A 143,503-nucleotide genomic window follows, 5' to 3' on the forward strand; every position below is an offset into this window, starting at 1 on the left:
GTGGAAGGAGACTGTGTATAGGACGCAAGCTTTGAATGCTGCGGCGATGGCAACTGCACTGATGAGTTGTTTGCCTTTGTAAGGAACGGTTGTCATTGACAGAATGCCTGTCATCGATCAAATGAACTATGAGCAAATGAAGGGAACTGTGAGCAGATGATTTGGGCTGACGCCAGCTCAGTGCCGTCAGAGATTCAACGAGGTCAAGGAAGGGGGTGGCTTTCCATTCGAGATTTGGGTCCAGATTGTGCTGCTTGATTGAAATGAGTGGGGGAGAGGGATGCAATGTAGGATTTGCAGTCCCTTAACCAATTCAAGGTAACAGAAAGTCGTAAATAGGCATAATCTCCCCTCACTACTGTCCCACTCATGGGTTTAGTATGTAGCATGGTGCTGACAGCGTACCGGGTTTTATCATTCTGTAGTTGTAACCAGACTTTTTTATCTGTGTCTTTAAAATAGAGGCCTACAGGACCACCTCTATTATGGGTCTGCTGCTGCCTCCTAACATCCTCAGGCAAGTGTTATTACATATCTGTGTGTGACCTATATGATGCATGCATGATACCTGTAAGTGAACCAGGGTACTGTAGGCCTGCGGGTTCCCTTTTGGAAGCCGGATGTATGTTCATGTGCACAATATGGAGGTGAGGTTGTTGTTTTTAGACAGTGGGCATTTATTACTGAAATTCCCAAAGATGTTGGGAGGGCGCATAGACAATGAAGAGGGAAAAGTGGAGGTAGAATTCCTTTTTGACCTGGCATCTTTGGCGTGGCTTTCCCCTGTATTTTTGCCTTTGCTTTCTGCATTTTTGCTGTGTGTTGGACTTCGTTTTTGCTGGTCTAGATGCTTTGGGGTCTTTGCCACTGCTGTTCAGTGCCAAAGTGCAAGTGCTCCCTAGGTAAGGATGATTTTTATATTCTAGGTTTGAAAATACCACTTTTTTATTGGTTTTCTTCCTTAGCCATCCAGTGTGCCTCTTCTAGGTTTGTGTATTGACTGTCTGGCTTTAGAGTGACAGGGGCTGGGGATGTGCATTCTGCTCAGACAGCCACTTGGGGGATGAAGTGTGAACTGCCTTCCCAGGGCAAGTCAGGGCTGGGCTGAATAGACCTGGGCTACATTTAGAGTAGGGGGAGCAGATTTCTTTCACACCTGAATGGGCCTGGTCTGCCTTCAACAATGCTGTCTCCACCTCCTGCCAGGAAGTTGCACCAGGGGTTTGGCTGGGCAAAGACACTCTGCCTCCAGAGAACAAAGGATGTTATGCTATAAAAATTGGGGCTCAGACCCCAGACTTTTATATCACTTTTGGACTTCAAGAGGAACCTCTGCCAAAGAGAAGAGATGAAAGAAACAGGATGAGGAGTACTGCCCCTTTGCTGTGTGCTGTCTGGGGTGTGTTTGCTTGTGTGCATCCTACTTGAGAAAGTATCCACAAGGGCCTGGAAGTAGAGCTTGCCCCCATTCAAGAAGTCTCAGGAACAGAAAAGACCTCACCATCCTTCCAGGCACCATCTCTGGAACTGCTGGGTTCAGTCGCCCCAGAAGAAAAGAGCAGCTGACTCTGTCAACGAGTCTGTCTCTGGTTCTGTGTCCTGAAGACACAGCAGATGGCACCGCCTCACTTCACACCACTTCCTTGGTCTCACCAACGCCGCTGGGCAATCATCACCGAGCCATTGCTTGCACCGTGTCCTGTGGACACCGCACTCTGTACCACCTCACTTCACTCTGCCCAGACGTCACCGACACTGTTGTTGCCTGACCCAAACACCGACTGGCTCCGTCACCTGCTTCGTGACCTGCCAGCACTGCATAAAGCACCACCTCACTCCGCATTGCAAACCTTGGCCTCACCGACGCCGTTGGATGACTGTCACTGAGCAGCTGCTTGCACCACACCATGAGGGCACCGCACGCTGCACCACTTCACTTCACAGCAACCACGACGGTTGCGCCAACTGGCTCGCACCAACGGGATCGGCCGCAATGAGAAAGGTACTGTCTACGAGTCTGTTGACGCTTTAGCTTGCCCGTACCTTTGCGGTCGCCTGGAACTGTTAGACTCTGTTGTTTTCGGCATTGCGGTAGCCCAGGACGGAGCTACCAACTCGGAAGAACTATGTTTTTCAGCTATTTCTACAATTTAAAGGTTATCTTGCAAAATAACTATTTTTCAGGATTGTATGTTGAATTTTTGTAAAATTTCGTCTTGTTGGTTTAGATAAAGTTTTGCTTATTTTTCTAAACTGGTGTGGTGTCCATTTGTGTTGTTTTTTACTGTGTTACTGTATACATGCACAAATACTTTACACACTGCCTCTGAGATAAGCCTGTCTGCTCGTGCCAAGCTACCAAGGGGGTTATTTTGGAAGTGTATCCCCCTTACCCAGACTAGGAAGAAGGGTCCCTTTTTGGACAAAGTGCAACCATTGCCAACTAGAGACCTCCATTTCTAAGACTTCCCTTTAGAAACTGATTTAGGTCCCTTTGATACAGGAGCTGCTGATGAGTTTTCCTGGGTACGGCCATCTGGTAAACGGTGGAAATGAAGGGGAGATTAAAGTCTCTGTTGTGTTGTTCAGAGTGTGTGGGGTCTTTTAGTTAAGGCCAGGCTTTTGTTTCTCTTCCTGGTCACTGTTAAGTGTGGCTGTGGATTACCAGGTACAGAATGCTCAAACCTCTTTGCGCTGCTGTTGAGGGGGCTTGTTAGAATCCGGGTTCTCTGGTTGGCACAGGTAGGTACTTGTGACAAGCAGGGAACCTTTCCTCTAGTCAGTGTAAGGGGTTACACTCCTAAAATAACACCTGCTCACCCTCTAGGTAGCTTGGCGCGAGCAGACAAGGCTTATCTCAGAGCGTTATAGGTTAAGCATTTGTGAACACATACAGTAACCAAGTGACAACACTACAAATGGACACCACACAGGTTGTATATTAAAAATAAAGATTCTTTATTAAACGACAAAAATACACAATACTGTTACTTTAGATGGGAGAATTTTGCTTAGTTCTCTTAAGTTCTTAAATGCGACACTTTATGTCAATGTACCTTTTAGATGCGACACGCAGGGCAACGAAAGTGTTGCAACGATGTTGATGCGATGTAGTTTTTGGTGCAAAGAAATAAAGACGTGAAGATCTTCCAGATGCGTTACGCTTCTCCGATGTTGCGAGAAGACTCGACTCGATGCGTCAGCTACAGCGGCATCACCCTTTACGCGATGCGACGACAGCGGCCTTGGCAGCGGCACTCTTCTCCGACGTTTGCGAGACGCTTCCGCTCGATGCGATGTTGCAGCGGCGACACCCCTTTACGCGATGCGACGATAGCAGCTCCGACGGCGGCACGCTTCTCCGTGAATGCGAGGCGCTTTTCTTGATGCGGTGCAATGCGACAGCTAAGATGGCTGCGATGGTGACACGCTTCTTCCTCAATGCGAGACTCTTCTCTTGATGCGGTGCGATGCGTCAGCTACGATGGCTGCGATGGCGACACGCTTCTTCGGCGTTGCGAGACACTTCCTGGATGATGCGAGACGCTTTCGCTCGATGCGATGCTTCAGCGGCGACACACTTTACGAGATGCGACGACAGCAGCTTCGACGGCGGCACGTTTCTCCTCCTTGAGTCGTGCTTCCAGCTCCTTGCGACACGCAGTCCCTCAGAAGGCCCAACAACAGCAGTAGGCACTTCCAAAGAACTCTGGGGAGCTGGGGGGGGGGGGTGAAGTCTGTTGTTCCTGAGACTTCAGCAGGAGGCAAGCTCTTTTCCAAGCCCTTGGAGATCTTTTGAAGCACAAGTTGAAATAAAGTCTTTGTAGTCTTTCTCCTCTCCTTCAGCAGCAAGGCAACCACTGCAGGCCAATCCCCCAGGTCAGGGACAGTACTCCTCCTTACAGCTTTCCCAGTTCCTTCTCCTCAGGCAGATGTTCTTCTTGTCAAGCAGGATCTAATTTCTTGGGAGCAGGGTCCCAATACTTATACCCCTAATACCTTTGTTCCTCTGGGGTAGAGGGGCCTTTGCCCAGTCCAAACCAGTTCCTGAGCACTTTGTTGACATGACTCTGACTTTCTATTCAGGGTGCAGGGCAGAGACATCAGCCGCTCCACAGGAGGTGGAGCCAGCATTGTGGTGGCAGGTAAACAGTCAAAATATCGAAAATAAAATTTCGACCTACACTAATATCGAGTTTTAAATATCGATGGGGCAGAATATCGATGTCAATAATATCTATGGACAGAATATCGACCCTAAGGTAAGTATTTTTATATCGATGTTAGTAATATCGAAGTTAGTAATATCAATATCAAATATATCGATGTTACTAATCTTGATGTTACTAATATCGATATTTATATTATTGTTATATATTTTATTATGCATTTAATATGCATGTGTTATATGTTTTTTGTTAAGTGTTTTACTGGTTTTAAAATAAATGTATACAATTTGTATATTTTAATAATGGTTTTTTAAGTCAATGTTGTGTTTTAGTACTGTAGCGGGTTGTGGGTTTATAAGGGAATAGGGTGGGAAGTAATTTAATTATATGAAATTAATGATACATTTTTAGGAATTATAAATTGCGTTTAAGTTCTGTAGAGGGTTGTGGGTTTATAGGGGAATAGGGTGGGAAGTAATTTAATTGTAATTAAGTAATATTTTATTTTCATTTATTGGTATTGATAATTATATTATTGTTAATTAAGTATTAATTGGTAATTAATTTTTATTAATTGGTAATTAGTTTTTATTAATTGATTAATTGATAATTATGTTAAGTGTATTATTTTATTATTGGAGTGTGTTGTGCGTTTATAGGGGAATAGTCTTGGAAGTAATTGAAATCTTATTAAGTAATTATTAAATTTGTAGTTGGGTGTTGATAATTAATTAATTGGACATTAATTATTAATTGGTAAATATTTTAAATTATAAAATTTTGGTTATGAAAAATAATTTGTTGTTGATCAATCATTAATTGTGAATTAAATATGATTAAATATTATGGGGCCGATTCCGATCCTGGAAAAACCGGGTACGAGTCGTCGGACGGAGCGTTTTCTCCGTCCGACTCGTACCCGGGAAAAATACCTTACAAACATGCAAGTACGATTCGTACAGAAACACCATTTCCGTACGAATCGTAAAAAACCCCGACCGGCAAAAAAATACATACAAATCGGATCCGGGACACCGCGTACGCGACATTCGCACGGAGTTAGGCAGCGTTTCACGGATCAGCAAGTACGATTCGTACCCACAGCACTTCGCACGGCAACATTTTTACAGGACCCATAAAAGTGCCGGAAAAGCTAAGTACGCCGCGATGCATGACAAAAAGGGGTCCCGGCACGCACCGTACCCCCATCCCTACACGTCTGCACCATACCCACAGCCCCCCCATGTACGCACCGTACCCCCACCCCACCCCCGTAGGTACGGTGCGTACCAGCACCTCGTAGGTACGGCGCGTACCCCCACCCCACCCCCGTAGGTACGGCGCGTACCACCACCCCCGTAGGTACGGCGCGTACCCTCACCCCCGTAGGTATGGTGCGTACCCCCACCCCACCCCCGTAGGTATGGTGCGTACCCCCACCCCATCCCCGTAGGTATGGCGCGTACCCCCACCCCACCCCCGTAGGTACGGCGCGTACCACAACCCCACCCCCATAGGTATGGCGCGTACCACCACCCCCGTAGGTACGGCGCAGACCCCCACCCCCATAGGTACGGCGCGTACCACCACCCCCGTAGGTACGGCACGTACCCCCACCCCACCCCCGTAGGTACAGCGCGTACCACCACCCCCATAGGTACGGTGCATACCCCCACCCCACCCCCGTAGGTACGGCACGTACCACCACCCCTGTAGGTACGGTGCAAAACCCCAGCACTACGTCCAGACCACAGCAAATGCCTCACGCTCAATAGCACTCCATCTCTGTTCCCGTGGAAGTAACCTCCTACTGAGGAAGGCTACAGGTTGATCTAGGCCCTCTTCATTAATCTGTGAAAGAACAGCCCCCACACCATGCTCTGAAGCGTCTGTCTGAACGATAAACTCTTTGGAGAAGTTGGGAGCCAAGAGCACGGGCGCCGTGCACAGAGCAGCTTTCAGGACCTCAAAAGCTTTCTGACAGGTGTCAGTCCAAATCACTTTCCTGGGCTGCTTCCTAGAAGTCAGCGCTGTCAAGGGGGCAACAATGTTGCCATACCCCTTGACAAACCTCTTGTAGTATCCGGTGAGACCTAGGAAGGCTCTCACCTCTGTCTGGGTTTTGGGTGACTCCCAATTCAGGATGGTTTCTATCTTGGGTTGAAGGGGCGCCACCTGGCCGCTCTCAACCTGGTGCCCCAAGTACACCACGGAACCCTGCCCGATCTGGCACTTACTCGCCTTGATCGTGAGGCCTGCCCTCCGCAGCGCCATCAACACTTCCCAGAGGTGGCGCAGGTGTTCTTCCCAAGTGGAGCTGAACACTGCGATGTCATCCAGGTAGGCTGCACTGAACGAGTCCAGTCCAACCAACACCTGGTTGACCAACCTCTGGATGGTGGCAGGGGCATTCTTCATCCCAAAGGGCATAACCCGGTACTGGTAGTGCCCATCTGGGGTGGAAAATGCTGACCTCTCTTTGGCCCCCTCGGTCAAGGCGATCTGCCAGTACCCAGACGTTAAATCAAACGTGCTGAGGTAGTTGGCAGCCCCTAGCCGATCTATGAGCTCATCAGCTCTGGGGATGGGGTGTGCGTCAGTCCTGGTGACTGAATTGAGTCCTCTGTAGTCCACACAGAACCGGAGTTCAGGTGTGGCTCCCGGCGCTGCAGCCTTTGGGACCAAGACCACTGGGCTGGCCCAAGGACTGCTGGAGGACTTAATGACCCCTAGTGCAAACATCTTGGAGACCTCCTTCTTGATGCAGACCCTCACCCTGTCTGTCTCCCTGTAGGCCTTGTGCCTTACAGGTGTACTATCCCCAGTGTCCACATCATGGACGCACCAATCAGTGACACCGGGAACCAGGGAAAATAGATCAGAAAATTGTCCCAGCAGCTGGCGACAATCATTCTGTTGCTCAGGGGTCAGGGTGGAAGAGAGGATGACACCATCCACTGACCCATCTTGCTCCTGGGCTGACAGGAGGTCCGGAAGAGGCTCGGTCTCCTCTTCCATCCCAGCATCTGTTGCCAAGACCATGACCACTTGGGACCTCTCCAAGTGGGGCTTGAGGCGGTTGACATGAAGGACCCTTAAGGGGTTCCTTGGAGACCGCAAGTCCACCAAATAGGTAACTGGACTCTTGCGCTCCACAACCTCAAAGGGACCGGTCCACGTATCCTGGAGCGCACAAGGCTCCACGGGGGCCAAGACCCACACCTTTTGTCCAGGCTGGAGCTCTACCAGAGTGGCATTCTGGTCGTACCACCGCTTCAACTCCTCCTGGCTGGCTTCCAGATTTGCCTCGGCAAGTTGCCTGAATCGCCTAGTCTGATTTCTGAAGGCCAGCATGTAGCTATATACATTCTGGGGAGGTTTCCTGGGAGATTGCTCCCAGCCTTCCTTGCCCAGACTTAGAGGTCCTCTCACTGGGTGGCCATACAGGAGCTCAAAGGGGCTGAACCCCAGAGACTTCTGTGGCACCTCACGGTACGCAAAGAGAAGGCATGGCAAGAGGACGTCCCACTTACGCCTCATGGGTTCTTCCAGACCCATTATCATGCCCTTGAGGGTACGGTTGAATATCTCAACCAACCCGTTTCCTTGGGGTTGGTAAGGTGTGGTGAACTTGTAGGTTACACCACCCTCTTGCCAAAGGGATTTCATATATTTGGATATGAAATTGGTACCCCGGTCAGACACCACCTCTAGAGGGAATCCCACTCTGGAGAAAATTCCCATCAGTGCACGTCCCACCACGGGGGCCGTCACTGTCCTCAGAGGGATGGCTTCCAGGTACCGGGTGGCATGGTCCACCAGGACCAGGATAAACCTGTTGCCCATGGCTGTCCTGGGGTCCAGTGGCCCCACAATGTCAATCCCCACTCACTGGAATGGGGTACCGACCACAGGGAATGGCTGGGGTGGAGCCTTCTGCTTCCTTCCACTCTTTCCACTTGCCTGGCAAGTCTGACAGGTCCTGCAGTGAGTGTCTGAACTCCTGCGCATTTGAGGCCAATAAAAGTAGGTGACAAGCCTTTCAAAGGTCTTGTCCTGCCCCAAACGTCATGCCAATGGCACATCATGAGCCAGCCCCAGTAGGAAGGCTCTGAAGCGCTGGGGTACCACCAGCAAACGGGCTGACCCAGGCTCAGCAACCTTAGGCTCAGAATACAGGAGGTCGTTCTCCCAGTAAATGAAATGTGTTCCAGACTGATCACCGTTGGCCTGGTCTGCAGCCTGCTGCCGCATACCCACGAGAGAAGGGCATTCTTTCTGCTCCCTGCAGAATTCTTCCCTGGAGGGTCCTCCTTCTTGCTGCCAATGGGTCAGCTCACGCAGGTCCCCCAGTTCAGCTATCTGTTCCCCGGTAGGCTCCAGAGCATCCCCCTCAAGGTCTGCTTCCTCCTGGGCCGTGGGAACTTCAGGGGCCGGTTACCTGCGCCCCCTGCCTCTTCTCTCTAAGGCCGGTCCCTGGGCCTCCCTCTCAGGCTCCAGGACCTCTTGAGCCCCTCTACTTGCTGCTATGGACCATGTGGTGACACACGCCCAATCCGGCATACCCAACATCTCCAGGTGAGCACTCCGCTCCACCTTAGCCCAAGATGAGCTCTCCAAGTCGTTCCCTAACAGACTGTCTACAGGCATGGCGGGCCTCACAGCTACCTGAAGAGTACCAAAGACCCCCCTCCCACTCAAAGGGAACCTGAGCCACCTTGCAGTGACTCTCTGTGTTGTCAGCGGCAACAACTGGATAGAATGCTCCTGGGACCACCTGCTCTTGAGACACCAGGTGACACTTGACAGCTGTCACACTGGCTCCTGTATCTCTGAGAGCTTCCATTCTACGGCCATTGATGGTCACCCACTGCCTGTATTTCTTAGTGTTATCAAGCAGCTGGGTTTGGGGGACCATCTCACAGTCTCCTAATGAGACAAGGGACATCTCTGCGTGACCTCACCCACCTTGGACAGCCATCTCCTCCCCCAAGGCTACACTAGCCACCTGCCGGGGTGGAGCACCAGTGGGTGCTGGTTTACCATACAAAGGACACTTTAAATCAGAGGCAAAATGCCCCATGTTGCCACACTTGTAACATTTTATGGGCCCCTTTTGAACAGGTGGACCTGTCGGGACCCAGTCGGTTTCTGTGGTGAGGGAGGCTGAGAACCTTTCCCTTGGTTCCCTTGGGGATTACTTTGGGGTCTTCTTGGGAACTCCCTCTGTTTACCCTTGTCCCCCCCACTCTTCTGCTGTTGACCCTGCCCACCTTTAGTGGAGTCTCCCACTGGACCCTTGTGGACCCTGGTACTGACCCAGCGGTCCGCCTCCTCAGCAAGCTTCCTAGGGTTAGTCAGCCTACTATCTATCAGGTGCTGGTGTAGCTCAGGAAAACAATTACTGGACAAGTGCTCCCATGCCATTAAATCAAGCAGCCCTTGAAAATCATTACCCTTACTACACTTCACCCAACCATCCAGTGCTCTGCAAAAAAAAGTCACATACTCAACATACGTACTGTTTGGAATCTTGGTGCAACCCCTGAACCTTTGCCTATACAACTCAGGGTTCAACCCATACCTAGCCATCAAAGCTGCCTTCATATGGGGATAAGAGTTATAATCATCTGAAGGCAAGTCTAGCAGTGTGTCCCGCCCCTCACTAAGGAACCGCGCCCCAATCCTTCTCAGGAACCCGGTGGGAAGACATGGCTACTTCATAGGCTTTGAACCACTGCCCTATGTCATCATTTAAAAAAAAAATCTTTTACCACATCTTTGGGTATGTACACCCTTGATTCTACTTGCACTGATGGTGTGCTGCCACCAGAGGGAGCAATTTCTAAACTCTGGGCTTTCAGCTCCAACTCCCTCAAAACCTTTTCATGTTCATACTGTAGCTTTTTTCCTTCTAGGGCTAACTTTCTACTTTGCATTTCAAACTCTAACTGCCCACTTAACTTGAGCTTGGTCAGCTCCAATTCATGCATCCTACTCTCTTTTCTATCTGCCAGCTCCTCTGGAGATAGATTTTTACTGGAAACACTGCTACCGGCAGGGGAAGGGGTTCTCCTTCCTCTTGGACCCACAGGCCCATCCAGCTGCTCCTCTGAATTATCATTATCAGTGGCATTCCTTGCTTCTATGAAAACTCATAGAAGAACTGGTGGTCAAAAAAAGGGGGAGGAAAACTTATGCGAAAAGACAAGAGCTAATGCCTGACTACACAGAGAGTCTACTGATTCTAAAACCTACAGACAAGTGTAAGAGTGTAGATAAAAAGAAACAGAAAAAGTTTTATAGGATTTCCATCAACTGCCAAGAGAGGCCAGTGTCATCACGTGGTCATCCTTGAATCTTGCTACTACTCCTCTAAGCCTAGAGGCAAATTGAGTAGCAAAGATCAAAACTGGACAGTAAAAATAGAGCCAGAAAGAGAAATCGACCAAGGTCGGCCATTAATGTCTCGTGTGATGAAAATAATAACGCAGTGCAAGTGTGTGAAGGTTAAAAAGGGAGTTGGGAGAGAGAAACAGGAGCTTTAATATACATCTCTCTGCCAATCCAATAAAAAATGTGTAGCGGCAACTTTCAACAAATAGGTTGCGTCTCAAGTTGGTCGACTAGTTTCAGCCTGAAGGGATTACGTTCCCGGCTTTCTTCAGGACCAGAGGTTGTAATAGCTACTGCAAAAATGTGATGAAAAGAAAATACGTAAAACAAGTTGTCAAACAATACAACCTGATGTGGTAAGATCTCTGGACAAGTAGGGTGCACTTCACTCCTGTCAAAAAAAGAAGAGATACAAACATATATAATCTAGGTGTGTAGGCTAAGCCTTAATTCAAGTCTTCCTCATAAGTTAAATGTCTTTGATTGTCAATGTTTGAAGTACCACATTGCATAACCCAGACATGAAAGGCAGACAACTTACCTGACTTGTGTGAGATTCTGACCTCACCTCACCCGGTAACCAACTCAGGTATAGGAGACCCCGCCCTAAAAAAGAATTAATCATAAAGGGCGTGTCAGTGAGAGATATACGAATCACTTAATGTATCGTAGATCGAGATTGAGTGGTTTAAAAGGTTCAGGCCATGGATTCAAAACAAAAGGCAACAAACAGCAAATTACAGGTAGACAACGACAAAAGTAGGGAAAAGGGTTCAAAAATAAGATCAGATGGTCGCTGACCAGTAATACAGAGTTTGCCAAATGACAAAACATTACTTATGGCTCGTCTTAGACGTGCAGCAAGGTGATAATGTTGGACGTGTAGATGACGAGAGTAGTAACTATTCACACCAGAAGGTGACTAGGTTAAACACGCTCAATCTGTATCGTGTGGCGTGTACGCCATGGTGAAAGTTGGTAAAGGTTCAGGGAATATACACACTTTAGGTGGGGGAACTCAAGCACAATGCAAGATATAGCGCATCATCCCCCTGGCAGTTTAAGAAAACCAAGCGAACACACAACTTGAGCCCGTAGGTCAGGAACCTACTCAATGACCGAGGTGGCGAACGAAAGTTAGGCTGATTGTGCTCGCCGCTCACAGACTGGAGTTCAGTGCTCAGCTCCAGCGAGGCACGTAGCACGCTGAGTTCCGCTACACGTCGGCGTGTTTTATAATCACACGAGTCGGAATCTCGGTACCTCCCACAAACTTAGGAGAGACCGAGACACCGACGGAGAGGTAAGCGGCTCAGTCTGTCGACCCTTGTGGTCTTCGCATAACTTTCTCAGTAATTTTTGCAGTACTTTAGCGCGCCTTGGTCAGAGACATTATCCGCTCCACAGGAGGTGGAGCCAGCATTGTGGTGGCAGAGCACAGCCCTATTCAGAGTCCAGGTGCACTCCTCCCACCTACCTGGATGTCAATCTCTCTATTCACCGCCAGGCTACCTAGCCCTGCCCCTCTGGGTGTCCCCAGCCCTGTCACTCACACAAACCAGACAGGCAGATACACATCACGCAGAGGCGGGCTGAAATGGTCAAGCAAGCAAATACCAACTTTCTAAAAGTGGTATTTGCAAACACAGAATATTAAAATAAACTGTACTAAAAGATGTATTTTATTATTCTGAGTTCAGGCATACTAAACTCGAATTTCTACCATGTTCCCTGGGTCTGTTAGGATCATAGGATGTAACAATTCTAACAGCCCATTCTGGCCTATGGGAACAGGTAGCCTTGCAATAGGGAAAAACGAAAATGGCTGTAATTCACTATTAGGACATGCCACACACATAAGGGCTTGTCCTACCTTATGCTTACAATGCACCCTGCCCTTGGGCCTACCATAGGGGTGACTAATATGAAGTTAAGGGAAGGTTTAGGGACTGGCAAGTGGGTGCACTTGCCCAATTAGCATGACAGTACCAGACTGCACGCAGGTTCTGCAATGGCAGACCTTAGACACATTTTGTGGGTGGCACAACCAGTGCTGCAAACCCACCAGCAGCATTTGTATTTACAAGCCCTGGCACTCCTGGTGCACTTGACTGTGGTCTGATAGTAAACCAAATAAGACAATCATGGAATCCAACCAACATATACATTTTAAATAGGGAGCACTTGCACTGTGGCACTGGTTGGCAGTGGCACAGTGCTCTGAGCAGCTAACACCAGCAAAACACATAAGGCACAGCGGCAAAAAGTGGAAGGGAGACTCACGCCAAGGTGCCAAGTCTAACAGGGCTCCAACCTCGAGAGACCCTGCTGTGAGGAGCATCACTCAACACAAAGGCTGAGTCTAGAAGACAGCTGGGAAAGAACATTTAAAAGGAGAATCCACCCAAACAGGTTCTATGAGTACAAACAGAAGATACACCTCCCGTCTACTTTATCTGTGTAGTTCCAGGTCCAAGTTCTCTTTGACCAAGAAGGGGTGATAGCTGGTGCATATATGCCCAGAGTTGAGGGGACATCACCTGCAGTCTGACCCGTGAGGAAGAGCTCTCCTCCTGTCCTGAAGCACCTGGAAGCTGACCTACCTGAGAAGAAGAGGGAACGAGTGCTCCTAAACTCTGCCACCTCTCTTGACTGCAGTGGCCTGTGCTTTGACTCCTAACTTTACTACTACTAAACTGAGAAAAATCCTAATGTTAAGGCTTTCGGTATTCACAGAAGGCATTTAGGAGTCCCAAAGTTAGGAGTCCTAACTTATATGAATACCGAAATGAGTAAGTGCCCTCTGTGAATACCAAAATGAGTAAGTGTCTTCTGTGAATACCAAAATGGTAGTAAGTTTAGGATTTTGTCTTAAATTAGTTCTGTGAATCGGGCCCCTAAACTTACTACTTTTGGTATTCACAGAAGTTAGGATTTTGTCTTAAATTTGTCTTAAGACAAACTTAAGACAGACTTAAGACAGTCTTAAGATAGACTTAAGACAGTCTTAAGAGAGACTTAAGACAAATTTAAGACAGACTTAAGACAGACTTAAGACAGACTTAAGACAGACTTAAGGCAGACTTAAGACAAACTTAAGACAAAATCTTAACTTAAGTCTGTCTTAAGTCTGTCTTAAGTTTGTCTTAAGTCTGTCTTAAGACTGTCTTAAGTCTGTCTTAAGACTGTCTTAAGTTTGTCTTAAGTTTGTCTTAAGACAAACTTAAGACAAAATCCTAACTTCTGTGCATACCAAAAGTAGTAAGTTTAGGATTTTGTCTTAAGTTAGTTCTGTGAATCGGGCCCGAAGAGTTCAACGTGGCCTTCTTGGATGATATTGCTGTGTTTAGTAATTTGTGGAGAACTACCTCAAACTTCTAAAACAGGTGATGGTCAGGCTACAGGGGGCAAAAATGACCATCAAGGTAACCAGGAACCAGATGGGTCTACCTTGGGTATCAGGTGGGTAACTGGAATTTTTATCTATTAGATGCCCATCTGTGGTGAGTGGGAGGTCTCCATTACCCATACAGAATGGTGAGCCCTTTTAGGACTCTTGGATTATTACAGGAATGTTGTGGCCAACTATGGGACCAGCATTGCAGCCTTGACAGCGCTGTCATCCGAGAAACAGCCCAAGAGAATTAACTGGACTGTGGAATATCTGAAGACCTATGAAGGCCTGAGGATGGCACACAATGTAATGCACCTGTATTGAAAGCGCCTGACTATAGTCAACCGTTCATTATGCAGAATGATGTCTCGGACGAAGGATTTGGAGCAGTTCTGGCTCAACTCAATGACAACGGCAGAGAATGTCCAGGCTGCTTCCTAGGGAACAGAACCGAGCTTTTATTGAGAAGGAGTGCAACATAATACTGTATGCCCTGCGGAAGGCCCAGCCTGTGTACCAGGTTTGTATTCCAGGTGGATTGAAAGCCACAGTTGGATAACATACCAGGTGGATCCCACATTGCTGAGATGGTCTATCTCATTAAAAAGCCTAGATGTCATCATAGATGGTGCCAGTAGAGATGTCGAGAAGGCCAGGGCGGTGAACTCCACTCCGTTCGAGGAGTTTGCAGAATTTTCTCCACTCCATGCTCTGAGGAGCATGTGGAGTTCCAAAAAACTCTGTTCCGCGGAGCAGATTTTATTCCTCACTCACGCTCACCACCATTAGGTTGATGAGCCCAAGTAAGGAAAATCCGATGCTAGACCACCTGCCAGTGAGGTTTCTCAATGCAGGCGGTCGCGGATGGTCGTGGGTGGCGCGACGGCTTGTATTGAGAAACCTTCCGTTCATGTTGAGGAAGCTGCCGCTCGAGTAGAAAAGCTACTTAAGTGGCAGAAAGAAGCAGTGTTGGACAAACACCTGGCGCTAAAAATCAGCGCAAATTGTGCGACCAAACGCACTCTGCTACTTGCAGAACTCCGTGTAGCACAGCCAAGTTTTTTGTTCATTCCGAAGAACTCCACGAACTCTGCCCAGGCCTAGTGTTGAGTCCACAGCCTGTTACAGGTGTGGACTTGCAGCACCATTTCGGTGTGTGAGGTCTGCATCCTAGATGTCCAGCCATGAACCGGAGGCGCCATAAATGGTGTGTCTAGACCGCAGCATAAAAAAAGAGCATGGACTATTGGCAAATTTGGGGACCGTTTAAAATTAAAATATTAATGTTTGGCACCCCCCTCAGGTGTTTAAAAAATAAGAGTGTCCTTAACATTCAACTCAACAATTATTTTAAGTGCACCAATGTCGCGGGCACTCTGCGGGGCCATGGACCCCGCAGACACAGCAACAATGGCTAAACTTCCTGTGACGTCCACATACTTCCGCAGAAAGTTTTACATTTAGGAGACAATTTGTAGCCACTGATTGGCTGCCAGGACACGTCACCCTGCACCAGGAAAACCTTTCCTGAGCTGTCAAGACACCTCAAGACAGAGCATGTGGGTGACGGAGGAAGAGAGCACGTGTGGAAGCTCCGGAGGCAGACACATTACTGAATGTGCCTGGAGATGTTCACAAAACACAGCAGCAGGACTTACATTCACACCGGGGAGTCTTCCCTTCATATCTCACGGAGTGTGAGGCGCACCGATGGCGCCACGAACAGGATGGCCACACAGCTGATGAGAGGAAGGAGGAGCGTTTGCAGAAGATTTACTAGTGCAAAGAATGTAAATGTTGAAAATTGACTTTACCGCAAATATTGCATTAAGAATACACCAAAAAATAAATAAATACACACCAACCCCCCCAACATTGCAACACAAAAAATTATGGAAAACAATAACTAGATAATGTCTGTGGTTTTGCTTGTTTGAGCCAATACCAACATTTAGTTTGTAACTGTATTCTTCTTATGAATTTCGATGTTTGTGTTTGTATAATACACTCTAATCCAGCATCCACACCCTGCACCCGATCCACCGTGGCAGCCAACCCCGATGCATATAGGATTTGGCCATTCGCAGCAGGGAGTGACCGCACAACCTTGCCTCCGGACAGACTGCGCCCAAACCACCATGGGCGGACAGACCTCCACTGTGCACACTTTGTCTTCACAGTTCACAATACGTGCAGGAAGTCAAATTGAATGAATAGCGGAAAGTCTGTCGAAGGAATGAGAGATTGTCACTCCAAGTCACGACCATAACCTTAGCTCAAAAAAGTACCGCCTTTGAGGAAGATTTCTAAGTCCAGTCGAACGCTGATGGAGCAAACAAGATACAGTGCAAACCTGGCTCAGTGACAAGAACCTTGACAGCTTCAAATCCCAACTTTCACAGAATGCTGACTCACTTGGATTCATGATGGACACCAATCTCACCCTCAGGGAACACACTGCATACAAAGACAGCCTGGTACCAGCTCTCACCTCTAAAGAAAGGCAGCCCAATTCTTCCAGAAAGGGACTTCAGAGCTGCTGTTCAAGCCTGCATTTGGATGGTGGTAATGCCCTATTCATTGGCCTCCCAGACTCTACATTGTCACTCCTTAGGGGCATCCCACATGTTGCAGCATGTCTTAGCCAGGGCCTGATTAAATATTGTCACATCACCCCTGCTCTAATGGAACGCCATTGGCTCCCATGCTGTCCTGCACCGTCTTCAAAACCAGCGACATCATTTACAAAGCTATCGCAACAAGCAAGCTTGCATATCTTACAGACAAGCTCACCGTCTCTGGTAATTGTTGACACACCTGCAGCCAGGACACTACAGCCACTACGGACTAAGAAGTGTGAAAAAGATAAAAACAAGACAGCAGGCCGTTTCCATCCATGCACCCAGGCAGGATCTGGAAAAACATCTCCATATCCGTCAGGACGTCCAACACTGCTCCAGTTTAGGAGTCAGTTGAAGACGCTCCTCGTCATGGAACACGACATCACAACGCATCTCCTCTCCTATCACTTGTTGACTTTGTGCTCGTCTTTCACCATGTAGAGTGTACCTCTGTCTTTTCAATAGGTTTGCATTGTTTAAACATCACATGTATACCATACATACATACATGCATACATACATACATATGCCCAATGCATACATACATACAATGCATACCTCCAACAGCAAGAGGATTCCATAGGATGGTCATAGCACAATTCAGTATTCAACCTGAGCAAGATGCAAAAAGAAAACAATGCGGCCATTAGGACCCGAGCTTCTTCCAGTAAAGCACTTTATTGTGTTAGCGTTCAAAGATGGCCGCCACACTGTAGCTCCCGGCTGTTCTCATCAGACATGAGATCTTCATTAAGTGAGCACCATCTTGCTTTGGGAAAGACATATCAGCTACTCACCCTCTCGGCTTCCATTTTTCAAGATAGAGCATTACTTAAATCTTCATTCAATATTACCGACATGAAATAAAAATTCAAGATATAATGTTCTGAATAACTAAAATGCGAGACACTATGAGTGTATCTAATATCTATTTCCAAAGACCTGCTGACCTTCAGGAGACAACTCAAGACCTGGCTCTTCGACCAATAGCAGCAGCACCCCCCCCCCTCCCCACCCCAGCACCTTGGAACCCTCACAGGTATGTAGTGCGCTTTACAAGTTATGTGATTGATTGATTGATTTCCTTGTACCTTCATTGCCCTCTGTGACGCATCCTGGTCTACTCTGAACACAAGTGATGCATACAGTGTTGATGTTCTTGACAAGTTTTTACAAAATGGTGGACACATCCACTACTTAAGATGGCGGATTGCTCTCTCGTTTTTTCTCACTAATCCCATTGTTTTATGCATTTTTTCCTGGTTTGTTGCTCATATTTTCCCAGGCTTCTGGGCAGTCAAACCTCATCTCTGAGTATTTCCCTCTCCAGTAGAGTTTCACCTCCACCAAAGGTCTTTTTAAGTTCCCATGTCTCAGCTGGCGTGTGAGAGACCTCGCTGTTCGAGGAAGGGCGCTCTTCTTCCCCCACTGGGTACCAGACCAGTTTCCCAGGGAGCTTGGGCAGTAAATGCAAGAAGATGGCACAGTCTCAGGGCAAGGTTAGCAGTGGATGTAGCTAGGACAGGTGTCTCTCAAAGCAGTCAGGATGGGGTTCATTGCTGTGAATAAGGGTGCAATTCAAGCAAGACCCCCAGCCCCCCACTGCTGGTCAGGCTGGGTCTGACAAAAGAGCCTGATCTGGGGTGTGAGGTACAATACCTCCTTCCGTGGCTCACAGCCTCAGCTCCTCAGAACTGCCCCTCGAGTCAGGAGTGAAAATCACGGGAACAGTGGAGTAGACATTTTTAAGCAGTATCTACATTTTCATAACGCTGGGTCTGGTGGTTTAGTGGACTAATGTGTCTCCTACAAGGGAATGTGTTTGACCTCATGCTCACAGGTTCAAATCCCAGCGGGTCCACTCAGCCGTTCATCATTCTGTGGTCGATAAAGTGAGTAACATCAGGTAACAATAAACATCTGTTATTCAGCGCCAAGAAACCTTCTGCGTAAAGGTGCGCTTTACAAATAAATGATTTTTAGATACTTGGATATGTTTTTCTCCTTCAGACATGGGGACCCTTCCTACTTAAGAAGCGTCCTGCAAGGAGAAGCTGCGGGTATTAAAGTCATCCGTACAGGGGGGCGTGGTCTCGCGCCACGAGAAGATGGCAGCGGACTTCTGAGCTCCGCTCGACCGCGGAGGTCTTTTGTTATTTTGAGCCTCTCTCTCCACCTATGGACACCTTTTGCGGCTGGCTTGTGGGCGATGAAGGGTCGGTGCGGTGATTTCGCCCGTTCCGACCCTGTAATCTCCTTTCGCGGACCCGGTGGCTGTGGCGGTTATTTCCTCAGCGCTGGAAGTGAAGCAGCCGCCATTTTGAGATCGCACTTCGCAGAGTTGCTGACCATCGTGAGGTAATCCGGCGCTTTATAATTTGAGCGCGCGGCAACGTTTTTTCATCGTTTTTCTTCCTCTGCACTCTATATTTTTATTTTATTTTTTTCGCCACACTGCCTTATGAACTGTTTCTTCAGTTTGCTACCATGTTCTGCCGTGGACAAGTGCTATGCTCCTTTCTTAATTACCACAGGCCACACGTGCAGCATATTATTTCCAGTATTAAGTTTTGATTTGCCTTGGATGGCGTTGGCAGTTGTACTCATCCTCTCAATGTCACATTTCCTCGCCTTCTGGTGACTTATCTGGCTTAATACGAGACTGTTTTGCCTATGAGTGCTAGTTACCTCTAGAGGGCTGGCGGAGGGTGACGTCTTCTATTTGGTGTATCTTTCTGACGGATGGGCAGGCAGAAATCTTTGTTGAAGATCACCTCTCGTCCGCCTTACCGTCTCATGATGGCCAGTGAGGCTTCTACTTCGGCTAGAGTAGTTTCTTCGGGCACCAAGCCCAAAAGAGCCAAAAATAACCCTCCATCTCCCATTCTTTCCTCTCAACATCCGGTCCTGGATACTATTTTAGACGAGGTGAGGGGTCTTAAATCTTTTATGGCCACTACTAATGAGAAACTACAATTAATTGAGGACAGGTGGATATCTATGGAAGCTAAGGTGTTTGACATGGAGCAACGTATTAGTGATATGCAGGATATCTCCACTAAAATTCCAAGTATGGAACAAGAAATTCAACGCCTTAAGCTTCACACCGAGGACCTGGAAAATCGTAATCGGCGTAACAACCTACGCCTTTATGGATTGTCAGAAAATTTGGAGGGTCCTGATTTACTTCTCGTCCTGAGGAAATTTCTGACTGAACTTTTAAATATTTCCCCGGAGCCTGTTTTGAACATTCAGCGTGCACACAGACTTGGTCGTTTTCAACCTAATGCTTCTAAGCCTAGAGGCATCATCATGCTGTTTTTGGAATTCACGGACCTAATGCGTGTTCTCTCAGCTGCCAGATTGAAGCGTCATCTCACTTGGTCCGGTCATAACATCTTTATTTCACAGGACATATCTAATGCTACCAATGCGAGAAGGAAGGAATTTTTGGCACTTCGTCCTCTCTTGAGACAATTGAATATTCGCTATGGCATTCTTCATCCGTGTCTGTGTAAAATCACCCATGATGGCTCCACTCGGTCTTTTGATGACCCTCTTAAACTGAAGTCTTTTCTTCAAAATCTGTCTTCACGTTCTACATCTGGCTCTTCATCTTCTACTTAATGCCTTTGTGTCCTTTTGTTCTACATTTTAATGCGGCTGTTTCTTGGTGTTCTACTCTTATCCTTTTTTTCTGTCGCTCCGTCTCTTGTTGGTGCTGTTATGCCCCATGCATCTGTCTTTATCGTTGTTTTTCTTTAGATCTGGATATCTTTCCTTGATCTATCTTCTTATTCTTCTTTTTCTATTCCCTATTTTTTTTTCTTTTGCCTTTCTACTCTTTCCATCAGTATGTCGTATTATTATGCTCACAATGTTTTGTTTATTGCGTATGTTTTTTAGAACTGTGTTCTATCCTATTGTATATTTTTGTTCCCAATCTTGTTTTGATCAATTTTGGTGTCTCTTTTTTTTTAGATGTCTTCCTGAAGTGTATCATCTCATTCCGTATTGTTCCCCTCCGTTCCCTCAATATGTGTAATTTTGTTACGTGGAATGTTCGTGGTCTGGGCAACCCCGTCAAAAGACAAAAGGTACTTTCCCATTTATCCAAATTAAACTCTCAGGTATCTTTCATTCAAGAAACACATTGTAATGAAGCGGAATCACTTAAGCTAAAGCGACAAAAAAAGTAAAAAAGGGGGTGTTGCTATACTGTTTCATAAATCTTTATCTGTGCAAATTGTTTCTACACAAAATGACGCAGAGGGACGATGGGTAATGGCCAGGACGGTTATACAAGGCAAGGATATGATTTTATTGAATATTTATGGCCCGGTCAAGCCTGACCCCAAATTCTGGCAAGACATCAAGGTTCTACTCTCCTCCATTGACTGCCCCAATATTGTTATTGCTGGTGATTTTAACCAATGGTTAGACCCATTTTCAGATAGACAATCTCAATCTAAGTTTCATCCTGACAGATCCCATAAAGCCTTTCAGTCGGCCATTGCCTCTCGTCCTCTATTTGATGTTTGGAAGACATGTAACCCAGATTCTCTTGAATTTACGTTTTTTTCCAATGTTCTAGGATTGATTATATTCTGGTTAGTAAATCCATGCTCCCCTCTATTCAATCCGCGGAGATTGGGTCAATTTTTATTTCAGATCATGCACCAGTCCTTTCTGTTTTAGACCTGTCATTAACCTCCCAACAAATTTTCTCGTTGGAAACTTAATAATGTTTTATTGTCGGATTCTACTTTTATAAAGGAAGCTAACTCCTTTGCTAAAGAATTCTTTATGTTCAATGATCCCCTAGCAACCTCTGTTTCCAATAATTGGGATGCTTTTAAGGCTTCATTTCGAGCATTTACTATTTCTTATGTCTCCAAGAAAAAGAAAATTGCTTGTAATAAATACTTAGCTTTGTTACAACAGCTTAAGATACTGGAGCATAACTACTTCACCTCTAAATCGCCTTTGGTTCTTCATGACCTCATTAAGGCCAAGTCCGAGCTTAATAAACTGGCGGCAGTGGAAGCCTGTAATATTCTCCTCAAAATTAAATCCAAATACCATGGTGGCCAAAATAAGGCTGGTAAGATGTTAGCTACTTATTTAAAAATCAAATCTGAACGTAAAAATATCGGCCCTATTTTAAATGAATCCACTAAACGCCTAGTGTCCTCAGACGATGATATTGCTAATATTTTTTATGACTATTATGAGGCCCTTTACTCTGATGATACGAACCCCTCCAATCAAAACTTTGATATCTTTTTTTCGGGCCTTCCTTCTCCCCCATCTTTGCCATATGAATTCGAAGCCTTGGAGGGTGCAATTACCGTTCAAGAAATTAATAATGCCATTAATTCCCTAAAAAAATCAAAGGCACCAGGACCGGATGGTTTTTCGGTCGAATTTTATTCAGCCTCTGCATCGATCTGTATCCCTAAACTTCTGACGCTGTTTAATTCCTTTATTAGTGAGGCTAAGGCTTCTGGATCCTTTATGGATGCCTTAATAATCATTATCCCTAAACCTGATAAGGATCATTCACTGTGTAAAAATTACCGCCCTATTTCATTGATTAATTATGACTGTAAGATATTCGCAAAGATTCTTGCTACCCGTCTTGAGAGTCTTCTCCCACTATTGGTTAAGACTGATCAGGTTGGTTTTATTAAGGGTAGATTAGCAGCAGATAATGCTCGAATGTTTGCGAATAATATTTCGCATGCACAGAAATTTAAATCTCCTCTTGCAGCGTTATCCTTAGATGCCGAAAAGGCCTTTGACCGTATTAATTGGCAATTTATGTTTAGAACCCTTAAGTGGTTTGGTTTTGGTCCAACTTTTATTTCTTATATTAAATTATTATACTCCTGTCCCCGGGCCAGTATTTTTGTAAATAACCACTTTTCTAAGTCCTTTCTTTTAGCTCGTGGGACTCGTCAAGGCTGCCCTCTCTCCCCCTTGTTATTTGTTCTTTGCCTTGAACCCTTCCTTGAGCGTATTCGGGTTAATGCTCACGTTTCTCGCTTTACACACAACTCGGTTGAAATTAAATTATCGGCTTATGCTGATGATATATTGATCTATATGTCCAATCCTCTCACATCCCTTCCTCCCTTCATGGATGAGGTTCGATTATATTCCAGCATTTCTGGGTATAAGCTAAACCTCTCTAAAACAGAAGTTCTACCCCTGAACTCGTTATGCTCTCATTATATGTTTCATGATACTAATTTTACCTGGTGCCCAACAAAAATTAAATACCTCGGTATTTGGTTCTCTGCGTCCATACCTGCCACAATAAAGTCTACATTTGCAGCATTAATTACTAAAATTCAGTCGCTGTTACTTTCATGGTCCCCGTTGTTTCTTTCTTGGTGGGGCAGGTTAGACACTATAAAAATGATGATTGTCCCTCATGTCCTTTACATATTGTCTATTTTGCCCATTCGCATTCCTCTTAGGTATTTCTCGCAAGTTAATTCTATTTGTGTAAAATTTTTATGGAATAAGAAACACCCACGTATTGCCCTTACAAAACTCCAACGTCCGAAATCCGAAGGTGGAGTACGTTTTCCTGATTTTAAGGCTTATCACTCAGCCTTTCTTATCAAACAATCCTTCGCTTTATCCTTTGATTTTGCAAATACTCCTATTCCGAGATGGATTGCTTTTGAACGATCCTCCCTAAAGGATTTTTCTTTTCAAAATGTGATTTACATGTCCAATTGTACTTTTATTTCTAATAATCCGATTATAAAATATTCCCAAAACGTACTATATAATAAGTTTACTAAAGGTTTAACTCCTTTTCAATGTTTTCTTTCTTCCACGATTTGGTATAATAAATTTCTTCGATACAAAGGCAAATCATTCTATTACAAACATTGGAAGGGGAAGGGTATTATTTTTGTACACCAATTAATCCTTCAGCATTCTATTATTCCCTTCCTTGATTTGCAAACACGATTTCAGTTACCTGACACATACCGTGCTGAATATCTTTTAATTTCAGCCGCTTTACAATCACAATTATCTTCCTTTGACGTACCTATATCAATGCCTTCCCTTACACCTCCCACACCTCTTTATAGTATATTTTCTTTGCATATACCTAAAGCAGCCCTTGTCTATAAATTGTTGTTATCTCACTCAACCGAGAGACCTAAATCACCCAATGAACTTGCTTAGGAATTAGATTTATCCCTTTCATTTACAATCGATGTATGGGACAAACTATGGTCTAAGTTATTTAAAGTCTCTGCTGCTGCTCGTATAACCCAATCCCTGTACTTTATTTACAATAGAGCTGTTATTACTCCTGTTTGCATATCCAAGTTTTCCCCCACCTCGTCTCCACTATGCTGGTCTTGTTCTAATTATACTGGCACTTTGAGACACCTTCTTTATGATTGTTCCAATGTTAGGATGTTTTGGGAGTCAGTTTGGGCAAAATACATGAACATCTTTAGTTGTAATTTGAGTTTATCATTTCATAATGTTCTGCTTGGTTCCTCATCACGTGAATTGGATGATTCCACTCCTATTTCTTTATTGTTTGATCTTTTTATTGCATTGGCATTCAAAGTTATTTTATCTTCATGGAAAGATACTTCGAAAATTTTGTTATTAACGTGGTGGAATTTTATATGTGATGAACATCGCATTGCCTCTGTCTCCTCTTCTCTCCTCTCACAAAAAATCAAATCTGATCTTCTCTGGTTACCATTTACTTCTTATCTTTCTTCATGCGCTCATCCTCCCTAACTTTGATCTTTCTTCTTCTATCTGGTTGCATACATAGTCTTTGGACATTTCTAATCTTTTCTATTCCTTAATTTCGCTCTTCATTTCTTTCCTCCTTCTCTTTTGCTCTTTTTTTTCCTTTCTTATCTTTTCTTTTTTTCTATCTTTACTATTTTGAACTTTTGCTCTTATTACTTGATTTTTATACTATGTAGGTATAATTTTGAAATCCTGATTGATGGTATTCTTATGTATTTTTGTGTTTTGTTTCTTTCTGAAAACTTAATAAAATTCTTAAACAAAAAAAAAAGTCATCCGTACAGGCCTTGCCCTGCTAGAATGCGACCAGTCAAGTTCTGGAACATCAAATGGAAAGGGAACCTATTCAGGGATAGGGTGACGGAAGTCTTCAGCCTAAACAGACTTAAAACATGTAAACATATGGATACAAAAACACATTTCAAAACGGAGACAAACCAGAAAATAATTCCTATATTTCCTTAAAAACTATTTAGTGACCACGGACCTGATGGATGCGACTTTCACACAGCAGTAGCATCAGAAGCTTCTAGCATTCTGCACTTTCGCCATCCAATATCAGTCCAGGTGTTGCCCTTTGGCATCAAATCTGCCCCATGGGTATTCATAAAAAGATGCCCTCTGGGCGCTTCCCCCATCTGCAGGGCCTACGAGGGCTTCCATTCTTCGGCGATTGGCCCTTGGTGGCCCGAATGGAGCAGGAGCCCTGAAAGGGAGTCACACTCGGGGAGGAATGTCTGAAGGCGCAGGTCTCAGTCTAAACGATGCAAGCGTCAGCGGGTCCCTTCCCAGAAGGGGCCCTTTGGATGCACTGACAGGAGTGGTTCATCACCCTCGGGGCCCAGCAGGGAGGTGGAGACAGACTGAACGTCACCCACTCAGATGATCCAGGCATCAGCGCGATTGTGGTTGGAAGTCCGGGGCCATTTCTTATGTGACCGTTACAAGGTCTGCTTCGTGGCGACGTTAAGAGCTCAGTGCGCCTTGAAGGCCCTTTGGGAACCTGCAGGAGGATTCTCTGGTAATGCAGATTAGGGGGGATATTTACAAAGAAGTCCCGCAGTGCAGCAAGTCACCTTGCTCCGCTGCGTTGTGTGACAGGGAAAGGGCAGCGATGCACTGTATTTAAAATAATACAACGCAGGTGTAGCGCCAATGCCCTAGAAGTGCCATAGCGCAAGCGTGCCTGCGTTGCAGACAGGATTGTTTTTGTGTAGGAGGGGGCCTCTTCCTGCACAAAAACAATCCCGGGAGGCAAATTCCTCTTTTTAGGTGTCCTGCAGACACATAGAAAGAGAAAGTAACGAGGAGAAATAAAGATATTTCTCCTCATTACACCTCCCCGGGAAGATGTAAGATAATGGCCCATTCTCAGGTTTACAAGTTCTTGTAAATCTGGGAATGCGTCAAAATCCATGAGAGTTGCGTTGGGAACACCGACTGCAACGCCCATGGAACGCCTACCCACGGCAGTGTAGCGCAGCGACCTGCGCTGCGTTGCGCTACTTCAGATTTATGAAGCCACTCAGACGGGTTTTGTCTGGCTTCATAAATCTGTCGTAGAGGCTTGTGTCACGCATGTGCCCCTTTGCATGATGCAGAAGCGACGCACGCCTCTCGTAAATATGCCCTCTAGTTTTCATACTGTTAAAAGGTTTCACCATACCTAGACATGTGTTTTTTTTTTTTTGTCCCTTCAGTCACCTTTAGTTCTCGAGTCATTCCAGATTTTGCTTGTGACCCGTATCCAGGGTGGATCTTAGGTACCTTACTTTAAAGGCGCTGTTTCTGGTGGCGGCAATCACTCCGGCCAGAAGGATGGGTGAAGTGGGTGCTTTATCATGTAAATCTCCTGGGTTCAGAATTTTGGTGGATGGAATTGTTCCAAGTTTCTTGACAAAGATTCCCTCTTTAGCTCACAGAGAACAGGAGATTGTCCTTCGTTTTTACTTTCTAACCCTTCTTCCCAGGATGAAATATTGTTACACTCTCTGGATGTGAAAGGAGCACTGAGGGCCTGCTTGGACCGCACTAGGGTCTGGTGGCTTAGTCAGTGGCGTAATGAAACTTGAGGGGGCCTCCCTGCAAGGCACGTGGAGGGGCCCCCTCCGGGCTCAATCAGGAGCTCTGCAGCCAGAGTGCTGTGCTGAGGGGGCCCCCTGGAGCTTGGGCACCCCGCACCGTGGGGGCTGCGGGGGGATGTTACGCCCCTGGGCTTAGTGGACTAATGTGGCCGCTGTAGGGGCCTGTGTTTGACCTCATGGTTACAGGTTCAAATCCCAGTGGGTCCTCTCAGTCATTCATCCTTCTGAGGTCGATAAAATGAGGTCTGTTGGCTAACAATAAACATCCATTATTCTGCGCCAAGATACCATTCTGGGTGAATGTCCATTTAACAAATACACATGTTTTGTTATAAAGTTCAGGAAAACGGGGTTCACCAGAGTGGCAAGGACCCAGCATTTCCATAGGCAGATGGATTAGCGAGACCATTTCATTGGCTTATGAATCTGCCACGGTTCCTCCGCCTGGCGATATGCAGGGCGGATCTACAAGAGGCGTGGCTCCTCTAGGGCAGATTTTAAAGGGTTTCCTTATCTGTCAAGCTGCAATGTGGGCAACCCCTCACACCTTTCTGAGACACTAGAAGATTCAGGGTTGGGTGAAGTGCACAATAGCTCCGGTCACAAAGTGTTGGAATCAGGGATGAGAGATTCAAATTCCAATTACTTAGTTTCTTACCTTTTCTTTGTTCACTGTTTAAAAGTTTTTGGGTGGTGATGGTGATTCTTGTGGTTCTTTGTCTAAATTACAGGCAGCGCAAAGCATCGCCGCCCGGTTGATTTGTAACCGGCTGCCCAGAACGCCCTCCACACCTCTTTTCAAATCTTTCGACGGGAAACATCCATTACAACGCAGTCATTACATCGCACTGCTTTTACAAAGCAGCAGTTACAACACACCTGCCTTTAAATCGCATGCCATTACAACGCATGCCATTACAACGCATGTCACTATAACGCATGTCATTACAACGCATACTTTTACGTCGCATCATAAGGTAAGTAATAGAGATTTTTTAGTTTTAGGGTAGGTATGGGGTTTGGGGTAGATAGGAATAGTAATTTTTACCCCTCCGCTATCCAACGCTTTCCCTACTGTTGCACTCACTGGAGTGGGAATAGTAATTTTTACCCCTACACTATTCAAAACTTACCCTACTATTGCCCTAAAAGTATTATGCATTGTAGTGGTATGCGTTGTAATGATATGCGCTGTAATGGAATGTGCTGTAATGGTCGTTTTAAAAAATGCATTGGAATAGCATGCATTGTAAAATCATGCGATGTAATGGTAGTTGCAATGTAAAAACTGCGTTGTAAAAGCATGCGTTGCAATTGTTTGCGTTGTAACGTCGTATCTTCCTTAAGACTGGCTGCCAGTACAGAAAATAATAGTATTTAGAATAAGCTGTTTAACCTTCAAAGCGCTGCAGGGGAAACCTTTGTGAGAAGCTTAAACGCTTTCATCCTGCTAGGAATTTGCACCCCATTGATAAGGAGTTACCATCAGTCCCACACGTTCGACGATCTAGATGTGGTGGAAGAACCTTCTCCTACGTGGCCCCGACCCTCTGGAATAAACTGCCACTTTCTGTCCAAGCTTGCGCTGATTACAGCAAATTTAGGAAAGCATAAAAAATGGCGCAGTTTTAGATTGACCAGACACCGAGATACACCTGTTGGGGTGATATACGCGCGTCATCAAATCATATGTAATAATAATCGTTGGTATTCCTCCCAAGCAAATGATTGGGAATGGAAGTCGGATGTAGGGATGGTGCCCCGGTCACTTACCAGTAATCTGCGTTATCCTCAGCCAGTAGCATCCTCGTCACAGTCATTACGGCACACCTTCGCGCCCCCGAGGTTCTGGCCTAAGAAGGCTCAGTAGTTCAGGAGGGTGGTGGGCCTGCCCACCGGTCATACCACTCCTAAGGGGATAGGGGGTTCTCATTTCCACTCCTTCTTCCTGGTTTGGGTCCTTTGAATCCTGTTCAATGAGTCGGGATCACCTCACAAGTGAATGACGGTGACAAGGATGCTACGGACTACGCACAATGAAGATTACCAGTAAGTAACCGGGGCACTACTCCTGGTGTGGGTCTCCCTAGTCCCACCCTTCTGCTTCCAGCAAAGCTTTACAGGACGACTTCCTGCAGCCGAGGGGTTTTGGGGAAGGGGAGAGTGAGTGAAACACTAGAGCGTGAACATTTCAGGAAGTGGGGAAAAGAAAAAGCTGTCCTTTGGGTGGGACACACCTCCTGTGATGAGGCTGAGCTGAGGATGAGCTGGACCAGGAATACTAACCTTTGAACCTATAAATGTACCATCGCATCAGAGTACATTCACACCCCTGAGTGCACGCTCCCTGAAACAGTATACAATTTCAAGGCATCACATTGCACGACTCATCTGAATATGAACAAAGTGAACGGGGCATAAAAAGTCATATTCATTCAGAAATAGTGTCATCGTGAAAGAACATGGACTCAACTAAACAAACACACATATTCAGACCAGACAAGGCCCTAATGTGGGCCACACACCACAATTTAGCCAGGTACTGTCATTTACCAAATTACAAAGTTTACTCAGGGACAGTATAATTGGTGCACTCTACGACACCTAAAATTTATCGGGCCTCATTTATGAGTTTTTGCCATAGGACAGCGCCGCAGGCCTTCCAACACAGAAACAATCACAAGGGGCTTTTTCCTCTTTCTATGTGTGCTAACAAGGAGAAATAAAGATATTTGCCTGGGGAGGCGTACGTTTTTGGTGCTGCCTCGCACTTACGATTGCTCATGAATCTGGGGCAGTGTCAAAAAGCTATGAATGTTGCTGGGAACGCCCCCAGCATCACCCATTGCACACACCCCTTAAATACAAAAAACTGCATTAACCCCTTCCATGCTCATGACGAGCCCAGCTCTTCATGAGTCACAGTGGAGCTGTGCTCATGACGAGCTGGGCTCGTCATAACGGCTGCGGCCCGCCCACGCGCGATTGATTCCCCGCCTGTGTGGGAGAATTAATCAGTGGTCGGGGTCATGACGAGCCCAGCTCGTCATGAGCACAGCTCCACTGTGACTCATGACGAGTTGGGCTCGTCACGAGCACCGCGGCGTCGCGGCCCCCACCCTCCCCCCGCGCCGTGGGGGAATTACCCCCACGGCGAAGGGGTTAAAGGGAACACTATTTACAAGGCAGCATGAAGCCAAAAAAAGTGGCTCAGTGCTTCCTGGTAAATATGGAGCAGGCTCCTGCGCCACCAGAGCGCCACAAAAAGTGACGCATCGGCGGCGCAAGGAGCTTATAAATAGGCCCCATCATTTGAAGAGTCTTTGCAAAACCACTTTGTGTTTCTGACTGAAGTAATGCACACTGTTGGACTTGGCCCTTCTGGCAGGTTCACCCCTGGACTTTTTTGCTTTTTACGGGTGACTTGATGTGGTAATTTTTTGGTTTCTGCGCACTTTCCCTGTGTCCCAGGGTAAAGTGCGTGCGTGCTCTGAGTGCATGTGGTGAGATAGGCCTGCCCTCCCATAGGAATGCATGGGGAATGTATGTGTCCCTAGTAGTTCCTGATGCGTGGGGTGTGCAGGCCCGAGTTTGGTATGTGCGGACTCGTGGGAGTGAATGCTGCGCGATGATGTGTGCGGCGTGCATGTACCTAGTGTGGAAGTGCCACTTCTAGAGGTGGGCACTTCTGTGTGCAGTGTGTCTGTCGCGTGATTGGCTGGTCATGTCATGTGACGGGCTAGGGATTCCCCAGAGTCAGGATGAGTCACCCAGTGGTGAATGGGGAGATCAGCAGCTAGATGGGTGGGAGGAGTACACCTGGGTCCTGAATAGGACAGGGTTTTCCACACACAAGGCTGGCTCCGCCCCCTGTGGTGCGACTGACGACCCTAGCCCTGCCAGTGAATAGAGTGAGGGGCTGAGCACATCAAGGGTGCTCCCCAACCAGCTGCGACTGGTTTTCCCCCTCACCCTGAACCCAGAACAAAGGGTTTTGCTGTATAAAAATGGGGCTGTGTCCCCACAGAAACTGTTCTCTGCCAGGATCTTACCTGAGGGGGGCTGCTGCTGCTGCTGGACCAGAGGACCGCCACTTGGACTACCTCCCTGCCTGGAGGCCCAGTGAGCTGGCTCTGGGTCCAGCCTTGCCCCCCACCCCTGCCCTGCTGCATGCAGGGAAGAACTTTGCTGGACTTCGTTATTATCCTTCTTAAAGCGCTGGGAGCCCTTTATTTGCATCCCTAAGCGCCTGGAAGCGCTTTTATTTTCCTTCAGCGCTCAGGAGCGTTTTGTTGCTGCAAGCCGGTGCCCACCCGGCGTTTGCCCCGTCTTTTCCGATTCTAACGTCCCCTGGCAGGTGCCCACCCTGCCAGGGACCTTGCCGCCCATATCGAGTGCCCACCTCGATTTATTGCAGTTTAATTGGCGAGCGGGTGCCCACCCCGCATTGTTGCGACCTCGAGCGGGTGCCCACCCCGCTCGTATGCTGAAGGAAGAGGGAGCCTACCCCTCATTGCCACCGTACCGAGAAACCCTGGGCCGCCGCGCTGCCTGCGGCGACCCGGAAGGAGTCAGGAAACCCTTGGTTGCGGGCGGGGCTTGTGACGCGCCCCGGACGTAGTCGGGCCTCCTGTAAGCTGAGGGAGACCCGAGTCAGCACCGAAGAGAGGCGGGAGCCCACACCCCGCTCTCGCAACCGGAGGAGGGAGCCCTGCCGCCGGAGTGTCCAGAGCCGACGCTGGAGTCCCGGTGAGTGCGCGGAGCAGCCTGGTGGGTGGCAGAGCGCTGCTGCGCTCCCACGGGGCCCGCATTGTTTTCCTAGAGCGCTGGTGCGCTCCAAGGTGCTGATTGCAGAGCGCGAGTGGCGCTCCAACGTAGAGGGCACTTTTTCCTGTGACCGGAGCGGCCCCGGAAGGCAGTGGGCCGCTCCAACCAAAGGGGCACACGATTCTAGAGCCCCCGAGAGGCTCCAACGCGGGCAGAGCGTTGTTGGGAGCGCGAGGTCGCTCCAAAGCGGGGCCCATTGTTGTTTAGAGCCTGCGAGGCTCAGGGGGCATTTCTCTAACGACGGCACATTATTATTTAGAGCCTGCGAGGCTCTAGGGGGCATTTTCAGTGTTTCAGAGCCCTGGGAGGCTCCAACGTTGGCCCCAGCATTTCTCCAGTTGCCCAGCACTTCGTGGGCAGCTGCAACGTTTAGGTTGTGGCCTCGGTGTTCTGGCTTGCGCAGCCTGCGCAGGCGCGCCCTGACTTTCCTGGACACAGGGCGTCCTTGCCCCTTCAAGGCCAGTTGGCCTAGGGACTGCCACAGTAGTGGCTAATGTGAGTTTTGGCGCCATTGTACCTTTTCTGCACCTCTGAATGTGTTTATGCGTCATGTGCTTTGCTTTACACCTCTGAATGTTATGCATCATGTGTTTATGTGCTTAGACCCCTACAGGTATTGTGATGCTTAGGTGGTTGTTTTCTCCCTAGTACAGGTGGTGCTAGTGAGGTCCTGATTCCCTGCGCAATATTTTCCTAAGGTGGTTAGGGTTGCGTAGGTGGTACTTACCTGATACCAGTAGTTACTGGTTGTGTGCTACATATGTTATTTTGTTGCGTTTTAGGTGAGGGGAAAAAGATCCACATCCCTTACTCATCATATAATAAGCGTGTATTTTCTTCTTATTTTTCTGGCCCAGAGACAGGGGGAGAAACCCCTATCCCCCTAAAATGAAGTAGGATGAGTTTAGTGTGTCCGGGCAAGAGTCTGGATTTTTTATGGTTGATTATGATAAAATATCCAATTGATGCAAGTATATCAAGCGATACTGGTGAGAAGTTTGTGCTTTTATTTGTTTATCAGAAAAGAGCAAGGATGGTTGTGTGCTACATATGTTATTTTGTACTACAGTATTATTCCTATGTTCTAAAAAGTGCTAATTCCTGACAGTGGTCCAGGTGGCCCTGTCCCCTGTATATATAATCCCTTGTAAATTCTGCCCGTGCCTGTTGGCACATTGTAGAGTGTGTGTTTTTATCTAATGTGTTGTGTATAATACAAAGGCTATTTTTATAGAATACCTTGTGTGGAGTTTCCTTTGTGGTGGGCCTTGGGTGTTGTTGCTGGGTGCGCTCGCAAACGCTTTACACATCGCCTCAGGGATAAGCCTGACTGCTTGTGCCAAGCTACCAAGGGGGTGAGCAGGGGTTATCTTTGGCGTGTACTCCCCAGCCCTGACTAGAGTGGTGGTTTCTGTCTGGCTTTGGCGCAAGCCCTAGCCAACCAGAAATCCCATTTCTAACATTGGTGATCAGCGGTGGGATTTGGACTTGCGTTTGCGCTGTACCGCAGCGGCAACTGGCCGCACTACAAAACTCTGCATTTAGATAAATCACATGGTATAGGGATTATTGTTCTAAGTTTGTTTTTAAATGTCATTTCCTTGGAAATGTGTTTCTTGTGCACTGTGAGTTAGGTGTCCCTAGCTCGGGAGGGTAGATCATCCCCCTTAGTGCATTGTGTTCTGGATTCACCAGAGGGTGGGATCCAGTGGTGGCAGCGTAATAGTGTCCTGTACATTTGTCCCCCGCCCTGCGCCCAGAGTTGGTACCTGTGTCACGTGGTGGTCAGGTTGAGGAATCAGGGGTGGTAGAAACTGCCTTACCAGTCCGAGGGGAGGGTTGTGTGTGTGGATGGATGGTGTGTGGCACTAGGCAAGTGAGTGTGAGTTCTCTGGGTTAGAGAGCTTGCTGAATCTTTTTGTGAATTGTGTGCTCCTGTTAAACGCAGACCCCTAGGTTCCCTGTGTGATCTTTTCTCTAGAACGTCTGCCAGAATCGAGCCTGCTTTTGATCTCAGTGATCTAATTTATTACAGTATGCAGGAGTTGGAAAGGTTCTGTAGAGAGAGAGGCATAGGGGTGAGAGAGTCAGACACTATGTGTGAACTTAGGGGCCACATGATCCAGTGGGTTAAGAGGCAAAGGGATCTTGAGCGCAGTACGGAAGGGGCCCGGGCCTCACACCTGGAGGGTGGTGGGTCTGTGGGGAGCCCTGAAGATTCAGAAGAGGAGGTAGAGGATGACAATACCTGGACGCCAGTAGAGAGTGAAGACCCCATAGGTAGGGAGTCCCTTGCTGAGTCTAGAGTAGGAGGCAGCGCCTCATCCCTTTCCCTGTCCCCAGAGGAGTGGGAAGATAGGAGGAAAGAAAGGGAGCACCAGCTGGCGTTAGAGAAGCTCAGGTTAGAGCATGCTCAGGCGATGGCGCAGCTGGGCGTCCTTGCCCCTTCAAGGCCAGTTGGCCTAGGGACTGCCACAGTAGTGGCTAATGTGAGTTTTGGCGCCATTGTACCTTTTCTGCACCTCTGAATGTGTTTATGCGTCATGTGCTTTGCTTTACACCTCTGAATGTTATGCATCATGTGTTTATGTGCTTAGACCCCTACAGGTATTGTGATACTTAGGTGGTTGTTTTCTCCCTAGTACAGGTGGTGCTAGTGAGGTCCTGATTCCCTGCGCAATATTTTCCTAAGGTGGTTAGGGTTGCGTAGGTGGTACTTACCTGATACCAGTAGTTACTGGTTGTGTGCTACATATGTTATTTTGTACTACAGTATTATTCCTATGTTCTAAAAAGTGCTAATTCCTGACAGTGGTCCAGGTGGCCCTGTCCCCTGTATATATAATCCCTTGTAAATTCTGCCCGTGCCTGTTGGCACATTGTAGAGTGTGTGTTTTTATCTAATGTGTTGTGTATAATACAAAGGCTATTTTTATAGAATACCTTGTGTGGAGTTTCCTTTGTGGTGGGCCTTGGGTGTTGTTGCTGGGTGCGCGCGCAAACGCTTTACACATCGCCTCAGGGATAAGCCTGACTGCTCGTGCCAAGCTACCAAGGGGGTGAGCAGGGGTTATCTTTGGCGTGTACTCCCCAGCCCTGACTAGAGTGGTGGTTTCTGTCTGGCTTTGGCGCAAGCCCTAGCCAACCAGAAATCCCATTTCTAACACACACCAAACAAAACATGCCAACTAGCATTCTTAATGAAAAGGTGTTTGTATAGCGCTGCGATGCGCCTTAGTGCTTGTGTGGCCCTCTCTTTTGTAGGGTGTTATAGGATGAACCCATTGTACCATCATCTGGCATTAAAACCTTTCTTTGATTTTACATTTAACTATTTCTTAATAATTTGTTTTCGGCAGCGCTTCCCACAGCGGAGTCACCTGTTTCACAGAGTGGGAGCGACTTGTGTTCCTATTTGTCGATTCAGTGACACTAAGGAGCATATTTACGACACCCCTGCATCGACAGAAGTCTGGGGAAGCAAACCCATATGTATGAGGCCACGCAAAGGCGCTGTGCCTGCATTGAGTGGCCCCATAGATATGGAGTGAGGCGATGCAGCACAAAGCGCTACGTTGCCTTACTCTGTGCTCCCACCCAACACCCATGGATTTTGATGCATCCCCAGATTTGCAATTCGTGTAAACCCCGTCAAAGTGCCAAAACCTTACGCCTCCTCCGGGGAGGCACAATGAGGAGAAAAACGTTATTCCTCCTTGTTTATTCCTCTTTCCATGAGTTTTGCATTTTGCTGCGCACATAGAAAGAGCAGAAGGCCTCTCAGGATTGCTTTTGTGCAGGAAGTTATCCATTCATGAACAGAAACAATCCCCCCTGCAAGGGTGCCTGCGTTGGTGCTAGGCCGCTGAAACGTCACCAGTGCTGGGGAAAAGGACAGGGATGCACCAAATTGCATAAATATGGTGCATTCCTATTTCCTGCCCTTTCACTTTGGCATAGGACAGCGCAGCAAGGTGACTTCAATTCCCCTCCATCAAATCCCCATAAATGAGGCCCTATTTTTGTAAATATTGGAAAAATGAAAGGCTGAGATTGCCTCCTAAGGTTTACGCCTGTCCTGACCACCGGCAGGTGCTCCTCTCCGTACACACATAATTTAACGTAAAGTTAGGAATCAACATTTTTTTTGTCCAGTTGGCAATTAATTCAGTATTTGTATAAGAAACACTGCGTGTTGAGAAAGGCCCTACAGCACTAAAGAGTAAAACAAACCTCGTACATATTTTCATTCACATTTCATGCACGTTTCTTTACTTTTGTTGTGAAGGCCACATCTTCTGCCGATCATTTCTCTTGTGTTTGTTTCTGAGTCTCTTGTGCACACTGCGGTGGACACGTTTATCCTCGTGGTGTGTGTTGAACAGGTCGTCTGCTGGTTTGTGGATGAGGGAGGAATGTGAGAGCAGCAGCTTTCATTCATGCTGACGTCAAACCTACGCTTTATCCCGAATCCTTGCTGTCGGCAGAGGGCGATGGCTGCAAAGCATGGAACGCACTGCCCTGGCGGGTCTGGAGACTCCTAAGGAAATGCGTGGTACACGCGAGGCTGTATCACTGTATGTGCCCCCGGGGCACAACTGGCCTCTGCACCTGCTATGTACCCTCCCCAGAGTACTTTTTTATTACAGATGGGGCCACGGAGGCTTATGCGCCAGTGGGGTACTTCGGTGTTGCAGAAGGGGACGAAAATGCTGGGGCACCCTAGGGGTACTTTGGTATTACAGAAGGGGCAGCAGATGCTTGTGCACACCCGGGGTACTTTGGTATTACAGAAGGGACAGGAGGGACAGCAGATGCTTGTGCACACCCCCACCCCGGGTACTTTTGTACTTCAGAAGGGGCAGCAGATGCTTGTGCACCCTGGGGTACTTTGGTATTACAGGAGGGGCAACAGAAGCTTTCGCAACCATGGGGTACTTAGGTGTTAAAGAAGAAGGGGCCACAGACACTTGCACCCCCAGGGCACTGGGTGTTACAGATGGGCCACAGATGCTTTCACACCCTTGAGTACTTTGGTATTACAAAAAAGACTACAGGTGCCCCCATACCGAGGATTTCTGGCTGTATGAAAGCACCAGCCTTTTTTCCACAGGTTCCAAGGCAAGAATGACTTCTTGTTTGTGAGGGTCAAGGGTGCACTTTCTTATGGCAAGCATTATCTCCAGTCTGCCAGCAGCATGTAGACCAGAATTAAACTGAGTGTGCCATGGCCAGCGGCAGACTCGCAATCATAAACATGCAAACAAAGCCACTCTCACTCACTCTACCTAATACTCACTCCCTCTCACAATCACTCACTACCCCTCTCACTGTAACTCCCACTCTCTCATTCATACTCACTCCCCCTCCCCACTTACACAGAAACATCCTCATGCTCACTGGATCTCACTCTCATTTACAAATACACACTCTCACCCTTCTACACTCACTGACTTTATGCCATGGTGCAACTGCACCTGCTGCACCATTGATAGCAACACACCCAACGCCCTCCCATACCCTCTCACAATCTTCAATCACTCATTCCTATTCCTTCTAGCGCACCCACATTCCTTCAGCCACTCCCTCGCTCTGACTTTCATACACCCTCTCCTACTCGGATTCCCATTCACTTTCACTCTCGTTGACAATCTCAAATACATTCACAATCTCAGTCACTGTCAATCATTCACAAACACACTAACACATACACATACATACACAGAGCACCAATATTTTTTTTAACTTACCTTGCTTCCTCAGAGGCACCAAGGCTGCAGCAGATCAGGAATCTGGTGCCGGCATTAGAACCAGTGAGCCGCCATGAGTCCCATCGAGGAGCTATGGGGAGCAGCAGAGCAGGAATCTGGTGCCGGCATTAGAACCAGCGAGCCACCATGAGTCCCAACGAGGAGCCATGGGGAGCAGCAGAGCAGGAATCTGGTGCCGGCATTAGAACCAGCCAGCCACCACGAGTCCCAACGAGGAGCCAGGGGGAGCAGCAGAGCAGAACTTACCTTGCTTCCTCAGAGGCACCAAGGCTGCAGCAGATTAGGAATCTGGTGCCGGCATTAGAACCAGTGAGCCGCCATGAGTCCCATCGAGGAGCTATGGGGAGCAGCAGAGCAGGAATCTGGTGCCGGCATTAGAACCAGCGAGCCGCCACGAGTCCCAACGAGGAGCCAGGGGGAGCAGCAGAGCAGAACTCTGGTGCCGGCATTAGAACCAGCGAGCCGCCACGAGTCCCAACGAGGAGCCGGGGGAGCAGCAGGGCAGGAATCTGGTGCCGGCATTAGAACCAGCGAGCCGCCACGAGTCCCAACGAGGAGCCAGGGGGAGCAGCAGAGCAGGAATCTGGTGTCGGCATTAGAACCAGCGAGCAGCCACGAGTCCCAACGAGGAGCCGGGGGAGCAGCAGAGCAGGAATCTGCTGCCGGCATTAGAACCAGCGAGCCACCACGAGTCCCAACGAGGAGCCGGGGGAGCAGCAGGGCAGGACACTGGTGCCGGCATTAGAACCAGCGAGCAGCCACGAGTCCCAACGAGGAGCCATGGGGAGCAGCAGGGCAGGAATCTGGTGCCGGCATTAGAACCAGCGAGCAGCCACGAATCCCAACGAGGAGCCATGGGGAGCAGCAGGGTAGGAATCTGGTGCCGGCATTAGAACCAGCGAGCCGCCATGAGTCCCAACGAGGAGCCAGAGGGAGCAGCAGGGCAGGAATCTGGTGCCGGCATTAGAACCAGAGAGCAGCCACGAGTCCCAACGAGGAGCCATGGGGAGCAGCAGGGTAGGAATCTGGTGCCGGCATTAGAATCAGCGAGCCGCCATGAGTCCCAACGAGGAGCCATGGGAGCAGCAGGGCAGGAATCTGGTGCCAGCATTAGAACCAGCCAGCCGCCACGAGTCCCAACGAGGAGCCATGGGGAGCAGCAGGGCAGGAATCTGGTGCCGGCATTAGAACCAGCGAGCAGCCACGAGTCCCAACGAGGAGTCATGGGGAGCAGCAGGGCAGGACTCTGGTGCCGGCATTAGAACCGAGCAGCCACGAGTCCCATTGAGGAGTCATGGGGAGCAGCAGATCAGGAATCTGGTGTCGGCATTAGAACCAGCGAGCCGCCATGAGTCCCAACAAGGAGTCAGAGGGAGCAGCAGGGCAGGAATCTGGTGCCGGCATTAGAACCAGCGAGCCGCCATGAGTCCCAACGAGGAGCCAGAGGGAGCAGCAGGGCAGGAATCTGGTGCCGGCATTAGAACCAGCGAGCAGCCACGAGTCCCAACGAGGAGTCATGGGGAGCAGCAGGGCAGGAATCTGGGGCCGGCATTAGAACCAGCCAGCCGCCACGAGTCCCAACGAGGAGCCAGAGGGAGCAGCAGGGCAGGAATCTGGTGCCGGCATTAAAACCAGCGAGCAGCTACGAGTCCCAACGAGGAGTCATGGGGAGCAGCAGGGCAGGACTCTGGTGCCGGCATTAGAACCGAGCAGCCACGAGTCCCAACGAGGAGTCATGGGGAGCAGCAGGGCAGGAATCTGGTGCCGGCATTAGAACCAGCCAGCCGCCACGAGTCCCAACGAGGAGCCAGAGGGAGCAGCAGGGCAGGAATCTGGTGCCGGCATTAAAACCAGCGAGCAGCTACGAGCCCCAACGAGGAGTCATGGGGAGCAGCAGGGCAGGACTCTGGTGCCGGCATTAGAACCGAGCAGCCACGAGTCCCAACGAGGAGTCATGGGGAGCAGCAGGGCAGGAATCTGGTGCCGGCATTAGAACCAGCCAGCCGCCACGAGTCCCAACAAGGAGCCAGAGGGAGCAGCAGGGCAGGAATCTGGTGCCGGCATTAGAACCAGCGAGCAGCCACGAGTCCCAACGAGGAGTCATGGGGAGCAGCAGGGCAGGACTCTGGTGCCGGCATTAGAACCGAGCAGCCACGAGTCCCAACGAGGAGTCATGGGGAGCAGCAGGGCAGAATTCTGGTGCCGGCATTAGAACCAGCGAGCAGCCACGAGTCCCAACGAGGAGTCATGGGGAGCAGCAGGGCAGGAATTTGGTGCCGGCATTAGAACCAGCGAGCCGCATGAGTCCCAACGAGGAGCCATGGGGAGCAGCAGAGCAGGAATCTGATGTCGGCATTAGAACCAGCGAGCCGCCATGAGTCCCAACGAGGAGCAGCAGGGCAGGAATCTGGTGCTGGCATTAGAACCAGCGAGCCACCATGAGTCCCAACGAGGAGCCATGGGGAGCAGCAGAGCAGGAATCTGGTGCCGGCATTAGAACCAGCGAGCCGCCATGAGTCCCAACGAGGAGTCATGGGCAGCAGCAGAGCAAGAATCTGGTGCCGGCATTAAAACCAGCGAGCCGCCACGAGTCCCAACGAGGAGCCGGGGGAGCAGCAGGGCAGGAATCTGGTGCCGGCCTTAGAACCAGCCAGCCGCCACGAGTCCCAACGAGGAGCCAGAGGGAGCAGCAGAGCAGGAATCTGGTGCCGGCATTAGAACCAGCGAGCAGCTACGAGTCCCAACGAGGAGTCATGGGGAGCAGCAGGGCAGGACTCTGGTGCCTGTATCAGAACCAGCGAGCCGCCACGAGTCCCAACGAGGAGCCAGGGGGAGCAGCAGAGCAGGAATCTGGTGTCGGCATTAGAACCAGCGAGCAGCCACGAGTCCCAACGAGGAGCCGGGGGAGCAGCAGAGCAGGAATCTGGTGCCGGCATTAGAACCAGCGAGCCACCACGAGTCCCAACGAGGAGCCGGGGGAGCAGCAGGGCAGGACACTGGTGCCGGCATTAGAACCAGCGAGCAGCCACGAGTCCCAACGAGGAGCCATGGGGAGCAGCAGGGTAGGAATCTGGTGCCGGCATTAGAACCAGCGAGCAGCCACGAATCCCAACGAGGAGCCATGGGGAGCAGCAGGGTAGGAATCTGGTGCCGGCATTAGAACCAGCGAGCCGCCATGAGTCCCAACGAGGAGCCAGAGGGAGCAGCAGGGCAGGAATCTGGTGCCGGCATTAGAACCAGAGAGCAGCCACGAGTCCCAACGAGGAGCCATGGGGAGCAGCAGGGTAGGAATCTGGTGCCGGCATTAGAATCAGCGAGCCGCCATGAGTCCCAACGAGGAGCCATGGGAGCAGCAGGGCAGGAATCTGGTGCCGGCATTAGAACCAGCGAGCCGCCACGAGTCCCAACGAGGAGCCATGGGGAGCAGCAGGGCAGGAATCTGGTGCCGGCATTAGAACCAGCGAGCAGCCACGAGTCCCAACGAGGAGTCATGGGGAGCAGCAGGGCAGGACTCTGGTGCCGGCATTCGAACCGAGCAGCCACGAGTCCCATTGAGGAGTCATGGGGAGCAGCAGATCAGGAATCTGGTGTCAGCATTAGAACCAGCGAGCCGCCATGAGTCCCAACGAGGAGTCAGAGGGAGCAGCAGGGCAGGAATCTGGTGCCGGCATTAGAACCAGCGAGCCGCCATGAGTCCCAACGAGGAGCCAGAGGGAGCAGCAGGGCAGGAATCTGGTGCCGGCATTAGAACCAGCGAGCAGCCACGAGTCCCAACGAGGAGTCATGGGGAGCAGCAGGGCAGGAATCTGGGGCCGGCATTAGAACCAGCCAGCCGCCACGAGTCCCAACGAGGAGCCAGAGGGAGCAGCAGGGCAGGAATCTGGTGCCGGCATTAAAACCAGCGAGCAGCTACGAGTCCCAACGAGGAGTCATGGGGAGCAGCAGGGCAGGACTCTGGTGCCGGCATTAGAACCGAGCAGCCACGAGTCCCAACGAGGAGTCATGGGGAGCAGCAGGGCAGGAATCTGGTGCCGGCATTAGAACCAGCCAGCCGCCACGAGTCCCAACGAGGAGCCAGAGGGAGCAGCAGGGCAGGAATCTGGTGCCGGCATTAAAACCAGCGAGCAGCTACGAGCCCCAACGAGGAGTCATGGGGAGCAGCAGGGCAGGACTCTGGTGCCGGCATTAGAACCGAGCAGCCACGAGTCCCAACGAGGAGTCATGGGGAGCAGCAGGGCAGGAATCTGGTGCCGGCATTAGAACCAGCCAGCCGCCACGAGTCCCAACGAGGAGCCAGAGGGAGCAGCAGGGCAGGAATCTGGTGCCGGCATTAGAACCAGCGAGCAGCCACGAGTCCCAACGAGGAGTTATGGGGACAGCAGGGCAGGACTCTGGTGCCGGCATTAGAACCGAGCAGCCACGAGTCCCAACGAGGAGTCATGGGGAGCAGCAGGGCAGGAATCTGGTGCCGGCATTAGAACCAGCGAGCAGCCACGAGTCCCAACGAGGAGTCATGGGGAGCAGCAGGGCAGGAAGTTGGTGCCGGCATTAGAACCAGCGAGCCGCATGAGTCCCAACGAGGAGCCATGGGGAGCAGCAGAGCAGGAATCTGGTATTGGCATTAGAACCAGCGAGCCGCCATGAGTCCCAACGAGGAGCAGCAGGGCAGGAATCTGGTGCTGGCATTAGAACCAGCGAGCCGCCATGAGTCCCAATGAGGAGCCATGGGGAGCAGCAGAGCAGGAATCTGGTGCCGGCATTAGAACCAGCGAGCCGCCATGAGTCCCAACGAGGAGCCATGGGCAGCAGCAGAGCAAGAATCTGGTGCCGGCATTAAAACCAGCGAGCCGCCACGAGTCCCAACGAGGAGCCGGGGGAGCAGCAGGGCAGGAATCTGGTGCCGGCCTTAGAACCAGCCAGCCGCCACGAGTCCCAACGAGGAGCCAGAGGGAGCAGCAGAGCAGGAATCTGGTGCCGGCATTAGAACCAGCGAGCAGCTACGAGTCCCAACGAGGAGTCATGGGGAGCAGCAGGGCAGGACTCTGGTGCCGGCATTAGAACCGAGCAGCCACGAGTCCCAACGAGGAGTCATGGGGAGCAGCAGGGCAGGAATCTGGTGCCGGCATTAGAACCAGCCAGCCGCCACGAGTCCCAACGAGGAGCCAGAGGGAGCAGCAGGGCAGGAATCTGGTGCCGGCATTAGAACCAGCGAGCAGCCACGAGTCCCAACGAGGAGTCATGGGGAGCAGCAGGGCAGGACTCTGGTGCCGGCATTAGAACCGAGCAGCCACGAGTCCCAACGAGGAGTCATGGGGAGCAGCAGGGCAGGAATCTGGTGCCGGCATTAGAACCAGCGAGCAGCCACGAGTCCCAACGAGGAGTCATGGGGAGCAGCAGGGCAGGAATTTGGTGCCGGCATTAGAACCAGCGAGCCGCATGAGTCCCAACGAGGAGCCATGGGGAGCAGCAGAGCAGGAATCTGGTGTCGGCATTAGAACCAGCGAGCCGCCATGAGTCCCAACGAGGAGCAGCAGGGCAGGAATCTGGTGCTGGCATTAGAACCAGCGAGCCGCCATGAGTCCCAACGAGGAGCCATGGGGAGCAGCAGAGCAGGAATCTGGTGCCGGCATTAGAACCAGCGAGCCGCCATGAGTCCCAACGAGGAGCCATGGGCAGCAGCAGAGCAAGAATCTGGTGCCGGCATTAAAACCAGCGAGCCGCCACGAGTCCCAACGAGGAGCCGGGGGAGCAGCAGGGCAGGAATCTGGTGCCGGCCTTAGAACCAGCCAGCCGCCACGAGTCCCAACGAGGAGCCAGAGGGAGCAGCAGAGCAGGAATCTGGTGCCGGCATTAGAACCAGCGAGCAGCTACGAGTCCCAACGAGGAGTCATGGGGAGCAGCAGGGCAGGACTCTGGTGCCGGCATTAGAACCGAGCAGCCACGAGTCCCAACGAGGAGTCATGGGGAGCAGCAGGGCAGGAATCTGGTGCCGGCATTAGAACCAGCGAGCCGCCATGAGTCCCAACGAGGAGTCATGGGGAGCAGCAGGGCAGGACTCTGGTGCCGGCATTAGAACCAGCGAGCCGCCACGAGTCCCAACGAGGAGCCGGGGGAGCAGCAGGGCAGGACTCTGGTGCCGGCATTAGAACCGAGCAGCCACGAGTCCCAACGAGGAGCCATGGGGAGCAGCAGGGCAGGACACTGGTGCCGGCATTAGAACCAGCGAGCAGCCACGAGTCCCAATGAGGAGCCAGGGGGAGCAGCAGAGCAGGAATCTGGTGCCGGCATTAGAACCAGCGAGCCGCCACGAGTCCCAACGAGGAGCCGGGGGAGCAGCAGGGCAGGAATCTGGTGCCGGCATTAGAACCAGCGAGCCGCCACGAGTCCCAACGAGGAGCCATGGGGAGCAGCAGGGCAGGACTCTGGTGCCTGTATCAGAACCAGCGAGCCGCCACGAGTCCCAACGAGGAGCCAGGGGGAGCAGCAGAGCAGGAATCTGGTGTCGGCATTAGAACCAGTGAGCAGCCACGAGTCCCAACGAGGAGCCGGGGGAGCAGCAGAGCAGGAATCTGGTGTCGGCATTAGAACCAGCGAGCCGCCACGAGTCCCAACGAGGAGCCGGGGGAGCAGCAGGGCAGGAATCTGGTGCCGGCATTAAAACCAGCGAGCAGCTACGAGTCCCAACTAGGAGCCAGAGGGAGCAGCAGGGCAGGAATCTGGTGCCGGCATTAGAACCAGCGAGCCGCCATGAGTCCCAACGAGGAGCCATGGGCAGCAGCAGAGCAGGAATCTGGTGCCGGCATTAGAACCAGCGAGCCGCCATGAGTCCCAACGAGGAGCCATGGGCAGCAGCAGAGCAGGAATCTGGTGCTGGCCTTAGAACCAGCGAGCAGCTACGAGTCCCAACGAGGAGCCAGAGGGAGCAGCAGGGCAGGAATCTGGTGCCGGCATTAGAACCAGCGAGCAGCCACGAGTCCCAACGAGGAGTCATGGGGAGCAGCAGGGCAGGAATCTGGTGCCGGCATTAAAACCAGCGAGCAGCTACGAGTCCCAACGAGGAGTCATGGGGAGCAGCAGGGCAGGACTCTGGTGCCGGCATTAGAACCGAGCAGCCACGAGTCCCAACGAGGAGTCATGGGGAGCAGCAGGGCAGGAATCTGGTGCCGGCATTAGAACCAGCCAGCCGCCACGAGTCCCAACGAGGAGCCGGGGGAGCAGCAGAGCAGGAATCTGGTGCCGGCATTAGAACCAGCGAGCAGCTACGAGTCCCAACGAGGAGTCATGGGGAGCAGCAGAGCAGGAATCTGGTGCCGGCATTAGAACCAGCGAGCAGCCACGAGTCCCAACGAGGAGCCAGAGGGAGCAGCAGGGCAGGTTTAACCGGGAGACCCACCCCAAGCCCTCTCCTAGCTTCTTGGGGGTACTGGGAGCACGGGTGTTGTATTTGCATTGCTAAGGCTTGTTTAGTTTATTTCATGTTGAGCATGTGCACCAGAGCATCTTATGAATAACATTCTGGTTCCATGTGGAACCTTGTGGATGAGTCTGGGGGTTGAAGGACAGTTGTATCTGGATTGCTGTACTGACCACTGGATTACTGGTTGCTGTGCTGCTAATATTAAACTACAAGGAAGATTTCTACAAGTTTGGAGTTATTATTTCAACATTTGGCGACGATCTGGATGGGATATAGAACACCTTACCAACCAAGGACCCTGCAGCACAGGTGTTGTGTGTTCTATCGATTTAAAACTAAAACGGACTCATTTGATGTTCCCGTGATCTGCCCATTACAAGAACTGTCATCGTTATTAAGAATCGTGTATTCGTAAGGAATTAGCACCTTATCCGGTTTTGGGAAGGAAATAGTAAGTTTCAGCGTATTCTTAATGTCGTGCGACTGGCATGCAAATCGGAGGCAGCAGCTGTGGTATAATTAGCGCTGCGGATGGACCTCCGTATCCTGAAAGGCTGAAGTTTCGGGGACAGAGACAGCAAGAAAAGGGTAATTTTGTACATTTTAAGTTTTTTTTTTTTTTCGCTAACAGTGACAGATTGAGTTGTCGTTTGAATACCTGGATGACGTGGTATGCGCGTGTGGCCATTGTCGTCGTAGAAGGATTCGTGTGTCTGGAGCTTCTTGGCTGGATTCCCGAGTACAGTCTGTGACGTCGATCAGCTACGTGAGCTCGTAACGCACTGCGTGCGTAACGCTCAAGTTCATTTCCTGTTTCTCAGTTCCCATGGCAACATCAGACGGGCATCAGTCGGGAGCACGGGAACAAGTTTAACTTTCAGCGAAGCAGTTTCTTTGTAAAAAGAAATTATTTACAAGTAAGAGGTTTTGGTCAGTTTAAAAATTTTTTTTTTTTTTTTCTTCAAGAGACAAGCTTAAAATTGGACTTATGTACACCACAATTCAAAGGTTAAGCTTCTACCACTGATACCCATATTTAAAAAAAAGTTTTTGATGGATATATATATATATATGAGGTAGTGTTTCATGAGATACAAGTTTTTTTTTGTGTGCAAATGTTAAATAGCTGGGTACAAAAATTTTGATCAGCTTACTTTGGGTCAATTTTGTTGTGTTCAGTATATCTACGAGTATAACACTAAGCAATCTGTGTGCGTTATTAATACAAAAAACAATGCAGTTCGATCCACCTGATAAATTTCTTCAAAACAAAGGTGATCCACCTATACCTTGGACACGATGGAAAGAAGAATTCCTTAACTATATGAAAGCGATAGATGGTGAACGCATGGGTGCAGAGAGGAAAAAAAGTATTTTCTTGCATTGTCTAGGTTCAGAAGGTCAGATGGTATTTAGAGCATTACCACAACTTCCACCATTAGATGGAGAAGGCGAAGGAGTTAATGTCTACAAAGAAGCGATGCTACGTATGGAACTAAGGTTTAAGCCAGTCACTAATATTGCACTAAACAGATACAAATTTTACACCAGGAAACAGCAAGAAAGTGAATCATTTGATGATTTTTTAACTGCGTTGAGAGCCTTAAGTATTCATTGTAATTTCGGTGCAATATGTGACGAGATGATTAGGGATCAGATCATTGTGCATGTCAAAAACAAAAAAACTCAAGAACGACTATGGGAGATCGGTGATCCTAAGCTAGCAGAAGCTATTGCCACAGCAAAAGCCTTAGAACAATCAGAGAAGTGGATGCTCACAATAAAGAATACGACCATCAATACGACAGAGGTAAATGATGAAGTTTGTGTTGTCAGGCGCTCAGAGCTGCAACAAAGTGGGTATCCGAATGCTAGGACTAAGACAAGTGAACAAAATTCTCAAGGATCAAATACTCAGCGAAATTTCAGCTATAGTAACCAAAGGAGATTTCAGAAATATGAGAGAACAGGAGCCTGTTATAGGTGTGGTAGCAAACTACACGTAGCATCTTATGGAGGTTGTCCAGCAATTAATAAAGAATGTAAAAGTTGTGGTAGAATAGGACATTTTGCGTCAGCATGTAGAGATTTAAGGAAAAATAGTGGTCCTGGACAAGGTAAAGTATCGGCGGTGTTAGAAGTAAATGACACTCTACATAAATGTAATTCTTGCGGATGCATGGAATCTAACAAAGGTTTTATTGTGTCAATATATGAAGATATTTCGAGCATATGTGAGGATGAGGCCAACAACTGTAAAATATCTCCTATGTGTATAGTTGAAATATCTGGGGTCTGTTTGGACTTAATGGCTGATTCTGGTTCCCCATGGACCATTATTTCGAATGAATATTTTCAAGAAAAGTTTAACAATGTGTTACCGACATATGAAATGCTACCATCTGATATAATTGCACGAAGTTATGATGGATCAAAGATAGATATGTTGGGGTATTTCAATGTGAATCTCTCTTTTAAGACTAGGAAAGCTGACATAAAATTATACATTGCTGTAAAAGGTATTAATGTTTTAGGATGGAGAGACCAATGGAAACTAGGCATCATGTTAAATCCTCGTTCAGTTGAACCGGTGTTACTTTGTGAGGATATTAATATGAATAAGGTGTCTACAATTGTTGAGCAAGAAAAGGAAATTCTTTTAAAAAAGAAATTTTGTGATGTTTTTTCAGATACGTTAGGTAGGTTGAAGGATTTTTCTCACAACATTAAAATGAAAAAGAATGTTACTCCTGTGAGACAAAGATTAAGAGGAGTGCCTATTAACATTAGAGAGGAGTTGAAAGGTATGCTAAATGATTTAGTCCTAGAAGGTATTATTGAACCTATAGATTCAGCAGAATGGGTTTCTCCCATTGTTTTGGTAAGGAAACCTGATAAAAAATTGAGAATGTGTGTTGACCTTAGAGCATTAAATGCTGGAATTATCATAGACTGTCATCCTCTTCCTAATATAAATGAAGTAGTTTCTATGTTGGAGGGAGCAAAAGTCTTTTCAACATTGGATCTAAGGTCTGCTTACCATCAAATTCCTCTCACAGAAGACTCCAAATCACTCACGGCCTTTATTACTCCTCAAGGCTTGTACCAGTTCACCAGAATGCCGTTTGGTTTGGCTTCTGCGGCATCTGTTTTTCAGAAAGTAATGTTTAATATTTTCAGGGACTTGGATAAATATGTTAAATGTTTTCAAGATGACATTTTAGTATTTTCTAAAAATGAGGATGAACATTTCAGACACTTAAGTGAGGTTTGTGAGAGATTAAAGAGCAGTGGTTTAACGCTCAAGGCAAATAAATGCAAAATGTTCAAATCATCGGTAGAGTATTTGGGTCACACATTATCTAGTGAGGGGGTGGTACCCAAGAAGTCCAATGTGGATGGTATTGTTAATGCTCCTCCACCTACCACAAAAGAGCAGTTACTATCCTTCACTGGTATGTGTGAATATTATAGTAAATTTGTGGACAATTTTGCTTCTAAGATGGAACCACTAAGGAAATTATTGAGACTTAAAACAGTGTTCGACTGGGGTTTGGAACAGCAACAAACGTTTGAACTTATCAAATCAGAAATACTTAAGGCTCCCACTCTCAAACCTTTTTGCATGAACAAAGAATGTATCATAACGGTGGATGCAAGTTTGTATGGCATTGGAGGAGTGTTATCACAAAGATGTGGGAAGGAAGAATGGAATGTATGTTTTGCCTCCCGCACTTTAAATGACACTGAACGCAAGTATGCGGTAATTGAGAAAGAATTGTTAGCGTGTGTGTGGGCTATTGAGCATTACCGGAACTACATTTGGGGAAGTAAGTTTGTGTTAAGAACTGATCATAAGCCCCTTGTGAACATACTTTCGCCTGGTGGTGGCTGGAATTCTACAGCTCGCATTGCTAGACTTACGTCTAGGTTGCAAGAATATTGTTTCAGTCCAGTATTTGTTCCTGGAAAAAAAAATGTTGTGGCAGACTTCATGTCCAGGTTGCCTTGTCAGGTTAAGGACAATGGCAAGGGTGATGATTCTGAGATTATCACAACTATTCAAGATGTTGTGGCAGGTTCTTTTGAGGATATTTCTGAAGAGGCTTGGGTTTTGTGTGAAAAGCAAGATCTCATGTGGCAGATGGTCAAAGGATATATTTTGGAAGGATGGCCGGAGAGGAAAAATTTGCAAGAAGAAATTGTTCCTATGTTTAATGTGTCTGACGTGTTAGAGCTTGAAGGTGGCATCATGTTTAAAGATGGGAAATGTGTGCCCCCGTGTGGTATGCAAAAAATTATTTTGGATTTAGCACACAAAAATCATCCTGGCATGTCAGCAATGAAGCGATTGATTAGGAATTATTTTTGGTGGCCTGGTTTGGATCGCATGGTCGATCGCATGATTAGGGAATGTGGAGTATGTATGGGAAGTGAAAGAATGTTGAAGGTCAATGTACCTCCATTAAAAAGTTCAGAATGGCCTACTGAACCGTGGAAGAAAGTGGCTTTTGACATATCTGGTCCTTTCATGTGCTTACCGCAGGACTCTCGTTATGCGTTTGTCTTGGTAGATTATCATTCCAAGTGGCCGGAGGTAAAGTTTTCATCAGGTACTTCCACCACTTTGGTCATGGAGTTTTTTAAAGAGGTTTTTTCTAGAGAAGGGTGTCCTGCCACACTGGTAACTGATAATGGTGTGCAACTTACCTCTAATGAAATGGAAAGTTTCCTAAGAATTCATGATATTAAACATTATACTGTCTCGGTGTACGAACCACATGAGAATGGTTTGGTAGAGCGTTTTAACAGAGTGTTAAAGGGATATGTTTCTGATGGGCTTAAATCTGGTGGAAATTGGAAAAATTTTGTGAGAGAGAAGTTATGGTTATATCGTATCACGCCTCATACTACTACAGAAGTCAGTCCTTTCCGACTTTTAAAGGGCAGAGACCCTGCTTCTAGGATTTGTCCATGGTGGTTTAAGGAGAAGTGTAATCATAAGGCGTTTTCGGACCAAATGGTCATTGGTGTGGAAGAGAGGGTGTGTTTGAAACAAACAAAGACAAAGTCTTGGTATGATAATAAGTGGAAAACTAAAATTCATGATTTCAAAAGTGGGGATTGGGTCAGAATAAAGAAACCTGGTTTAAACACAAAGTGTTCTGATACTTTTGGCAAGCCCATTAAGTTGGTGAAAGTGTTTGACAACAGTGTTTTGACCCAAGATGGTAGGTATTGGAATGTTAAACGTGTGGCTAAATGTTCCAATGTCTCTCAACAGTTTGTGGGTTCTCCTATTGTACATTCTCATGATACTGTAGCTTCAAGGGTAAAAAGTTCAGTTCGCGATAGATGTCCTCCAAAAAGATTTCATGATATGTAATGTTTGTAGTTGATGCATATTTATCATAATGTTTGTAGTTGATGTATATTTATCATTTATGTTCTTGTTTTGTTGAAAAAGGGAGATATGTTGTATTTGCATTGCTAAGGCTTGTTTAGTTTATTTCATGTTGAGCATGTGCACCAGAGCATCTTATGAATAACATTCTGGTTCCATGTGGAACCTTGTGGATGAGTCTGGGGGTTGAAGGACAGTTGTATCTGGATTGCTGTACTGACCACTGGATTACTGGTTGCTGTGCTGCTAATATTAAACTACAAGGAAGATTTCTACAAGTTTGGAGTTATTATTTCAACAACGGGCCTATCGGAAGCTGGGCCCGTACTTGAGATCCTGCCCCTGCTGCTCTGTGCCGCTCCCTACAGGTCTCAGGGGTGCACTGACGTGCGCCCCGACAGACACATTTCATCCCATACACTGTGCTGCCTGAGTCATATGCAGTACGTCTGCTAAGTAAATGTATTTTGCCTGTTTGAGGGGATCGTAGTTGAAATACACCCCTCACTTTCACACTCCAGACATCCACAGCTACCGAGCGCTGTGTTTTGAAACAACACTCTGGAGCTGGATCCTGGAGCTGGATCGTGCCTCAGGCGCCTCAGTCCCCCCCCCCCCCCCCCCCCCTGCCATCGGGAGCCTGGCGGCGAGGCCGAGACGGCGGATCTGCTCACTGACAGTGGTCATGAAGACACCAAGCTCGTGTTATCATGAGCTCTGCTCTATGAAATCTTTATCAGTAGAGGCAAGGGGCAGAGCGGGTGCCTCACAGGAGGCAGGGCTGTGCCCCTTCGCCCCTGATAAGGAGCCGCTACTTTCCCATTCATCCCCCTGCAGGTGGGTACAGTTAGGGCCGGCGCTAGGCATGGGCAATGTGGGCAACTGCCCAGAGCCCGCGCTCAGTTCAAAACATGGGGCCCCGCTTCTGTCTGAAAGGCTGCACTTTCATAGTGAGCCCACCCGCTCCCTCAGGGCCCCTCCGCAGCGCGATCACATTGGCAATGTTAAGCGAGGTGTCTTGACCACACTGGTCCGGGCGTGGTGGCATTCCTGGGGCTTCAATGGTGGGGGGTGGGGGACGTGATGCAGCAAAGTGGGCTCTCAGGGACGAGGGTTGGCCGGGGGCCGCACCGCTGTTAAACACCTGTGGAGAAGTCTTGTCTGCCTTTTGTGTGTTCCGTTTCCAGGCAACAGAAGGCTCTTTCGTTTCCAAGAGGAGCCGCCATTACCAGGTACGGACAGGTTGGTGAGGGGAGTAGGGAGCGGGCACCTCAGGCTGGCACAGTAGCGCAGTGCTTAGCAGCGCGTGCCACTACTGCTTCGAGGCACAGGGGAGGTGGTCCTCACCCCCTGGGCCTGGAAGCCCCGGATCAGGCTGCAAGGTTAGGTGTGGGCCCCTATCACTGGGACATGGGCCATTATGCAGTGCTGCGAAGTCCATGGCAGCTGGGCTTCGCAGCCCTCTATCAGGCTACAAGGTCTAGCGTGGGCCCCTTTCGCAGGGCTTTGTAGCCCATATAGTGCTAGGAGGCCCAGGGCAGGGGGGCCCTGTCCTTGGCCTCGCAGCACTATACTGTTGGATCACTAGATGTCCTACACAGAGGGGCTAGCATGTTTGCTTCCCAGCCCAGGTCACCAGTGCTAAACCTAATGGGCTGTCTAGTAAATGCAGCTAGGCCCGGAAAACCTGTTAGTTAAGTTTCTTTTATTTTGCTAAATCTTTGATTACTTTGCGCTCAATTTTTCTTTTGTTTTCTGGGCGCTGTTCTCAAAAGATGAGGATTGTTTTATTGCAAAGCTGCATTGTTTCTTTCTTATGTGTGTTTTCTGAAATGATGTTTTAACACATAATCATGCAGTACACCCCAATGCACAGCACTCCAATCCGCACTACTCCAATCCACGCTAATCCACGCCAATCCACCTCACCTCACAACACACAAATCCACCACACTTAATCCAATCCACCCCAGACCAATCCATACACCTCCACTCCACCACACTCCAATCTTCACACTCTAGTCCAAAACAATCTGCCCCACTCCAATCCAAAACAATCTGCCCCACTCCAATCCAAAACCAATCTGCCCCAATCCAATCCAAAACCAATCCAAAACCAATCTGCCCCACTCCAATCCAAAACAATCTGCCCCACTCCAATCCAAACCAATCTGCCCCACTCCAATCCAAAACCATCTGCCCCACTCCAATCCAAAACAATGTGAATGTTAGACGGCGCCCTCAGAGGAGCCCGGAAAGGGGTCCTGACTTCCCTGAGTCCCACCCGTGTAGTATTGTAGCCGGGCACTGGCGGGAGATTCCCCAGGGGGAGGAATCTCGCAACTAGGATCGTACTTCTGGCACCACACGACACAGAGAGACCACACTGGGTATTCTCAGAAACAAGCTTTATCAAATAGGTATCACTGCAAATATGTACAAGGTGAGCACGGGCTCAAGAGTCTCGGAAAGGTAGGGGGTAGCGGGACAGTCTCTGGTAACGGTTCAAAGCAGGGACGTATCCGGCGCACAGCTCACAATCCTCGAGCTGGGGGATACGTGGTCGGAGTCGGGGTCCGGCGGGACCGTGAGAGTCTGGGGGAGCCGCGAGTCACTCAGCAGGGCTCAGGTACCAGTTCGGAGGTCTTACTATCTTCAGGGAGCCGCGAGTCACTCAGCAGGGCTCAGGTACAAGTTCGGAGGTCTTACGATCTTCAGGGAGCCGCGAGTCACTCAGCAGGGCTCAGGTACAAGTTCGGAGGTCTTACGATCTTCAGGGAGCCGCGAGTCACTCAGCAGGGCTCAGGTACAAGTTCGGAGGTCTTACGATCTTCAGGGAGCCGCGAGTCACTCAGCAGGGCTCAGGTACAAGTTCGGAGGTCTTACGATCTTCAGGGAGCCGCGAGTCACTCAGCAGGGCTCAGGTAGGTTCCAGTCCAGGAGCCGCGACCACGTCAGCAGGCTCTCGTTGTTCCAGCGTCGAATCTCCCGGACAGTCTCAGAGCACCCCTTGTTATAGGTCGACCCCACTTTGATGTCCGGAGTCTGCGCAGGCAGGGGTCTTGTCTAGGGGTGGGCGGAATTTGCGGAATTAACCTTCGCAAATTATCGCGAGAATGTTTAAAATTATCGCAAACAAGCAGAAATATCGCGAAGATGCGGAAGTTTTTTTCCGGCATGTTTGCGAGATTTTCTGCATGGTTGCGGGTCGCCAACTTACCCATGTGGTTGCTTGCGGGCGCGGCCATCTTGTTTTGAGTTGTTCTCGCGGTGCATGATCGCGAGAAGAAAGACGTGATCGCGTGACGCATGACGTCACTGCGGGCGCGAACTGTCGCGAGACAGCGCAAATGGCTAAAAACAATACAACATCTCATGGAGAACGCGACCGGATCAAGAAAACTTGTCGGCGAACGCAGGGATTCAGGTAAGGCGATCGCGCGCGCGCGAGAATGTATCATTTTACAGCGCGAGCAAGAAACAAATTATCGCCAAGCTGCGGAAACCGGAATTTTTGACATTTTCGCGCTCTCCGCGGAACGCAAAAATGTCAAATTATCGCAATTTCCGCGAACGGAACGAAATTTTTGCCCAGGCCTAGTCTTGTCACCTGGGGGCCGCTTGTCGGGGTTTCCTGCTATTGTCTTTTGATCCTTTCAGGGCCGGGTTGGGAGGAGTCCCAGACAGGCACGGAGCCAGCCCGCAGGGAGGCCGGAGGGCCGATCGAAACCCATCGTCCCAGGGGAGTTTAGAGGTGTGATAGAAACTGCTCCTCCCTCTCTCATCCCCTGGAAGCGTGATGTCCTCCAGCCGGAGTGGCGCCTCGAGGCCCGGGTCGCGCTGGGGCCGGGCGGCCATCTTGTTGCAGGGAGTGGGCACGCGGGCCCGGGGTGGCCGAAAGGAGGGAGGCCATGGACGGGGATGTCCGGGGTTGGTGCAGGTGTCCTGGTGGGAAAGGTCGGCTGGGCCGCGTGCTTGGGCTGCAGGCACCAGGTTTCGGTGGTGCGGGGGCACGGAGGGCCTTTCTACGAGGCCGGGTCCAACACGCGTCCCCCCCAGCTGAAAGCCGGAGAGAACTGCCCATTGTTAGAATCCGGGGTCTCTGGTTGGCGCAGGTATGCACTTGCGACAAGCAGGGACCCTTTTCATCTAAGTCAGGGCAAAGGATCACCTCTTTAAAAATAACCCCTGCTCACCCTCTAGGTAACGTGGCGCGAGCAGTCAGGCTAAATTTCCAGAGGGCATATAGGTTAAGCGTTCAAGTTGTCCCACACAATAATCACCACCCCACCACACAAAGACACAAGGCTGTATTTATGTCCAAAATATAATTCTTTATATAAAAGGTTTTCTTTCAGGCAGGTTGCATAAATACAGTTCTCTTGGTAAAATAATCCAGTTACTCTCCAAATGCTTTACGGGCAGTCCACAGTTGTAAAAATGGCACAGTTCTCTTTAAAATAGGTTTCTTAGGTCTTCTGGGCACTTCGTAGCGCCTTTGGGGTGCCTTTGGCAAGGTTTTTACAGTGCCTTGCCGTTTCCCACGCTTCTCGCGTGAGCCGGAGTACGCTTGCCGAGTCTCACTCTTCTCGAGTGAGCACCGGTAATGCTTTTCAATGCAGTACGGTTAAAACGTAGGTACGGTTCGAACCTTGCTGTTCCCAGGGTAAGTACGGGTCGAACCAAGGCTGTTACGGCTCGAACTCAGCCAAAAGGAGCACTTTTCAAAGCGCCATTATTTCAGCTGGCAGTACGGTGCGAACCAGGCACAAGTATTTACAAGGCGGGTACGAACCAAGGCACTTCACAGGCAGTACGGTGCGAACCAGGCACCCGTAGTTACAGGGCAGGTACGGTTCGTACAAAGGCAAGTACGGGCCGTACTTTTCACGCGCTGGCACAATACCTTGCAGATTTCACGGGGAAGGTTCGTGGCGGCCTCGCGGTCCAGTCCAGGGGTGTCCCACGTCGCGCTGGTGTCCCCAGTGTCCAGGGGACGGCGGAGCTTCGTGGGGCGCTCGGGCAGGATGCAGGTTGCCACGAAGGGGGTCAGAAGCAGGAGGGCAGCCTCGGGGTGAGATCACAGCGCCGCGCGCTGTTAGCTTCGGCCGGAGACGCGAACCAGGGCACTTTAGTCCTTTGCAGAAGCCTCTACAACCCGGCAGGGGTCACAGGGACTCGGCGCTCAGGCGCGGAGATCTCCACCTTACTTTGCGAGCTACGGCTCGAGGGGGCAACTGTTCACGGTGCTCGGGCTGTCAGGCCTTTACGTTGTTTGCAGCCACGCCAGCAGCAGAAGTCGCGTTGCTCAGCGAGATCAGGGGATGCACAGGTTCTCCGGGGTCAGCTTGCTGAATCACTTCAAGGCACTTCTCCTCTTCTTTCAGGATGGTAGCGCCCACTGTTCCTGGGGCGCAGGTCAGGGGGCAAGTTCACACGCAAGCCCTTGGAGATTGTTTTAAAGGCACAAGTTGAATCAAAGTCCTTTTCTTCAGGCTTTCCCTCTCCTTCCAGCAGACAGGCACCCACTGCAGGCCAGTCTCTCAGGCAGAGAGACAGTATTCCTCCTTCAGCTTCTCCAGGTCCTTCTCCTTCAGGCAGAGTTTCTTCTTGGCGCAAACAGGATCTAATTTCTTAGGAGCCAGGCTCCTACTTTTATACACCAATTCTTTTGTTCTTTAGCGCCAGGGGGCCTGGGCCTGGCTCAGTCCAGTTTTTGGAGCACTTTGTTGTGGTGACTCTGCGCTTCCCTTTCAGCAGCAGGGCAGAGACATCAGCCGCTCCACAGGGGGCGGCGCCGGCTTTGTGCTGGCAGAGCACAGGTCTATTCAAGAGTCAGGGTGTACTCCTCCCACCCATCCTGGTGTAATCTCTCTACCCACCACCTGGCAGCCAGCCTGTCTCCTGGAATTCCCCAGCCCTGCTCCTTACTGTTGCTAGGCAGAACACACACACACACAGCGCAGAGGCGGACTGAATGGCCAGATCAGTAAATACTAACTTTCTAAAAGTAGTATTTACAAACACAGGATATTAAAATAAACTTTACTAAAAGAAGTATTTTATTATTCTGAGTCCAGGCATACTAAACATGACTTTCTACCATGCTCTATGAGTCCACTGGGGTCACAGCGTGTAGTGACTCCAGCAGCCCATTCTGGCCTATGGAGAGCAGGTAGCCTTCAATAGTGAAAAACGAAAATGGCTGTAATTCACTATTAAGACATGCCACACACATCAGGGCATGTCCTACCTTATGCCTACAATGCACCCTGCCCTTGGGCCTACCAGAGGGGTGACTAATATGTAGTTAAGGGAAGGTTTAGGGACTGGCAAGTGGGTGCACTTGCGCAGTCAGCGCGACGGTACCAGACCGCACGCAGGTTCTGCAGTGGCAGATCCTAGACACATTTTACTAGGCCGCTTCTGTGGGTGGCACAACCAGTGCTGCAAGCCCACTAGCGGCATTTGTATTTACAAGCCCTGGCACTCCTGGTGCACTCTACTAGGGGCTGACAGTAAACCAAATGAACCAATCATGGACACCAATCAATGTATACATTTTACCATAGGGAGAGCATATGCACCTTAGCACTGGTCAGCAGTGGTAAGGTGCCCAGAGTCATAAATCAGCCAACACCAGGTCAGAAAAAATACAGGAGGAAGGCAAAAAGTTTAGGGATGACCCTTCAAAAAGGGCCAGGTCCAACACAACCCCCTTCCAGCCAAAACGCAGGGTAGACCAATCACCACCGTGATGGTCTTCCCTGCTTGGGGCGATAGAACAAGGACCTGGCCCGCAACTGCAGGGGCAGACTCCAGTTCTACGCCAATCTGAACCTATTGGACTCCCTCTGTCCATACTCTCAGGGCCCACCAAGCCAATCCATGGGGAACCCTTCTCCTCACCTGTGGACACCACCTGTGCAGCACCTAACCTTAACTGGCCCACAGGTGTGTCCCACCAGAGAGACAGCAAAATGCTACAGTGGCCACTGACAGTAGTCAGGGATGAGACCCAGGCCGTATGCCTCTCAGGGCTCTCAATCCTCTGTGGTGCCAGGGAGCAGGGGCCAGTAGCCCCAGGTGCTTGGCACCCTTTGTCCATTCTCCCCCTTGTCAGGTCAGGTATGACATCCTGGCACTGACCCACCAGCCCCGGGACTGTACCCAGCGGCTGGACCAAAGACTGGGGTGGCCTCTCCCACACCCGGTCCTCCTCCTTGGGGCTCTGTACCCTCCCACCTGGAGTGGCACCCCCTTCCAGAATTGCCACGGCACCTGTGGCAGGTGTCCTGCGCAATTCGCCCACCAGTTCAGGGGTTCTATCCTGCAACTGGGTGCCCAGGTCAGGGGGGACACCCTGAACCTGGCCCTTCAACCTAGGGTCTAAACCCTTCAGTTGAGCCGGGGTCAGAGGCGAGGACTCCCTCCCTCTGCACCCCCTTCCAGAGTACTGCCCACTCCCAACTGGCGTGGTACCCCCAGAAGCAACATGGGTCAGGACACTGATTACAGTAGTCCCACCCTCCAGGTCAGACAACACCTGAACCTGGCTTCCCAACCCTGGGTCCAACCCATGCGGTTGAACGCTCGCCTGGCGCACCAGGACTTCCCGGGGAGCACGCATGCCCCCCCTGAGGGTGACACATAACTCATGTGTCGTGTGACAGTCTGCCTGGCGCTGATCTCCAGACCCCTGTCCATCTGACAGTGCCTGAAGATCCCCCAGGACAGAAGTGGTGTCACCATGGTCACTTACGGGGGACGCAGCCCTTCTGGCTGGCCCCTGACCCACTGGTTCTTCCACTGGGGACTCTTTCCCCCTCTCACCCCTCAATCTGGACCTCTGCACCCTCCCAACTGGAGCGGTACTGCCAGACACCAGAACTGATGGAGGCCTGCTTACAGACACTCCCAGCTCACCAGACACTAGGGGATCCCCCTCAACGGGTGGCCCATCAGGACAGCCTAGGCTCCCCGCCTGGTGTTCCCTTAAAGAACCATCCAGGCTCTGAGACTGGGTTTCGGGCACCTGGGGGCACGCAGCCCCACACTCACTCCTTCTCCACTGAGACAGGACGTGAGCCCCTACACCCCTCCCACTACCATGGGACCTAGCTGGGCTACTCTGCACCACTTCCACCACTCTGGGTTGGAAGATACCTGAGCCACTCCCCACAGGGTCATTCCCCAATGCCTCTCCAGACCCTCTGGAATCCACCAAAAGGTCTACCTCCAATGTGAGCTCTCTGCGGTCAGAGAACTCGGTCTCCAACAGGTGTTGACATAGCTCTGGAAAACAGGGACTTAAAATATGCTCTCCCACAATTGGATCACACAGCCCCCTAGCAGGGTTAACCAAACTAGCCTTCACCTTACCATCCAGTGCCTCACACACGTACTCCACACCACTCTCCTGAGACTGGCAAGACAGTATCTGACTGTCTCTGTCACACAACCCACACTCTTCTGGGCGGTCTTCACACTCACCTACCAGGACTTCAATGTTGGGGGAACCCCTCTCCCTGCGCCTCTCATCTAGAGCCAGTAGAGTGTCCCTCCCGCCACTAGGACTATGAACCCCTGCGCCAGTTACCCTATTCCCTTCAGGGATACTGCGCACTACTGGAGCTACCTCATGCCCTTGAACCTCCTGGTGTGTGTTAACCCCCTCCTTCAAGCCAGGCGCCACATCTCTGGGTGTGCGTACTACTCTTTCAGCACTAGAGAATTCTATACTGCTGCCACCATCTGAGCTGGATTCCTCCTCCCACTCAGAAAAGCTCAATCTCTGAGCTACGCACCTTTCTTGCTGCTGGGCTGAGACACTCATGGCCTCAAGCCTCTCGAGCTCCATATCATATTTCTTCATTAGGAAGTCATGCTCCATCTGAATCTTTCTTTCTTCAAGAGCCATTTTCTTTTCTTCCAGAGCCAGCTTTCTGCTTTCTAGCTCCAATTGGATTTTTAATTCCAGCTTTGCCAATAACACTTCGTGATCCCTGGCGGCCTGTCTGTCTGCCAGCTCCTCTGGCAACAGGCCTCTGCCAAAACTGCGAACGCTTTCCGCTGGTTTCAATGGTGTAACTTCCTTAGTTGCACCCCTTGATTCAATCCAGGCTTTCAGCATCTTGTAGAGATCTGATCTGTTCTTGCATCCTGCATGTGGAACCTTGAGCTTCCTGCAGAAGTACTTGAGTTCAGTTCTCTTGTAGCTGTTCAGTTTTGACTCATCCCATTCAACCTCTCCAGCCTCAGAGGCTTCAGACGCGGTTTTCTCTATGCTGTTTGAGCCCGGCATGGCTTCAAACGCAAGGGATCTTCTTTACTTGGCAAGCGAAATTAAATCATAAAAAGTTCTGTGGCTTAAGCTACTGGACCGTCTACTGTGCAATGGTTAGTAATCACTGCGCAGACACCAAGAACGCAAATCCGTAAATCCGCACCGCTGCCACCAATGTTAGAATCCGGGGTCTCTGGTTGGCGCAGGTATGCACTTGCGACAAGCAGGGACCCTTTTCATCTAAGTCAGGGCAAAGGATCACCTCTTTAAAAATAACCCCTGCTCACCCTCTAGGTAACGTGGCGCGGGCAGTCAGGCTAAATTTCCAGAGGGCATATAGGTTAAGCGTTCAAGTTGTCCCACACAATAATCACCACCCCACCACACAAAGACACAAGGCTGTATTTATGTCCAAAATATAATTCTTTATATAAAAGGTTTTCTTTCAGGCAGGTTGCATAAATACAGTTCTCTTGGTAAAATAATCCAGTTACTCTCCAAATGCTTTACGGGCAGTCCACAGTTGTAAAAATGGCACAGTTCTCTTTAAAATAGGTTTCTTAGGTCTTCTGGGCACTTCGTAGCGCCTTTGGGGTGCCTTTGGCAAGGTTTTTACAGTGCCTTGCCGTTTCCCACGCTTCTCGCGTGAGCCGGAGTACGCTTGCCGAGTCTCACTCTTCTCGAGTGAGCACCGGTAATGCTTTTCAATGCAGTACGGTTAAAACGTAGGTACGGTTCGAACCTTGCTGTTCCCAGGGTAAGTACGGGTCGAACCAAGGCTGTTACGGCTCGAACTCAGCCAAAAGGAGCACTTTTCAAAGCGCCATTATTTCAGCTGGCAGTACGGTGCGAACCAGGCACAAGTATTTACAAGGCGGGTACGAACCAAGGCACTTCACAGGCAGTACGGTGCGAACCAGGCACAAGTATTTACAAGGCGGGTACGAACCAAGGCACTTCACAGGCAGTACGGTGCGAACCAGGCACCCGTAGTTACAGGGCAGGTACGGTTCGTACAAAGGCAAGTACGGGCCGTACTTTTCACGCGCTGGCACAATACCTTGCAGATTTCACGGGGAAGGTTCGTGGCGGCCTCGCGGTCCAGTCCAGGGGTGTCCCACGTCGCGCTGGTGTCCCCAGTGTCCAGGGGACGGCGGAGCTTCGTGGGGCGCTCGGGCAGGATGCAGGTTGCCACGAAGGGGGTCAGAAGCAGGAGGGCAGCCTCGGGGTGAGATCACAGCGCCGCGCGCTGTTAGCTTCGGCCGGAGACGCGAACCAGGGCACTTTAGTCCTTTGCAGAAGCCTCTACAACCCGGCAGGGGTCACAGGGACTCGGCGCTCAGGCGCGGAGATCTCCACCTTACTTTGCGAGCTACGGCTCGAGGGGGCAACTGTTCACGGTGCTCGGGCTGTCAGGCCTTTACGTTGTTTGCAGCCACGCCAGCAGCAGAAGTCGCGTTGCTCAGCGAGATCAGGGGATGCACAGGTTCTCCGGGGTCAGCTTGCTGAATCACTTCAAGGCACTTCTCCTCTTCTTTCAGGATGGTAGCGCCCACTGTTCCTGGGGCGCAGGTCAGGGGGCAAGTTCACACGCAAGCCCTTGGAGATTGTTTTAAAGGCACAAGTTGAATCAAAGTCCTTTTCTTCAGGCTTTCCCTCTCCTTCCAGCAGACAGGCACCCACTGCAGGCCAGTCTCTCAGGCAGAGAGACAGTATTCCTCCTTCAGCTTCTCCAGGTCCTTCTCCTTCAGGCAGAGTTTCTTCTTGGCGCAAACAGGATCTAATTTCTTAGGAGCCAGGCTCCTACTTTTATACACCAATTCTTTTGTTCTTTAGCGCCAGGGGGCCTGGGCCTGGCTCAGTCCAGTTTTTGGAGCACTTTGTTGTGGTGACTCTGCGCTTCCCTTTCAGCAGCAGGGCAGAGACATCAGCCGCTCCACAGGGGGCGGCGCCGGCTTTGTGCTGGCAGAGCACAGGTCTATTCAAGAGTCAGGGTGTACTCCTCCCACCCATCCTGGTGTAATCTCTCTACCCACCACCTGGCAGCCAGCCTGTCTCCTGGAATTCCCCAGCCCTGCTCCTTACTGTTGCTAGGCAGAACACACACACACACAGCGCAGAGGCGGACTGAATGGCCAGATCAGTAAATACTAACTTTCTAAAAGTAGTATTTACAAACACAGGATATTAAAATAAACTTTACTAAAAGAAGTATTTTATTATTCTGAGTCCAGGCATACTAAACATGACTTTCTACCATGCTCTATGAGTCCACTGGGGTCACAGCGTGTAGTGACTCCAGCAGCCCATTCTGGCCTATGGAGAGCAGGTAGCCTTCAATAGTGAAAAACGAAAATGGCTGTAATTCACTATTAAGACATGCCACACACATCAGGGCATGTCCTACCTTATGCCTACAATGCACCCTGCCCTTGGGCCTACCAGAGGGGTGACTAATATGTAGTTAAGGGAAGGTTTAGGGACTGGCAAGTGGGTGCACTTGCGCAGTCAGCGCGACGGTACCAGACCGCACGCAGGTTCTGCAGTGGCAGATCCTAGACACATTTTACTAGGCCGCTTCTGTGGGTGGCACAACCAGTGCTGCAAGCCCACTAGCGGCATTTGTATTTACAAGCCCTGGCACTCCTGGTGCACTCTACTAGGGGCTGACAGTAAACCAAATGAACCAATCATGGACACCAATCAATGTATACATTTTACCATAGGGAGAGCATATGCACCTTAGCACTGGTCAGCAGTGGTAAGGTGCCCAGAGTCATAAATCAGCCAACACCAGGTCAGAAAAAATACAGGAGGAAGGCAAAAAGTTTAGGGATGACCCTTCAAAAAGGGCCAGGTCCAACACCCATCACCTTGGGGGGTTCTCTTCGCTGAGGCGGAAGAACCGGGAGAGGCCGTCAGCGTTGGCGTGGTCCGTACCAGGGCGGTGTTCTACGGTGAAGTCCATTCCCTGGAGGGAGATTGACCACCGCAGTAGCTTGGGGTTTTCTCCTCGCATCTGCATGAGCCATCGCAAGGGCCGATGGTCAGTTTGGACCCTGAAATGAGTGCCGAACAGGTAGGGTCGTAGTTTTTTGAGTGCCCAGACCACGGCAAAGGCTTCGCGCTCTATGGTGCTCCACTTCTGTTCTCGGGGTAGCAGCCGCCGACTGAGGAAGGCGACGGGCTGGTCTAGGCCTTGATCATTCACTTGGGACAGGACGGCCCCAATGCCATGCTCGGAGGCATCGGTCTGGACTATGAACTCCTTGGTGTAGTCGGGAGCCTGGAGGACGGGGGCCGTGCACATGGCCTTTTTTAGAGCATCGAAAGCTTCCTGGCAGGCAGCCGTCCATTGCACCTTCTTTGGCTGTTTTTTAGACGTGAGTTCCGTAAGAGGGCCGACCAGGCTGCCATACCCCTGAATGAATCGGCGGTAGTAGCCCGTGTGTCCCAGAAAGGCTCGGACTTCCGTTTGGGTGATGGGTGGGTCCCAGGCCAGGATGGCGTCGATCTTCGGCTGTAGAGGAGCGACCTGGCCACTCCCGACTTGGTGCCCCAGGTAGACTACGGATCCTTGCCCGATCTGGCACTTGCTGGCTTTTATGGTGAGGCCTGCCTGGCGCAGGGCGGTTAGTACTCTCCGGAGGTGCTGGAGGTGCTCACTCCACTCTGAACTGAAGACAGCGATGTCGTCCAGATAGGCCGCGCTGAACTGTTCTAGCCCGGCCAGGACCCTATTTACCAGTCTCTGGAAAGTGGCCGGGGCATTTTTCATCCCGAAGGGCATCACGCGGAAGCGGTAGTGCCCATCGGGGGTGGAGAAAGCAGACCTCTCCTTGGCCCCTTCGGTGAGCGCAATCTGCCAGTAGCCGCAGGTGAGGTCGAAAGTGCTGAGGAACCGGGCGGCCCCTAGTCGGTCAATGAGCTCGTCGGCTCGTGGAATGGGGTGGGCATCGGCTCGGGTAACGTCATTGAGCCCCCGGTAATCCACGCAGAACCGGAGCTCGGGGGCGACACCGGGGGCTGCTGCCTTTGGGACCAGGACCACGGGGCTGGCCCAGGGACTGTCAGAGGGCTCGATCACCCCTAGGGTCAACATCTTCGAGACTTCGGCTTGAATGCAGGACCGGACCCGGTCAGGAACCCGGTAGGCTCGGTGTCTCACCGGCGGGCTGTCCCCGGTGTCCACATCGTGAACACACCAGTTGGTGACCCGGGGGGTCAGGGAGAAGAGGTCAGAAAATTGTCTGAGGAGCTGGCGGCAGTCCGCTTGTTGCTGGGTAGTGAGGGCTGGGGAGAGGTTCACCCCCTCCACGGAGCCATCCTGCTCCTTGACACACAGGAGGTCCGGGAGGGGATCCGACTCATCTTCGGCCCCGTCATCGGTGGCCAGCAGGAGGCTCAGTTCTGTCCGCACGAAGTGAGGCTTGAGGCGGTTCACGTGCAGGACCCGGAGGGGATCCCGAGGCGACTGGACGTCCACCAAGTAGGTGACTTGGCTCTTCCTCTCAACCACTTTGTAGGGCCCAGTCCATCGGTCCTGGAGAGCGCCAGGCTTCACGGGGGCCATGACCCACACCTGCTGGCCCGGCTGGGACTCGACCAGAGTAGCATTCTGGTCGTACCAGCGCTTCATTTCTTCTTGACTCGCCTCCAGGTTGGCTTCGGCCAGTTCTCGGAACCTCCTGGTCTGGTTCCGGAGGGCCAGGACATATTGGAACACATCTCGGGGGGTGGTCTGGGGTGCTGCCTCCCACCCTTCCTTAACCAAACTGAGGGGACCTCGGACAGGGTGCCCATAGAGTAATTCAAACGGGCTGAACCCTAAGGACTTCTGGGGGACCTCCCGGTAAGCGAACAAGAGGCAGGGGAGCAGGACGTCCCACTTACGCCGGAGGGGCTCTTCTAGGCCAGCGATCATCCCTTTCAAAGTCCTATTAAACCTCTCTACTAGGCCGTTCCCTTGGGGATGGTACGGGGTGGTGAACTTATAGGACACCCCACATTGTTGCCACAGGGACGTCATATACCTTGATATAAAATTAGTGCCGCGATCGCTCACGACCTCGCGGGGGAAACCCACCCTGGAAAAGATCCCCATCAGGGCCCGGCCCACCACGGGGGCCGTAATGGTGCGCAGGGGAATAGCCTCTGGATAGCGGGTGGCGTGGTCTACTAGGACCAAGATGAAACGGTGACCTTGGGAGGTGGGGGGGTCCAGTGGCCCCACGATGTCGATTCCGACTCGTTCGAAGGGGGTACTGACGACCGGGAAGGGTTGGAGGGGAGCCTTGCGCTTCCCCCCACTCTTCCCACTGGCTTGGCACGTGGGGCAGGACTTGCAGTGTGCCTCTACCGCTGCTTTCATCTTAGGCCAATAAAAATGGGTCACGAGACGGCTGTAGGTCTTGTCCTGACCCAGGTGACCGGCGAGGGGGAAATCGTGGGCTAAGCCCAGGAGGAAATCCCGGAAGCGGAGGGGTACCACCAGTACCCGTCCGGATCCCAGCTCCACTGATTTCTGCTCACTATACAGGATGTTATTTTCCCAATAGATTCGGTGCGTTCCGGTCTGGTCACCTGCGGCTTGGCCCTCGGCCTGGCGCCGCAGCCTGACCAGGGAAGGACAGGTGGCTTGCTCCCGGCAAAATTCTTCCCGGGTGGGCCCGCCCTCGTGGCGCCAATGGGCCAACTCGGGTAGATCCCCCAACTCGGGGACCAGGGCGGGGTCGGATGGTGCGGGTTCGTCGCTGGCGACGGACCCTTCTGATGGGGGAACGGGAGGACCCTCGGCGGGGACGGTACGGGCTTCTTCGACCGGGGTGCTCTCGACTTCTCTCCGGGGAGTGAGTCGGGCGGTCATAGATCGGGTGGTGGCACACACCCACTCGGGGAGTCCCATCATTCCTAGGTGGGCCTTGCGCTCTACGTGCTTCCAGGGAGAACTCTCCAGGTCGTTCCCTAAGAGGCAGTCAACCGGCTGGGAGGTTCTTACGGCCACCTTGAGTTTACCTATCACCCCTCCCCACTCAAATGGCACCAGGGCTACCTGACACATACTTTCCCTATTGTCTGCAGAGATTACGGGGCAAAAGACATTGGGGAGGATCTGCTCCTCGGGAACTAGGTGCCTGAGGACACCGGTGATACTGGCCCCGGTGTCCCGCAGGGCCTCTACCTGGTGGCCATTGATCTTGACGAGCTGCCCGTATTTCTGTGTGTTGGACGGTAGGAGGCTACCAGGGATCATTTCCCTATCTCCCAGGGATACTAGGGCTATAGCGGCGGGCTCCCACTCCTCGGCTTCCTCAACCTCCTCCCCCAGGGCTACGTTGGCTATCTGTCTCGCAGGGGTGACTTGGGTGGCCATGGGGCACTCTGGGTCATTGGCGTAGTGCCCGGGTTTCTGGCAACGAAAACATGTAACGGTCACCCGGTGTCCTCGTCTCCCAGGGGGCCCTGTTACTGGTGGGGGGGGCGCCGGGAAAGGTGGAGGTGGTGTCTTCGGGGGGCTAGGCTGGGACTCTCTCGGCCCTCCCTGGTTCCCTCCCCCTCTCTGGCGGGGTGGTCCCTGACTGGTTCGGGGGTACTCTCCTACCATGCCCCGGGAGACTCGGGTGTTGGTCCAGCGGTCGGCCTCCACAGCCAGCTTCCGGGGATCTGTGAGCTTGCTATCCAGCAGATGTTGACGAAGCTCTACGAAGCAGTTCGCAGCCAGATGTTCCCATAACATGAGGTCAGTGAGTTCGGCAAGGGTGGTGACCTTGCTGCCCTTGACCCACCCATCGAAGGCCCGGCTAAAAAAGTTTACATACTCCACCCAGGTGGTGCCCGGGATCTTCCGGCAGTCCCGGAACCGTTGGCGGTACATTTCTGGGGTGAGGCCGTATCTTGTGAGGAGAGCCTCTTTCATGTGGCTGTAGGAGGTCTGCAGGGAGAGGGGTAGGTCGAGCAGGGTGTCCCTTCCTTCGCTCAGAAACCGCCCCCACAACCCCGCCCCCCAGTCCTTCTGTGGAATCCGATGGGAGGTCATGGCGACCTCGTAGGCCCGAAACCATTGCTGAATGTCATCGTTTTTATAATATTCTTTGACCACATCCTTGGGGATGTGGACCTTCTGTTCCGCTGGGGGGGCCGTCTCTCGGTTCCCCGAGGGCCTCCCGTCCTCATTTCGGGCCTTGAGCTCGAGTTCTTTTAAGCTGCGTTCGTGCTCTAGTTGGAGCTTTCTTCCTTCGTGCTCCCGTTGGAGCTTCTTTTCTTCTAGTTCGCCTTGTACGCGCATTTGCTCTACCGCTAGCTTTTTCTCCGCTAACTTCAATTCGCCCTCGATTTTGAGTTTAGCTAACTCGAGTTCATGACTGCGGCGTCTCTCTCTGTCCGCGAGTTCTCCCGGGGATAGGCCCCCGTCTGGTACAATGCCTTGCACCTGATTGTCGCTGCTTTCACTTGGAGGGGGTTCGGCTTCGTCGGGGCGCTCCCCCGTGCCTTCCGGGCGGGATGCCCCGGTCTCCACCCAAGTTTTCAGTGCTTTCTGCAAGTCTTCCTTAGTGTTGAGGCCAGTGGTAGCTATTTTAAGTTCTTTGCAAAATTGTTTTAGCTCTTTGTGTGTGTATTCTTCCAGATGCTCCACCTGGAACACTCTGTTGGCGTTGGTTTCTGCGGAGCTCATGGCGCTTCCTTCTGCCATCTCTGTTGGTCGTGCGTCCGTTGTTCACTGTACGATCTCTAGGTGATGGGCCCGAATCCCGTCGCTTGCCACCAATGTTAGACGGCGCCCTCAGAGGAGCCCGGAAAGGGGTCCTGACTTCCCTGAGTCCCACCCGTGTAGTATTGTAGCCGGGCACTGGCGGGAGATTCCCCAGGGGGAGGAATCTCGCAACTAGGATCGTACTTCTGGCACCACATGACACAGAGAGACCACACTGGGTATTCTCAGAAACAAGCTTTATCAAATAGGTATCACTGCAAATATGTACAAGGTGAGCACGGGCTCAAGAGTCTCGGAAAGGTAGGGGGTAGCGGGACAGTCTCTGGTAACGGTTCAAAGCAGGGACGTATCCGGCGCACAGCTCACAATCCTCGAGCTGGGGGATACGTGGTCGGAGTCGGGGTCCGGCGGGACCGTGAGAGTCTGGGGGAGCCGCGAGTCACTCAGCAGGGCTCAGGTACCAGTTCGGAGGTCTTACTATCTTCAGGGAGCCGCGAGTCACTCAGCAGGGCTCAGGTACAAGTTCGGAGGTCTTACGATCTTCAGGGAGCCGCGAGTCACTCAGCAGGGCTCAGGTACAAGTTCGGAGGTCTTACGATCTTCAGGGAGCCGCGAGTCACTCAGCAGGGCTCAGGTACAAGTTCGGAGGTCTTACGATCTTCAGGGAGCCGCGAGTCACTCAGCAGGGCTCAGGTACAAGTTCGGAGGTCTTACGATCTTCAGGGAGCCGCGAGTCACTCAGCAGGGCTCAGGTAGGTTCCAGTCCAGGAGCCGCGACCACGTCAGCAGGCTCTCGTTGTTCCAGCGTCGAATCTCCCGGACAGTCTCAGAGCACCCCTTGTTATAGGTCGACCCCACTTTGATGTCCGGAGTCTGCGCAGGCAGGGGTCTTGTCACCTGGGGGCCGCTTGTCGGGGTTTCCTGCTATTGTCTTTTGATCCTTTCAGGGCCGGGTCGGGAGGAGTCCCAGACACCCAGCAGGCACGGAGCCAGCCCGCAGGGAGGCCGGAGGGCCGATCGAAACCCATCGTCCCAGGGGAGTTCAGAGGTGTGATAGAAACTGCTCCTCCCTCTCTCATCCCCTGGAAGCGTGATGTCCTCCAGCCGGAGTGGCGCCTCGAGGCCCGGGTCGCGCTGGGGCCGGGCGGCCATCTTGTTGCAGGGAGTGGGCACGCGGGCCCGGGGTGGCCGAAAGGAGGGAGGCCATGGACGGGGATGTCCGGGGTTGGTGCAGGTGTCCTGGTGGGAAAGGTCGGCTGGGCCGCGTGCTTGGGCTGCAGGCACCAGGTTTCGGTGGTGCGGGGGCACGGAGGGCCTTTCTACGAGGCCGGGTCCAACAGTGACCCACTCCAATCCAAACCAATCTGCCCCACTCCAATCCAAAACCAATCTGCCCCACTCCAATCCAAAACCATCTGCTCCACTCCAATCCAAAACAATGTGCCCCACTCCAATCCAAAACAATGTGCCCCACTCCAATCCAAACCAATCTGTCACACTCCAATCCAAAACAATCTGCCCCACTCCAATCCAAAACAACGTGCCCCACTCCAATCCAAAACAATGTGCCCCACTCCAATCCAAACCAATCTGCCCCACTCCAATCCAAAACAATCTGCCCCACTCCAATCCAAAACAATGTGCCCCACTCCAATCATCTCCACTCCAATCTGCCCCACTCCAATCTGCCCAACTTCAATCTGCCCCACTCCAAAACAATCTGCGCCACTCCAATCTGCCCCATTCCATCCAAAACAATCTGCCCACTCCAATCCACCCTACTGCAATCCACCACACTCCAATCCGCCACACTCCAATCCGCCACACTCCATCCTAATTCACTTCACTGCAATGTATCACAATCCACCCCACTCCAATCCAATCCACCCCACACCAATCTAACCCACCCTAATCCAATCTACCCCACTTCAATCCACATACACATTGCCAAAGCCAATAGTTCTTATAGGCGAGACCTATTGACTTTGCCAATGCTTGGTAACAGCGATGTTATTCTGAGCCTTTGCCTAGAATATTTAGCATGTTAAAATGCACACAACTCATTGGGTATTAGCGCAGTGGTGAAACGCACAATACCTATGTGGTGGTGTGTCAAAGGTATTTTTAGTTGTCATTTGAATTATCATTTTCATATAATAGGGTTTCATTCCACTTTTTCTAAGTAGTTACTATTATACTATTTAATGACGCTCATATAATGGCCCCAGGAAGGACGATTGTGCCTCGCATAGATTCAAACTCCTGATCTGCAGTAATACATTTATTTTAATGTTTTATAGAGCGCGAACATGACCCGTGCGGGTATCAGAGCGCTTTACATGGTTACAGGGAAGAAAACAAAACAATAAAAAACAGTAGAAACAGAAGTCTCTAAAAGCGGAGAAATATACAATATAGAGGGGGGATGAGGGAGCATGGGGGCAAGGGGACATAAATGAGAGGTTAAAGTACAAGCTAGGGTTGGCGGAGACCGTGGCCCCCTGGGGTAACAATGGTGTCCGGTTGTAGAGTTGCGGAAGACGCAATAGTCTTGGACTCAAGCAGCAAGTCTTAGCGGCTGAGAAGGGGTCTTAGTACAGGCATTTACCCATGAGGAAGGTTTTGGCCTTCTTCTTGAAGCGAGCTAGAGAGGGGATTCTTCTGATATCGGGCGGGAAGGAATTCCAAATTCTTGGTGCTGCCCCGGAGAATGCCCTGTTGTAAGTTCTTTTTTTACGAAAGTGGGCGGGTCGGAGCAGGAGACTGTTAGTGGATCGAGAGTTCCTGTTTCCTCCCGATAGCACCAGTTTCTGTGACAGGTAAGCAGGGGAGTTTGCGTATAAGGCCTTGTGGGTAATGCATGCCAGTTTCAACTGTATTCTGGCCTCTAGAGGGAGCCAGTTTAGGGCTTTCAGATGTGGAGAGATGTGGTCGAATTTCCTGGTGCCGGTGAGAAGTCTGGCTCCATTCTCTTGTACATAATACATATGCCCCTAGGTCTCAATACAGAAGCGTGGCGTTAGCAATGCTTGCTTGGTGCTATACTGCTCCATTCTCTTGTACATATGCCATGAGGTCTCAATACAGAACCGTGGCGTTAGCAATGCTTGCTTGGCGCTATACTTCTCCTTTCTCTCGTACATATGCCCCTAGGTCTCAGTACAGAAGCCTGGCGTTAGCAACGCTTCCTTGGCGCTATACTGCTCCATTCTCTTGTACATATGCCCCTAGGTCTCAATACAGAAGCGTGGCGTTAGCAATGCTTGCTTGGCGCTATACTGCTCCATTCTCTTGTACATATGCCATGAGGTCTCAATACAGAACCGTGGCGTTAGCAATGCTTGCTTGGCGCTATACTTCTCCATTCTCTCGTACATATGCCCCTAGGTCTCAGTACAGAAGCGTGGCGTTAGCAACGCTTCCTTGGCGCTATACTGCTCCATTCTCTTGTACATATGCCCCTAGGTCTCAGTACAGAAGCGTGGCGTTAGCAATGCTTGCTTGGCGCTATACTGCTCCATTCTCTTGTACATATGCCATGAGGTCTCAATACAGAACCGTGGCGTTAGCAATGCTTGCTTGGCGCTATACTTCTCCATTCTCTCGTACATATGCCCCTAGGTCTCAGTACAGAAGCGTGGCGTTAGCAACGCTTCGTTGGCGCTATACTGCTCCATTCTCTTGTACATATGCCCCTAGGTCTCAGTACAGAAGCGTGGCGTTAGCAATGCTTGCTTGGCGCTATACTGCTCCATTCTCTTGTACATATGCCCCTAGGTCTCAGTACAGAAGCGTGGCGTTAGCAATGCTTGCTTGGCGCTATACTGCTCCATTCTCTTGTACATATGCCCCTAGGTCTCAGTACAGAAGCGTGGCGTTAGCAATGCTTGCTTGGCGCTATACTGCTCCATTCTCTTGTACATATGCCATGAGGTCTCAATACAGAACCGTGGCGTTAGCAATGCTTGCTTGGCGCTATACTTCTCCATTCTCTCGTACATATGCCCCTAGGTCTCAGTACAGAAGCGTGGCGTTAGCAAGGCTTCCTTGGCGCTATACTGCTCCATTCTCTTGTACATATGCCCCTAGGTCTCAGTACAGAAGCGTGGCGTTAGCAATGCTTGCTTGGCGCTATACTGCTCCATTCTCTTGTACATATGCCCCGAGGTCTCTTCAGCAATGACCTAGATGAGTAATAGTCTTGTGATGGTGGTTTCAGGTCTCCCAAGACACCCCTCATCATGTCTTTCAGTTTGAGGGGGGCTGCGGCCGCAGTCGGGGTCTGACGGGCACTTTAGCCCTCGCGGCCAGGGATGGATTCTAAAGATTGAAATGAGCATCAGTTTGTTTTCTTCCCTGTGGTCTTGTCTTACAAAGGTTGACCCAGTGCACTTCCGGTCCAGTCGATGCCTGTCCTCCCCGCAGTCCTCTCTTTCGGCGCTTCCGATCCTCTAATGCTCGGCTTCAGCTCCGCTCATCTCCCACCGAGAGGGTCCCAGTTCACTCGGGGTCCGGCAGGCGGCAGAGAGGCCCGGGCTCGGCGGCCTCCTCCCTTTAACCCTCTGAATCCAAGTCCTTTTCTCCTCTTCCCAAAAAACCTGTCTGCAAATGCGTGAAAACGAGAATAAATCAAGACCTGACACATTGACAAAATATTGTGGGAAACATCGTGATACAAGAATGTCGCGTCAAAAATAAACGTCAACTCAAAAATATTGTAGGACAGAATACAAAAGTTCAGAACATCGTTTTTTAGGTATCTAATCATGTGTTTTTTTAGTTGTATTTAATATTGTTTGCTGCAATATAGTTGTATTATACATTGTGTTTGCCAGACTTAATGTGTACTATTGAGAGCGGCTATGGCCCCGCCCACGTTTTGCCCTCCAGGAGTACATGTGTTGATTGGTGCAGAGGTTGTGTGCTTCCCCTCCAGACAGCTGTGATTATGTTGTTTATTCATCCAGCTGTCTGAGCTTGAACTTTCAAGGGCACAAACATGGCATTGCAGTGTCTTATATGAATAGATCATTTACAATGTTTGCTTTTCCCTGTTACCAGCACAGATGGGTAGAGGGCAGTCATAAGGAATGTATCAGAGGCCCAACACCCCCCCCCCTTATTTCATTAACTTTAGACTTTAGAGTGCAGTTGCATGTTTCGAAGCCCTATGAGATGCTCGGGACTGCTCTCATCTGCATGGATTTTACTTTCGCGAAGACGCGGAAATTGCTTTTCCCGCCCGTTCACAATGTGTTTTTGCGTGCTCGCGGGGAAATATATCTCTAAGTTGCCCATGCGGTCGCTAATGGGCGTGGCCAACTTGCTTGCGATGCTTATTTCCTGTTCTGGTTCGAATGACGTGTTCGCAATCGCAAACTCTCACGGGCTAGCACGAACAGCTACCAACAATCCAACAACTCGTGGCGCATGCGAACGGATAGGAAAACTTGTCGGCGAATGCAGGAATCCGGTAAGTTGCAACCGCGTGCGTGAGAATGAATTTTTAAAGCACGAACAAGAAAATACTTCCGCTTTCGCAGCGGATCGCGTAAGTTTCGACATCTCCGCGTTCTCCGCGGAAACGCAGAAATGCCAAAACTGCCAAAAAATGCCAGGCCTAATTTTTATGTCTAGCTTCACAGTGCAGCCATCGTTGAGCCTACGCGATCAACAAAACTGCGCTTTCAGATACACCGAGACAGGGGCTTAGGCTTTACACACATGTCGGTTCCCATGAGTACAGGATCCGTTAGGACAAATTTGTGAGTTTCCATGAAAAAGACTTCTTGTGATGCACTTTTTCCCTTGTGGCAAAGTTTATACACAATACAGCAAGACCACATTGGCTGCAGAGGCAAACCAATGAATCTGGCTATCGGCTTGATCTGTTTATTATGAAAGGATATGATAAAGGCAATAGGCCCAGCATGTTTATTGTGAAGAGCAGATAATAAAGTCGAGTGACATTTAAGGGTGGATTGTTATTCCTCTCTATTACGGACGACATGTGTATTTTGTTACACGGATTCCGATAGTAGGCAATGGTTTTGGTGTTGGTCTCCCTGTGTGATAAACCACAAATATGGAAGGTTTGCTCTGTGAGAATGAATGACTGAATGAATGACCGAATGACTAAATGAATGAACGAGTGAGGAGTTTTATAGAGCCTGTGGCTGCACCAAGGACTGTCTCAGGGCTTCAGGTATTCCACAGTCAATAGCCAAGTTCAAGCTTTTTTCTATACGCAGATTCAGAGGACGTAGAACGAGGTTCGGAGGGACGCTGATTCCAGGAGTGCGCCACCAAGTATGAGAAGGAGCGAGAACCTCATCTTGCTTGTCTCGCCCTAGGAACCGTAGCGTGAGGGGCTTGTGAAGAGGGCATCATTTTTGGAAAGGATTGGCGTAGTAATCTAGATTTGAGCCCCGTTGCACATGGCCCTTCTTAGGGTGATTTCCCTAAAACGTTTTGCTTTTTGTCCTCCGGGTTTTTGCCGACTCTCTTTTAATAACCATCGGACTCTGAGTGCCTTCCAACTGTACTGTAGCGGGACAGTGTGCGCGCCCTTCCTAAACATGCCAGGATAGGGTGCGCACTTGAGTGGGTTAGATGTCGTACCTGTGAGTACCCTGTAAAAAGGTATACCACATACCCAGGCGGGTGCTGCACTGGCTGATGGTGGGACACAGCACTGATTGTGCCACCCACCAGAATAGCCTGACCAACAGGTCTCATGCTCAGGCTGGCCTTTGTCACTCAGCAGCCAACCTTGAGGGAGACTTTCACTCCCCCAGAGCAGCCCTAGGGCAAATCCTGCGGGGTGAGGCTCGGGCTAGATGAGTAGTCGGGTAGGTACACCTACTTGTTCACTGTCCGGGTAGGGACGATTCACTTGTTGAGGTCTTAGGGTCTGGAGCACTTTTCCACTGTAAATAAAGTGTGAAAGTGCACGCACCCTTCCTGCTCACGTTAGGAAATGGTGCTTACCTTTAAGTTCCAAACATGGGTCAGGGCTGCCATTGCTGGCCTGTGTGTGGTCACCTGCACCTATGGTGGTTGTAAACCGGTGTCCAGCCTACCATTGCCCCCAGTGTGCACACTTGCACCTATGAGGTGTAAAACCTGTGACCCACCTGCCATTGCCTGTCAGTTTGTGCACTTGCACCAATGATGTACTTGAACAAGTGTCCACCCTGCCATTGCAGACTGGACTGCCCACTTGTACCAATGATGTTTCTAAACATAGGTCAGGTCTGCCATTGCAGGCCAGTGTTTGCACACTTGCACCTATGGCATTTTTAAAAGGGTGTCAAGCCTGCCATTGCGGGCCGGTGTACGCACTTGCACCTATGATGTTTTAAATAATTTGTTTAGCCTTCCATTGTGGGCTGGTATGTGCACTTGCACCTATGATGTTTTAAAACAAGTGGCCAGCCTACCATTGCAAGCTAACATAACATGTGTATTTGTAAAGCGCATGTTCACCCAGAGGTCTCTTGGCGCTGAACAACAGTTGTTCATTGTTACCCAAATCAATGGTACTCATTTTTGTGACCTCAGATGGATGAATGGCTGAGTGGATCTGCCAGGATTTGAACCTGTGACCATGAGGTTGAACACAGGCCTCAGCAATGGACGCATTAGTCCACTGAGCCACAAGACCCAGCAAGCCAATGTGTGCACTTGCACCTATGGTGTTTACAAACCCGTGTCAAGCCTGTCATTGCAGGCCAGTGTGCGCTCTTGCACCTTTGGTGTTTTAAAGCATGTCGCCAGCCTGCCATTGACGGTCGGTGTGTGCACTTGCCCCTAGGATGTTTTACAACATGTGGTTAGCCTGTCATTGCAGGCCAACATGCGCACTTGCACCTATGGTGTTTTCAAACCCGTGTCAAGCCTGTCATTGCGGGCCAGTGTGCGCTCTTGCACCTAGGATGTTTTACAACATGTGGTTAGCCTGTCATCGCAGGCCAACATGCGCACTTGCACCTCTGGTGTTCCTAAACATGTGTCCAGCCTGCCATTGCGGGCCGGTGTGCTCTCTTGTACCTCTAGTGTTGCTAAACATGTTTCCAGCCTGTCACTGCAGGTCCAATGGGCACAGTTGCACTTTCGCTCAGGGTGGTATTTTCAAATCACTAGCCAACCTGAGAGGACGTTTCACTACCACTAGAGCACCCGAGCGAACGTCTTAAGGGGTGAGCGAGTGGTAGGTAAAAGGCAGGGCAGGTACACACATGTGTTCTCTGCTCATGTAGTGAGGAATACCCATGTGTGTTTTCACTACCTATGAGATTTGCTCTTCCCGTAGGCTAACATGGGGGAATGGTAGAAATTGGGGTTTAGGGTTTAGGGCTGTGTTTAGCATTCAGGGTTGGTGTTTAGGGTTCAGGTCCAGTGCCCGGGGTTTAGGGTTAGTTTCTAGGGGTTTGGGCTGTTTTTTAGGGCTCAGGGCATGTTTTGGGTTCAGGATGATTTTCTAGGGCTTAGGGTTCAGATTTGCTAGGGTTCCCGGAGTCCATGGCTCAGGGACAGTTTCTGCTTCGTGCATTTTGGAGTTAGCAAGGTTTCACTGTGGTTTGGTTTGAGCCAGTTTGGGCTGATTTTTGGGTGGTTTTGTATGTTGGGTGGTGGGGGGTCTTTGGGTCAAAAGTCCTACCCCTTCCAGTGAATCAGTAGGGTTCGGGCTTGGTGAGATTTTTGAGAATCACTGGAACTAGTGTCCCAACAAGTTTCAAGATGATCGGAGTCGTGGAAAAGGCTGAAGTAGTGGCTCACAGTGGAGCAGCTTCAATCACGTTTCCTATCATTTGATTCGCAGTGACAAACCATTGCCAGTCGTAAAGGTGGTCTTGTCATTACTAGCGTAGAAACGCCACTACTAGAAAGTGGGCATTTATCTGCCCTAAAGCTCTTTGTGTGCCTTTAAGTTTGACTCCAGTACACACTTGAGGCTGGGTAAGCACATCTGGGCATTCCCCAGCGACAGCTATAAACATTGGGCATGCAACTGGAACGACAGACCTCTGCCATTTGCGGGCCTGGCAGAACGGATGGGAGGAAGAGGCTTTGACAGTCGGCCTCTGGATCCAGATCCACTAAAGATTAAGATCTGCTTTCCGTGGCCTCATGGCAGACAGGACGGAAATTTAGGGGAGACATCTGTGGTTCAAAGAGAGGCTCTTTCGACCCAACCACTCCCTACTTCAAAGACATGCTCCAGTATAACTCCTGGTGCCATACTTCAGCACAGGTTGAGGTACACTTGTGGGGACTGCATGGTGCACATAGCCAGAGGAATCTGTTGTGCACAAGGAGGATTACCGGCATTGATAAACCGTGCACTCTTACTGAATAGTCGCTAGCCTGGGCTGACTACCTGCTGCTGTGTGGCACTCTGAAGTGTGCTCTCCAAGGGCTTGTAGGCTTGTCCTCTGTTCCCTTGTTGAGGTCTCAGGGACATCAAAGACCTCCCGTGAGGAACCCACACTGTCAATTTGTGGCACCTGGAGAGCAGTGCCCTCTTAAGTGTCCACATTGTCTGCTAGATCCCAACTGATAGCCGCGTGTCAAGAATTCCTGTCATACAAGGGAAACACGCCCTTATGTAAACAGGAGAGCTGTTACATAACTCAAGGGAAACACGCCCTTATGTAAACAGGAGAGCTGTTACATAACTCAAGGGAAACACGCCCTTATGTAAACAGGAGAGCTGTTACATAACTCAAGGGAAACACGCCCTTATGTAAACAGGAGAGCTGTTACATAACTCAAGGGAAACACGCCCTTATGTAAACAGGAGAGCTGTTACATAACTCAAGGAAAACACGCCCTATAAAGGGAGGAACCGGGAGGTACAAGGCTGTCGGATATTGTGTTTACACCGACGTACCTGCTTCGTGAAGAGCAGTGTTCCGGAGTGGTGCTCCAGTAAGGCAAGAACGGAGGTAGGTCGAGTCGTTACTCCCTGGGCCGTGTCTTGCCCCATCGTCACCTGTGAAGGACCCGGAAGCTCTACCAGTCAACCATTGAGCTTCGCTTTTTGACTCGGCTGAGTCCAAGCGCAGTGGCGCTTTTGCTGGTTGGAGTCGTAACTCCCAGCCCGACCAGAGACACAGGGACTGCCAGCTGTAACGCACACCAGGAGGTGTTTGCCGCGTTACAGACTCGGAAGTCCACAGGATCGATCGAGCGGCTGCTCTCGGTTCAGTCTTCTTGCTTGTGATTGGGGTATCGGTGACGCATCACCAGGAGGTGACTCCGCGTCCCGGTGCAGTCTGAGGAAGAGGTTGAGCGGCTGCTCCCTTCAGGTAGAGACCCCGGCTGGGTGTTTCCCTGACTCCTCGATTCTCCCCAACACTCTTCGTGCCCCTCACAGCCTACCGATTGGCATTGTCGGCCATTTCATTTCTGCCCTCTGTTGGCATACGCCGGGATCGGCGTATATGCAGAGGACGGTTAGGACCATCCGTGCTGTGGGCTGGTAACGTACTTAGCCTGGAGGATTCCAGTGACTATAACTTTTATTTGTTCTTTGTATTTTATTTGCCTTCATTAAAAGAACTAACCCTTCACAAGTGGTTGCGTCCTCATTGTCGTGTCTGTTAAACGATCCTGAGACGTTCAGGGCGTTACACCGCGTGAGCGTGGAATGAAGAATTGGGCCTGAAGACTGCATTGCCTCGTGCAGAGCCCCAGAAATTGTGCCCACATCTAAGGCGTGTGGCCTCTGCATTATGGGGGGCTCTGTAGGCATAAGAGCTTTGTTGTTGGTGAGCGGTTTCACCAGTTGCGGGATCCAGCATTGCCCGCTTCATCGATCTTGTCGCATTTCTCTAGTGTAAAACGCCGACTGCATGCTCATTGCTTGTGGTGTCCGATCACAGGTTGCGACCCTTGGAGGTGGGGGCGTAACAGTAGAAGTGCCCTTTTCTACCTTGTGAGGCATTGCTGAACTTGTTCCTGTGTGTGTGTGACTGGAATACTCTGGTGCTACACATATAAACATGCACCAGACGTTGTGCCTCATTTCCAGGGAGGTACCGAATTTACAACTCTTCTTTGTGTGTGACTGGAATGGTCTGGTGCAAACCGTATCATCACGCACCAGACGTTGAGCCCAGTTTGCCTTGGTGTGACTCTGATCGCCATGTGCCTGACGGGGTGCCTCCTTTTACTGAAAGGCTCCCCTGCTTCCTTTTCCAATAATTGATTGCTCCCTTTTTTACCCTCAGCGCAGCGGACCAAACTGCCCTCTCCTCCCCCCAACGACTTCGAGTTGCCAGGTAGTATCGCTGACTTAGGCCTGGGTGGTGAGAGTGATTGACTGGACTAGAGGAATGCTTCCAAGAATGATCGGAAGTGGGTGAAGAGACTGCGTGAACCCCCCGTGCTTTGCAGAACTGGACTGGTGCTGGAAGGCCCTGGTGGACCCCTTTGGTGTGACCGACTATTGCCCTCAGCCCGTCTACTCGCATCCTGTGGGTGAACTTCCTGAGTGGCTGCTGTTAGAACCGGCGGTCTCTAGTTGGCAGAGGTATACACTTCTGACAAATAGGGACCCACCTCCTCTAGTCAGGGCAAGGGGATTACACACTCAGATAACCCCTGCTCACCCCCTTGGTAGCTTGGCAGAGCAGACAGGCTTATCTCAGAGGCAGTGTGTTAAGCATTTATGACCACATACAGTAATAAAGTGAATACACTACAAACGGACACAACACAGGAGTTATTATAAAAAATACGTATTTTTATATAAGGCTTAGCACAAGACCAAATAACGATAAAAATATACCACAATCTTAATAAATACTCTTTGGAAGGAAAAATAATAGTTCAGGTAAAGTTTATTTTTAGGAAATAGTTCTTTATCAACAAAAGTAAGTATTCTTCTTAAAGCACAGTTCTTGGCAACAATGTGACCCCGCAGGAGTCACACGACGTCGAGTTTACGATATTCCCAAGGTTCGGCGTCGACCGCGAGGAGCGCTACGTCGAGCCTGGAGTTGCAACAGACCCCACAACACAGTACCTTTAGAATGAAGAAACACGATGTTCCACGGCGTCGAGAGGTCGGCGTCGATCGAGCCTCGGAGTCGGGGCGATCCGCAGTGGCGTCGAGAGGTGTCGGGCCGGAGCAGCGCTCACTGCATTGAGAAGGGCCCGGCGGCCGGCGTCGAAGGCTCGGAACACTGGAGCCGTACTCACAATGTCGAGCTGGATTCGGCGGCGTCCGGCGACGTCGAGATTGCAGATTTTCCCTGTGCACTGGAAACACCACGTTCCAGCAACAAGCAATTCAGCAGAGGGGGAAGTCCTTTGGCCCTGTGACTTCAACAGGAGGCTGGCACTCTTCCAGCCCTTGGAGATTTTCTTGCAAGCTTGAGAGTACACACTAAGTTCCTCTCTCCTTGCCCCTTGGCAAAAATAAAGAAGCAGCTTCAGGTTCCCCCCAGCAAACAGCACACTGGCAGAAGGGGGAGGCAAGTCCTTGGATCAGCAGGCTTCTTGTCCTTGGTAGAGGTTTCCTTGTCAGAAGTGATCTGAGTTCTTGGTTCAGGGGTCCTTCTTTTATACCCCTTTTCTGCTTTGTTCCCTTTGTCCAAGCAGGCAAACTCCCCCCATCCCTGGTTTGTTGTGGGTGTTGCCAGGCCGAGGCACCTGGCCTATTCACTGAGCAGGGCAGGGTCATCAGCCGCCCAGCAGGAGGCGGAGCCAGTATTGTCACTGGCAGGGGCAGGGCCATCAGTCGCCCGGCAGGAGGTGGAGCCAGCATTGTGTCAGGCAGGGCAGGCTACCAGGGACTACTCTTCCTCCACTCTAAATGTAAATGCCTCATTCACCCCACACTGACTCATTCAGACCTCTGGAGCCACCCAGCCCCTGACACACACACCAAACCAGCAGAGACCGGTGGATAGGTGGACAAGAAAATAGCCACTTTCTAAAAGGGCTATTTTCAAACACAGAATTTAAAAACCATCCATCCTAAAGGATGTGTTATTAAATTCTGAGTTCAGGGATACTAAACTCGAACCGCTACCATGCTCCCTGAGTCAGATAAGATTATAATGGAGTTAATAATCAGTCTGCCCATTCTGGCCTATGGAAGGCAGGTAGCCTTTCAATAGTGAAAAACTAAAATGGCTGTAATTCACTATTAGGTCATGCCACGCATCAGGGCATGACCTACCTTTTACCAACAATGCACCCGGCCCTAGGGCCTACCATAGAGGTGTCTGAAATGTGGCAAAGGGAAGGTTTTAGAGACTGGCAAGTAGGTTTCCTTGCCAAGTCGACATGGCAGTCAGGGACTGCACACAGGCTCTGCGATGGCAGGCCTGGGACACATTTTACAAGCTGCTTCTGTGGGTAGCACAACCAGTGCTGCAAGCCCACCAGCAGCAGTTAACTTACATGCCCTTGGCACACGCAGTGCACTAGACTAGGGTCTGAACAGTAAGTCAACCAAGCCAATCATGTTATGTTATGTTATGTTAAAATTATTTCTAGAGCGCACGTACACCCAAAGGTTTCATGGCGCTATGGCAAAGGTGCACTAGAACAGGAGGTTACTGGTAAGCTTGGATAAAAAGAAAGGTTTTGAGAAGAGATCTGAAGTGCGGCAGGGAGGTTTCAAGTCTGAGATCCAAAGGAAGGGAGTTCCACATCTGTGGTGCCAGAAAGGAAAAAGAAAGTCCGCCGTGTTTTTTTCGATTGAAGCGAGAGGGGGTGCGAAAGTTGGAGTGTGACGATCGGAGTGCACGGGTGGGGGAATAGCGAGAGATTAAGGAAGAAATGAAAGCAGGCGCCTTGCAGGTAAGGGTTTTGAAGATAGTGCAGCCCAGTTTAAACAGACAACGTTTGTCAACCGGGAGCCAATGAAGAAGTTTCAACAGAGGACGGACGTGTTGGGTACGTGATTGGTGAGTGATGAGGCGGGCAGCCTGATTCTGGACCAGCTGGAGTTGGTGAAGTTGATAGAGGGGAATGCCAACATAAAGGGAGTTGGCATAGTCTATCCGTGAAATGACCAGGGCCAAGAGAACTACAGTAAGGGCCTCGGTGGTAAGAAATCTGGCAATCTTACGAATTCTGCGTAAGTGAAAGAAGCATGAAGATGTAACTGCTCCAATCTGGGGCTTCATAGACAGATCGCTGCTGATGATCACTCCAAGGCTTTTGACCGATTTAGAGGGTAAAGGAGGATTTCCTAGCGAGGGGTGCCAAAAATTGTTGTTCCAGGGATTTGAGGGGCCAGTCAAAACAAGCTCGGTCTTATCAGGGTTGAGCTTGAGTTGACTGATATTCATCCAATCCCTGATGAAGCATAGAGTAGCCTGAAAGCTGGAAATGGACGCAGTAGAGGAGTTAATATTGAAAACCAGTTGAAGGTCGTCTGCATAGTTGAAGCAAACCACTTCAAAATTGCGGAGCGAGTGGATAAGAGGGACCATGTATAAGTTAAAAAGTAAGGGTGAGAGAGACGAACCCTGTGGGACACCACAGGTTAGTGGGGTCTTCATGGCAGAAAAGGTGGCTAAGCGAACAGCCTGCGAGCGGTCTCCCAAAAAGGAAGAGATCCATTTTAAGGCCGTGCCCTGAATGGCAGCATCGCGGACACGGTCGATCAGGAGGTTATGATCGACCGTGTCAAAGGCGGCTGATAGATCTAAAAGAACGAGAGCTTGGGAGAGATTATGGTCCGCACCCCTGCGGAGCTCGTTCAACACGGCAAGTATGACCTGCTCGGTGGAGTGTGCAGGCCTGAATCCGGCCTGATGGGGACCGAGAAAGAGTGAGCGTTCAATGAAAGAACTGAGGCATTGTGTGACATGAGCCTCCAAAATCTTGCTCAGATAAGGGAGGAGAGAAATGGGGCGATAATTGATTAGGTTAGTGGGATCTGCCTGAGGCTTCTTCAAAATGGGTAGGACCTCTGCTACTTTAAAGGAGGCAGGGACGACCCCTGTTTCTAAAGAATTATTGAGAAATGCAAGCGGAAGGTCAGGGCATGAGAGAAAAGCTTCTCAGAGAAATGGAGGGGGACAGGGGTCCAAAGGGGAGCCCGAGCTGACCTTTTTTAACAGTGAGAAGACGTTTTCCTTAGAGATCGGGGGGATTAGATCGAGAAACTGAGTGTTTTTGGGTGAGGTCCCCAAAGCCGAACGAACGGGGGTCAGAGGAATGCTTTGCTTAATAGTGATAATTTTCTGAATAAAAAAATTATTGAGAGCGTCGCAAAGGGCCTGGGTAGGTGCTGGTTTAAGGGTCACCCTGTCAGGTAAGGATAGTTCATTGACGATGGAAAAAATGTCTTTGGTTTTAGTTGACGAATTAGTGATTTTGTATGAGAAGTAGGCAGATTTAGCTGCAAAGATGGCTTTTTTATAGTCATCTAGCAGCTTAATGAAAGTATCTTTGGTGGTAGAAGAATAGTTGCGTCTCCACCTGCGTTCTGCCTGTCTAAGAGAAAGTTTCTTAGTTTTAAGATCTTCTGTAAACCACCGCTGGGCGTCGTGAGGACGCTTAACTATGGAGAACTTGCAAGGGGCGACAATATTGCTGGCAGCGCAAAGCCAGTTGTGGATAGCAGTTTCTTGGTCCTTGAGGCAGTCAGTCACCGTAGGCAGGGTGGTAGAAAGTAAGGAACAGAACTTCTCTTTGTTAGCGCGACTCCAGTTCCTGGTTAGAATTTTAACCGGGGTGGAAGATTTTGCTAAACTAGGCAAATCTAAGGAGAATTGGATGGAATAGTGGTCCGACCAGGGACAGGGGGAGATAGCTAGGGAGATAATGGATATATTGACTGTCCATAGCTGGTCGAGGCGGTGTCCTTTGATATGAGTAGCTGTGTGGATGTGCTGGGTACAGTTGAGGCCTCCGAGGAGGTCAGTGAATTCTCGGGAGGGAGAGGTCTCATTAGGGTCAGAGGGCCAATAGTTAAAGTCGCCTATTATCAATAGATTGGTGTAGGAAGGTGGAATCTGACTATATGGTTGCCCCCACTTTTTTCCTGGTGTTTGAATGGTTTTTGACTAGTCTGGCTGGGATCCTGCTATCCAGGACCCCAGCCTATCTGCTTACTCCCTAAAATGATGATGTGCATACTAGATGCACTAGTGATTGGATACTGTGGTACCTTGTGAGCCCCTAGTATATGGTACCTTAGGTACCTAGGGCATTGGTACTTCACAGGCCTACCAGGGGCTGCAGCATGTATTATGCCACCCCTGGGAAGCATTCTCAATCTGACACCACAGGCCTGCTACTGCAGCCTGTGTGAGGTAGTGTTAGCACTCCTCACTGAGGTATAGGTTTCTATATCTCACCTTACACACACATATGAACCTATCAGTCACCCCTATTGTGGAGGAGTGTGGCTCAATGGTTAGAGTGGCAGACCCTGTAGCAGAGTTCTGGCCAGGGACCAGGGTTCGATTCCCGCCTCGGCGGGGCTCGGGCTCAATTTCCTCGGACCTGTCTATTCTCGCCTCGGTGCCTATTCTAATCACGGGCCCCACGCTGCAACTCTGGGCAATAGCTTGCTTAGCCTCCACACCGGCCCCAACAGCGCTAAGGATGCCTGGCTTCACCCTGGAGGTGCCCAGGAGTGGACACTTCACAGGGAAAGCCAGGAGGGGTTCCACAGCGGTATGAGTATCAGCGCCAGGAAACCGCAAAGGCGACACCGCAAGGTGGCCGTCTGGTGACAGTGCGCTCTATAAGTACCTTGACATTTACATTTACATATGGTAGGCCCTATCAATCCCAAGGGCAGGGTGCGTGGTTTACTATGTGAGGGGGTGCTTCTGCCTGAGCAGGACCCCTCTGCAGCTGGCAGAGTCTATTCTCTGCTGCTGTTTGTGGATGCGGTTAAACCATATACTCTTAAGTGCATTATAACCTCCCGGTTAATGCTAACTTTGGAATGACTGCATCAAAACATGTCGTGTTTGGTGTCAAACGTTTTGTGAATCATACCCCCACACCAGTAACTGGTGTGGGAGTATGATCCCACCCTACTAGAGGGGACGGCATGTACCCACTGTACCAAACGGTAGAAATCTTCTAAAGCCCTGGCATCACAAAATGGATGCCACCAGCACAGACACCGGGCTGCCCTCCTGCTGCTGACCGAAACTCGCAGTGGAGGGAGCTCAACAAAGGGTTTCCTGTCACAGGGAGGTGTCACAACCTTCCAGACAGGATTTAGTGTATTGGAGCTGGGTGGGTGCACTCTTAGAGTGCCTTTGAAGTCCTGCACTGGGGGAGCAGTAGGCTCCTCTGTGCATATGCCAGCTCAAACCGGTTCAGGGGCCTCTGCCCCTGTCCTGGCGCGAAACTGGACAAAGGGAAGTGGGTGTAACCACCCCTACCCTGGCCCTCCTAGAGGAGTGGCCATAGAGCTAGTCCCTCCCATCTTTACAGTATAAGATACCAAATATTGCCAATGCAATTCAGATTACACCTGGACGACGCTCTACGAAGAAGAATCCGGTCCCTTCAACGTTCTACTACCTTTAGAAGACCGAAGGATCTCCCTTGGAGCCAAGGAGTGGCTCCCCTGCTTTGCAGGCACCTTAAGGACTGAACAACGGTTGCAAACTTTACCGCTCCCGCCGGAGCCCGAAGTCCCTGCGTCCCCTGAAGTCGATTTCCTGACCTCTCTATGGCCATTTTGAGTCCCCAGCGAAGCTGTGGCGTCTGGACCCCACGAGTGATGAGGAACGACAATACCAGGGAACCGTGCACTGATTTCGAGTGCAAGCCCTGAACGACGAACTACAAACCTGTGCTTTGGACCACTTAATGTCCAAGTCCCGAGCAGGTACTGAACCAAAGATCAGCGGCCTACCCCGTCCCGAGTGACCGTGGGCTGTTGCTGAAGTTTTCCTGCAAAGGCGTCTTTGCGGTTGCTTGCCCGTTGGCTAGTAGCCCTCCTGAAGACATCCTTGACTATTCCAAGGGCTGGCCTGGTTGCTCTGGGCCTACCCTCACATACCCTCGCTGGGTAAGTCCCTCGGATCTTGCTGGTCTGAGCCATCCACCATCTTCACTCTACACGAGACTTGCAGTTGCCAAGGTTTGTTGGCTCCAATCCGAGTGCCGACACCGCCAACAGCTGAAGACGTCGTGGGACCCTCCAACTCCAGCTGCTGATTGTCATCGATCCCTCCTGGACGACGTGGGCGAAGAGACAAAACACCATCAGCGACGAATGCGACGCGACAGTTGTGGTCATCTATCCTGAAGGCCACCGGTCACTGGCAAGTGACTCTGAACTCTGTCCCCTCAATTTCCAGGTCGCCTGCAACTCCAATCCATCGTTGGAACCGAACGGACACCTCTCTCGACGACACAAGCAGCAAGAACACCTCGATTCCCATTGAAATCAGCATCGCGACCCGACACCAAAGGACACCTGTGCACCCGGACTCCCTGGGTGAGGTAACTCTGGCATTACGGTGCCCAAGTGTGCATTGGCTATCGAAATACTTACCCTGTAAGTTGTGTGCTTGTTGTCCACTCAGAAGTGCCCTAGAACTTTAAAATACAAATCGCAACATTTTTGCATTGAAGTCTATGAGAAACTCGCGTGCGTGTTTAGACACTGCACGCGCCTCCTGTGGGCTAGTTACTTACCTGAAAACACTACAGCAGTGAAGCCCCAGCGATTCCCAAGGCCCTAGGCCTCTTCATTTTGCTTGTCGAATTTGTTATACCATTTACTTAGTATATGGTCTGGTACGCCCCTAGGGCTACAGTGATTTATGTGCTTAATTTGTTGAGAAATGTTGATCTTTTAAATGTCTACCTGGGACTGATCTCATAAAGAGATTAGTAGAGTATATTTAGTAATAAATACATATATATTTCATATATATACCTGTGTGGTGTCTTTTCATTTGGTAATTCAAGAGATTATAAGGTAAAACAAGCTGCTTTACATTCCTCAGAGACTTAGCCTGAAGTCTGCTCTCCACAGCTACCACTAGGATAGCTTTCTTTTAAAAGGTTGTCTTTAAACCTATCTACCAAGAGTCGAATTGGACTGGTGCAAGGTGGCCACTAGAACTAGTGACCAGCATATGCCAGGCCAACTTCTCACATTGGTGGGCAGCGTGTGGGATTACAGCTTGCCATTGTTTTACCAGAAAATCTCAATTTGAATTACTAACTGAAAACCACTTAAGGTACTCAAGGTACATATAAAGTCAAGATAGTATCAATAAGTTCTACTGAACTTAGAGCTGTGTGTAAAGGGATAAGCACACCCTTGCTACAGCTCAAGCTAGGTTTAGTAGGCCACAACTAGTGTAGGTAGTACAACACTGCACAACACTAGTATGCCTCACCAGGATGGAGCCAGTGGGTCCATCCCATCTCAGTACAAAGACCTGGCCTACACTGACCTGAAGGCCTTATGCTTTGAAAGAGGACTGAGGGTGGGCAGGAGTCCCTCATCACAGCACCTGATAGATCTGCTAGTAGCAGATGACCTGAAACAAGCTCTAGGAGCTAGTGGGTCTGGATCAGGGGGTGGGTCAAACATAGTCTCTGGGTCTGATGATGAAAATCAAGATGACCTGGAGTCTGTGATTGAAGGGCCAGACTCAGAAGAGTCTGAAAGGAACAGAGGAATTCTCCCTAAGAGAACTGACAGAGTGGGAGAGAGGCCTAGGTCCCTCTCAAGGGAATCTGACCATTCATACCACTCTGGAAGAGAATCTGTCCCACAGAAGAACTCCAACTTTCCCAGGGAGACCTCTTCTGAGAGAAGGTACAAGTTGCTACAGTATGAGGAAGCTAGGCTTGCTCTCAGCGCCAAGCAACTGGCCTTAGATAGGGAAGCCTTCGAGCTCCAAAGAGCTTCAAAGAAGGAGGGGTTAGATGCCCCTGGTGGCAGCAACAGTGTCCCTAGAAACAGAGATTATACTCCTGACCATAGGAACCTGTCCAAGGTTGTTCCTCCCTACCAGAGTGGGGATGATATCCACAAATGGATAACTGCTATGGAGAGGGCCTGTAAAGTTCAACAGGTCCCCCAGAAACAGTGGGCAGCAATCTTGTGGCTCTCCTTTTCAGATAAAGGTAGAGACAAGCTCCTCACTGTTAGAGAAGAGGATGCTAATGACTATGAATCCCTGAAGAGTGCTTTGATAGATGGGTTTGGCTTAACCACTGAACAGTACAGGTTGAAGTTCAGGGATACCCAGAAAGCACAGACTCAGGATTGGGTGGACTTTGTAGATTGTGCTACCAAGGCTCTGGAGGGTTGGATTGTTGGCAGTAGAGTCACTGACTTTAAGGGATTGTATAATTTGATTATGAGAGAGCAGATCCTTAATAATTGTCAAAACCAACTCTTACACCAGTACCTGCTGGACTCTGATCTGACCTCTCCCCAAGAATTGGGAAAGAAGGCAGACAAATGGGTCAGAACCAGGGTTAGGCCCAAGAACCAAGGTGGTGACCAGAAGAAAGATTCCACTAAGCCCAAAGAGAAAGGTGGGGATGATAAAACAGAAAAGTCCTCTGAAGGGCCCCAAAAACCCAGTTCTGGGGGTGGGTCCCAAAATCCTTCCTCTTCCAATAAGAAACCATATTGCCATGTGTGCAAGAAACCTGGACACTGGAAAACTGACTCCAGCTGTCCAAAGAATGGCAATAAAGAGAATGTTCCTCCCAAAGCAGCTCCAACACCTCCTGTTACTACCAGTAGTCATCCCCCAGGTGGTGGGAGTGCACCCACAAACTTAGTTGGGTTTTCTTGGGGAACACAGGTGGACTCTGGCCTAACCAGGTCCCCTACACAAGCAACTCTAGTCTGTGATGGTGGCATGGGGTTTGCCAACTTTACCATGAGTCCCAATATCTTGGGCAGGTACAGACAGGAGCCTATGATCAATGGTCAGAAGGCTGTGGCCTACAGGGACACAGGGGCTAGTGTCACCATGGTGACAAGGAGACTAGTGCCCCTAGACCAGCTTTTACCTGAGTTTAGCTACCAGGTGACCAATATTGATGGAATTAGGACAGACCATCCCATGGCAGTAGTAAACCTCAGCTGGGGAGGGGTCACTGGCCCCAAGAGAGTGGCAGTGTCCCCAACCTTGCCTGTAGATTGCTTACTGGGGAATGATCTAGAGATCTCAGCCTGGGCTGAGGTAGACCACAATGCCCATTTAAGAATGTTAGGCATCCCTGGGAGAGTGGATGAGACCCTGAGGGCCTCACCTCCACCCCAGGAGAAAGTAAGGGGAGTGAAGCCTGAAACTATGGATCACTCTACCCAGACAGAGAGCATAGGGGGAGAGGAACAGTCCTCCCCCCACCAGACCAAGGGTGAGGGTCAAGTTTCTAAGGGAACTGATCCTGCCCCCTGTGAAGTAACTGCCCCAGAAGTGGACAGGCCTGGCCTGGTCACCTCTCTGATGGCAGGGGATCCTTCCAAGGTGGTACCCAGTCTGGAGCAGGTATCCTGCCCCTCTCTACCCTGCCTCAGTCAGCCCAGGGCTGCAGAGGTCAGGGAGGTCAGTGGACCCTTAATGGGCCCCTGTCCAGAGGAACCCCCTCATCAGCAGATTAGGGACACCCAGCAGAGTAGTTCTAGCCAGGTGAAAATTCCTCTACAACCTGAGGGATCCCCCTTACCCCTAGGTATAGGCACCCCTCAAATGGATGTTGTTGAACACAGGGAAACCTGCGGCCTAGTTGCCCCAAACCTTCCAGTGCCCTCCACTATTCCAACCAAAGGGATCCAACCCCCAGCTGTAGGCAGCCAGAGGTTGACCCTTAGGGCCAGATATGACACAGTCATGGGCAGAAAGGCTTCCATAGTGGCCAGTGATCTGAGGAGGTTGAGACCAACCCAAATAGGGCCTCACTTCCAGACTCAGACACCCCACCAGCCCACCTCTGACCCAAAAACCAATACAGGTAATTTCCCTAGACTTTGGAGAAACTCTAGAACCCCTTGGGGTAGAATTTCCCAAGTGGACCATGAGACAGGGAGCAACCATGCTAGTGCAGGTTCTTCCTTATATGGCCACTCAGGAAATAAAGGCTTATCTGGACAAGGTTAGCCTTATCTCCTTTCGTTTGGGGAGGGGTTATGTAGGAAGGTGGAATCTGACTATATGGTTGCCCCCACTTTTTTCCTGGTGTTTGAATGGTTTTTGACTAGTCTGGCTGGGATCCTGCTATCCAGGACCCCAGCCTATCTGCTTACTCCCTAAAATGATGATGTGCATACTAGATGCACTAGTGATTGGATACTGTGGTACCTTGTGAGCCCCTAGTATATGGTACCTTAGGTACCTAGGGCATTGGTACTTCACAGGCCTACCAGGGGCTGCAGCATGTATTATGCCACCCCTGGGAAGCATTCTCAATCTGACACCACAGGCCTGCTACTGCAGCCTGTGTGAGGTAGTGTTAGCACTCCTCACTGAGGTATAGGTTTCTATATCTCACCTTACACACACATATGAACCTATCAGTCACCCCTATGGTAGGCCCTATCAATCCCAAGGGCAGGGTGCGTGGTTTACTATGTGAGGGGGTGCTTCTGCCTGAGCAGGACCCCTCTGCAGCTGGCAGAGTCTATTCTCTGCTGCTGTTTGTGGATGCGGTTAAACCATATACTCTTAAGTGCATTATAACCTCCCGGTTAATGCTAACTTTGGAATGACTGCATCAAAACATGTCGTGTTTGGTGTCAAACGTTTTGGAATCATACCCCCACACCAGTAACTGGTGTGGGAGTATGATCCCACCCTACTAGAGGGGACGACATGTACCCACTGTACCAAACGGTAGAAATCTTCTAAAGCCCTGGCATCACAAAATGGATGCCACCAGCACAGACACCGGGCTGCCCTCCTGCTGCTGACCGAAACTCGCAGTGGAGGGAGCTCAACAAAGGGTTTCCTGTCACAGGGAGGTGTCACAACCTTCCAGACAGGATTTAGTGTATTGGAGCTGGGTGGGTGCACTCTTAGAGTGCCTTTGAAGTCCTGCACTGGGGGAGCAGTAGGCTCCTCTGTGCATATGCCAGCTCAAACCGGTTCAGGGGCCTCTGCCCCTGTCCTGGCGCGAAACTGGACAAAGGGAAGTGGGTGTAACCACCCCTACCCTGGCCCTCCTAGAGGAGTGGCCATAGAGCTAGTCCCTCCCATCTTTACAGTATAAGATACCAAATATTGCCAATGCAATTCAGATTACACCTGGACGACGCTCTACGAAGAAGAATCCGGTCCCTTCAACGTTCTACTACCTTTAGAAGACCGAAGGATCTCCCTTGGAGCCAAGGAGTGGCTCCCCTGCTTTGCAGGCACCTTAAGGACTGAACAACGGTTGCAAACTTTACCGCTCCCGCCGGAGCCCGAAGTCCCTGCGTCCCCTGAAGTCGATTTCCTGACCTCTCTACGGCCATTTTGAGTCCCCAGTGAAGCTGTGGCGTCTGGACCCCACGAGTGACGAGGAACGACAATACCAGGGAACCGTGCACTGATTTCGAGTGCAAGCCCTGAACGACGAACTACAAACCTGTGCTTTGGACCACTTAATGTCCAAGTCCCGAGCAGGTACTGAACCAAAGATCAGCGGCCTACCCCGTCCCGAGTGACCGTGGGCTGTTGCTGAAGTTTTCCTGCAAAGGCGTCTTTGCGGTTGCTTGCCCGTTGGCTAGTAGCCCTCCTGAAGACATCCTCGACTATTCCAAGGGCTGGCCTGGTTGCTCTGGGCCTACCCTCACATACCCTCGCTGGGTAAGTCCCTCGGACCTTGCTGGTCTGAGCCATCCACCATCTTCACTCTACACGAGACTTGCAGTTGCCAAGGTTTGTTGGCTCCAATCCGAGTGCCGACACCGCCAACAGCTGCAGACGTCGTGGGACCCTCCAACTCCAGCTGCTGATTGTCATCGATCCCTCCTGGACGACGTGGGCGAAGAGACAAAACACCATCAGCGACGAAAGCGACGCGACAGTTGTGGTCATCTATCCTGAAGGCCACCGGTCACTGGCAAGTGACTCTGAACTCTGTCCCCTCAATTTCCAGGTCGCCTGCAACTCCAATCCATCGTTGGAACCGAACGGACACCTCTCTCGACGACACAAGCAGCAAGAACACCTCGATTCCCATTGAAATCAGCATCGCGACCCGACACCAAAGGACACCTGTGCACCCGGACTCCCTGGGTGAGGTAACTCTGGCATTACGGTGCCCAAGTGTGCATTGGCTATCGAAATACTTACCCTGTAAGTTGTGTGCTTGTTGTCCACTCAGAAGTGCCCTAGAACTTTAAAATACAAATCGCGACATTTTTGCATTGAAGTCTATGAGAAACTCGCGTGCGTGTTTAGACACTGCACGCGCCTCCTGTGGGCTAGTTACTTACCTGAAAACACTACAGCAGTGAAGCCCCAGCGATTCCCAAGGCCCTAGGCCTCTTCATTTTGCTTGTCGAATTTGTTATACCATTTACTTAGTATATGGTCTGGTACGCCCCTAGGGCTACAGTGATTTATGTGCTTAATTTGTTGAGAAATGTTGATCTTTTAAATGTCTACCTGGGACTGATCTCATAAAGAGATTAGTAGAGTATATTTAGTAATAAATACATATATATTTCATATATATACCTGTGTGGTGTCTTTTCATTTGGTAATTCAAGAGATTATAAGGTAAAACAAGCTGCTTTACATTCCTCAGAGACTTAGCCTGAAGGCTGCTCTCCACAGCTACCACTAGGATAGCTTTCTTTTAAAAGGTTGTCTTTAAACCTATCTACCAAGAGTCGAATTGGACTGGTGCAAGGTGGCCACTAGAACTAGTGACCAGCATATGCCAGGCCAACTTCTCACAATTGGGATTATTTATTATGAGGTGAGAAATGAGATCTCCAGCTAACTGAGGAAAAGAGGGCATAGAGAGGGGAGGCCGATAGAATAAGGCACAGGTCAAAGAAACTAAGGAGGAATCAAGTTTAATAATGAGTGCCTCAACGGAGGGAATAGCAGTGGTAGTTAAGGTGGTAAACTGTAGCTGATGGTGGATGATTGCAGCCACACCACCGCCGTGGCGCCCGGCAGGTCTGTTGGTCTGCAATATGTAATAACCTGTGGGGATGGCTGCCAAGATATCTGGGAGAGAGTCATCCGTAAGCCATGTTTCGGAAAGAAGGAGTACGTCAGGTTTTAGAGTGTCAAGCAGATAAAAAATTTCTGATTGGTGTTTTGGGAGGGATCGCGTATTTAGGTAATAAAAATTCAGCAACTGTTTGTTAGGGTGGGGGGGGTTAAGGGTAGTAGGGAGGGGAACAGAGGAGTCTATGCTGGGCAATGGAAGGGGTAAGAGGGAACCGGAGGACAGGATTCCACAAGAAAGAAGCTTTTGCTTTAGTCGTGGCTTAATGGGCCAAGGGTAGCGGAAAGTGCGTAATTCGCTGGGGGAGTATTTAAAATGCTGAACAGCGGGTCCTGGCCCTTGTCCCGGTCGGTCGCGGACGGGCTTGCCTTTAGCGCGCCTCCGGCGCGCTGCCGTCGCGCCCGCTGCGCGCGTCCGCTGCGCGCTTGCGCTAACATCGGCAATTTATGCTCAGCAGGCTCTAGCGACTAGAGCGCGAGTTGACCCCCTCACACAAGATGACGGCCCCGCTGGTAGGTGCAAGCCCAGCCGCTGGCGAGAGCATGATGGGTATGGGCGAGCAACGAGCGATGGATGCGGGGCGGGCACAAGATGCAGGTAAGGGTGGTAGCTGAGAGCAGCACAAACGTTTTTGTAAAAACAGAATAAGGTGCACAAATTACATACAGTAAAAATAGAGTATCGCGCAATACAGTTTCAAGTATTTAAAAAGGAACGCTTCCCGGCTTCCGCCTCAGGAAGTAAAGAACAGTACAAGGTGCATAAATTACATGTAGTAAAAATAAAGTGTCGTGCAATGCAGTATCAATAGGTATTGAAAAAGGACGCTTCCCGGCTTCCACCTCAGGAAGTACAACCTATGCTGCGCGCTTGCGCTAACATCGGCAATTTATGCTCAGCAGGCTCTAGCGACTAGAGCGCGAGTTGACCCCCTCACACAAGATGGCGGCCCCGCTGGTAGGTGCAAGCCCAGCCGCTGGCGAGAGCACGACGGGTATGGGCGAGCAACGAGCGATGGATGCGGGGCGGGCACAAGATGCAGGTAAGGGTGGTAGCTGAGAGCAGCACAAACGTTTTTGTAAAAACAGAATAAGGTGCACAAATTACATACAGTAAAAATAGAGTATCGCACAATACAGTTTCAAGTATTTAAAAAGGAACGCTTCCCGGCTTTTGCCTCAGGAAGTAAAGAACAGTACAAGGTGCATAAATTACATGTAGTAAAAATAAAGTGTCGCGCAATGCAGTATCAATAGGTATTGAAAAAGGACGCTTCCCGGCTTCCGCCTCAGGAAGTACAACCTATAATCATGGTAACAGCAATCAATGTATCAATTTAACATAGGGAGCACTTGCACTGTGGCACTGTTCAGCAGCGGCACAGTGCCCAAAGCAATATTCCAGCAAAACATCGTAAACAGAGGAGGCCAACAGAAAAAAATGGAGGAGAGACTCATGCCAATGATGCCAGGTCTAACAGCTGCCAAAACCCTTTTGCCGACTGCCTCCTAATTAGTCCTGCTACCTACCCCCACCTGCATCGCTGGGATCCTAAGAGTGACTTCGGTCGCATCCGGCCTAGTGTCAGGTGGGTTGGATAGATTATCTCCAATCTGTGGGTGTAGGATAGTAGAGGCGAGTTAGAGGTAGGAGGGAGGCTTGGGGCCACGGAGTCTGCAGTGTGTTATCAATTGACCTGCTGGGTGTAAGTGGCCCCTCATTAGGGTGCTGGGTGCGTATGCGTGCGAGCGCATTCTGTATGCAACTGTTTAATATCCGTTGTGCTGCATAGAGGTGTGGAGTGAGGGTGTGTGTGGGAGTGACAGTAGGTAAACCGTCTGTGATTCACAAAACTGGCCGGCAGTTTGCCAGGTACATTATTTCGTGTTAGGAAATCATTACACTTGACATTGGTTTTACCCATGCGGCCTTGGCCCGCGGTGCTGCTAAAACGTTGTATTATTTAAGGTATGCACATATTTCTGATATCATTGTGACCCAGGGTGCAACATATAACCGTATGGTGTTGACGTATAATAATAGTGGGGTGGACTTGGAGTGCACAATATATTGCACTGCATAATGGCGCGGGGGAGGGTAGTATCGAATCTTTCCCCTGTGTGCATATTACTAATATCATTTTAACTCTGTTGGACCTTGTAATGCTAGTAATAATTACAAGTGTGATTTATGTACAGAAAAACATGATGTTCATGTTGTGTGGGTTTTTATGTGTGCTGAATGACAATGTTATTTACACACATCCTGTGTGAAGTCTGTTTTGAGACGCTCAGTGTATTTATCGCGAGTGAGTGCTGTGCCTTTGCTTTACGCATTGCCTCTGTGGTAAGCCTGACTACTCAGTGCCAAGCTACCCAAGGGTGAGTGCAGGTTACACAGAGTGTGTAATCACTCGCCACTGACGGGAGCGGTAGGTTCTGCCTGGCTCGAGCATCACCTCAGCCACCCAGAAAGCTCCAGTTCGAACAAGCACTTGCAGGAAAAAAGCTGGGAGGCAGTGAAGCGATCTCAGGTGAGAGCACAGATGCGCATGGTGAGGGAGCCTCAGAGAGCCAGTGAAGAGATCTCAGGTGAGAGCACAGAGGCGCATGGTGAGGGAGCCTCAGAGAGCCAGTGAAGAGATCTCAGGTGAGAGTGCATAGGAACATGGTGAGGGAGCCTCAGAGAGCCAGTGAAGAGATCTCAGGTGAGAGCACAGAGGCGCATGGTGAGGGAACCTCAGAGAGCCAGTGAAGAGATCTCAGGTGAGAATGCATAGAAGCATGGTGAGGGAGCCTCAGAGAGCCAGTGAAGAGATCTCAGGTGAGAGTGCATAGGCGCATGGTGAGGGAGCCTCAGAGAGCCAGTGAATCGATCTCAGGTGAGAGCGCATAGGCGCATGGTGAGGGAGCCTCAGAGAGCCAGTGAATCGATCTCAGGTGAGAGCGCATAGGCGCATGGTGAGGGAGCCTCAGAGACCCAGTGAAGAGATCTCAGGTGAGAGTACATAGGAGCATGGTGAGGGAGCCTCAGAGAGCCAGAGAAGAGATCTCAGGTGAGAGCACAGAGGCGCATGGTGAGGGAACCTCAGAGAGCCAGTGAAGAGATCTCAGGTGAGAATGCATAGAAGCATGGTGAGGGAGCCTCAGAGAGCCAGTGCAGAGATCTCAGGTGAGAGCACAGAGGCGCATGGTGAGGGAGCCTCAGAGAGCCAGTGAAGAGATCTCAGGTGAGAGTGCATAGGCGCATGGCGAGGGAGCCTCAGAGAGCCAGTGAAGAGATCTCAGGTGAGAGTGCATAGGCGCATGGTGAGGGAGCCTCAGAGAGCCAGTGAATCGATCTCAGGTGTGAGCGCATAGGCGCATGGTGAGGGAGCCTCAGAGAGCCAGTGAATCGATCTCAGGTGAGAGCGCATAGGCGCATGGTGAGGGAGCCTCAGAGAGCCAGTGAAGAGATCTCAGGTGAGAGTACATAGGAGCATGGTGAGGGAGCCTCAGAGAGCCAGAGAAGAGATCTCAGGTGAGAGCACAGAGGCGCATGGTGAGGGAACCTCAGAGAGCCAGTGAAGAGATCTCAGGTGAGAATGCATAGAAGCATGGTGAGGGAGCCTCAGAGAGCCAGTGCAGAGATCTCAGGAGAGAGTGCATAGGAGCATGGTGAGGGAGCCTCAGAGAGCCAGTGAAGAGATCTCAGGTGAGAGTGTATTGGAGCATGGTGAGGGAGCATCAGAGAGCCAGTGAAGAGATCTCAGGTGAGAGTGCATAGGCGCATGGCGAGGGAGCCTCAGAGAGCCAGAGAAGAGATCTCAGGTGAGAGCACAGAGGCGCATGGTGAGGGAGCCTCAGAGAGCCAGTGAAGAGATCTCAGGTGAGAGTGCATAGGAACATTGCGAGGGAGCCTCAGAGAGCCAGTGAAGAGATCTCAGGTGAGAGCGCATAGGCGCATGGCGAGGGAGCCTCAGAGAGCCAGAGAAGAGATCTCAGATGAGAGTGCATAAGCGCATGGCGAGGGAGCCTCAGAGAGCCAGAGAAGAGATCTCAGATGAGAGTGCATAGGCGCATGGCGAGGGAGCCTCAGAGAGCCAGTGAATCGATCTCAGGTGAGAGCGCATAGGCGCATGGTGAGGGAGCCTCAGAGAGCCATTGAATCGATCTCAGGTGAGAACGCATAGGTGCATGGTCAGGGAGCCTCAGCGAGCCAGTGAAGAGATCACAGGTGAGAGTGCATAGGCACATGGCAAGGGAGCCTCAGAGAGCCAGTGAAGAGATCTCAGGTGAGAGTGCATAGGCGCATGGTGAGGGAGCCTCAGAGAGCCAGTGAAGAGATCTCAGGTGAGAGTGCATAGGAGCATGGTGAGGGAGCCTCAGAGAGCCAGTGAAGAGATCTCAGGTGAGAGTGCATTGGAGCATGGTGAGGGAGCCTCAGAGAGCCAGTGAAGAGATCTCAGGTGAGAGTGCATAGGCGCATGGCGAGGGAGCCTCAGAGAGCCAGAGAAGAGATCTCAGGTGAGAGCACAGAGGCGCATGGTGAGGGAGCCTCAGAGAGCCAGTGAAGAGATCTCAGGTGAGAGTGCATAGGAGCATGGTGAGGGAGCCTCGGAGAGCCAGTGAAGAGATCTCAGGTGAGAGTGCATAGGCGCATGGCGAGGGAGACTCAGAGAGCCAGAGAAGAGATCTCAGATGAGAGTGCATAGGCGCATGGCGAGGGAGCCTCAGAGAGCCAGAGAAGAGATCTCAGATGAGAGTGCATAGGCGCATGGCGAGGGAGCCTCAGAGAGCCAGTGAATCGATCTCAGGTGAGAGCGCATAGGCGCATGGTGAGGAAGCCTCAGAGAGCCAGTGAATCGATCTCAGGTGAGAACGCATAGGTGCATGGTGAGGGAGCCTCAGAGAGCCAGTGAAGAGATCTCAGGTGAGAGTGCATAGGAGCATGGTGAGGGAGCCTCAGAGAGCCAGTGAATCGATCTCAGGTGAGAGCGCATAGGCGCATGGTGAGGGAGCCTCAGAGAGCCAGTGAAGAGATCTCAGGTGAGAGTGCATAGAAGCATGGTGAGGGAGCCTCAGAGAGCCAGTGAAGAGATCTCAGGTGAGAGTGCATAGGCGCATGCTGAGGGAGCCTCAGAGAGCCAGTGAAGAGATCTCAGGTGAGAGTGCATAGGCGCATGGCGAGGGAGCCTCAGAGAGCCAGTGAAGAGATCTCAGGTGAGAGTGCATAGGAGCATGGCGAGGGAGCCTCAGAGAGACAGTGAAGAGATCTCAGGTGAGAGCGCATAGGCGCATGGCGAGGGAGCCTCAGAGAGCCAGGGAAGAGATCTCAGATGAGAGTGCATAGGCGCATGGCGAGGGAGCCTCAGAGAGCCAGTGAAGAGATCTCAGGTGAGAGTGCATAGACGCATGGCGAGGGAGCCTCAGAGAGCCAGTGAAGAGATCTCAGGTGAGAGTGCAGAGGAGCATGGCGAGGGAGCCTCAGAGAGCCAGTGAAGAGATCTCAGGTGAGAGCGCATAGGCGCATGGCGAGGGAGCCTCAGAGAGCCAGAGAAGAGATCTCAGATGAGAGTGCATAGGCGCATGGCGAGGGAGCCTCAGAGAGCCAGAGAAGAGATCTCAGATGAGAGTGCATAGGCGCATGGCGAGGGAGCCTCAGAGAGCCAGTGAATCGATCTCAGGTGAGAGCGCATAGGCGCATGGTGAGGGAGCCTCAGAGAGCCATTGAATCGATCTCAGGTGAGAACGCATAGGTGCATGGTGAGGGAGCCTCAGAGAGCCAGTGAAGAGATCACAGGTGAGAGTGCAAAGGCACATGGCGAGGGAGCGTCAGAGAGCCAGTGAAGAGATCTCAGGTGAGAGTGCATAGGTGCATGGTGAGGGAGCCTCAGAGAGCCAGTGAAGAGATCTCAGGTGAGAGTGCATAGGAGCATGGTGAGGGAGCCTCAGAGAGCCAGTGAAGAGATCTCAGGTGAGAGTGCATTGGAGCATGGTGAGGGAGCCTCAGAGAGCCAGTGAAGAGATCTCAGGTGAGAGTGCATAGGCGCATGGCGAGGGAGCCTCAGAGAGCCAGAGAAGAGATCTCAGGTGAGAGCAGAGAGGCGCATGGTGAGGGAGCCTCAGAGAGCCAGTGAAGAGATCTCAGGTGAGAGTGCATAGGAGCATTGTTAGAAATGGGATTTCTGGTTGGCTGAGGCTTGCGCCAAAGCCAGGCAGAAACCACCACTCTAGTCAGGGCTGGGGAGTTACACGCCAAAGATAACCCCTGCTCACCCCCTTGGTAGCTTGGCACGAGCAGACAGGCTTATCCCTGAGGCGATGTGTAAAGCGTTTGCGCGCGCACCCAGCAACAACACCCAAGGCCCACCACAAAGGAAACTCCACACAAGGTATTATATAAAAATAACCTTTGTATTATACCAAACACATTAGATAAAAACACACACTTTACAAAGTGCCAACAGGCACGGGCAGAATTTACAAGGGATTATATATACAGGGGACAGGGCCACATGGACCACTGTCAGGAATTAGCACTTAGAACATAGCACAAAGTGACTGTAGAGCACAATCAGTCTCTACTGGCGCAATAATGACCTCAGCGTCATCACACTAGCATCAGGTATAAAACCTATCCTGCATCTATCACAGGGGCATAAATCACATTATGCAATTCTCATTGGTCTAACGCATTAGACCTAACCACCTAAGTATAACTATACTAGGGGCGCACATCGCACAGGGAAGTACATTCTCCCTACCATCAACCTAAACAGGTAAAACAGCCTCCTAGGCAGAAATGACCACATTTAGAGGTATCAGACACAGGGTGCGCAAAACATGCTATACACAATACATTTCCTAGCACCCAAAAGCACATTAGCATGAATCGCAATAACACCTCAATCACATTAGGGTCCAGGACGCACCAGAACCTAAACGTAGCAGCTGCCCACTAATTGCTGGGCAGCTGGGGACAAAGCAGGGCCTAAACGCTGCAGCTGGCACTAAGTGCTGCGCAGCTGGGGAAGGCACAGAGTAAGCAGGGGCTCTCACTAGCCCCTGAGACAATATCCAACGTTGGAGCCACCTAGGCTCGAAAATGACATGTCCCCCATGGAGCGCACGGACTCCTAAAATAATGGTGGTCCAATATAGAAAAAGGGGCTTGCCCCAAAGTACTGTGGGGCGCACTGGTGCTCTCTGGGCAAACCATGCTGGGTTGGAGCCTCTCTGGCTCAAGGCAATTCTGTCCCCACATCGCTAGGGCCCCCCGGGGCTCTAGAAATACAATACGGACCCTGCCCGCCTCGTTGGAGCCTCGTGGCTCAAAACATCAATCGTTGGAGCGGCCCACTGCAGACGGGGCCGCTCGGACTATGTGCCTCATCTGGCACACACAAACAGGGGAGGGCATGTTGGAGCGGCCCACTGTCAAGCTAGGCCGCTCAGCACCGGCACTAGTGCCTTCACCTCGCCCCCTCCCCCTAGGCAGCCTCACTCACCGGCTCTCTCTCTCTCTGCCCGGTCCCGCTTCTGGGACCGGGACTTCCGGCACTGGCGGTCATGGCGGGGGCTCTCTCACCACATGAGAGCCCCGTCCCTGGAGGCGCCGGTCTTCGCCCGGTCCCCCATCTCGGGACCGGGACTTCTCTGGTGGAGCCTGCGAGGCTCCGGGGACAATGGCGGCACTTCCGCTTCCGTCCCGCAGCCCCGCCCACAACCAGGCGGGCCGCGGACTCGGCGGCCGTTTTTAAATGCAGCTCGGGCCGCGGCGGTGATCTCTTTGGCGGGCAAAGTGCGGGGTGGGCACCCGTCATTTTTACATAACTCCATAAGTGGGGTAGGCACCCGTATCCCTCCTGAAGCACGAAGACGCAGGGTGGGCACCTGCATAGAATTAACGCAAAGGCAGCGGGGTGGGCACCCGCGAGACCAGCATTACGGGGGAATCCCTACGTCGGGATTCCCTCGGCGGCGATCGCAGCCCAGCGCTGCCAAGGCCCACATGTTCCTCCTTCCTGGGGGAAAAGATAGCGCTTTTCAGGCGCTAGCTCACAAGTCCTGGAGGCATAAAGAAAGGGAGCAAAAATCTCCCAGCAAAGAGGCCTTTTGAAAGTAAGGGGCAATGGCAAAAAGAATAGTCCCAGAAGTCCTTCAGCGTCCAGGGCATCCAGGGGCTGGGCGGGGCCCAGGGAGGCAAGCCTTCCCCTGGGCCCCAGCAGCAGCACGCCCCTGGTAGATTCGAGTTAGAACAAGAACATTTTGTAAGGGGACACAGCCCCTTTTTATACACCAAATCCCTTTGTTCTGGGTTCAGGGTGAGGGGGAAAACCAGTCGCAGCTGGTTGGGGAGCACCCTTGATGTGCTCAGCCCCTCACTCTATTCACTGGCAGGGCTAGGGTCGTCAGTCGCACCACAGGGGGCGGAGCCAGCATTGTGTGGGGAAAACCCTGCCCTATTCAGGTCCAAGGTGCACTCCTCCCCAGCCATCAGCATGCTAATCTCACACTCACCACTGGGGCAGACCCAACCAGACTCCTGGAGCCAGGCTCACCAGCCAGCTCCAGCCAATCACACGCCAGACACACTGCACACAGAAGTGCCCACTTCTAGAAGTGGCACTTCCACACTAGGTACATGCACGCCGCACACATCATCGCGCAGCATTCAATCACACGAGTCCGCACATACCAAACTCGGGCCTGCACACCCCACGCATCAGGAACTACTAGGGACACATACATTCCCCATGCATTCCTATGGGAGGGCAGGCCTATCTCACCACATGCACTCAGAGCGCACACGCACTTTACCCTGGGACACAGGGAAAGTGCGCAGAAACCAAAAATCACCACACCAAGTCACCAATAAAAAGCAAAAAGTTCAGGGGTGAACCTGCCAGAAGGGCCAAGTCCAACACAACCCCCTTCCAGCCAAAACGCAGGGCAGACCAATCACCACCGTGATGGACTTCCCTGCTTGGGGCGATAGAACACGGACGCAGGCCTGCACTGCAGGGACACTCTCCGGTTCTACGCCATTCTCAATCAACATGGTTCCATCTGAAAAAAAAAAACAACCGAAAAGAACTCAGGCCCAACTAGGCTACCCCACTGGTACTACCTAGTTGTCCACGGCCAGGACCAGGCCCTAGGCCACCCAGATACCACTGGGCCTTGCCAAACCCAGAGTGGGGGTTAGTAACCCCTGGCATACAAGCCATTCTCCACTCTCCCTCTCAGTGTAGTTCCCAACTACCACTGATCCTTCAACCTAGGGTCCGCACCCTCAGGCTGACCAGAGGTCACGGGCAAGAATGCCCCACCCTACCTCTACTTCTGGGGTTCCGCACCCTCCCAGGGAAGCACCCACCAGAACACAACTCTCCCACCAGTTCAGGACCTCTCTCCACCAACTGGTCTACCACCTGGGATCCAAGGGGTCAGAGGCGAGGACTCCCTCCCTCTGCACCCCCTTCCACTGTAGAGCAGGGTCTCTTCACTTAAGATGAGCCCCACCTGCCCTCAGGACTACAGCTGCCCTTACGTCCAGATCCGGAAACACCGACTACTGGCTCCCCAACCGAGGGACGTACCCTTTGGTCAGATGCCTGGCGAACCAGGACTTAACGAGGGTGACCCATAACTAATGGGTCGTGTGACAGTCTGCCTGGCGCTGATCTCACGACCTCCTGTCCATCTGACAGTGCGTGCAGACCCCCCAGGACAGAAGTGGCGACACCACGGTCACTCAGTGGCGACACAGCCCTCCCGGCTGGTCCCTGACCTACTGGTTCCCACTGGGGAATCCCTCCCCCTCTCACCCCTCCCTCTGGACTTCTGCACCCTCCCAACTGGAGCGGTACCGCCAGACACCAGGACTACTGGAGGTCTGATTACAGACGCTCCACGTCCTCTAGACACTGGGAGATCCTCCTCAAATGACCTATTGGTACAGCCTAGGCCCCCGACCTGATGTTCCCTAAAGAAACCATCCAGGCCCTGACACTGGGTTTCGGGCACCTGGAGACACGCAGTCCCACCCACTCCTTCTCCGCAGAGACAGGCCGTGAGCCCCTACACCGAGACCTAGCTGGGCTACTCTGAACCTCTTCCACCACGCTGGGCTGGAAGACACCTCAGCCACTACTTTTGAAATCACTCCCCAATGCAAGTTCCCTATCCCAGAGAACTCACACCCAATCAACCAGCAAGCTCCTTATTTCAGAGAACTCACACCCTTTATCCACATACACACACCCCCCAGACTAGTAAGACAGTTTCTACCGCCCCTGATTTCTCAACCTGACCACCACGTGACACAGGTACTATTACTCTGGGAACTGGGAATGGGACATTCACATTCATCCAGCGCATTACACATTCATCCCCAAACACCTCCCAAGACTGGTAAGACAGTTTCTACCGCCCCTGATTTCTCAACCTGACCACCACGTGACACAGGTACCACTACCCCGGGAACTGGGAATGGGAATACATGCACTGGACACACATCTGCTGCCACCACTGGATCCCACCCTTACTGGTGAATCCAGAAAACACAATGCACTAAGGGGCATGATCTACCCTCCCGAGCTAGGGACACCTAACTCACAGTGCACAAGAACACATTTCCAAAGAAATGACATTTAAAAGCAAACTTTAAAACAATAATCCCTATACCATGTGATTTTATCTAAATGCAGACTTTTGTAGTGCGGCCAGTTGCTGCTGCGGTACAGCGCAAACGCAAGTCCAAATCCCACCGCTGATCACCAATGTTAGAAATGGGATTTCTTTCTGGTTGGCTGAGGCTTGCGCCAAAACCAGGCAGAAACCACCACTATAGTCAGGGCTGGGGAGTTACACGCCAAAGATAACCCCTGCTCACCCCCTTGGTAGCTTGGCACGAGCAGACAGGCTTATCCCTGAGGCGATGTGTAAAGCGTTTGCGCGCGCACCCAGCAACAACACCCAAGGCCCACCACAAAGGAAACTCCACACAAGGTATTATATAAAAATAACCTTTGTATTATACCAAACACATTAGATAAAAACACACACTTTACAAAGTGCCAACAGGCACGGGCAGAATTTACAAGGGATTATATATACAGGGGACAGGGCCACATGGACCACTGTCAGGAATTAGCACTTAGAACATAGCACAAAGTGACTGTAGAGCACAACCAGTCTCTACTGGCGCAATAATGACCTCAGCGTCATCACACTAGCATCAGGTATAAAACCTATCCTGCATCTATCACAGGGGAATAAATCACATTATGAAATTCTCATTGGTCTAACGCATTAGACCTAACCACCTAAGTATAACTATACTAGGGGCGCACATCGCACAGGGAAGTACATTCTCCCTACCATCAACCTAAACAGGTAAAACAGCCTCCTAGGCAGAAATGACCACATTTAGAGGTATCAGACACAGGGTGCGCAAAACATGCTATACACAATACATTTCCTAGCACCCAAAAGCACATTAGCATGAATCGCAATAACACCTCAATCACATTAGGGTCCAGGACGCACCAGAACCTAAACGTAGCAGCTGCCCACTAATTGCTGGGCAGCTGGGGACAAAGCAGGGCCTAAACGCTGCAGCTGGCACTAAGTGCTGCGCAGCTGGGGAAGGCACAGAGTAAGCAGGGGCTCTCACTAGCCCCTGAGACAATATCCAACGTTGGAGCCACCTAGGCTCGAAAATGACATGTCCCCCATGGAGCGCATGGGCTCCTAAAATAATGGTGGTCCAATATAGAAAAAGGGGCTTGCCCCAAAGTACTGTGGGGCGCACTGGTGCTCTCTGGGCAAACCATGCTGGGTTGGAGCCTCTCTGGCTCAAGGCAATTCTGTCCCCACATCGCTAGGGCTCTAGAAATACAATACGGACCCTGCCCGCCTCGTTGGAGCCTCGTGGCTCAAAACATCAATCGTTGGAGCGGCCCACTGCAGACGGGGCCGCTCGGACTATGTGCCTCATCTGGCACACACAAACAGGGGAGGGCATGTTGGAGCGGCCCACTGTCAAGCGGGGCCGCTCAGCACCGGCACTAGTGCCTTCACCTCGCCCCCTCCCCCTAGGCAGCCTCACTCACCGGCTCTCTCTCTCTCTGCCCGGTCCCGCTTCTGGGACCGGGACTTCCGGCACTGGCGGTCATGGCGGGGGCTCTCTCACCACATGAGAGCCCCGTCCCTGGAGGCGCCGGTCTTCGCCCGGTCCCCCATCTCGGGACCGGGACTTCTCTGGTGGAGCCTGCGAGGCTCCGGGGGACAATGGCGGCACTTCCGCTTCCGTCCCGCGGCCCCGCCCACAACCAGGCGGGCCGCGGACTCGGCGGCCGTTTTTAAATGCAGCTCGGGCCGCGGCGGTGATCTCTTTGGCGGGCAAAGTGCGGGGTGGGCACCCGTCATTTTTACATAACTCCATAAGCGGGTAGGCACCCGTATCCCTCCTGAAGCACGAAGACGCAGGGTGGGCACCTGCATAGAATTAACGCAAAGGCAGCGGGGTGGGCACCCGCGAGACCAGCATTACGGGGGAATCCCTACGTCGGGATTCCCTCGGCGGCGATCGCAGCCCAGCGCTGCCAAGGCCCACATGTTCCTCCTTCCTGGGGGAAAAGATAACGCTTTTCAGGCGCTAGGTCACAAGTCCTGGAGGCATAAAGAAAGGGAGCGAAAATCTCCCAGCAAAGAGGCCTTTAGAAAGTAAGGGGCAATGGCAAAAAGAATAGTCCCAGAAGTCCTTCAGCGTCCAGGGCATCCAGGGGCTGGGCAGGGCCCAGGGAGGCAAGCCTTCCCCTGGGCCCCAGCAGCAGCACGCCCCTGGTAGATTCGAGTTAGAACAAGAACATTTTGTAAGGGGACACAGCCCCTTTTTATACACCAAATCCCTTTGTTCTGGGTTCAGGGTGAGGGGGAAACCCAGTCGCAGCTGGTTGGGGAGCACCCTTGATGTGCTCAGCCCCTCACTCTATTCACTGGCAGGGCTAGGGTCGTCAGTCGCACCACAGGGGGCGGAGCCAGCATTGTGTGGGGAAAACCCTGCCCTATTCAGGTCCAAGGTGCACTCCTCCCCAGCCATCAGCATGCTAATCTCACACTCACCACTGGGGCAGACCCAACCAGACTCCTGGAGCCAGGCTCACCAGCCAGCTCCAGCCAATCACACGCCAGACACACTGCACACAGAAGTGCCCACTTCTAGAAGTGGCACTTCCACACTAGGTACATGCACGCCGCACACATCATCGCGCAGCATTCAATCACACGAGTCCGCACATACCAAACTCGGGCCTGCACACCCCACGCATCAGGAACTACTAGGGACACATACATTCCCCATGCATTCCTATGGGAGGGCAGGCCTATCTCACCACATGCACTCAGAGCGCGCACGCACTTTACCCTGGGACACAGGGAAAGTGCGCAGAAACCAAAAATCACCACACCAAGTCACCAATAAAAAGCAAAAAGTTCAGGGGTGAACCTGCCAGAAGGGCCAAGTCCAACAAGCATGGTGAGGGAGCCTCGGAGAGCCAGTGAAGAGATCTCAGGTGAGAGTGCATAGGCGCATGGCGAGGGAGCCTCAGAGAGCCAGAGAAGAGATCTCAGATGAGAGTGCATAGGCGCATGGCGAGGAAGCCTCAGATAGCCAGTGAATCGATCTCAGATGAGAGCGCATAGGCGCATGGCGAGGGAGCCTCAGAGAGCCAGTGAATCGATCTCAGGTGAGAACACATAGGTGCATGGTGAGGGAGCCTCAGAGAGCCAGTGAAGAGATCTCAGGTGAGAGTGCATAGGAGCATGGTGAGGGAGCCTCAGAGAGCCAGTGAATCGATCTCAGGTGAGAGCGCATAGGCGTATGTCGAGGGAGCCTCAGAGAGCCAGAGAAGAGATCTCAGGTGAGAGTGCATAGGCGCATGGTGAGGAAGCCTCAGAGAGCCAGTGAAGAGATCTCAGGTGAGAGTGCATAGGCGCATGGTGAGGGAGCCTCAGAGAGCCAGTGAATTGATCTCAGGTGAGAGTGCATAGGCGCATGGTGAGGGAGCCTTAGAGAGCCAGTGAATCAATCTCAGGTGAAAGTGCATTGGAGCATGGTGAGGGAGCCTCAGAGAGCCAGTGAAGAGATCTCAGGTGAGAGCGCATAGGCGCATGGTGAGGAAGCCTCAGAGAGCCAGTGAACAGATCTCAGGTGAGAGTGCATAGGCGCATGGCGAGGGAGCCTCAGAGAGCCAGAGAAGAGATCTCAGGTGAGAGTGCATAGGCGCATGATGAGGGAGCCTCAGAGAGCCAGTGAAGAGATCTCAGGTGAGAGTGCATAGGCGCATGATGAGAGAGCCTCAGAGAGCCAATGAAGAGATCTCAGGTGAGAGTGCATAGGCGCATGGCGAGGGAGCCTCAGAGAGCCAGAGAAGAGATCTCAGATGAGAGCTCAGAGGCGCATGGTGAGGGAGCCTCAGAGAGCCAGAGAAGAGATCTCAGATGAGAGCGCAGAGGCGCATGGTGAGGGAGCCTCAGAGAGCCAGAGAAGAGATCTCAATGAGAGCGCAGAGGCGCATGGCGAGGGAGCCTCAGAGAGCCAGAGAAGAGATCTCAGATGAGAGCGCAGAGGCGCATGGTGAGGGAGCCTCAGAGAGCCAGAGAAGAGATCTCAGATGAGAGCTCAGAGGCGCATGGTGAGGGAGCCTCAGTGAGCCAGTGAAGAGATCTCAGATGAGAGCGCAGAGGCGCATGGTGAGGGAGCCTCAGAGAGCCAGAGAAGAGATCTCAATGAGAGCGCAGAGGCGCATGGTGAGGGAGCCTCAGAGAGCCAGAGAAGAGATCTCAATGAGAGCGCAGAGGCGCATGGCGAGGGAGCCTCGGAGAGCCAGAGAAGAGATCTCAGATGAGAGCTCTGAGGCGCATGGCGAGGGAGCCTCAGAGAGCCAGAGAAGAGATCTCAGATGAGAGCTCTGAGGCGCATGGTGAGGGAGCCTCAGAGAGCCAGAGAAGAGATCTCAGATGAGAGCTCTGAGGCGCATGGTGAGGGAGCCTCAGAGAGCCAGAGAAGAGATCTCAGATGAGAGCTCTGAGGCGCATGGTGAGGGAGCCTCAGAGAGCCAGAGAAGAGATCTCAGATGAGAGCTCAGAGGCGCATGGTGAGGGAGCCTCAGAGAGCCAGAGAAGAGATCTCAGGTGAGAGCTCAGAGGAGCATGGTGAGGAGCCTCAGAGAGTCAGAGAAGAGATCTCAGATGAGAGCTCTGAGGCGCATGGTGAGGGAGCCTCAGAGAGCCAGAGAAGAGATCTCAGATGAGAGCGCAGAGGCGCATGGTGAGGGAGCCTCAGAGAGCCAGAGAAGAGATCTCAGATGAGAGCGCAGAGGCGCATGGTGAGGGAGCCTCAGAGAGCCAGAGAAGAGATCTCAGATGAGAGCGCAGAGGCGCATGGTGAGGGAGCCTCAGAGAGCCAGAGAAGAGATCTCAGATGAGAGCGCAGAGGCGCATGGCGAGGGAGCCTCAGAGAGCCAGAGAAGAGATCTCAGATGAGAGCGCAGAGGCGCATGGCGAGGGAGCCTCAGAGAGCCAGAGAAGAGATCTCAGATGAGAGCGCAGAGGCGCATGGCGAGGGAGCCTCAGAGAGCCAGAGAAGAGATCTCAGATGAGAGCTCAGAGGCGCATGGCGAGGGAGCCTCAGAGAGCCAGAGAAGAGATCTCAGATGAGAGTTCTGAGGCGCATGGCGAGGGAGCCTCAGAGAGCCAGAGAAGAGATCTCAGATGAGAGCTCTGAGGCGCATGGCGAGGGAGCCTCAGAGAGCCAGAGAAGAGATCTCAGATGAGAGCTCAAAGGCGCATGGCGAGGGAGCCTCAGAGAGCCAGAGAAGAGATCTCAGATGAGAGCGCAGAGGCGCATGGCGAGGGAGCCTCAGAGAGCCAGAGAAGAGATCTCAGATGAGAGCGCAGAGGCGCATGGTGAGGGAGCCTCAGAGAGCCAGAGAAGAGATCTCAGATGAGAGCGCAGAGGCGCATGGCGAGGGAGCCTCAGAGAGCCAGAGAAGAGATCTCAGATGAGAGCGCAGAGGCGCATGGCGAGGGAGCCTCAGAGAGCCAGAGAAGAGATCTCAGATGAGAGCTCAGAGGCGCATGGCGAGGGAGCCTCAGAGAGCCAGAGAAGAGATCTCAGATGAGAGCTCAGAGGCGCATGGCGAGGGAGCCTCAGAGAGCCAGAGAAGAGATCTCAGATGAGAGCGCAGAGGCGCATGGCGAGGGAGCCTCAGAGAGCCAGAGAAGAGATCTCAGATGAGAGCTCAGAGGCGCATGGTGAGGGAGCCTCAGAGAGCCAGAGAAGAGATCTCAGATGAGAGCTCAGAGGCGCATGGTGAGGGAGCCTCAGAGAGCCAGAGAAGAGATCTCAGATGAGAGCTCAGAGGCGCATGGTGAGGGAGCCTCAGAGAGCCAGAGAAGAGATCTCAGATGAGAGCTCAGAGGCGCATGGCGAGGGAGCCTCAGAGAGCCAGAGAAGAGATCTCAGATGAGAGCTCTGAGGCGCATGGCGAGGGAGCCTCAGAGAGCCAGAGAAGAGATCTCAGATGAGAGCGCAGAGGCGCATGGCGAGGGAGCCTCAGAGAGCCAGAGAAGAGATCTCAGATGAGAGCTCTGAGGCGCATGGCGAGGGAGCCTCAGAGAGCCAGAGAAGAGATCTCAGATGAGAGCTCAAAGGCGCATGGCGAGGGAGCCTCAGAGAGCCAGAGAAGAGATCTCAGATGAGAGCGCAGAGGCGCATGGCGAGGGAGCCTCAGAGAGCCAGAGAAGAGATCTCAGATGAGAGCGCAGAGGCGCATGGTGAGGGAGCCTCAGAGAGCCAGAGAAGAGATCTCAGATGAGAGCGCAGAGGCGCATGGCGAGGGAGCCTCAGAGAGCCAGAGAAGAGATCTCAGATGAGAGCGCAGAGGCGCATGGCGAGGGAGCCTCAGAGAGCCAGAGAAGAGATCTCAGATGAGAGCTCAGAGGCGCATGGCGAGGGAGCCTCAGAGAGCCAGAGAAGAGATCTCAGATGAGAGCTCAGAGGCGCATGGCGAGGGAGCCTCAGAGAGCCAGAGAAGAGATCTCAGATGAGAGCGCAGAGGCGCATGGCGAGGGAGCCTCAGAGAGCCAGAGAAGAGATCTCAGATGAGAGCTCAGAGGCGCATGGTGAGGGAGCCTCAGAGAGCCAGAGAAGAGATCTCAGATGAGAGCTCAGAGGCGCATGGTGAGGGAGCCTCAGAGAGCCAGAGAAGAGATCTCAGATGAGAGCTCAGAGGCGCATGGTGAGGGAGCCTCAGAGAGCCAGAGAAGAGATCTCAGATGAGAGCTCAGAGGCGCATGGCGAGGGAGCCTCAGAGAGCCAGAGAAGAGATCTCAGATGAGAGCTCTGAGGCGCATGGCGAGGGAGCCTCAGAGAGCCAGAGAAGAGATCTCAGATGAGAGCGCAGAGGCGCATGGCGAGGGAGCCTCAGAGAGCCAGAGAAGAGATCTCAGATGAGAGCGCAGAGGCGCATGGCGAGGGAGCCTCAGAGAGCCAGAGAAGAGATCTCAGATGAGAGCGCAGAGGCGCATGGCGAGGGAGCCTCAGAGAGCCAGAGAAGAGATCTCAGATGAGAGCGCAGAGGCGCATGACGAGGGAGCCTCAGAGAGCCAGAGAAGAGATCTCAGATGAGAGCGCAGAGGCGCATGGTGAGGGAGCCTCAGAGAGCCAGAGAAGAGATCTCAGATGAGAGCTCAGAGGCGCATGGTGAGGGAGCCTCAGTGAGCCAGTGAAGAGATCTCAGATGAGAGCGCATAGGCGCATGGTGAGGGAGCCTCAGAGAGCCAGAGAAGAGATCTCAATGAGAGCGCAGAGGCGCATGGCGAGGGAGCCTCAGAGAGCCAGAGAAGAGATCTCAGATGAGAGCGCAGAGGCGCATGGCGAGGGAGCCTCAGAGAGCCAGAGAAGAGATCTCAGATGAGAGCGCAGAGGCGCATGGCGAGGGAGCCTCAGAGAGCCAGAGAAGAGATCTCAGATGAGAGCGCAGAGTCGCATGGCGAGGGAGCCTCAGAGAGCCAGAGAAGAGATCTCAGATGAGAGCGCAGAGGCGCATGGCGGGGGAGCCTCAGAGAGCCAGAGAAGAGATCTCAGATGAGAGCGCAGAGGCGCATGGCGAGGGAGCCTCAGAGAGCCAGAGAAGAGATCTCAGATGAGAGCTCTGAGGCGCATGGCGAGGGAGCCTCAGAGAGCCAGAGAAGAGATCTCAGATGAGAGTGCAGAGGCGCATGGTGAGGGAGCCTCAGAGAGCCAGAGAAGAGATCTCAGATGAGAGCGCAGAGGCGCATGGTGAGGGAGCCTCAGAGAGCCAGAGAAGAGATCTCAGATGAGAGCGCAGAGGCGCATGGTGAGGGAGCCTCAGAGAGCCAGAGAAGAGATCTCAGATTAGAGCTCTGAGGCGCATGGTGAGGGAGCCTCAGAGAGCCAGAGAAGAGATCTCAGATGAGAGCTCTGAGGCGCATGGAGAGGGAGCCTCAGAGAGCCAGAGAAGAGATCTCAGATGAGAGCGCAGAGGCGCATGGCGAGGGAGCCTCAGAGAGCCAGAGAAGAGATCTCAGATGAGAGCGCAGAGGCGCATGGCGAGGGAGCCTCAGAGAGCCAGAGAAGAGATCTCAGATGAGAGCGCAGAGGCGCATGGCGAGGGAGCCTCAGAGAGCCAGAGAAGAGATCTCAGATGAGAGCGCAGAGGCGCATGGCGAGGGAGCCTCAGAGAGCCAGAAAGAGATCTCAGATGAGAGCGCAGAGGCGCATGGCGAGGGAGCCTCAGAGAGCCAGAGAAGAGATCTCAGATGAGAGGGCAGAGGCGCATGGCGAGGGAGCCTCAGAGAGCCAGAGAAGAGATCTCAGATGAGAGCGCAGAGGCGCATGGCGAGGGAGCCTCAGAGAGCCAGAGAAGAGATCTCAGATGAGAGCGCAGAGGCGCATGGTGAGGGAGCCTCAGAGAGCCAGAGAAGAGATCTCAGATGAGAGCGCAGAGGCGCATGGTGAGGGAGCCTCAGAGATCCAGAGAAGAGATCTCAGATGAGAGTGCAGAGGCGCATGGTGAGGGAGCCTCAGAGAGCCAGAGAAGAGATCTCAGATGAGAGCGCAGAGGCGCATGGTGAGGGAGCCTCAGAGAGCCAAAGAAGAGATCTCAGATGAGAGCGCATAGGCGCATGGCGAGGGAGCCTCAGAGAGCCAGCGAAGAGATCTCAGATGAGAGCGCAGAGGCGCATGGCGACGGAGCCTCAGAGAGCCAGAGAAGAGATCTCAGATGAGAGCTCAGAGGCGCATGGTGAGGGAGCCTCAGAGAGCCAGAGAAGAGATCCCAGGTGAGAGCTCTGAGGCGCATGGTGAGGGAGCCTCAGAGAGCCAGAGAAGAGATCTCAGATGAGAGCCCAGAGGTGCATGGTGAGGGAGCCTCAGAGAGCCAGAGAAGAGATCTCAGATGAGAGCTCTGAGGCGCATGGTAAGGGAGCCTCAGAGAGCCAGAGAAGAGATCTCAGATGAGAGCGCAGAGGCGCATGGTGAGGGAGCCTCAGAGAGCCAGAGAAGAGATCTCAGATGAGAGCGCATAGGCGCATGGTGAGGGAGCCTCAGAGAGCCAGAGAAGAGATCTCAGATGAGAGCTCAGAGGCGCATGGCGAGGGAGCCTCAGAGAGCCAGAGAAGAGATCGCAGATGAGAGCGCATAGGCGCATGGTGAGGGAGCCTCAGAGAGCCAGAGAAGAGATCTCAGATTAGAGCGCAGAGGCGCATGGCGAGGGAGCCTCAGAGAGCCAGAGAAGAGATCTCAGATGAGAGCGCAGAGGCGCATGGCGAGGGAGCCTCAGAGAGCCAGAGAAGAGATCTCAAATGAGAGCCCAGAGGCGCATGGTGAGGGAGCCTCAGAGAGCCAGAGAAGAGATCTCAGATGAGAGCTCAGAGGCGCATGGTGAGGGAGCCTCAGTGAGCCAGTGAAGAGATCTCAGATGAGAGCGCAGAGGCGCATGGCGAGGGAGCCTCAGAGAGCCAGAGAAGAGATCTCAGATGAGAGCGCAGAGGCGCATGGCGAGGGAGCCTCAGAGAGCCAGAGAAGAGATCTCAGGTGAGAGCGCAGAGGCGCATGGCGAGGGAGCCTCAGAGAGCCAGAGAAGAGATCTCAGGTGAGAGCGCAGAGACGCATGGCGAGGGAGCCTCAGAGAGCCAGAGAAGAGATCTCAGATGAGAGAGCAGAGGCGCATGGCGAGGGAGCCTCAGAGAGCCAGAGAAGAGATCTCAGGTGAGAGCGCAGAGGCGCATGGCGAGGGAGCCTCAGAGAGCCAGAGAAGAGATCTCAGATGAGAGCTCAGAGGCGCATGGCGAGGGAGCCTCAGTGAGCCAGTGAAGAGATCTCAGATGAGAGCTCAGAGGCGCATGGCGAGGGAGCCTCAGAGAGCCAGAGAAGAGATCTCAGATGAGAGCTCAGAGGCGCATGGCGAGGGAGCCTCAGAGAGCCAGAGAAGAGATCTCAGATGAGAGCGCAGAGGCGCATGGCGAGGGAGCCTCAGAGAGCCAGAGAAGAGATCTCAGATGAGAGCGCAGAGGCGCATGGCGAGGGAGCCTCAGAGAGCCAGAGAAGAGATCTCAGATGAGAGCGCAGAGGCGCATGGCGAGGGAGCCTCAGAGAGCCAGAGAAGAGATCTCAGATGAGAGCGCAGAGGCGCATGGTGAGGGAGCCTCAGAGATCCAGAGAAAAGATCTCAGATGAGAGTGCAGAGGCGCATGGTGAGGGAGCCTCAGAGAGCCAGAGAAGAGATCTCAGATGAGAGCGCAGAGGCGCATGGTGAGGGAGCCTCAGAGAGCCAAAGAAGAGATCTCAGATGAGAGCGCATAGGCGCATGGCGAGGGAGCCTCAGAGAGCCAGCGAAGAGATCTCAGATGAGAGCGCAGAGGCGCATGGCGACGGAGCCTCAGAGAGCCAGAGAAGAGATCTCAGATGAGAGCTCAGAGGCGCATGGTGAGGGAGCCTCAGAGAGCCAGAGAAGAGATCCCAGGTGAGAGCTCTGAGGCGCATGGTGAGGGAGCCTCAGAGAGCCAGAGAAGAGATCTCAGATGAGAGCCCAGAGGTGCATGGTGAGGGAGCCTCAGAGAGCCAGAGAAGTGATCTCAGATGAGAGCTCTGAGGCGCATGGTAAGGGAGCCTCAGAGAGCCAGAGAAGAGATCTCAGATGAGAGCGCAGAGGCGCATGGTGAGGGAGCCTCAGAGAGCCAGAGAAGAGATCTCAGATGAGAGCGCATAGGCGCATGGTGAGGGAGCCTCAGAGAGCCAGAGAAGAGATCTCAGATGAGAGCTCAGAGGCGCATGGCGAGGGAGCCTCAGAGAGCCAGAGAAGAGATCTCAGATGAGAGCGCATAGGCGCATGGTGAGGGAGCCTCAGAGAGCCAGAGAAGAGATCTCAGATTAGAGCGCAGAGGCGCATGGCGAGGGAGCCTCAGAGAGCCAGAGAAGAGATCTCAGATGAGAGCGCAGAGGCGCATGGCGAGGGAGCCTCAGAGAGCCAGAGAAGAGATCTCAAATGAGAGCCCAGAGGCGCATGGTGAGGGAGCCTCAGAGAGCCAGAGAATAGATCTCAGATGAGAGCTCAGAGGCGCATGGTGAGGGAGCCTCAGTGAGCCAGTGAAGAGATCTCAGATGAGAGCGCAGAGGCGCATGGCGAGGGAGCCTCAGAGAGCCAGAGAAGAGATCTCAGATGAGAGCGCAGAGGCGCATGGCGAGGGAGCCTCAGAGAGCCAGAGAAGAGATCTCAGGTGAGAGCGCAGAGACGCATGGCGAGGGAGCCTCAGAGAGCCAGAGAAGAGATCTCAGATGAGAGAGCAGAGGCGCATGGCGAGGGAGCCTCAGAGAGCCAGAGAAGAGATCTCAGGTGAGAGCGCAGAGGCGCATGGCGAGGGAGCCTCAGAGAGCCAGAGAAGAGATCTCAGATGAGAGCTCAGAGGCGCATGGCGAGGCAGCCTCAGTGAGCCAGTGAAGAGATCTCAGATGAGAGCTCAGAGGCGCATGGCGAGGGAGCCTCAGAGAGCCAGAGAAGAGATCTCAGATGAGAGCTCAGAGGCGCATGGCGAGGGAGCCTCAGAGAGCCAGAGAAGAGATCTCAGATGAGAGCGCAGAGGCGCATGGCGAGGGAGCCTCAGAGAGCTGTGGAAATTTAGCTCGCAAACTGAACATTATCTGCGCCATCTTGCCCCTCCCCAGCACCACGCGCAGCGAATGCACAGCCGCCATTTTAGGCACCCCACTCTCTCCCCGCTCACTCTCGACCGCCAGCGCTTTCCCCTGGCGCTGCAAGCATCCCCCGCGCGCCGGCCACCCCCGCTCTCTCATACAGGCCATAAACCCTCTCCTTCTGCGCGACCCTGCTACGGAACCACTTCCAACCGACAACCCATACATGGTCATGCCTCTCCTTTGATAACCCCCTTCCCCTGCGCCCCATTGTCTGAACTGGTCCCAGGCCATCACCTAGCCCTGCGGATGCAGTTTACTGCCCCTACTGTAAGGGAAACACCCCACATCAAAGGGATTACAGTAGATCAAAGCCCCTACCCCCTGAGACCCGGCCAGTTGCACACACCCCCGGGAATTAGCGGAATTCCCTGCTGCGCGATAGCCATCTCCCACTGCGGGTAGGGTGGGAACTTCTACTGTATCTATGTGTGGGATCGGATCTGAGCCGGGGCTTCAGGGGATGTTCTTTCAGGCATCAAGGGAATCTCAAGAATGTACTATATGTAATAAAGCAATAAACCAGTGTATAAGAGACCAGGTCTCAGAGATGCCGTTAGAGCACCTCGTGACGATACCTTGCTGTCTGATCTGATGTGTTCTGCTCCGACGGAATAAAACTTTGTTTCCTGCCTTCCAGTCTCCGGCGCCTGCCTCTTTCATTGGTAAATTATCGAGTGGTATAAGAGGCGATTACCGCCGGGCAAATACTTGAAAGGTTATCGACTGAAACTGCCGCTACCATTTAACAATTGGCGTCCCAAACGTGGGGCCCATCAGCGACACGTGGATCCAGTGGGAGAGGTCCCGACGACAGAGTGAACGACTGCAACGATCGGGAGAGCTCCTGCCCAATAGACCCTCGTCTGGCAGCCGATCATCCGAACTTCACTGGTTCCGAGCAGACCTCTCTCGAGTGATCTACGGTCCTGACTGGGAACCATCAGGAGTGCCGCGGCAAATACGGAGAATAGAGGACGATCGGGCGCTGGAGGCGGAAGACGAGAAACTGTCCACGCGGTCCGGGTAAGGTCGTGAAATACGACAAAAGTGCGAAATAATTGATTGATTGTTTGAATACTAGTATTGCTCATTGATTGTGCTCATTGATTGTTCTCTTTGAGATATTCGCTGTCTACAAACGGGGAGGAGTAGAAATACTCTCTCTCTTTCCCTTTGCAGATGGTGAAGGGTAGGTAACGCAGACTTTTGTCCCCGTTGAAACCCGTCGTGCCTATCTTTATCTCCCCATTGATTGATTGTCCGAACATTGATTGTTTTGAAGAATAGTGCTTTTGAGATATTCTCTGTTTGCAAATAACGTAGAATAGGAATATTCTGTCTAGTCTTTGCAAATAGTGAAGGGTAGGTAACGCAGACTTTTGTCCCCGTTGAAACCCGTCGTGCCTATCTTTATCTCCCCATTGATTGATTGATTGATTGTCCGAACACTAGTTGTTCGATATTGGTTCTTTGGAGGTATTCTCTGCTTACAAATAACGAAGAATAGAGATATTCTGTCTAGTCTTTGCAAGCAGTGAAAAGATAGGTAGTGCTGACTTTTGTCCCCGTTGAAACCCGTCATGCCTATCTTCTCCCCACTGATTGGTAGTTGGTTCTGCCCGGACCGCTTATTAGAGGTGAACCATCCGGCTCCACTGGAGGGCACCCCTAATAAGGACATGTTCACTAAATATGGACTAGTCGCCGTAGCTTATAGCAAGCTGTGGCATAAATATACCAAGAAGGACCCCGAAAGTCAGTGGCCACTGATGGGATCCTTCGACGACCATAAGATAGAAGCGCTAGAAATAGCTCTGCGTAGCAATAAGACGACGCCTACTATGCTTGACAGTATCGGCATGTGGCGCAAAGAAGCAACGCAACGGAAAAAGAGGGAAGAAGTAAAAGCAGAAAGGGAATTACGAAAGGCAGCTCACCTTGCCGCTAAAAAGTTAGAAGAAGACATAAAAGAGAGAAGGGAAACTAAACTAAGACAGGAGCCCGAAACCTCAGGCCAGTACGCTGTTAGGACCCCTTCTTTGCTCTACCCTGAGTTGTCCTCCAAGCAGCGAACGAATGACGAATTACTGTTAGGTCCCCCGATCATTTACATGCCCCCTCCGTATGCACCCTCCCAATCAATAGTACAACACCCACAACCCCCGAACACGAGCGAAAGCAGTACAGGGGCCTCGGCCCTCACGGCCTCCGCGCCGGCTGAGCCTCTTGTGCCGAACCCAACGTCGACTACAACGTTAGACGACCATGAGATAGGAAAGAAAGAGTCCACCAGAATGAATCGATTAACTAAGGATGAACGAACAGGAATCGACAAGATAGTAAAGGCACTGGTAGGATCCTTTTTGACCTTACAAAAACTAAAATAACGCTAGGAGTTAGCCCTTTGTGGGACATATGAAACCAAGGGAAGGAGTCAAGCTCACGGTCGAGACGACCACGAGGTAGCCCGACTCCATTACTCTCGCTACCTAAACATGTCTGCCCTACTGCCCACCCCGCCCAATAAGCATGACAAAATCCCGCACAAACGGAAGCCTGCTGACACCCACCATCGACGTCACCGAACTAGGGCTAGATCGCGCACAATTGGGCTATGTTATTTTTCCGATTGCACAGTCACCTCCTTGTGCTCGTCATCTGACTACAAATATGTACAAACACTCCAACGAAGTAATGTAGTTATAACATTTTAATAACTTATAGGATATAACAAACACACCAACAGGGTAAACAGGTTAAAACACGTTTTAAAACAACTATTTACATGACGGTCTGCTGCAACCTCCATCCCAAAGCCTTAACGTCCACGTGACACCGTCCTCGCCTCTCCTTCCTCGAAATTGCAACATTGGCCTGTTTTGGGCGGTCCCTCTTAGTTGACTTTGGGCTATAAAAACCATGCAAAAATCCATTGACATCAGTGGCGAGCGATTGTGCGAATAGGCCGGAGGCTATACGAAGCGCCGAAGTTCTGGCAACACCAAGGCGGAGCCCGCCACGCTGTGCGGACCTTCCCGTTTTCTTTCTTCTTTCTTCAATTATGGCTGCTGCCCTGGCGGGGGGAGGCGACGCGGACGGACCTCCCCCACCTCCCCAGGTGGAGGCTTGCCAGGCACCCCAACCGCCTTTGACTCGCCGGCCAGCTAAGCTGCACCCCAACCGTCTTTAACTCTCCGGCCAGCTAAGCTGCACCCAACCGTCTTTCACTCACCGGCCAGCTAAGCTGCACCCAGCCATCTTTTTCATCGGCCTGCTGAATTTCACCCTGGCACGCCGTGCGGATCTTCCCATTTGCTTCTTCCTTCAATTATGGAGGGTGCCCTGGCGGGGGGAGGCGACGCGGACGGACCTCCCCCACCTCCCCAGGTGGAGGCTCGCCAGCAGATGAGGGCACCCCAAACCACACCTTTCACACGTCGGCCAGCTGAGTTGCGCCCTGCCACTTCATTCGCCGTTCGGCTGAGCCGGCACCCCTGCACGCGGCCGCCAGGCAACCACCCAAGCACCGGGTTCACCAGGACTGCCGCTAGCGCCCGACGTGAGGAGTGGGCCCCCGCAGCAAGGTAATCGGGGACCCACCCCGGTGGTGATACCATCCAAACTGCTGTCGACACTGCTACTGGAATCACCCCGGTGGCAGCACCACCCGAACTGCTGCTGTTACTGCTGCTGGCTCCTCTCCGGTGACTGTACCGAAGAGCTGCTGCTACTGCTGCCCTTGAACTCCGGCGGTCGACCCCTCCGGTTCCAGGCCTGGCCCACCGTGAGACAATTCTGGACTCGAAAGCTTGTTTGCTAGGGCATGGGCCCCACCCTTGACAGAACGCTCCCCTCAGCCTTGCAGAATTGGTTGGAGTCATTTGACGTTCGACTCCTGCGGACTTCCGGTAAGGACAAAACCACCACCATTGCTCTTTTTTGCCCCCGGGCGGCAGCCACCTTGCCTCCGCTTGATACAGTGAGACAGTAAAGCGTCGGCGGAAGAACCCGCCTGCTGCCCCGCCCTAAGAACAAACCGTGGCATTGCTACAAGGTTGCAGTGACGCAAAGTTGACGCTAACGAAAGTTCTCGAACTACCGAAAGGGATTCTGGTTCAACTGCTAATTCATGGAAAGACTTAGACTGTGCACTGGCCCGACCCCGCCCTAAGATGGCGCTGATGTAGGAGTGGCCTACAACTCCTTGTGGCGTTCCAGTCACGTGACATTTGTGTTAAAAAGAGATATATATATATGTATGCGATGCTTTCACACATGGCGGTGGGGGAGAGGGGGGGAACCGATTTTTATGTTAATCCAGTGTTGCTCATGTTGCTCGACGCCTCTCACACCGTGGCCGGTCTGTGGCGGCTGTAGGCCCGTATTTCCATACTGACATTGTTTTAAATAAAGGGCTTCTTAAAAAGGAATTACGAACTCAGTGTCATGACTAATCATCTAGGTTGTTGAAGGTTTTTCTTTTGAATAAATGATTGTTACTCCTAAGCGAAAGCATACAGATAATACAGACACAATTTGCCTAAAAATCTTTTTGTTTAACGGAATTTGTACCCATCACGCCTGCCCTTTTTCCAAGAATTGTCAAATCAATAATGAACTATAACTTAAGGTATATGTCGCATGCAAGGTATGGTATCCTGCACCATAATACACGACCAATTGAAAAATACATGCACAACCAGGGAACGCGAATTTAGGAGATGAATGAACTAGAGCATCTTTGCCTCAAACTAAAGAATAATGGGTCCGTGGTATTACCCAACCCTGCGGCTAGCCTGGTGCATGGTAGGTAGAACCTTTCGTGTCTGCGCGCGCTGGGGTATTTTGAATACTGCACCTCCCCTCCCCTCTTATTTCCCCTCTATAGGTCACGACGAAGTTCCGACTGAAGAGTGGAGTGGACATGGACCGCACCAAGTTCAATATCAGGGAAAACATAGACAAACGTTGTGAGATAGTGTGTAAAATTACAGACCACCATTGAGAACATGAAAAACTGTATGATATGATTGTGCGTGTGTACTACGATTATACGATATGAATGTGTATGCATTTCATGTTCGGATCACTTGAAGAGAGCGTCATTGTATGATTGAAGTGTGCGTCCACCGATCAAAGGGAGGAGAATAAAGGGTCAGACAACCCATAAGATGAACTACAAAATACTGAAGGTACGCAGCATGCATAGGAATAGAGGACAGGAAAGGAGAGGTCCCCGTGCTCGACGCAGCCCTGAGTCTCCGTCTTGATGCATGTACTGTCACACCCTATCCGGCATTTGTGTGTACGTGATCACCGAATTTATGTCTTTTCCCGCTTGTGTTTTCTTACATGGAACAGACCCATGCTACTCCACGTTGTGTGTGCACCAAGTGGCCTATTATCTTACCCATCCCTCTCTCTCTCGTTTTGTGTCGTATGTACGCCAGAATAGCCTACTTGATGCACACGTCTCTCTCTCTCTCTCTCTTCTCTCTCTCTCTCTCTCTCTCTCTCTCTCTCTCTCTCTCTCTCTCTCTCTCTCTCTCTCTCTCTCTCTCTCTCTCTCTCTCTCTCTCTCACACTCTCTCCCCCTCCCTCGCAAAAGGCTCTTTCTTGCCCTTTTTTTTTTTTCTTGAATAAATTAACGACATACACCTCTTTGGTAAGTGTATAATTGGCCTGAACACAGTGGTGTTCGAACAATTGATAGAAACAAAAACGACCATACTTTACCACGTTACTACCTCTCCTTTTACAAACATTAAGCCTAATCGGCTGAGAAGGAAAGGACAGGTAAGACGACTGATGTCTCCCAATCTGACCCACAACACGGGGACTATATGTCAGTGGTTTTTGTTCTTAAAGGACACCATCTCCACCACCCAGAATTACCCCTGACCAATTGGCCGGAATAGAATGTCTAAAGCACCCTGTTCTCCCAAAGATAACTCCAGCCCTATACTAGCCGTCTCAGAGTATCCCGAACGAAACAGCTGATGGCCCCTGTTTTAAACTGATAAAGGGTCACCTACTGTATGAAAAGGATACTCGTGAACGCATGACCATAGCACCTCGAACTTACGGGTATTACCAAACCTTGCATTATAGGGCACAGAAACTGACACCTAGAAGGCCAGACGATGGACAGGGACACCCACAGAACCCTACACCACAGCAGTAATTAATAGATTAGTAACACGCACATTAACATCAGAGTTAATAGACACCAATCATATAGTAACAGATAAGAGCATTTCCGCAACTACTCAGTGGTTGGGAGAGAGAATGAAGTATGTAAATGTCTTCCCTGCCAAGATCTCTAAGACTTTCGTTTCTTATAACCTATTCAAGGATAACCTGCAGCCATCGGAAGAGAGGGGTCGGATGTGACGCACAGTCTGGCTGCGGATCATAAAACATCTATGACATCGACCAAGGGGGAAGCGACGAAGCAACAAGAGTGTGAGACGAGGCACCATTATCAGAACGATGAGCGCGAAGGGCTACATCGAGGCCCCTGCTCACTGACCAGCGTGCCTGAAGTCTTAACCCGTCGGGCCCGATTGATGGGCCCAGTGCTGAAAAGATTCTGCTCTCCTTGGTCCGCATTTTTGATCTGATCCCATGCCACCCCATTCTCTCTTCCTCTTTCATTTGGACTATGACTTTGACCTACTACCGAGGAACAAAAGGCCGGCACCCTGTCTCAAAAGTACCTGTGGTGAACTGTGTTAAGGAACAGGACTGTGATCAAAGAACAGTGAGTGGTCACACCCTGCCACGTGAAGAAATCGGATTTGAGCTGGACCTTAGTTCCACCGCCGGTGCTCAACAGTGCCAACGAAAGAAGAACAACAATGAGAGCTTACCAGTGATAGCTCTTTATAAACAAGGACACTGGAAAGAAGAACCCATGTCAAAGTTGAAAATCCTCTCCCAACCACCTTATTATATTAACTATCTTCTTATCAAGTTTTCATGATGTTGCATCAATCACTTCCGACTGAACACTGAGAAGTTAAGAAAATGTAACTTTGTATAGTAACATTCATACAACACCAGCCATGTACACAACTATACTGCAACTTTGAATGTACTTCCTCCTCGCCTGCTTCATCAAACTGTATGAGACAATGTACAAATGTGTCAGATTACTCCTGCCTACCCTAAAGACTCTGTATCTTTAAATGTGTGACGAACATTGACGATACTGTAACTGAAAGGCTAACAAAGGCGAATATTGGCCGGACAAGCTGGCGAGATATGTTAAAAGGGAGGACTGTGGAAATTTAGCTCGCAAACTGAACATTATCTGCGCCATCTTGCCCCTCCCCAGCACCACGCGCAGCGAATGCACAGCCGCCATTTTAGGCACCCCACTCTCTCCCCGCTCACTCTCGACCGCCAGCGCTTTCCCCTGGCGCTGCAAGCATCCCCCGCGCGCCGGCCACCCCCGCTCTCTCATACAGGCCATAAACCCTCTCCTTCTGCGCGACCCTGCTACGGAACCACTTCCAACCGACAACCCATACATGGTCATGCCTCTCCTTTGATAACCCCCTTCCCCTGCGCCCCATTGTCTGAACTGGTCCCAGGCCATCACCTAGCCCTGCGGATGCAGTTTACTGCCCCTACTGTAAGGGAAACACCCCACATCAAAGGGATTACAGTAGATCAAAGCCCCTACCCCCTGAGACCCGGCCAGTTGCACACACCCCCGGGAATTAGCGGAATTCCCTGCTGCGCGATAGCCATCTCCCACTGCGGGTAGGGTGGGAACTTCTACTGTATCTATGTGTGGGATCGGATCTGAGCCGGGGCTTCAGGGGATGTTCTTTCAGGCATCAAGGGAATCTCAAGAATGTACTATATGTAATAAAGCAATAAACCAGTGTATAAGAGACCAGGTCTCAGAGATGCCGTTAGAGCACCTCGTGACGATACCTTGCTGTCTGATCTGATGTGTTCTGCTCCGACGGAATAAAACTTTGTTTCCTGCCTTCCAGTCTCCGGCGCCTGCCTCTTTCATTGGTAAATTATCGAGTGGTATAAGAGGCGATTACCGCCGGGCAAATACTTGAAAGGTTATCGACTGAAACTGCCGCTACCATTTAACAGAGCCAGAGAAGAGATCTCAGATGAGAGCGCAGAGGCGCATGGCGAGGGAGCCTCAGAGAGCCAGAGAAGAGATCTCAGATGAGAGCGCAGAGGCGCATGGTGAGGGAGCCTCAGAGAGCCAGAGAAGAGATCTCAGATGAGAGCGCAGAGGCGCATGGCGAGGGAGCCTCAGAGAGCCAGAGAAGAGATCTCAGATGAGAGCTCAGAGGCCCATGGCGAGGGAGCCTCAGAGATCCAGAGAAGAGATCTCAGATGAGAGCTCTGAGGCGAATGGCGAGAGAGCCTCAGAGAGCCAGAGAAGAGATCTCAGATGAGAGATCTGAGGCGCATGGCGAGGGAGCCTCAGAGAGCCAGAGAAGAGATCTCAGATGAGAGCTCAGAGGCGCATGGTGAGGGAGCCTCAGAGAGCCAGAGAAGAGATCTCAGATGAGAGCGCAGAGGCGCATGGTGAGGGAGCCTCAGAGAGCCAGAGAAGAGATCTCAGATGAGAGCGCAGAGGCGCATGGCGAGGGAGCCTCAGAGAGCCAGAGAAGAGATCTCAGATGAGAGCGCAGAGGCGCATGGCGAGGGAGCCTCAGAGAGCCAGAGAAGAGATCTCAGATGAGAGCGCAGAGGCGCATGGCGAGGGAGCATCAGAGAGCCAGAGAAGAGATCTCAGATGAGAGCGCAGAGGCGCATGGCGAGGGAGCCTCAGAGAGCCAGAGAAGAGATCTCAGATGAGAGCTCTGAGGCGCATGGTGAGGGAGCCTCAGAGAGCCAGAGAAGAGATCTCAGATGAGAGCTCAGAGGCGCATGGTGAGGGAGCCTCAGAGAGCCAGAGAAGAGATCTCAGATGAGAGCGCAGAGGCGCATGGCGAGGGAGCCTCAGAGAGCCAGAGAAGAGATCTCAGATGAGAGCGCAGAGGCGCATGGCGAGGGAGCCTCAGAGAGCCAGAGAAGAGATCTCAGATGAGAGCGCAGAGGCGCATGGCGAGGGAGCCTCAGAGAGCCAGAGAAGAGATCTCAGATGAGAGCGCAGAGGCGCATGGCGAGGGAGCCTCAGAGAGCCAGAGAAGAGATCTCAGATGAGAGCGCAGAGGCGCATGGCGAGGGAGCCTCAGAGAGCCAGAGAAGAGATCTCAGATGAGAGCGCAGAGGCGCATGGCGAGGGAGCCTCAGAGAGCCAGAGAAGAGATCTCAGATGAGAGCGCAGAGGCGCATGGCGAGGGAGCCTCAGAGAGCCAGAGAAGAGATCTCAGATGAGAGCGCAGAGGCGCATGGCGAGGGAGCCTCAGAGAGCCAGAGAAGAGATCTCAGATGAGAGCGCAGAGGCGCATGGCGAGGGAGCCTCAGTGAGCCAGTGAAGAGATCTCAGATGAGAGCGCATAGGCGCATGGCGAGGGAGCCTCAGAGAGCCAGAGAAGAGATCTCAGATGATAGCGCAGAGGCGCATGGCGAGGGAGCCTCAGAGAGCCAGAGAAGAGATCTCAAATGAGAGCGCAGAGGCGCATGGCGAGGGAGCCTCAGAGAGCCAGAGAAGAGATCTCAGATGAGAGCGCAGAGGCGCATGGCGAGGGAGCCTCAGAGAGCCAGAGAAGAGATCTCAGATGAGAGCGCAGAGGCGCATGGCGAGGGAGCCTCAGAGAGCCAGAGAAGAGATCTCAGATGAGAGCTCAGAGGCGCATGGCGAGGGAGCCTCAGAGAGCCAGAGAAGAGATCTCAGATGAGAGCGCAGAGGCGCATGGCGAGGGAGCCTCAGAGAGCCAGAGAAGAGATCTCAGATGAGAGCTCTGAGGCGCATGGCGAGGGAGCCTCAGAGAGCCAGAGAAGAGATCTGAGATGAGAGCGCAGAGGCGCATGGCGAGGGAGCCTCAGAGAGCCAGAGAAGAGATCTGAGATGAGAGCGCAGAGGCGCATGGCGAGGGAGCCTCAGAGAGCCAGAGAAGAGATCTCAGATGAGAGCGCAGAGGCGCATGGTGAGGGAGCCTCAGAGAGCCAGAGAAGAGATCTCAGATGAGAGCGCAGAGGCGCATGGTGAGGGAGCCTCAGAGAGCCAGAGAAGAGATCTCAGATGAGAGCGCAGAGGCGCATGGTGAGGGACCCTCAGAGAGCCAGAGAAGAGATCTCAGATGAGAGCGCAGAGGCGCATGGCGAGGGAGCCTCAGAGAGCCAGAGAAGAGATCTCAGATGAGAGCGCAGAGGCGCATGGCGAGGGAGCCTCAGAGAGCCAGAGAAGAGATCTCAGATGAGAGCGCAGAGGCGCATGGCGAGGGAACCTCAGAGAGCCAGAGAAGAGATCTCAGATGAGAGCGCAGAGGCGCATGGCGAGGGAGCCTCAGAGAGCCAGAGAAGAGATCTCAGATGAGAGCGCAGAGGCGCATGGCGAGGAAGCCTCAGAGAGCCAGAGAAGAGATCTCAGATGAGAGCGCAGAGGCGCATGGCGAGGGAGCCTCAGAGAGCCAGAGAAGAGATCTCAGATGAGAGCGCAGAGGCGCATGGCGAGGGAGCCTCAGAGAGCCAGAGAAGAGATCTCAGATGAGAGCTCAGAGGCGCATGGTGAGGGAGCCTCAGAGAGCCAGAGAAGAGATCTCAGATGAGAGCGCAGAGGCGCATGGTGAGGGAGCCTCAGAGAGCCAGAGAAGAGATCTCAGATGAGAGCGCAGAGGCGCATGGTGAGGGAGCCTCAGAGAGCCAGAGAAGAGATCTCAGATGAGAGCGCAGAGGCGCATGGTGAGGGAGCCTCAGAGAGCCAGAGAAGAGATCTCAGATGAGAGCGCATAGGCGCATGGCGAGGGAGCCTCAGAGAGCCAGAGAAGAGATCTCAGATGAGAGCGCAGAGGCGCATGGCGAGGGAGCCTCAGAGAGCCAGAGAAGAGATCTCAGATGAGAGCGCATAGGCGCATGGCGAGGGAGCCTCAGAGAGCCAGAGAAGAGATCTCAGATGAGAGCGCAGAGGCGCATGGCGAGGGAGCCTCAGAGAGCCAGAGAAGAGATCTCAGATGAGAGCTCAGAGGCGCATGGCGAGGGAGCCTCAGAGAGCCAGAGAAGAGATCTCAGGTGAGAGCTCTGAGGCGCATGGTGAGGGAGCCTCAGAGAGCCAGAGAAGAGATCTCAGGTGTGAGCTCTGAGGCGCATGGTGAGGGAGCCTCAGAGAGCCAGAGAAGAGATCTCAGGTGAGAGCGCAGAGGCGCATGGCGAGGGAGCCTCAGAGAGCCAGAGAAGAGATCTCAGATGAGAGCGCAGAGGCGCATGGCGAGGGAGCCTCAGAGAGCCAGAGAAGAGATCTCAGATGAGAGCGCAGAGGCGCATGGCGAGGGAGCCTCAGAGAGCCAGAGAAGAGATCTCAGATGAGAGCGCAGAGGCGCATGGCGAGGGAGCCTCAGAGAGCCAGAGAAGAGATCTCAGATGAGAGCGCAGAGGCGCATGGTGAGGGAGCCTCAGAGAGCCAGAGAAGAGATCTCAGATGAGAGCGCAGAGGCGCATGGTGAGGGAGCCTCAGAGAGCCAGAGAAGAGATCTCAGATGAGAGCGCATAGGCGCATGGTGAGGGAGCCTCAGAGAGCCAGAGAAGAGATCTCAGATGAGAGCGCATAGGCGCATGGTGAGGGAGCCTCAGAGAGCCAGAGAAGAGATCTCAGATGAGAGCGCAGAGGCGCATGGCGAGGGAGCCTCAGAGAGCCAGAGAAGAGATCTCAGATGAGAGCGCATAGGCGCATGGTGAGGGAGCCTCAGAGAGCCAGAGAAGAGATCTCAGATGAGAGCGCAGAGGCGCATGCGAGGGAGCCTCAGAGAGCCAGAGAAGAGATCTCAGATGAGAGCGCAGAGGCGCATGGCGAGGGAGCCTCAGAGAGCCAGAGAAGAGATCTCAGATGAGAGCCCAGAGGCGCATGGCGAGGGAGCCTCAGAGAGCCAGAGAAGAGATCTCAGATGAGAGCTCAGAGGCGCACGGTGAGGGAGCCTCAGTGAGCCAGTGAAGAGATCTCAGATGAGAGCGCAGAGGCGCACAGCGAGGGAGCCTCAGAGAGCCAGAGAAGAGATCTCAGATGAGAGCGCAGAGGCGCATGGCGAGGGAGCCTCAGAGAGCCAGAGAAGAGATCTCAGATGAGAGCGCAGAGGCGCATGGCGAGGGAGCCTCAGAGAGCCAGAGAAGAGATCTCAGATTAGAGCGCAGAGGCGCATGGCGAGGGAGTCTCAGAGAGCCAGAGAAGAGATCTCAGATGAGAGCGCAGAGGCGCATGGCGAGGGAGCCTCAGAGAGCCAGAGAAGAGATCTCAGGTGAGAGCACAGAGGCGCATGGTGAGGGAGCCTCAGAGAGCCAGAGAAGAGATCTCAGATGAGAGCGCAGAGGCGCATGGCGAGGGAGCCTCAGAGAGCCAGAGAAGAGATCTCAGGTGAGAGCGCAGAGGCGCATGGCGAGGGAGCCTCAGAGAGCCAGAGAAGAGATCTCAGATGAGAGCTCAGAGGCGCATGGTGAGGGAGCCTCAGTGAGCCAGTGAAGAGATCTCAGATGAGAGCGCAGAGGCGCATGGCGAGGGAGCCTCAGAGAGCCAGAGAAGAGATCTCAGATGAGATCTCAGAGGCGCATGGTGAGGGAGCCTCAGTGAGCCAGTGAAGAGATCTCAGATGAGAGCGCAGAGGCGCATGGCGAGGGAGCCTCAGAGAGCCAGAGAAGAGATCTCAGATGAGAGCGCAGAGGCTCATGGCGAGGGAGCCTCAGAGAGCCAGAGAAGAGATCTCAGATGAGAGCGCAGAGGCGCATGGCGAGGAAGCCTCAGAGAGCCAGAGAAGAGATCTCAGATGAGAGCGCAGAGGCGCATGGCGAGGGAGCCTCAGAGAGCCAGAGAAGAGATCTCAGATGAGAGCGCAGAGGCGCATGGCGAGGGAGCCTCAGAGAGCCAGAGAAGAGATCTCAGATGAGAGCTCAGAGGCGCATGGTGAGGGAGCCTCAGAGAGCCAGAGAAGAGATCTCAGATGAGAGCGCAGAGGCGCATGGTGAGGGAGCCTCAGAGAGCCAGAGAAGAGATCTCAGATGAGAGTGCAGAGGCGCATGGTGAGGGAGCCTCAGAGAGCCAGAGAAGAGATCTCAGATGAGAGCGCAGAGGCGCATGGTGAGGGAGCCTCAGAGAGCCAGAGAAGAGATCTCAGATGAGAGCGCATAGGCGCATGGCGAGGGAGCCTCAGAGAGCCAGAGAAGAGATCTCAGATGAGAGCGCAGAGGCGCATGGCGAGGGAGCCTCAGAGAGCCAGAGAAGAGATCTCAGATGAGAGCTCAGAGGCGCATGGTGAGGGAGCCTCAGAGAGCCAGAGAAGAGATCTCAGATGAGAGCTCTGAGGCGCATGGTGAGGGAGCCTCAGAGAGCCAGAGAAGAGATCTCAGATGAGAGCGCAGAGGCGCATGGCGAGGGAGCCTCAGAGAGCCAGAGAAGAGATCTCAGATGAGAGCGCAGAGGCGCATGGCGAGGGAGCCTCAGAGAGCCAGAGAAGAGATCTCAGATGAGAGCGCAGAGGCGCATGGTGAGGGAGCCTCAGAGAGCCAGAGAAGAGATCTCAGATGAGAGCTCAGAGGCGCATGGTGAGGGAGCCTCAGAGAGCCAGAGAAGAGATCTCAGATGAGAGCGCAGAGGCGCATGGTGAGGGAGCCTCAGAGAGCCAGAGAAGAGATCTCAGATGAGAGTGCAGAGGCGCATGGTGAGGGAGCCTCAGAGAGCCAGAGAAGAGATCTCAGATGAGAGCGCAGAGGCGCATGGTGAGGGAGCCTCAGAGAGCCAGAGAAGAGATCTCAGATGAGAGCGCATAGGCGCATGGCGAGGGAGCCTCAGAGAGCCAGAGAAGAGATCTCAGATGAGAGCGCAGAGGCGCATGGCGAGGGAGCCTCAGAGAGCCAGAGAAGAGATCTCAGATGAGAGCTCAGAGGCGCATGGTGAGGGAGCCTCAGAGAGCCAGAGAAGAGATCTCAGGTGAGAGCTCTGAGGCGCATGGTGAGGGAGCCTCAGAGAGCCAGAGAAGAGATCTCAGGTGAGAGCGCAGAGGCGCATGGCGAGGGAGCCTCAGAGAGCCAGAGAAGAGATCTCAGGTGAGAGCGCAGAGGCGCATGGCGAGGGAGCCTCAGAGAGCCAGAGAAGAGATCTCAGGTGAGAGCGCAGAGGCGCATGGTGAGGGAGCCTCAGAGAGCCAGAGAAGAGATCTCAGATGAGAGCTCAGAGGCGCATGGTGAGGGAGCCTAAGTGAGCCAGAGAAGAGATCTCAGATGAGAGCGCAGAGGCGCATGGCGAGGGAGCCTCAGAGAGCCAGAGAAGAGATCTCAGATGAGAGCTCAGAGGCGCATGGTGAGGGAGCCTCAGTGAGCCAGTGAAGAGATCTCAGATGAGAGCGCAGAGGCGCATGGCGAGGGAGCCTCGGAGAGCCAGAGAAGAGATCTCACATGAGAGCGCAGAGGCTCATGGCGAGGGAGCCTCAGAGAGCCAGAGAAGAGATCTCAGATGAGAGCGCAGAGGCGCATGGCGAGGGAGCCTCAGAGAGCCAGAGAAGAGATCTCAGATGAGAGCGCAGAGGCGCATGGCGAGGGAGCCTCAGAGAGCCAGAGAAGAGATCTCAGATGAGAGCGCAGAGGCGCATGGTGAGGGAGCCTCAGAGAGCCAGAGAAGAGATCTCAGATGAGAGCTCAGAGGCGCATGGTGAGGGAGCCTCAGAGAGCCAGAGAAGAGATCTCAGATGAGAGCGCAGAGGCGCATGGTGAGGGAGCCTCAGAGAGCCAGAGAAGAGATCTCAGATGAGAGCGCAGAGGCGCATGGTGAGGGAGCCTCAGAGAGCCAGAGAAGAGATCTCAGATGAGAGCGCATAGGCGCATGGCGAGGGAGCCTCAGAGAGCCAGAGAAGAGATCTCAGATGAGAGCGCAGAGGCGCATGGCGAGGGAGCCTCAGAGAGCCAGAGAAGAGATCTCAGATGAGAGCTCAGAGGCGCATGGTGAGGGAGCCTCAGAGAGCCAGAGAAGAGATCTCAGATGAGAGCTCTGAGGCGCATGGTGAGGGAGCCTCAGAGAGCCAGAGAAGAGATCTCAGGTGAGAGCGCAGAGGCGCATGGCGAGGGAGCCTCAGAGAGCCAGAGAAGAGATCTCAGATGAGAGCTCAGAGGCGCATGGTGAGGGAGCCTCAGAGAGCCAGAGAAGAGATCTCAGATGAGAGCGCAGAGGCGCATGGTGAGGGAGCCTCAGAGAGCCAGAGAAGAGATCTCAGATGAGAGCGCAGAGGCGCATGGTGAGGGAGCCTCAGAGAGCCAGAGAAGAGATCTCAGATGAGAGCGCATAGGCGCATGGTGAGGGAGCCTCAGAGAGCCAGAGAAGAGATCTCAGATGAGAGCTCAGAGGCGCATGGCGAGGGAGCCTCAGAGAGCCAGAGAAGAGATCTCAGATGAGAGCTCTGAGGCGCATGGCGAGGGAGCCTCAGAGAGCCAGAGAAGAGATCTCAGATGAGAGCGCAGAGGTGCATGGCGAGGGAGCCTCAGAGAGCCAGAGAAGAGATCTCAGATGAGAGCCCAGAGGCGAATGGCGAGGGAGCCTCAGAGAGCCAGAGAAGAGATCTCAGATGAGAGCTCAGAGGCGCATGGTGAGGGAGCCTCAGTGAGCCAGTGAAGAGATCTCAGATGAGAGCGCAGAGGCGCATGGCGAGGGAGCCTCAGAGAGCCAGAGAAGAGATCTCAGATGAGAGCGCAGAGGCGCATGGCGAGGGAGCCTCAGAGAGCCAGAGAAGGAATCTCAGATGAGAGCGCAGAGGCGCATGGCGAGGGAGCCTCAGAGAGCCAGAGAAGAGATCTCAGATGAGAGCGCAGAGGCGCATGGCGAGGGAGCCTCAGAGAGCCAGAGAAGAGATCTCAGATGAGAGCGCAGAGGCGCATGGCGAGGGAGCCTCAGAGAGCCAGAGAAGAGATCTCAGGTGAGAGCGCAGAGGCGCATGGTGAGGGAGCCTCAGAGAGCCAGAGAAGAGATCTCAGGTGAAAGCGCAGAGGCGCATGGTGAGGGAGCCTCAGAGAGCCAGAGAAGAGATCTCAGATGAGAGCTCAGAGGCGCATGGTGAGGGAGCCTCAGTGAGCCAGAGAAGAGATCTCAGATGAGAGCTCAGAGGCGCATGGTGAGGGAGCCTCAGAGAGCCAGAGAAGAGATCTCAGATGAGAGCGCAGAGGCGCATGGTGAGGGAGCCTCAGAGAGCCAGAGAAGAGATCTCAGATGAGAGCGCAGAGGCGCATGGTGAGGGAGCCTCAGAGAGCCAGAGAAGAGATCTCAGATGAGAGCGCATAGGCGCATGGCGAGGGAGCCTCAGAGAGCCAGAGAAGAGATCTCAGATGAGAGCGCAGAGGCGCATGGCGAGGGAGCCTCAGAGAGCCAGAGAAGAGATCTCAGATGAGAGCGCATAGGCGCATGGCGAGGGAGCCTCAGAGAGCCAGAGAAGAGATCTCAGATGAGAGCGCAGAGGCGCATGGCGAGGGAGCCTCAGAGAGCCAGAGAAGAGATCTCAGATGAGAGCTCAGAGGCGCATGGCGAGGGAGCCTCAGAGAGCCAGAGAAGAGATCTCAGGTGAGAGCTCTGAGGCGCATGGTGAGGGAGCCTCAGAGAGCCAGAGAAGAGATCTCAGGTGTGAGCTCTGAGGCGCATGGTGAGGGAGCCTCAGAGAGCCAGAGAAGAGATCTCAGGTGAGAGCGCAGAGGCGCATGGCGAGGGAGCCTCAGAAAGCCAGAGAAGAGATCTCAGATGAGAGCGCAGAGGCGCATGGCGAGGGAGCCTCAGAGAGCCAGAGAAGAGATCTCAGATGAGAGCGCAGAGGCGCATGGCGAGGGAGCCTCAGAGAGCCAGAGAAGAGATCTCAGATGAGAGCGCAGAGGCGCATGGCGAGGGAGCCTCAGAGAGCCAGAGAAGAGATCTCAGATGAGAGCGCAGAGGCGCATGGTGAGGGAGCCTCAGAGAGCCAGAGAAGAGATCTCAGATGAGAGCGCAGAGGCGCATGGTGAGGGAGCCTCAGAGAGCCAGAGAAGAGATCTCAGATGAGAGCGCATAGGCGCATGGTGAGGGAGCCTCAGAGAGCCAGAGAAGAGATCTCAGATGAGAGCGCATAGGCGCATGGTGAGGGAGCCTCAGAGAGCCAGAGAAGAGATCTCAGATGAGAGCGCAGAGGCGCATGGCGAGGGAGCCTCAGAGAGCCAGAGAAGAGATCTCAGATGAGAGCGCATAGGCGCATGGTGAGGGAGCCTCAGAGAGCCAGAGAAGAGATCTCAGATGAGAGCGCAGAGGCGCATGCGAGGGAGCCTCAGAGAGCCAGAGAAGAGATCTCAGATGAGAGCGCAGAGGCGCATGGCGAGGGAGCCTCAGAGAGCCAGAGAAGAGATCTCAGATGAGAGCCCAGAGGCGCATGGCGAGGGAGCCTCAGAGAGCCAGAGAAGAGATCTCAGATGAGAGCTCAGAGGCGCACGGTGAGGGAGCCTCAGTGAGCCAGTGAAGAGATCTCAGATGAGAGCGCAGAGGCGCACGGCGAGGGAGCCTCAGAGAGCCAGAGAAGAGATCTCAGATGAGAGCGCAGAGGCGCATGGCGAGGGAGCCTCAGAGAGCCAGAGAAGAGATCTCAGATGAGAGCGCAGAGGCGCATGGCGAGGGAGCCTCAGAGAGCCAGAGAAGAGATCTCAGATTAGAGCGCAGAGGCGCATGGCGAGGGAGTCTCAGAGAGCCAGAGAAGAGATCTCAGATGAGAGCGCAGAGGCGCATGGCGAGGGAGCCTCAGAGAGCCAGAGAAGAGATCTCAGGTGAGAGCACAGAGGCGCATGGTGAGGGAGCCTCAGAGAGCCAGAGAAGAGATCTCAGATGAGAGCGCAGAGGCGCATGGCGAGGGAGCCTCAGAGAGCCAGAGAAGAGATCTCAGGTGAGAGCGCAGAGGCGCATGGCGAGGGAGCCTCAGAGAGCCAGAGAAGAGATCTCAGATGAGAGCTCAGAGGCGCATGGTGAGGGAGCCTCAGTGAGCCAGTGAAGAGATCTCAGATGAGAGCGCAGAGGCGCATGGCGAGGGAGCCTCAGAGAGCCAGAGAAGAGATCTCAGATGAGATCTCAGAGGCGCATGGTGAGGGAGCCTCAGTGAGCCAGTGAAGAGATCTCAGATGAGAGCGCAGAGGCGCATGGCGAGGGAGCCTCAGAGAGCCAGAGAAGAGATCTCAGATGAGAGCGCAGAGGCTCATGGCGAGGGAGCCTCAGAGAGCCAGAGAAGAGATCTCAGATGAGAGCGCAGAGGCGCATGGCGAGGAAGCCTCAGAGAGCCAGAGAAGAGATCTCAGATGAGAGCGCAGAGGCGCATGGCGAGGGAGCCTCAGAGAGCCAGAGAAGAGATCTCAGATGAGAGCGCAGAGGCGCATGGCGAGGGAGCCTCAGAGAGCCAGAGAAGAGATCTCAGATGAGAGCTCAGAGGCGCATGGTGAGGGAGCCTCAGAGAGCCAGAGAAGAGATCTCAGATGAGAGCGCAGAGGCGCATGGTGAGGGAGCCTCAGAGAGCCAGAGAAGAGATCTCAGATGAGAGTGCAGAGGCGCATGGTGAGGGAGCCTCAGAGAGCCAGAGAAGAGATCTCAGATGAGAGCGCAGAGGCGCATGGTGAGGGAGCCTCAGAGAGCCAGAGAAGAGATCTCAGATGAGAGCGCATAGGCGCATGGCGAGGGAGCCTCAGAGAGCCAGAGAAGAGATCTCAGATGAGAGCGCAGAGGCGCATGGCGAGGGAGCCTCAGAGAGCCAGAGAAGAGATCTCAGATGAGAGCTCAGAGGCGCATGGTGAGGGAGCCTCAGAGAGCCAGAGAAGAGATCTCAGATGAGAGCTCTGAGGCGCATGGTGAGGGAGCCTCAGAGAGCCAGAGAAGAGATCTCAGATGAGAGCGCAGAGGCGCATGGCGAGGGAGCCTCAGAGAGCCAGAGAAGAGATCTCAGATGAGAGCGCAGAGGCGCATGGCGAGGGAGCCTCAGAGAGCCAGAGAAGAGATCTCAGATGAGAGCGCAGAGGCGCATGGTGAGGGAGCCTCAGAGAGCCAGAGAAGAGATCTCAGATGAGAGCTCAGAGGCGCATGGTGAGGGAGCCTCAGAGAGCCAGAGAAGAGATCTCAGATGAGAGCGCAGAGGCGCATGGTGAGGGAGCCTCAGAGAGCCAGAGAAGAGATCTCAGATGAGAGTGCAGAGGCGCATGGTGAGGGAGCCTCAGAGAGCCAGAGAAGAGATCTCAGATGAGAGCGCAGAGGCGCATGGTGAGGGAGCCTCAGAGAGCCAGAGAAGAGATCTCAGATGAGAGCGCATAGGCGCATGGCGAGGGAGCCTCAGAGAGCCAGAGAAGAGATCTCAGATGAGAGCGCAGAGGCGCATGGCGAGGGAGCCTCAGAGAGCCAGAGAAGAGATCTCAGATGAGAGCTCAGAGGCGCATGGTGAGGGAGCCTCAGAGAGCCAGAGAAGAGATCTCAGGTGAGAGCTCTGAGGCGCATGGTGAGGGAGCCTCAGAGAGCCAGAGAAGAGATCTCAGGTGAGAGCGCAGAGGCGCATGGCGAGGGAGCCTCAGAGAGCCAGAGAAGAGATCTCAGGTGAGAGCGCAGAGGCGCATGGCGAGGGAGCCTCAGAGAGCCAGAGAAGAGATCTCAGGTGAGAGCGCAGAGGCGCATGGTGAGGGAGCCTCAGAGAGCCAGAGAAGAGATCTCAGATGAGAGCTCAGAGGCGCATGGTGAGGGAGCCTAAGTGAGCCAGAGAAGAGATCTCAGATGAGAGCGCAGAGGCGCATGGCGAGGGAGCCTCAGAGAGCCAGAGAAGAGATCTCAGATGAGAGCTCAGAGGCGCATGGTGAGGGAGCCTCAGTGAGCCAGTGAAGAGATCTCAGATGAGAGCGCAGAGGCGCATGGCGAGGGAGCCTCGGAGAGCCAGAGAAGAGATCTCACATGAGAGCGCAGAGGCTCATGGCGAGGGAGCCTCAGAGAGCCAGAGAAGAGATCTCAGATGAGAGCGCAGAGGCGCATGGCGAGGGAGCCTCAGAGAGCCAGAGAAGAGATCTCAGATGAGAGCGCAGAGGCGCATGGCGAGGGAGCCTCAGAGAGCCAGAGAAGAGATCTCAGATGAGAGCGCAGAGGCGCATGGTGAGGGAGCCTCAGAGAGCCAGAGAAGAGATCTCAGATGAGAGCTCAGAGGCGCATGGTGAGGGAGCCTCAGAGAGCCAGAGAAGAGATCTCAGATGAGAGCGCAGAGGCGCATGGTGAGGGAGCCTCAGAGAGCCAGAGAAGAGATCTCAGATGAGAGCGCAGAGGCGCATGGTGAGGGAGCCTCAGAGAGCCAGAGAAGAGATCTCAGATGAGAGCGCATAGGCGCATGGCGAGGGAGCCTCAGAGAGCCAGAGAAGAGATCTCAGATGAGAGCGCAGAGGCGCATGGCGAGGGAGCCTCAGAGAGCCAGAGAAGAGATCTCAGATGAGAGCTCAGAGGCGCATGGTGAGGGAGCCTCAGAGAGCCAGAGAAGAGATCTCAGATGAGAGCTCTGAGGCGCATGGTGAGGGAGCCTCAGAGAGCCAGAGAAGAGATCTCAGGTGAGAGCGCAGAGGCGCATGGCGAGGGAGCCTCAGAGAGCCAGAGAAGAGATCTCAGATGAGAGCTCAGAGGCGCATGGTGAGGGAGCCTCAGAGAGCCAGAGAAGAGATCTCAGATGAGAGCGCAGAGGCGCATGGTGAGGGAGCCTCAGAGAGCCAGAGAAGAGATCTCAGATGAGAGCGCAGAGGCGCATGGTGAGGGAGCCTCAGAGAGCCAGAGAAGAGATCTCAGATGAGAGCGCATAGGCGCATGGTGAGGGAGCCTCAGAGAGCCAGAGAAGAGATCTCAGATGAGAGCTCAGAGGCGCATGGCGAGGGAGCCTCAGAGAGCCAGAGAAGAGATCTCAGATGAGAGCTCTGAGGCGCATGGCGAGGGAGCCTCAGAGAGCCAGAGAAGAGATCTCAGATGAGAGCGCAGAGGTGCATGGCGAGGGAGCCTCAGAGAGCCAGAGAAGAGATCTCAGATGAGAGCCCAGAGGCGAATGGCGAGGGAGCCTCAGAGAGCCAGAGAAGAGATCTCAGATGAGAGCTCAGAGGCGCATGGTGAGGGAGCCTCAGTGAGCCAGTGAAGAGATCTCAGATGAGAGCGCAGAGGCGCATGGCGAGGGAGCCTCAGAGAGCCAGAGAAGAGATCTCAGATGAGAGCGCAGAGGCGCATGGCGAGGGAGCCTCAGAGAGCCAGAGAAGGAATCTCAGATGAGAGCGCAGAGGCGCATGGCGAGGGAGCCTCAGAGAGCCAGAGAAGAGATCTCAGATGAGAGCGCAGAGGCGCATGGCGAGGGAGCCTCAGAGAGCCAGAGAAGAGATCTCAGATGAGAGCGCAGAGGCGCATGGCGAGGGAGCCTCAGAGAGCCAGAGAAGAGATCTCAGGTGAGAGCGCAGAGGCGCATGGTGAGGGAGCCTCAGAGAGCCAGAGAAGAGATCTCAGGTGAAAGCGCAGAGGCGCATGGTGAGGGAGCCTCAGAGAGCCAGAGAAGAGATCTCAGATGAGAGCTCAGAGGCGCATGGTGAGGGAGCCTCAGTGAGCCAGAGAAGAGATCTCAGATGAGAGCTCAGAGGCGCATGGTGAGGGAGCCTCAGAGAGCCAGAGAAGAGATGTTGGACTTGGCCCTTCTGGCAGGTTCACCCCTGAACTTTTTTGCTTTTTACTGGTGACTTTTTGTGGTGATTTTTTGGTTTCTGCGCACTTTCCCTGTGTCCCAGGGTAAAGTGCGTGCGCGCTCTGAGTGCATGTGGTGAGATAGGCCTGCCCTCCCATAGGAATGCATAGGGAATGTATGTGTCCCTAGTAGTTCCTGATGCGTGGGGTGTGCAGGCCCGAGTTTGGTATGTGCGGACTCGTGGGAGTGAATGCTGCGCGATGATGTGTGCGGCGTGCATGTACCTAGTGTGGAAGTGCCACTTCTAGAAGTGGGCACTTCTGTGTGCAGTGTGTCTGTCGCGTGATTGGCTGGTCATGTCATGTGACGGGCTAGGGATTCCCCAGAGTCAGGATGAGTCACCCAGTGGTGAATGGGGAGATCAGCAGCTAGATGGGTGGGAGGAGTACACCTGGGTCCTGAATAGGACAGGGTTTTCCACACACAATGCTGGCCCCGCCCCCTGCGGTGGGACTGACGACCCTAGCCCTGCCAATGAATAGAGTGAGGGGCTGAGCACATCAAGGGTGCTCCCCAACCAGCTGCGACTGGTTTTCCCCCTCACCCTGAACCCAGAACAAAGGGGTTTGCTGTATAAAAATGGGGCTGTGTCCCCACAGAAACTGTTCTCTGCCAGGATCTTACCTGAGGGGGGCTGCTGCTGCTGCTGGACCAGAGGACCGCCACTTGGACTACCTCCCTGCCTGGAGGCCCAGTGAGCTGCCTCTGGGTCCAGCCTTGCCCCCCACCCCTGCCCTGCTGCATGCAGGGAAGAACTTTGCTGGACTTTGTGGTTCTTTTTATCCTAAAGCGCTGGGAGCGCTTTATGTGTGTCCCCAAAGCGCCTGGAAGCGCTTCTTTTTTTTTTGTCTTAGCGCTAGGAGCGCTTTATTTGGTGCCCCCAGCGCTTCTAGAGCGCTTTCACTTTGGCTGTAACGCTAGGAGCGCTTTATTCTGGAGGCCGGTGCCCACCCGGCATTGTGGTGCGTTGGCGGGTGCCCACCCCGCCTATTTGATAATTTACGTTGCGGGTGCCCACCCCGTTTATTTCCCATTCGTCGCGGGTGCCCACCCCGCGACGTGAAACTATTGCCGAAATCACCGCTGCAGCCCGGTTCGTACCGGAAGTCAGGCAGCACTGACTGGGACAACCGGAAGTAGAAGGGCGGGAGCCTACCCCGCCTTCGCCGGTGCCGGGGAGTGAGGGAGGCCGCGGTACTGAAGGAAGGAGCTGACGGGAGCCTACCCCGCGCTCCAGTGCCAAGGCAGAAGCTTGAGGAGCGTCGCTGGTCCAAGCGGGGCTCCCCGGTAACGGTGGGAGCCCCGCGCACGCCACGGAAGAAGAGAGCCTCCCGCCGCGACCCGAAGACCGGCGCCTCCTTCCCGGTAAGTGGGGCTCTGGCCGGGAGGCTGTGCAAGGCAGCCTAGGCGGCTGCTGAGCGCGTGGGTGCTCCAACGAGGCACTCCCGGTTTGAAGAGAGCCCACGAGGCTCCCACCTGGACGGAGCAGTTCTTTCAGTGCTCAGAGCGCTCCAACTTGGGCACAGATGTTCTCGAGTGCGAGTAGCACTCCAACGAACGGGGGCATTTTGCATGAAAGCCAGTGAGGCTCCCACGTCCTCTGGGGGCATTATTCTTCCGTGTGCTTGAGCCCCTGAGTGGCTCCAACGTCCAGGGGCATTTCTGTGGTGTGGTGAGCCCACGAGGCTCCCACACAGCGCAAACTATTTGTTTAACGAGCCTAGAGGGCTCCCACGTCCCCGCGTTGGTTGTTTTACAGAGCTTGCACGCTCCAACGTCAAGGGGGCATTTCTGTTGTGACTGAGTGGCCCCCGATGGCAGCGGGCCACTCCCACCTTGCCCCGCAGTGATGTTCAGAGCCACGAAGGTTCTAGGGGGCATTTGGTGCATTCGGAGTCCAGGAGAGGTTCCAACCCCTGCCATATTTGTCTAGGAAGGCCCAGTGGGGCCCCAGCATCTCTCCAGTTGCCCAGCACTTAGTGGGCAACTGCTACGTGTAGGTTGTGCTGTGGGCGCCTTGGTTTGCGCAGCCTGCGCCGGCGCGCCCTGACTCTGCTGGACACAGGGCGTCCCCGCCCCTTCAAGGCCAGTTGGCCTAGGGACTGCCACAGTGGTGGCTAATGTGAGTTTTTGCGCTATTGTACCTTTCCTGCACCTCTGAATGTGTTTATGCGTGATGTGCTTTGCTTTACACCTCTGAATGTTATGCATCATGTGTTTATGTGCTTAGACCCCTACAGGTATTGTGATACTAAGGTGGTTGCTTTTCTCCTAGTACAGGTGGTGCTAGTGAGGTCCTGATTCCCTGCGCAATATTTGCCTAAGGTGGTTAGGGTTGCGTAGGTGGTACTTACCTGATACCAGTAGTTACTGGTTGGGTGCCACATGTTCTATTTTAGTGCTACAGTGATTGTAAGTGCTATGGTCTACAGTATTATTCCTATGTTCTAAAAAGTGCTAATTCCGGACAGTGGTCCATGTGGCCCTGTCCCCTGTACATATAATCCCTTGTAAATTCTGCCCGTGCCTGTTGGCACATTGTAGAGTGTGTGTTTTTATCTAATGTGTTGTGTATAATACAAAGGCTATTTTTATAGAATACCTTGTGTGGAGTTTCCTTTGTGGTGGGCCTTGGGTGTTGTTGCTGGGTGCGCGCGCAAACGCTTTACACATCGCCTCAGGGATAAGCCTGACTGCTCGTGCCAAGCTACCAAGGGGGTGAGCAGGGGTTATCTTTGGCGTGTAACTCCCCAGCCCTGACTAGAGTGGTGGTTTCTGTCTGGCTTTGGCGCAAGCCCTAGCCAACCAGAAATCCCATTTCTAACATTGGTGATCAGCGGTGGGATTTGGACTTGCGTTTGCGCTGTACTGCAGCGGCAACTGGCCGCACTACAAAGCTCTGCATTTAGATAAATCACATGGTATAGGGATTATTGTTCTAAGTTTGTTTTTAATTGTCATTTCTTTGGAAATGTGGTTTTGTGCACTGTGAGTTAGGTGTCCCTAGCTCGGGAGGGTAGATCATCCCCCTTAGTGCATTGTGTTTCTGGATTCACCAGAGGGTGGGATCCAGTGGTGGCAGCGTAATAGTGTCCTGTACATTTGTCCCCCGCCCTGCGCCCAGAGTTGGTACCTGTGTCACGTGGTGGTCAGGTTGAGGAATCAGGGGTGGTAGAAACTGCCTTACCAGTCCGAGGGGAGGGTTGTGTGTGGATGAGTGGTGTGTGGCACTAGACAAGTGAGTGTGAGTTCTCTGGGATAGAGAGCTTGCTGAATCCTTTGCGAATTGTGTACTCCTGTGTTAAGCTCAGACCCCTAGGTTCCCTGTGTGATCTTTTCTCAAGAACGTCCGCCAGAATGGAGCCAGCTTTTGATTTCTGTGATCTGTTTGGGTACAGTATGTTGGAGTTGGTAAGGTTCTGTGAAGAGAGAGACATAGGGGTGGATGAGTCAGACACTCAGTCCGAACTTAGAAGCAGCCTGATCCTATGGCAAAAGGGTCAATGGGGTCTTGAGCGCAGTAGGATAAGGGCCCGGGCCTCACACCAGGAGGGTGGTGGGTCTGTGGGGCGCCCTGAAGATTCAGAAGAGGAGGAAGAAAGTAACCTGACAGGGACGCCTAGATAGTGGAGACCCCATAGATAGGGAGTCCCTTGCTGGGCCCAGTGTCAGGAGCAGCACCCCATCCCTTTCCCTGTCCCCAGAGGAGTGGGTAGATAGGAGGGAAGAAAGGGAGCATCAGCTGGCCATGGAGAAGCTCAGGATAGAGCATGCCAAGCTGGAGACCGAGAGGGTCTTAGCTCAGAAACAGATGGCGGAGGCTGAGCGGGCCTTTGCCACAGAGAAATTAGCTCTGGAGGGTAAGTTGTCCCCTGAGCGCAGTTGTAGTTGTCTGGGCTCCCCAGGGAGGGTTGAGTCCAGTGGTGACAGCGAGATAAAGTCCAGTGCAGGAAGTCCCATTCCCAGTTTACCCAGTCTGGTACCTGTTTCCCAAGAAGAGGAGTATAGGTTGAAATTCAGGGGCAGTAGGAAGCTGTCTCACCAGTCTTGGGACACGTTTGTGGGTGAATGCGAGGATGCACTGGATGATTGGGTAAGAGTAAACACGAAACGGGATTTTGAAGGACTGTATGCTCTGGTTATCAAAGAGCAGCTACTCAGTAGTTTTTACCCCGGGTTGCGCCAACACCTGTTGGGATATTACGATTTGGATGCTTGGGACCTTGCAAAAAAAGCAGACCGATGGGAAGGGGTCCCAAGTTCTGATGAGGAATGGGAGAGTGATTCCAACAGTAGTGGTTCAGAGATCCTCCAGCCCAGCGTGGTGGAGGAGGCTCAGTGTAGCCCAGCTAGGTCCCCGGATAGCGAGGAGGGTGTAGGGGCTTACGGCCTGGCTCAGTGGAGCGGGAGTAAGTGGGTGACCGAGGGTCCCCAGACGCACGAAACCCTGCCTCATGACTTGGATGGTTTCATGAGGGAACACCAAGTTTGGGACCTAGGCTGTCCTGTTAGTCCATTTGAGGAGGATCACCTAGTGTATGGAGGACCTGGAGCATCTGTAAATAAAGCTCCAGTGGTTCTGATGTCTGGCAGTACCGCTCCAGTAGGGAGGGTACAGAAGTCCAGCGAGAGGGGTGGCATGGGGCGGTGTTCCCCGGTGGAGGAGCCAGTGGGTCAGGGACCAGCCGGGAGGGCTGAGTCTCCTCGAGGTGACCATGGTGACCACACGTCTGTCCTGGGGGATCTTCGCGCACTGTCAGGTGGACAGGGGACGGGAGATCTGCGCCAGGCAGACTGTCATGCAACATATGAGGCATATGTTCCTCTTGGGGGGATGGTGTGTAAGTCCCCCGAAGTCCTGGAGTGCCAGGCAAGTATTCCACCAAAGGTTCTAGACCCGAGGTTGGGAGGCCAGGTTCAGGATCAGCCTGACCTGAAGGGTAGGACGACTGTAACCAGTGTCCTGACCGGTTCTTCTTCCAGAGGTACCGCCCCAGTTGGTAGGGAGCAGGACTCTGGAAGGGGGTGCAGAAGGTGGGAGAGCCCACCTCTGACCCCAGTGCAACCTGAGGGGTTAAACCCTAGGTTGGGAGACCAGTTCTCAGGGAGGGGTCCTGAGCTGGTAGGTGAATTGCGTTACGGGGTCGCCTCTCAGAGGAGGAGAGGGCGGAACCCCAGAAGAAGAGGTAGGGGGAGGAGAGCCTCACCCGTGACTTTTGGTCAGCTTGAGGGTTCAGACCCTAGGCTGGAGGATCAGTGGCAGTTTAGAACTGCCCTGATGAGGGGTAGAGTGGAGAATGGCCGCTATGTGCCAGGGGTTACTACCCCCCACTCTATGGTTAGGCAAAGACCGGTGGCACCTGGGTGGCCTAGGGCCTGGTCTTGGCCGCGGACAGCTTGGGAGTACCAGTGGGGTAGCCCAGTTGGTCCAGACAGTGGTGTTAGAAAGAATTCCATGAGTTCACCGTGGCGTAGAACCGGAGGGTGTCCCTGCAGTTGCGGGCCCGCGTCCGTGTTCTATCGCCCCAAGCAGGGAAGTCCATCACGGTGGTGATTGGGCTGCCCTGCGTTTTGGCTGGAAGGGGGTTGTGTTGGACTTGGCACTTCTGGCAGGTTCACCCCTGAACTTTTTTGCTTTTTACTGGTGACTTGGTGTGGTGATTTTTTGGTTTCTGCGCACTTTCCCTGTGTCCCAGGGTAAAGTGCGTGTGCGCTCTGAGTGCATGTGGTGAGATAGGCCTGCCCTCCCATAGGAATGCATGGGGAATGTATGTGTCCCTAGTAGTTCCTGATGCGTGGGGTGTGCAGGCCCGAGTTTGGTATGTGCGGACTCGTGGGAGTGAATGCTGCGCGATGATGTGTGCGGCGTGCATGTACCTAGTGTGGAAGTGCCACTTCTAGAAGTGGGCACTTCTGTGTGCAGTGTGTCTGTCGCGTGATTGGCTGGTCATGTCATGTGACGGGCTAGGGATTCCCCAGAGTCAGGATGAGTCACCCAGTGGTGAATGGGGAGATCAGCAGCTAGATGGGTGGGAGGAGTACACCTGGGTCCTGAATAGGACAGGGTTTTCCACACACAATGCTGGCCCCGACCCTGCGGTGCGACTGACGACCCTAGCCCTGCCAATGAATAGAGTGAGGGGCTGAGCACATCAAGGGTGCTCCCCAACCAGCTGCGACTGGTTTTCCCCCTCACCCTGAACCCAGAACAAAGGGGTTTGCTGTATAAAAATGGGGCTGTGTCCCCACAGAAACTGTTCTCTGCCAGGATCTTACCTGAGGGGGGCTGCTGCTGCTGCTGGACCAGAGGACCGCCACTTGGACTACCTCCCTGCCTGGAGGCCCAGTGAGCTGGCTCTGGGTCCAGCCTTGCCCCCCACCCCTGCCCTGCTGCATGCAGGGAAGAACTTTGCTGGACTTTGTGGTTCTTTTTATCCTAAAGCGCTGGGAGCGCTTTATGTGTGTCCCCAAAGCGCCTGGAAGCGCTTCTTTTTTTTTTGTCTTAGCGCTACGAGTGCTTTATTTGGTGCCCCCAGCGCTTCTAGAGCGCTTTCACTTTGGCCGTAGCGCTAGGAGCGCTTTATTCTGGAGGCCGGTGCCCACCCGGCATTGTGGTGCGTTGGCGGGTGCCCACCCCGCTTATTTGATAATTTACGTTGCGGGTGCCCACCCCGTTTATTTCCCTTACGTCGCGGGTGCCCACCCCGCAACGTGAAACTATTGCCGAAATCACCGCTGCAGCCCGGTTCGTACCGGAAGTCAGGCAGCACTGACCGGGACAACCGGAAGTAGAAGGGCGGGAGCCTACCCCGCCTTCGCCGGTGCCGGGGAGTGAGGGAGGCCGCGGTACTGAAGGAAGGAGCTGACGGGAGCCTACCCCGCGCTCCAGTGCCAAGGCAGAAGCTTGAGGAGCGTTGCTGGTCCAAGGGGGGCTCCCCGGTGACGGTGGGAGCCCCGCGCACGCCACGGAAGAAGAGAGCCTCCCGCCGCGACCCGAAGACCGGCGCCTCCTTCCCGGTAAGTGGGGCTCTGGCCGGGAGGCTGTGCAAGGCAGCCTAGGCGGCTGCTGAGCGCGTGGGTGCTCCAACGAGGCACTCCCGGTTTGAAGAGAGCCCACGAGGCTCCCACCTGGACGGAGCAGTTCTTTTGGTGCTCAGAGCGCTCCAACTTGGGCACAGATGTTCTCGAGTGCGAGTAGCACTCCAACGAACGGGGGCATTTTGCATGAAAGCCAGTGAGGCTCCCACGTCCTCTGGGGGCATTATTCTTCCGTGTGCTTGAGCCCCTGAGTGGCTCCAACGTCCAGGGGCATTTCTGTGGTGTGGTGAGCCCACGAGGCTCCCACACAGCGCAAACTATTTGT

This window comes from Triturus cristatus, chromosome 6 (assembly GCF_964204655.1).
Source record: "Triturus cristatus chromosome 6, aTriCri1.1, whole genome shotgun sequence".
In the NCBI taxonomy this organism is placed as follows: Eukaryota; Metazoa; Chordata; class Amphibia; order Caudata; family Salamandridae; genus Triturus; species Triturus cristatus.